This window comes from Callionymus lyra, chromosome 15, assembly GCF_982586985.1.
Source record: "Callionymus lyra chromosome 15, fCalLyr1.hap1.1, whole genome shotgun sequence".
Classification (NCBI taxonomy): Eukaryota; Metazoa; Chordata; class Actinopteri; order Syngnathiformes; family Callionymidae; genus Callionymus; species Callionymus lyra.
Window position 1 is genome coordinate 16,470,640 of NC_141832.1, and position 144,179 is coordinate 16,614,818.

Sequence of the window (144,179 nt, forward strand, 5' to 3'; positions counted from 1 at the left end):
AACTTGGTGTTTGTCCAGCGACGCTTGTTAAAACTCGCCGTTGATCACCATATTTTCAAGAAGAAGTCGCCCCCTGTCATAAAATAGTTGGAGCCCGGAGCACATTAAGAGGAGGATTTACGGGCGGCCGTATATATATATATATATATCCCGGAGAAGCGCCGCTAAAAAAACCTTAGCGAGTCCCGCTCTGTCGGTTTTCTCCGAGCGCCGCCGATTTCCCCAACTCTTTTATTTTCATTGGCGTTTAAAGACTGCGGCTTCGCTCTTGAATGTGCTTATTCAATGGCGGGGAAACACACAAAGAGAACGCCGGCGACCTTGACTCGGATGGCGTTCAATGTCGCCCGTGTTCAACTTTCCAGACCCGGGCCGGGTGTGAAAGCGCTTCTCGGCGGCGTGGAGGAGCATTAATTGATTGCCTCTGGTTTGCTCTATTTTTTCCGGCGGAGTTGAAGGTTGCTGACGGAGAGAGAGAGAGAGAGAGCAGCTGTCTCCACCTTTTTAATGGCAGCCATCGCATTTGCACATTTAAATCTCGCATCTCCTGGGGTGTCATTACACTTTATGGCTCTCTATGTCTCATCAGCTTTTATTTGCCCGGATAAGACAAGAGAAAACGCTATTTCTTCGCACTTTTGATTTGACTAGTAAAAGGCTCTTGGAGGACGTGTTTTGGGGGAAATATGGTTCCCCGGTGTGTCCGTAAACGCTCGTGTTTTTAAGGAGGACGACGACAGGAAGTGGTTACAAATGAACACGGTCTGTCGCTAACTTGACTAGCATGTTTACCTTTTAGGTTCTGTCTAAAGGTGGTTTAGTTTAGCCTCTTAAAAAATATTATTTCGTCCTCTTTTGACGAGTAAAAAAAGGTGTATCCCAGCCACAAAGTTCAGAACCGGAGATTCCTGATTGCCAAATAAGACCAGCTAACCATATTCATAGACCAGATTTACCTGCAATTTTTTTTAGAGAGATACTACCGGATTTTAAAAAAAAAGAAAAAAAAAAAAAAGATCTGTGATTGTAAAGATCTTGCTAAACATTGATGAGTTCAATGAGAGGGAGTGAGACCAAGAGAGAGTTAGAGTTGGAAAGGAAGTTTGAGTTTTAAGGTGATTTCATTTAAGGTTGAAGCATAGTTTTTCTGCGAGTCAGTCACCCTTGATACATTTGTAGCAACATTATTTTAAGTTATTATTATAAGTTTTATTTCAGCCACAAATCCATCCATACTATGGAGGTTAATGTGCTTCTTTTTCTTTTATCCAATAAAAAAATGTTTTAATCATACCAAAAGTTCCTTTAAAATTTGAAATATTCAACAAAAATCAATGAAAATATGTATATATATTAAAAATCAATAAAAGAAAATGTGCTTTGATGAAAAAAACATTTCAATAAAAATAAATGTTCCATCAAAAACAAGTTGCTTTAAAAATGTTTAAATAAAAGAAAATGTGCTAGAATAAGAAAATAAAAACGTTTTAATTAAAATAAATGTTCAATCAAAAAAGAGGAGTTCAATAAAGGAAATTATCTAATTCCAAAACAAGTTTAAAAACACTGTTTTTGGATTGAATAATAAAGAAACAAAGGAACCTCATAACACAACAGCTAAATAAATGGGAAGAAAAAGTGAACAATATAAGCCCAAGAGTTAAAATGTTCTTATTTAAAAAAGACTTAAAACAATTTAAAATTTAAATTCCATCTCCTTTTACTTATTCATGTCATTTTAGAGTTCTTACATGTTTTAAAAGTCAATTTGTTTTGCATTATTTCCCCCATTTAATCTGTTAATTACTGTCAAAACTGAATATTAAACGTGTATTTTTTAAGAACATTTTTAAAACAATTCTTAAACAATAAAATCCAAACGTATCTTGATGATTTTTTAAAGATAATAGTAGCAGTGAAATTGTTCACCAGAAGAGGCAGAAACCTTGACAAACCTGGACTAAATAATAGACAAGGGTGGTAGGGAGGAGAGAGGAAAATGAACGGAGCAGATCAATCTCCCTCTCTCTGCTCGTGCAGATGGTCCGACATCCACATCTGGCAGCAGCTGGAGTCGCGAGCACATCTGTTCCCCGACCAAACAGCGAGGGAAGCTTTAACGCTGACCTTAAATATATCTCGGTTCGGGATCGACAACACCTCGGCAGCCAAACTGCCGCATTAGCGACGCTCTCTTGTTCCCCCGAGTCAGCCGGAATGACCTATCAAGCGCGCCCGGGGGGAACAAACGTCGGCGCCAATCACATCGTTCGCGCCCTCCAACACATTGTTTTCTCCTCGTCTTCCCGCCGACCCTTTGTTCCTTCACACGTGTCTCCTCGAGATGTTTTTTTACGCTACGTTTGGATGGAGAGGCTCAGTCGAAATAACAATCTAGTGTCGTCCAATGAGAGTGCAGCATCGAGCCACATGCTTGCCTTTAGTTAAATCACTTGTTTGATCATTTACAAATAAATGTAAGTTAATCTCATGTTCAACTCAAATTTTGATAAACCTGTTAATCTCGCAGAACTCTGGTTTCCTCCCACCAACATCATATATGCAGCGATCTGTGACCGGATGCCCTTTGCTCCATCACCCTGTGACCCTGAAACACTGGGAACAAAATAAAGAGAGTGAATGAAAAAGTTGAATGATTTTTTTTGGCACATCGTGAATGAAGCCTTTTATCTGAACTCAATCTCAGAAAGGCTCAAGTTTTTTTTGATTAATAGTAAGTAAGTAAGTAATTCTATAAATTAATTTGATTCTTATTCATCAGTGCCATCCAAAAGATGTATAGAAATAAGTCACCTTTGCTTTAAAACTTATTTTGGAACCAATTTCTTTAAAAAAGAATATTAAAGAGGAACATTTAGAAGAGGTTGCCCATCAGTTTAAATCAAAAGAAAAGGAGATAGAACGCTACCCTGAGGTGCACCAGTGTCCCAATTTTTTCTTTTTTTTTGTGTGTTTTTGAAGGACTTACAGACTTTATTTTTCAATCCTGATTGAGTTGGGGTTGTAGACAAAATAGAGCCTGAGAAGTTGTCGGTCCAATCCCAGCCCCGGATGAGATAGTTGGCACGCTGCGTCCCAGCCTACTCCCGTCATCGTGTGCAACGGTACTGTAAAGTGCGATCTAATTAAGAGGCATTTACCATTTATGATACGTTACATTTGTCGATATTTTATCAAAACAAATCCATATTTTAAACCTATTAACTCGAGCTAATAATCAATAACAAGCAGCATTAAGAAAAGATCTCAGAGCCGACAAAACTGTCCAGTTCTCCTCCTCTCATTTTTCTCTTCTGGAGATCCATGAGTCCTATTTCCTCCCTCCTCCATCACCTCCTACCTTACTTTTCTGCGATCAATCCGCGGCTCACGGCATCTAATGAGCTCATTAGATTTGTCTTAAGCAATGGTGATGGATAATAATGGCGGAGGAATGTCTCATCGATCCCCTTCCAACGTCAGGCCTGGGAAGTTACGGCTCTTGTATCGTAGAAGTCAGCACAAGCTTTCCCTTTTTCTTTTTTTTCTTTGATTCGCTGTGTGGCAGGGGCTTTGTTTTCCGCCGCCCCCTTCCCCCGCTGCATCCCATAATGAGCGTCGCTTGATGATTTTCCTAAAAAGAGTAAAATTCTCCATTTTTAGTGCTAATATTTGCTCTAAGAGGCTGATCTGAGGGGAACTGTTGGAACCGCGTTGTTCCAGCCAATCAAAACACAAGAGATGTGTAGCAGATGCTGGAAGTCTTTAATTTTTACGACTGGGCTTCTCAGCAGCCGTGACTGATGGAGCCGTTTTCTCCAGATCGAAGGAGTCAAATGAGGGTTTTTTTCCTTTTTTTTCCCAGGGACTGTCGTGAGCTCGGCTTCGCTCGAACAGTTTTCGGTCGGTGAAGTTTTGATTTCAAAATCCTGTCCATAATCTCACGGCCTTTTGAACGTGTGCCGCCCTCCCCTCCCCTCGGCCTGACGGGGTCGTGCGTTCGGATCTAATTGAATCCATTTACATCCTGCAGAAATGAAAAGCACATGGAGGGCCCGGCACCTGGTTCTGATCAGCTACCGAGTTGGGAACCCGACTTTTCGCGGTGCCAACGGGGATCAGAAGACGAACGTACTTTCGTTTTTTCGAGTTCGGGGCGGTGATTTCATTACGCTGCAGTTACGGTACCGCTGTTAGACACGTGTGGAAGTTTTGCTTCACCACTAGAGGGCGTTACGGTGTCCAGGAAATGTAATCAAATTTACGAGCTCTAAAACAATTTCCTGAAACAATTTACAAATTGAAACTAAAATTAAAGCTTACTGATCACAAACATGTTTAATATAAATAGTAAATTTGCTTCTTTAGTTTGTTGTTTTATAAATGTACTGCACTCGTAAATGTTTAATTATAAAAGAAAGGCTAACAAATGCCAAAATGCTGTGTAACATTTCAATGTAAAATTGAGCATTTTAAATGTTTAATTATTAAATATATAGTATTTAATTAACTTTGACAATAGCATTTTTATTTAATTATATTTTTATTATATATTAAATTACTTGGAAGTAGAATACAAAGTTTCAGCTTCAACACAGGCGACACCGAAATAGTGTTGTTGTTTTTTTTGTTTTTATTAATTTCTGTTGCATTGGTTGTGTATTTGGTCAAGTTTAGGGAAGATAAGTCAAACACAAACTATTCAGACCCGACCAGGCTTCTGCTGATTCAGCGTTACGTTGAGATGCATTTTAATGTACAATGTTCGTTGATTTTGCCGGTCCCAGATCTTGGAGAGCGCAGACCTCCCCCAAGGAGCTCATTTTTAAACTTGTATTGTGATACTTTTATATTTAACATTTCTTTTATCAATATAATTATATGCCTTTTTAGCATTTGAAATATCTCTGATAGGAATGAATGGGTTTAATGGGGAAACAGGTGATAGTATTGTTTCAGAAATCGCTTAAACAATACACGGTATTAGAGCAAGAAAGGGAGTTTGAACTGAAACTCCTTAAGAGAGTGACGGATTTTTGGATCCAGATGGAATTTGTTCGTATAATTATTACTGTACAAACAGACTTTGGTTTCAGGTCCGCCTTGGTAATGTAAGAAGTATCTTAAGGCTTAAAAAAGGAACATTAAGATAAAGGGGCCCTCTTAGGAGAACCTTAAGATCAAGCCAAGGAAGCATCTTAAGAAGGTTTTTTTTATGTGTCGTAGAAAACCCATGTTTTATTATTTGTAAAATTGTAGGATTTCAATATCCCTCAGTTGATCACTAATAATGGTTGCTATGAAGGCTGTTAACCCTTGTGTTGTCTCTGGGTCAAAGTGACCCGAATGCACCAAAAAAGTTTTTTCGCCTCTGGGTTACCTGGACCCAGAGATAACACAAGGGATACCTCAAACAAATTTGTTTTCTGGCCTTCGGGTCAGCTTGACCCTGAGATAACACAAGGGCTAAGAGTGGGTCAGCTCCATCTTAAAATTCCTTCTTAGTTAAAAGATCTTTTTGCATTTCGTTGCCAGTTTCACTGCTGTGTTTTCTGTGCAACTGTCTTAAGCATCGCTCTTTTCAACGTCCTCAGGAGCGCTCCTAAGTAGATCGTAGCGCTTAAGAGCTTCTTAACCAATCTTGGAAACCTGGCCTATTAAGGTCGATAAAGTACTGAACGTGAAGTGAATGTTTCTTTAAAATGTTTTAATCATATTCTGAGCTCAACATTGTTGTTTCGCTACATCTTTCAACGTTTGGTTTTTCATGTAGACGGATTAAATCGATACAAAGTAATGTTGTGTATCCCAATGAACGACTTCTTTCACCGACATCTGCTGTTTGTTGATGGAGTGCTGTGAAACAGAACAGTGACGTTTGCGGCTCCACGCCTCATATAAGTGTCCCTTCACGATGTCCTGGAAAAAAAAAAGTTCTTGTTGGACGGGCGTAGAGAGGAAGACACGGTGTGTGTGTGTGTGTGTGTGTGTAGCCAACAGTCATGTTTCGTAAATGGATATTGTTAATGGGGTCAGCAGGTGACGCCGTGACCTTGACGCAAGTTCCCCCCCCTACTCTCTCTCTCGCTGTCCATCCTGGCTCCGACCCACCGCCACATCTGGTTTGATCATCTCCACCCCAAAAAAAAAAAAAACTCCCGCTAGCTCCCCCCCCCCCCCCACTGCACCTCATCAATCCTTCGTGTCATCGTCGCCACACTTCTGGCTATAGCCAAAGTAAGCCGTGACACCAAGACGTGAAAATGATGAATGGACTTTTCCGGACAGGAAGCGGGTGACGGCCGAGGAGATTCACCGCCCTCAGTCATCCGTCCTGTACGGCTTTTCACTCCCAGCCGCTCTGCCATGTCTCTCTGCGGTACATCCTTCTTAAATCAATAGTCACCAACGGCTGTTGTTCGACCAACAGGGGGGAACCAGAAAGAAATCCCCAATCAACGAGTCAATTCTTGGCTGTTTTTTTTGGCACGAATAGAGCGTGAAATCATCCGCATAGAGAATAACTTTGAGTAGCATTGTGGTTCTTTACTTTACGACTCTACGCTTTCATGAAGTACTCTCGCCACGAATGCGAAACAATAAATAATTATAATCAACTTCAAGATAGCGGTCCACTCTGTAAGTGGCGGGTTCATCCAGTTCCTTTCATTAACCACAGCAATTTCATGGTGGGATCGAGTTTCCCTTTTTTTTTTCGTGATTCAGACCAAAGAGTGACTCTAATGGATTATTTGAATGGAATTCTCAATTTCATTAATTTTCAGAAACATGAAAATATATTCCTTCAATATAATAGTTATTATAATTTTACACTTTTCAGTTCTTCATCGACATCTAAGACAGCAGATGACATAGAGTAACTTGGCCTCTATTGGAGCCAAGGTCTCAAATAGTTCCCACAATAAGATATAATTTGATTTGGTATTTTCACTAGTTCGATAGTGTCCAGTAAACTAAACCTTACCCCCCTTAACATATACTAGAAAAAGCTTTTTTTTTTAAACAAATGTAATGTAGGTTGTGCTATACTTGCTAGCATATCTAGTTGACAACAATGCTAACTGAAAATGATCTGAGGTTAAATTAACTACCCTGTAACAATATTTTGAAGATTAGAATCTAAATTCTGCAAATCTCCAACGTAATAACGATGCTAAAATCTCAACATTTAAAATATAGAACGAAGAAAAGAGTTATATTAATAAGAATCAAGCCTTAAACAAGTTGAATTCATAAAAAATATATGTATTTATTTGAATGAATAGTAGAAAAAGTGAAGAAAAAAACGAAACACCAACACATACACTTTATTAGTAAGTAATGAAGTAAGTAATTTATATAGAGCACTTTTCCAGACCAGGGTCACAAAGCACTTAAACAATCAAAACAATACTCAATAAAACCTCAGAGCCCGAGCTGGGGTGTAAGGCTGGATCAGATCAGTGATGTAAGGAGGAGCCTGACCATGAATAGATCTGAAAGTAAGAACCAGAATTTTAAAGTTGATCCTGAAAGAAACTGGAAGCCAGTGAAGAGTTATAAGGATCGGTGAAATGTGAGTTCTTCTACTAGAGCAGGTCAGAATTATCACTGCAGAGTTTTGTATCAACTGCAGGCGAGACAGATCCTTCTTGTTTAGACACGAAAACAGACTGTTGCAATAGTTACTACAAGTTATTTGTAAATGCGTATTGAAATTTTAAAGCGCAGTAATGCTAAAAGACCTCAGCTGAGCTAGTGCTACATGATTATCCATCTGCTAAAAAATTAAATTGTCTGACACTTTTGAGGTCATTATTTTCTTGAAGGTAAAGTGCGTTTAGTGTATATTGACAATCATCACTAGACTCCATCGCGCCTGAGCAACATCAAATCTTCCGCCTGCAGGAAAACACGTCTATTATCCGTCACATGAGTTTGTGTCTCGACGTGGATGGAAGTTGCTCCCGATTCTCGAGAGACGTTATCAATCTTGATCCCAGGAGCCTCTGGCTGGACTGTGAAGCCACTTCTATTCTTCGTCCTCTTTGACCTTTGTCTAATTGGCTCACGAGCAATGAATCATGATAAAAAGCTATATTAGGTTTTTGTTTTGGAGCTTTGAAATGTCGCTAGAATACTGGACTCAAACGGTTTCTTGTGACAGACGTTAACAATCAACTTTTTTTATAGCTTGATAAATACGTTAAACTAATTCAAACAACCTTTGATTTGGTTTGAAGAATGTGATGAAAGGCTCCGTCTGTTTTTGCCTTCGAGTTACAATCAGCGGATTCCAACGAATTCACCCGAAAAACACGGCAGTACCTTTTTAAGTTTAAGTCAACATCCTGGCTTTTATGTTTACATGTCTAAGACCGCACTCAGCACGAATAATGAAGTAGCACATATGTACTCAGATGTAGGTACATAACTTTTCGTGAAGGTACAAAGGGTTGTCAAAGATACACAACTGTCTTTCTTACCTCAGGTTTCCCTTAAAGCCTCACCTGTGGGATTAGCCTTGCCTGATCAATAAACGGATTAGATCAGAATTTCCCTTCCACTTTCCCTATGCAAGCAAAGCACCTCGGCTCTTTCGTTGACTGGTCTTCACCTCACCTATTCTAGCTACCATTTGTCCTTTACGGTTGATGTCCTTCAGACGCCCTTTAAATCCAATCACAATCTTCCTTTCAGTCCTTGGGATCCACACTAGTACTCTTTTTGTCCTTCAAGAGCGTCAAGCCAACAGAGTACGCTTCTCATGCGTAGCCGCTTGTGACCATCCCACTTACGGCGCTATTTAGAGGGTGCTGAATATCCTGGAAACCATTCACGGTGACCTTGACCAAATGGAGATGGCTAGTTAATTTAGGGGGTCCACAAACTGATCATCTAATTGCATCAACGTGAGCTACTATTGTTTTACTCAACGAAGAGGCCAGGAAGCTACTAATGATTAAGAATTCTTTACAGTGGCTTTGACTTGACATTGTATTAACATATAATATAATTCCTTAAATACGTCGTCATCAGTGAGGTCGCTTCTTCAAGTCCCTGGTATGATGGACGCACTATAGCTTTAGATGCCGGACGTCACTTGAAATTCAAGAGAAGTTGCCGTAAAAAAGGCTTCATATATCGGGAAAGCTGTTGTTCCCATTGGTCAGGTAGCTCCCCTGGACCAGAACTTTTAAGGTGGTACCTCAGTGCAATTGGCCAGTTTTTTGCAGTTTTGATTTCTACTGACTCCTTCCATAAACATCTGAAGAAACTTTTATTCGTGCAGGCTTTTCCTTGATTCTCCTGTGTTGGTCTTGGTGTTGTCTTGACCTTTTAAGTTTATTTTTTGGGGGTAATGTTTTGATTGTTTAAGCTCTTTGTGACCCTGGTCCAGAAAAGCGCTTTCCAAATATTACTTACTTAAGACAGACAGTTAAGATGGATTCCGGGAAAATATCCACAGGGTGGAAAGGGTAGGGAAGGAACTTGTGGGGATGGATGTATAGACTTGAATCAGTTTGCGGTTGCAGCCGGGGGATGTAAGGCTTTATTTAACGGTGGCATTTGCCCCACTAATATATCCGCCCCATGTCCTTCTGTGAGCTACTAGATAGTGCTTCGGGGGCTACTGAGTGGAGATCGCTGTCCTCGAGAACCAAGAGAAAGAAGAGATCAATACCCAGCAATTCACTGTATCTCTAAATAAGTGCCTTCGACTGCTTTTTTTGGGGGGCGAACAAATGCTGAATCCAGTTGATTGAGTTGAGTAAGACATGGAAACGATTTGGAACATCTACGGCGACAGCCATTGCAGGAACAAGCTTCAGTTCTAACAGTGTAGTCTTTGTTGGAAGAGGAGTTTTGTGTTGTGTTGACCAGGATGTCAAAGTGACTTTTCCACAGTAAACTGCTTTGTAACCTTGCCATGTAGCAAAGTTATCTATTTATTAATCTTGAATGACGATCAAACGTGTGATCATTTTTATCTTAAATCCCTCTCTGTGGAATTTTTCCACTGACATCCTTTATATCAAAGAAGACAAACTAGGCTCATTACACTCTAGACGCAGCAGGACAGATGTGAATATTCAATAAAAGGCATAAAACTGCAGGTAAAACACTCCCTGAAGTGAAGATCTTCACATTTAATTCCATTCATCAAACAAGGAAACTTTTTAAATGTGATGCGTTTTGAGAGATTTCCCTTTCGTCTAATTTGATTAGCGGAAGCCGGTCCTCGCCCGTTTTACTATCGCCAAGAAGCCGAACAATTAGGGGCGGACGTGTTAGCTAACCGCGAGACAATGCACCGGCGCGACGATACATAAAAAACACTCGCACACGTCTCACTTTATGATGCACCGGGAATTTGTAATGATTTTAATTAGGGGAGGTACCGTCTATTTCATGGCACCGCCGACGTCCCGGGGTGCCCGGAGCCAATTAAAAAATATGTGCTGATCAAACAGCCTGCCCTCGCCACGCTCCGCTATCCCCACAGCGGCGGCTGCTGCACCGGGACGACCAAGTTTAGGGCCCCCTCGCGCTCCCACCGAGCGCTCCTGCGGGGGATCTGGTGATGCCGCGCTCCGCACTCCACCATGAGTTCCAGTTCAAGGTTCAGCTGCTCCCATTAGCCGCGGCATCGCATGTGGAGACTGAAGAAATCCTCCAATCGACAGTCTGTGAGGAAATAGCATTCATCTGGTCCCTGCAGAGAGTTTTTTTTTTTGTTCTGCACGCTTTGAGTAGAACGCATATTCAAACACAACGCTTTACAACAGTTAGTGCTGCGGGGCCCGAAACTATTCTGGATTCAAGCCAAATTTTAACCTTGTCATGCAAGCTTCTTTTTATACTGCAGAACATTGTAACAAGAAGGGGATTAACGCGGCTCACTGGTGATCGGATGAATTTACGACATATGACTTTTTGGTTGGATCTTTGATGCATCAAGTCACATGGGCTCACTCTCATTGGCAATTTAGGAAATTCACTTGCATATATGCCACTGTAAGGGACTTCTAGGCACCCGCCATTGTGTTAATATTTACACCTGCTGTTTTATTGTGAAGGGGTTTAAAGGGAAGTAGATTGAGTTGGTTTTTGTGGGGGGTGTCTTCCACATGACGAAAGTAAAGAAGACGTGCGCGCTGCACAGCTACAAACTAAGTTCCAGCCTTGTTGTTTCCCAGACGAATACACTCGGTTTCACTGCTGTAACAGACTGTGTTTGTGGGGCAAATGTATGTGCAGGGCAGCGTTCTCGCTGTTGAGCGTCTACACAAGTTGGAGTGAGAAACGAAAGAAAAAAAAACGGTTGTCCACTTTATTTTCTCTAAACGAGAACGCTTGGTTACACTAACTTTCTCTTTCAGTAATTGCACTTCTTTTTTACATCTGTATCTCTAGGTAATATCAGTAAAAATGACTATTTTATAGACGTCGCTTATCACGTGTGAATGCACTTTAAATAACGCAGAGGAGTTGGGGTAACTTACAAAACACAGAGGTCCCCAGGTAATACTTATCCCGTGCGACTAAGGCTATAGTCTAGACTTTTGTCCACTGGACTTCCGAGTCAATTACAAGCTTTTTCATCACAAAAAACCCCAGAGCCAAAGGTTTACAGGCTGCAGTCTAACACCACCACTAACCTTGTCTCTGGTCCTATTATTACATACTTGGGATTGAATGCCCCCCCAAAAAACGAGTGGAAACGCTGGCGAAACTGTAATGGGCCATTTCTTCAGTTCTCACTTGATCCCAAATCCCAATTATATACGCAACAATTAACTCGTTCACCATGTCAACTGAAGTTTACCTATTGAAAATTTACAAGATATAGTTTGCGCAGGAGTGAACCACTGGTGCTCCTGATGGTCACTAAGAGTTCAGCGTCAGACATAGTTGACTGGCGTATTCCTGGCGTAGAGCCCCTCCAAAGTGGGTTCTTGTAAAAACACTTTCAGCGTTAAAGTGCAACCGTGTCGTCCTTTGCTAAAGCTACGCTACCACTTTTCAATAAAAAAAATGTTTTCGTAACATCATCATTTTTTCCCATCACCCTTCACTAGATGGTTGTCAAATACCCTATGGTACTTTAACACATTGGCAAACTGGTTACTACACTCGGTCCTGTTGCAGCCTTTGGAAATCGACAATGTTTATCTCGTACCTTCTGTCCTTCGATTCGTAATTTCTATCATGAGGACCACAGCAAGTGGACGCCCCTTATTTTAAAACTATCTTCCAAATTCTACCTAATCACAACTTTCCATAGCCTCCTTAGCCCACATCCTTGGACCCGAGTGGTCGCCTTGCTCTTCACCTCGAACATATGTCTGTTTATTTGATTTAAATGATGATTGAACTGAATGAGAACTTGACATGTTATTCCTTATAATCAAGTCTAATGGCTTGATATTGTGTAGGTTCTTTATTTCCAGGGATAAATGTGCCGGCAGGACCATAAATAGACGAGGCATAATTGAGAGTGACAATTAACCCGGATATTAATCACACCCGCTCCTTTTTTTTTTTTTGTTTCACCCCGACACCCCCGAAATAGACGTAAAATAAATCAAAAAAAGCAGCTACATACATTTTTCCGAATGGTAATATTCTTGAGAAAATCCTTAATCTCTGTCAAATTGTCTCCCCTCCTGCCTCCGTGAAGTCCCGGCTCCCTCCATCATTAGGCATCTCTGTCTCTGCTGATTAATGACGCTAATGAGCGCGAGCAGCCTTTCACTCCGCCACACATTATTCTGTCCTCTGGACCCGGTCATGTGTCACGTCCACCCGGGGCCCGGAACAAGGCTTCCCAGCGCTCGCCCTCGCAAACAATCACAGTCACCTTTGCGGTGGACGTACCTGCGGTGAACCCCCGCACGACACCGTGAGACACGAGTCGTCAACAGTGGGCGCCGTCAGTTGTTCCACTTCTCCCGGTCGACTCTTTAGCGCCCCCTTTCCTCGCCCTCTTTGTACCAAAACATCCCCCTTTTTTTCCTAAACTGTCCTAATACAACTGAGGTAATAAAAGTACAGCTAAAGGAATTTAGTTGATGTAAAAACTGCAGCGAACACTTGAGAACTTATTTAGAAACATTAATAAAATACACCCGTAAATGTTAAGTATTATAGTCAAATAGAGTTTCAACCAATAAAAAAAAAAAACTTTATAAAATTCACACAAAGAGTGTAAACAAATTGATATATACCAGGAAATCCTGGTTAAACTAGCATATTTACAAAATTAGCTTTAGAATGCTAACAGTGCAAAACTGTGTTATAACTATATAAACCATCATCTATCTAAATAAGATCTTTAAAGGTTTTCTGAAGTTTTTATTGATATTTTTTGATATTAATTAATTGAATATTTTTAATAAATGCCTCCCGTAAATTTAAAGTGTAATAAAATTCCCACAAAAAGTGTAGTAAATTATGAAAAATATAAACTAGAAAGAGTCTGGCTTAGCTAGCAAATAAGCAAAATAAGCATTAGCTTTAGAATGCTAACAGTGCAAAACTGTGTTATAACATTTATAATAACATGAATTTAATATAAACAATCCATCTATATAAATGATCCTAAAAAGTTTTTCTGAAGTCATTATTTGATCTTAATTTGAGAAATTAATAAATTCCTCCCTTAAATGTAAAGTATTGTAATAAAATTCCCACAAAAAATGTAGTAAATTATGAAAATATAAACTAGAAAGATTGTGGCATAGCTAGCAAATAAGCAAAAGTAGCATTATCTTTAGAATGCTAACAGCGCAAAACTAACAACTATAATTACATGAATTTAATATAAACTATACAGATACTTTGACGCTCTACATTAGATCTACATTTTATTTAGTGTTTTATTCTGATAAACTAAATTTGACAATAGAGTATTAGTTGCGGGATGTTTTTCGTAATTCTTTGTCATTAGTGTGAGTATTTATTTCCCGATTGTTAAAAATATATATTTATGAGATTAAAATAAAACAAAATTAAATACAATAAAATAATAATTTTAGCAGATTTAGCTTGATTTTTCTTCTGATTTTCTGTTTTCCCCAATATATTACGTTTTTTTCGCACCTTTATGTTAGCTTAAGGCCCCTTAAACGAGTACATAATGTGGCCCCTGATGAAACGTAATTGCCCACCACTGCTCTACTAAGTTGACTTACTAAGATGCATATATATTACTTATTTTTCTCGGTATAAAGAGCCATAGTTTTCTTTGCCGGTTAGATAGGAATGTAGTGATCTCAGTCATCTGGAAGAGACTCAAAGTAGAACGTCTGCTCTTCACATCAAGGAAAAGGTTTTTTTTTCCAAGTTGCCTACCTTGTGTTTTTGTCTAGTCTTCGATGTAAATGTCAATAAAAACAACCCATTCCTTTCTTCGAAAACATCATTTTATCTTGATTCGCCAGATTGTTGACGTCTAAATTTAATCCACTCCGTGTTCATGTTTTACCCTGAGAGGCGACTGACAGGCAGCCTGTCAGGTGAAAGTGAGATAACTGCATTTTTAGGATCCATTAATAAAAAGTACCCCCCCCCCTCCACGCTGGATCCGGCACTCTGGAATATGGCCCATCACTTTAATGCCAGAACTACAATCATCCATTGGGAGGTGAAATTAATATGACAGTTGGCTGCGAGGGCCACGGAGGCGGCCATGAACGCAGGTTAACGGGGACCATTTTTAATTGGACACATCGCACCAAAACCATATACACGTCATATAAACGGCGAGCGAGGTGGTGAACCAGGGCTCGCCTTTCATTACTTTGTTGAAATGACATCATGCTAGCGATATATTAGCATCGCTTCTATTATTTACAAGCTCAGGTTCTATGCAGGGGGTGGGGGGGCACTCAAAAGGTTTGTGGACACAGGAGATTATATTTAACGTATGTTTTGAATATTTGTTTGCACATTTCTTCAGGGAATTACACGGAGCTGCTCAATTGAAATGCTCGTCGTCGACCTCGGAGAGATTTTTTCTCAGATTACTTTGACACTAAGTCAGCCGTGGATCCACATTAGAACCTTAAATCCTGTATTATTATTTGTGACGCCTTGGTTTGAATTCTGATGGAAACGATCCCAAAAATATGAATATACAATATACACAATGTCACTTAAAACCACGTAGTAAGGTTAGAAATCTCCTGCTATAATCCTATATTTACAAAAATGCTACTTTTATTTTCATATTCAAGATATAAAAGAAACAAGAGTCGACTATGTAGAGCAAAGGTGAATAAACTTTTATCAAGGAGGGCCACAAAGAGAAAAACAAAGAGTTATTTCATTCAGAACTTCCAACTTAAAGAGAAGAAAAACCAATTTCCGTATTTAGAAATTAGCATCGACACATCGGATTAGCTTTGCGGTGTTTCCCTTTTTAAAAAAGCTTGTGTCACATTTAAAAAGATATATATTATTGGACAAATCTGATCTAGAGCTTCACATAATTCACTTTGTTTATATTTAAATCCTCTAATAATCATATTAATATCAAAACTTTGCACTGTTAGCATGCTAAAGCTAACGCTAGCCTATTGGGAATTAGCTAATTTCTCCGCTAGCTAATAGCGCCTCTTCTAGAATTTAATATATATTAGATATAGATATAGAATATTAATCACTTCTGCTGTATATTAGCAATAGCTTCAAATATCGCTTGATAAAAATAACAAAAAAAAAAAAATGGTTTCCCGCCTCACGTCATCCGAGGATAAAAGCTCTAAAAACGAGAGCCAAGTTGTGCGAGGGCCCTCGGTGAGATCATGTGATGCTGAAGCTGCAACCTAAGACTGCAGCTGGGGGAAGAAGATCCATCACACGACAAACCCCCTTTTCTTCTATTCAGAGGGAGCTTTCTTGGTGACATGAGCAGGGGTCGTGGGGGGGGATCATGCAAATCCCTGGCGCCGAAGGCCTCTCTTCGCCGAGGAAGACTATTGATGGCGTTTTGGATATTGTTAGCATAATACCGTGGGATCCAGTTGTTCATTTTTTAATGCAACCAACATGTTAGCATCTTAAAGAATATTTACCGATCATTTTAATTTTTGGGGGATTTGATGGATATTTTGTCGGTTTGCGCTGATAGATTTTCGAGCATTTATGAACTTAACATCTGATTGGTTTGTTGGAAAATGAGGAACAATAATGGATTAACTGTAATAACTGCTCACTTCTATTTTTTCTATTTCCATTAAAATATTCAATGAATACAACAACCGAGTTCCCTTTTAGTTTAACGACATATTTATAACGGTAGAAAATGTTCTGTGACATCTCATTTAGTCACATGACTATATTTTTAATAATAGTTTAGTTGGTTTCGCTTGTAGCGCAGATCTAGGTAAAGTGCGGCCCGGGGACCACATGTGGCCCCTCGACTGTTCTTACGCGGCCCCTGTGATGATTAAACTAATGAAGTGGAAACGAGTTTAGTTTAAGTTACTTGACATATATTTTGTGCTTGTAATCATATTTTTTGACTTAAATAGAAAAATATTTTTGATTCATTTGCTAGAATCAAGATGGCCGACGTTATTATTACGATCTAAAATTAAATTAGTAGAAAATAAAAATGTATTCCGAGTATATTTTAATGATCAAACATTTTTTTAATAATCCGTTTAAACACATTTTATCCAATATTACGCAATTAGCTAATGTTGTTACCACAACAAGTCCCGCCCTCTATGAAATTAAACTGCCAACCTCTTACATTTCAGTAAAAACATCGGGTTTAAAGGCAATTTCGTGGACTAGCGCTTTTTTAATTTTACATTTTTTATAGATTATTTTGTTCCCCTTAATATAGTTGAACTTTAAATAAACAATTATTACTATTTATTTAGTTCTATGGCACGTTTAAGACTGTAATTCTTGAAGTATTTAACCATAAATTGCATGTTAAACATCACTTGTATCTGCTGTGATGTCATTTGTTGATAAACTACTAAGACATTCGAGGCCTCTTGATGTTTTTCGACTCCCCGTCTCTGACGTGATGACAAACGTTCTGGCCTCAGCCAAGAAGTCCGCTGTCGGTCCATACGATGACAAGATCCTACACGTGTCTCTGGTCCGACGCCAACAACAACAACAGAAAAAAAAATCTCTATTTTGATATAAATATTTCAGAGTATTTTCTCATTCATCTCCGGAGCCCCGCGATGAGTTTTCTCAGCTCTTGTTCATTGTGCGCTTCAGTCGGCGCTCGTGCTTCAAATGTTCTTTTGTTTCCACGGTCGAAGCTGACGCAGGAAGTATGATGTGGATCGACAACGGCACGTCTGCCGCAGAATCTTTGACCTGCTGCTCAAAAAAAATGAGACGTGTCGGGAGGCAGAACAAAACAAAAAAAAACCCAGACGATTTCATCAACGTTGATGTGTTTTTTTTTTAGATGCCGTGCCAGTCCTGGATGGGCCTGAGGATACGTTGTTTAAATATAAAATAAATTAAATTGAAACACCCACTTATCTCCATCCTGATCCCTCGACGTCGTGAGCTTCAACATTTGTTACATGAATCAAAAAAACACTGTTTTTTTATGATCATCAAATGTTGTCGACGACACACTTGCTCTAAAAACATGAGGAGACTTGTGTTATTCATATTAGTGTACGGACCACCCCGTGTCTGCGTGTCCACTTCCTGCTTGTAGAGGTGGGTGGGAGTCGGGAGGCTGTCAATCATCAACGCTTCATTGATGGAGGACAATCGTCGTCGTAAAGCTGGTCTTATTCTTTATGGAAAAAAAAAAAACCCTCCGCTTTAATTAAATCTCTTTGTGTGTAGGTGTGTGTGTGTGTGTGTGTGTGTCTGCACTGGAGGCTTGTGTTCTATATATGCACACACTTTTAGACACACATTTAATAATTAAATGAATAGGAAATTGGTTATAACTTTATTTAAGATTCAAGATGTTTATTTTCATGTACACAGTCGGTTTAAATTATTTGTATTTGTATAAAATGCATTATAAAAAACTACAGCTAAATACAATATATAAATATAACAGAAGTAAAGGAGTAGTTATTGAATGTATATTCATTTAAATATAATTTAATTAAATAATGAGTCAGCATAGAAAATATCAACCAAAATGCTTCTTAATTTATCTTTTATTGATCCAAATATATGTCTTAAAAATAAACGTGTCGGTGAATGTGTTGCAATTAGATTTTTTATTTTATTTAAATGAGCTAGAATCAAGATGGCAGACGTTGATTTTATTGATCTTATCATTAAATGTTAACCATGTTGTTATTTTTTTTAAATATACTTAATTCAAAAGTTACATTTAAATGTTTCAAATATTACATTTTAACGTGTGTTTTTTAAGGGGGTATTAGAATGAATTTGATGAGGTAATAACGTGTGTAACACGACGTTTGTACGCTTGATAAATGGACTACAAAACAAGATGGCAGACGTTTATTCTGAAATGCGTTTTAATTGCACATTTTAACGTTGTGTACATTATCCTTCACCGTCTTCAAATACACACACAAAAAAACAATAGTTTCTACAGAGATGAACACAAAACGACGTGGCAGTAGCGAGCACTATAATAAAAAACGACGTGTATCGATCATGAACGTTCGATCACTAAGAAGAATTGAAGATCCTGGTCTGGGACAAACCTCTGAAGTGAGTCCATGATGGTTCGTCCTCGACCACCTTCTCCCTCCTCGTCAACCATTTCACAAGTTATTGTGTTTTTTTAGCAGCTTGATTCTCGTAAATATCCAACATATAATTTCGCTCCGCAGTCTTTGATTCACGCTTGACTCGAATGGCTTCAGGGGGCAATAGGGGTCCGCCTTTGGGGCGCCTGGAAACCGCCTCTTCTTATCCCCTTTCATCATCTTACTCGGGCTGCCTTGAAACCGCGGGGCCAGTTATTGCCTCTTTTTTTTTCTTTTTTTTTTACAAGGGGCTCCAATGCGGACTGGCCGACAGCCAATCAGAGTCTTGTTTACACTCTGACAATGCTTCGGCGCCGCGCCAGCCAATCAGGAGGTCGGACACTAGCGCGCGGGTTTGTAAACACTTCGCGTCGCTTTTATAAAAGCACAAGTTGGTTGTAATAACACGAGGTTTGTTTGTTCAGGGTGTCGGATGGATGGCGAATTGAACGTTTTTAGACTTTATGTGTAACAAAAATAATGTTTTGAAAACACACGTTTAAGTACAAGTATAGCTCAGGGTTGGGTCGCGGAGGCAGCAGCTGAGGTCAAAGAAGCCCAGACTTGCTTCTATAGTCTGAGAATTCTTATTTGTTCCGAGGTCTACTCTCTCTTAGGTTTGTCCTGGATGTGTCCCAGGACCTCCTCAAAGTTGTATATGTATGAAAAAAACTCACCAAACTTACTGAAGAAAAAAAACATTATTTTTTTAAATAATAATAATATATTGAGTCAACTATTACAATATTCTTATCCCCTATAAATCTTTAAGCACCACGGCTCAGTGACACATACTTGTATTTTTGTTTGGTCTTTATCATGGTATTAACCCTATGCTGTTATAACTGTATTTTATTTTTATTATTTATTTTATACCTGTTGTTTTTATTTTCTGTAAAAGCTACTGTTGAAGGGATTTCTTCATTGTCAATGAAAGAAAATTAAGAATTCGTCTTCGGGTATTTAAAACATTTAAAATAATAATCGAAAGAAAAAACATTAAAAGATCGCAACAGAATCACAGATCGATCAGCAATAGAAAGACATTAAAATGCATTTAAACATTGATCATTTAAAAAAAAAAAAAAAAAATTTAGCAAAAATATATTGTATGTTTTTGTTATTTATTGACATCACCCCTGTGACACTTCAATTGGATATTTTATTTTCTTATGTATTTTTTCCCCCAACATTTAAATATTTCTCCTTTAATTTTGCTGAAAATGTATTAATTATCCATTTCTTGATCCACCTTTTAGTGAACTTGTTTTATATATTTAAGTTTACAGATACAGTTTTTAAATTTCAATTGATTGAGTCGCTTCTCGACTCGACCCTAAAATGCTGTCAACTTCTGGACCTTTCGGATTTAATTTTGCTGCATATTTATACTAATATAACACAATAAATAAATAATTTTCAATATCAACCTGTGTTTTCTTTTTATTCCCTCACACCTGTCACATGACCAACCTCTGGGCTCTTGTGTCTCAGTGTAATAAATTCCATAATATACTTAACTGCATGTGTAGAAGTTTATTTTAAATGAATTCAGAAACATAATGTTAAATAAACTAATAATTAAATCATAGGCTGATCTGACGAAGTGAGTATATAGATGTGTATATTCCACCTTAGTTCTATTAGTGTGATGAAAATAAAAATACGAGAGGACGACAACAGTTGTGCGGACAAAAGCACCCGAGGAGACACTCGGACTACAGTTTTGAACATGAGTAAGTTACACGATTGTTTATTTTTAATGTTCGCAGCTTAATAAACGGGTTATTTGTTAATACTTTTTTTTCCTCCAACTCTCGTTACATCAGCTCATATCTGGTTCTGTCAATCACCACCAAAAGCTGCTCGGCAACAACTAAGCGTTTAAACTGATAAATAAATACAATTCATAACTATTTAAAATACTTTTTCTCATGTCATAGCATGCATGATGCAACGAGCTCCATTGTGAGTCAGGACCTTCCAGGCGCTTTAAATCTGCCGCTTTTGTCTGTGTTTAGCATTGCCAGTCCGCCCACCATTGGTCTCCGGCGCCGGCCAATCACAGAGCTGCAATCTCCTTAACGTGCGGCGCGTCGACCAATCACGGCGCGTGTTTACCCTGCTGGAGACGCGAGGTACGCAGTTGCACCAGGGGGGGAAGAAATCGCTGCTTGAAGATCCGAGCCGCGCTCCAGCCCAGGCCGGACCGCCTCAGAGCCACAGCCGCCGTACAGAGAACCAGCTCCAGCCTCGGAAAGGGAATATCGTCGCGAATCTCGCCTCATGCTGTATTTTTAATTTTTTAATTTTTATTATTTTTTAAATGGGCGTCGCACTCGATCTGGCAGCTTTTATCCCAGTGATTTGTGATTTTATTATTTATTCTTGTGCACGGATTTAACTATGCCAGTAAGTAGTTCTTTTTTATTTTATCTTTAATATATACATTTCCCTCTATTTAATTTTTTTTCATTCAATACTATGTCATATGTGGAATAATTAAATAAAGGCTGCATTCATCTTTAAAAAATGGGACGATATATTAATAGTATTTTAAAATCGACACAATTATTTTTGCACGCGATAAACATGTTTTCACGTTAATATATTGATTTAAAAAATGTATTATTTTCAGTTAACGCTGGAAATAGTTGTTATTTATGGGTGAATAGATTTAAGTAATCGACGATTCTCCTTTTTCTTTTTTTTTTTAAATAAACCTTTTTATTCAATTGCCTTAAATTAAGTCCAACATATGGCAGTGACTCGTTTTAAATTAACTAGCGATTCGAGGATTCGGTTTGGAATAAAAAAAAAGATCGAGACCCATGGCGATCGGCGGTGTCTCGCCGCTGCCCTTCCCCGGCCGAGGCGCACTCTGAGGCGGCCAGCCTCGTCACGACGAGCCGCTCGAAGCCCCGGCGACAACTTGATTTACCGCCCGGACTCTCCTGCGTTTAAAACCGCCTTTCGACGACAATCGCTCACATTTGTCCGACATTTCTGTGGATTTATTTTTTTATATTTTCGCGCAAATTTAACGAGACAATTCGCTCATTTCAGGCCAAATTGAAAACAGCGATCGCGTCGCAGTTAAAATCCAACTCAAATGTATGGATATATATTTTTTTTCCAACGGGATCCGCAGCTGCAGTTTGTTGCCAGGGCTCGTAAAAAAAACTTCAAATGGTTCTTATTGCGGGGTTGTTGCCGTACATGTCGAGGGGTTTGAATGCAACAGCATGGCGAGGTAATGGCTGCCTGCAAAGCTCCCAGTGTGGAGACAAAGACACAGGCAGTGACGGGCAGCCATTCACCTTCACAGTCCACAGAGCTCGCTGTCCCCCACACTGGACCCCTGGAAAAAACACCTTTATTTCATCTTTAAAAACACCTTTATTTAATTAAAAAAAAAAAGAAAAACAGGTGCAGCTTTTTTTTTAATAAGCTTTATTCGCTGCTGCAACATGAATATTTATTTTAATAGCAACACCAAATCGTATGGTTTGATACATGAAGCATTTATTTGCAATATTAATAAAAGAAAAACAATAATTTATCTCTTATTAATTTAACAATCATTTGCACGTTAGAATGAAACATAAATATATATTCTACAATTATTTTAACGTCTTTAAAAAAAATCAATTATCAATTAACTATCGTTCCTCTTAAGATTACTTAATTCAATTACTAATTAATTAACTACTTATCAATTTATTTTAAATTATATTTATTTTTAGATGCATTTGATTGCTTGACCTGATATAGGTCAAGGAGATGAAGGTGCATGACACACACACACACTTACACTACACACACACACACACTGCATTATTTTAAATATAAATTGGTGTGTGTGTGTGTGAGGATGTTAATTAAATGTGTAGTTGCAGGAATGTCGTGCAAGATGTCAGACAATAGCAGGAGCTGCAGGAGGCAGCTAGTGTTCACCTTGAGATACATCCTGTCACATCATCATCATCATCATCATCATCATCACCATCCCTTCATTCAAACATGGTGTGAACGATGAGCTGCCATATCCCAGCCCCTAAAATGAATGATTTCAACATTAACGTGGATGTTTTAGTGTAACCAATGTGTGTGTGTGTGTGTGTGTGTGTGTGTGTGTGAAGCAGTATGTATGATGTGTATCAGGCCCTGCTGATCAATACTGGCTCCTTGAACGCCTCACTGGACGCTGCGACGCCGTTTTTTTTCACAATAAAAAAAACAAAACTCAAGTGACACGTTGTTATTTTAAGCAGGATTCATTTTTGTTTTACGTCTTTTTATCGTCAGAGTTTAATGCTCGATTATGACACATTTTTTCTTCTCCTCCTTCTCTCTCTCTGACAGAAAAGATGATCGGGGGAAACGTCTCCGGCTGGACGAGGAGCCTGAACGCAACACACACGTCTGAAGAAACGGATTATTATCTGGACTGCATTTGATTCTTCCTGTTTTTTTGGGGATATCTTTTGGGATTAATTCCACGGTTTTTTTCCCGCTGGGATGGAAGGACGGGATTTCGCTGCTCCGGCCCACCTTCTGTCGGAGCGGGGCGCCCTGGTGCACCGGGCCGCCTCGAGGATCGCCCCCTCCGGCCACGGCTCAGTGCAGCACGCCGGTCACTTCCCACCGGGGAAATACTACCCGTCGCACATACCGATGGCTCCACACTCAGGTCAGTGTTGAATCGACACCCTTTTTCTTTTTTTTGTGTGCTTATGTGTTGATGCATCCTTTTTTTATTTTAAGAATGATGAAATGTTTTGACACAATAAAAGGTCAATACATTTTATTAATGCAATTTAAAGTCACATAATGTGACCACAATTGATTTAACATAAATTATTACAAAGAAAACAATCTTTTTCTATCCCAAATATTTGATGGAATTGTGGCTTCCTCTGCTGACTGTGGATCCGAATTGCCAATGAGGTTTTTGTGACTCCACGTCAAACCGATTTCACTCGTGTCCTCACCTCACTAACACCACCATCCACCCCCCAGAGCCGCCGTGCAGGACTTAGAAACAGGGATGAGGATGGTGTGTGTGTGTGTGTGTGTGTTACAGGCAGCTGTAGGAAAAAGAACCTGCCTTTTGATATATATTTGGCCTTAAAATTGTCCGGGTGCGAATGTGTCGAAGGCCAGGTCAATTGTAAATGACTTTTTTTCTTGTTGATATTCTATATAACATCCCTGTGTTTTTTTTGTGGGGGGGGGGGGGGGGCTATAGATTTCTCTTACTCTTCGGCGACACATGCGCACAGCGGGGTTCATCCCCACCATGTATTTGTGCCACATCAACATGGAGTCCGACCCTCCAAATGTCATCACTGTCCAATGAACGCCACACAGGTGGTTTATTGTTCTTCCCACTCCTGTCCAGGAAGCGACGTGACCGGAGAGAGAAATCTAATATCCGCAGTATTTGGGAAAAAAAGATTAAATGAAAAGCTTCTTGTTCATTAAAAAAAAAAGACAATTTCTTTTTTTTTAAATTCACTTTCAAATAAAAAACATGGGAAGACATTTTCCATAAACATTTGACTGTTTGTATAAGCATCACTTAATTATAGTAATTATTACATTTGAAATCACTTTTCCGCCAAACCCTTGACGGTGTTTAGTAACTGTCAAAGCCTCGCTAGCTTGTTTGACCAAATTGGTCGACGACTGCTGTTTTCGTCCTGGCGGGCCCCGGGGTCATTAGCGTCCCCTCCGATGTGTCTTCGTGCGCCGGAGACATTAGCGCAACCTGAAACATGTTGTTTGTCGAGTGCGTGTTCGGGTCCCTTCGGTTGGCCCCGGCACCTTCCCCCCGGGGACTAGCTTGCGCACTGGTTCACATGAATAGTTTACACAAGGGATGAATATTTCAGGGTTGATGTGAAATTGCGTTCAGAAGCAGGTTTTTCTGATGTTGCTGCTTTGACTTTTTGCCGAGGTCTTATGCCTAGGAGTGCACCTTTCAACTTTTGCTACCAAAAAAAAAAAAGAGGCCTGGGGTGTCAGAAAATATTGATACGGGAGATAAATCACATTTTTTTTCCCCGATACTGTATCGATATTCGATAATGGCACTGTATAATAAAAGATAAATAAATATATATATATGTATGCATGACCTCCGCTGCTTAAGGGGCAATGAAATCCCGCAATCCCAGCAATGACTGGGGATGAGAGGATACAGTTGACTCCAGCCGCTTTTAAAGCTGATGTTTGGACGTATTTTGGTTTCAAAACAAATGAAAGCAGTTACGATTTCGTCAAGAGTCATGTGGTCCGTAAATTCTGCGACACCAGAGTAAAGTACTCGGACAATACTACAAAATATATACGTGTTGCTACAGTATCACGAAACATATCATAACGTTGCCCCTGTATCGTGATGCGTATCACATTGCCAGATTCTTGCCACACCCCTAGTGTTGAGTGCACCCCCCTTCACCCCCCACACCCTCCAGGCATTGTTCCCTGCAACGGTTGCTTCGAACTATTTGTTTCATATAAAATTTTATTGCCGAGTTTCAGCCATTCTCTCCCAGCTGTAAACGCCGGTCGTCTATTCAGTGGCGCATTTGCCGCTGTCCATCCTCCACTCAATCCATTTGTTGTGCACGTCAGGCGGGGGGGGGGATTTATGTCACCCCCTTTTTTTTCTATGCAACAAACTTCTACACGTTTTCCACTGATGGACAAACCTGTAGACACTTTCAACGTGGTTTAATTCAGACAGTTCATTTACAAGCTCCTCTGAAATAGTAACTGTATCCAGTGTCGGCCGGGGTGCGAAGTTGGAGAGGGGTCCGCACTTGGCCGCGACACCGGGATTCACCCGATAGTGTCGAAGCGGGAGACGTCTGACCGAGAGGATCCGTCCCGACTGCTGGCATTTACGGGGCGGCTCGTCTTTCAGCCATATTGTTCTGATCACGGCCGAGGTGTGGTTGTGTGAAAGCAGCGGGGGGGGGGGTCGTCTTTTCTAAACACCCCCCATGTAATCAGAGGTCACGTTTATGTCTCGCCTGATACCACCTCCCCATCCTTCACATCTCATCTGCCTTTTCCTCTTTTTTTTTTTTTTTGTTCCTCCGAGAGCGCTGTCCTCCCTCCAGCAGGAAGACCCTCGTGTCTGGGAAGCCGGTGGTCTTCCTGCCACTTGTGCTCCAGCCACCCTCCCCTCACTCCAGGCCATTGTTGCAGACCCCCAGCTTTGTGTGTGTTTTACGGCTGCTGTTAAAGATAAAAAACAGTCCCTTCCACCCTCTTTATTGTTTTCTGGTAGGATGTCCCTGTCATTCCCTCGGTTTTTATGTCCCTCGCATAGATGTCCAGGCTGCTTCCCCCTTCAAAGGTTAGCCCGTTCTACCTCCCCTCTCCCATTTTTTTTTCCTAAAGGGGAATAAATAACTTTACAGGGACTTTTATTGAACGTCTCATTGCAGGAATATCCCATGGGTCTGCAGTTGTTAGGGCGACGCTTCAAAGACAAACACAGGTGCTCGCTGGAGTTATCGGGAGGGCTGGTTACGACCAGGTTCCTCAAAAGAATAAAAGTGTTTTGCGAGACGGGGAGGCTTCTCATTGTTGGCCTTGACTTTTTCCCACTCCATTGTCAGCCGTTGTCGGTGCTATCGGATCTTCTTATTAAATTAGACGCTTTAAAAAAAACGGCTTCTGACATGTGTTGATTCCAAACAAACGAGTAGTGACTAGAATGAAGGCTAAATTCCTTTTTTTTTTTTTTGTTCTGGCCTTCGTGTTCCTGCTTACGCCGTCTTCTCCAAACACGGCGAGAACCTTGGCGTCTTATCAGGCTTGTTGTTGGACCCGGTGTCAAAGAAACCCCCCCTTTACAAAGTGGAGGCGTCACTTGGCATTGTACACCTGGATGAATTAACATCTGGCATGGTTTTTTTTTTTTCTCCCATCTGTCACCTTCGCTGTTTGAGGCTTGTATGACCCGGACGTTGCCGTTAAAACCGCCATCTATCGAGTTTTCTGTTTTTATCATTGATAACTTCACCTTCATTTTAGCCTAAAACTTTATGACAATTGTATTTACTTTGCTTTTACTTTATCCATTTCAAGGAATCAAATTAGTGAAATAACCTTGGACAGAATACATACAAAAAAATGTGAGCGCGTACCGTCAGAAATAAGTGGTTTGTAGAATTTAGATCAATCAAAGTGGTGCAAATTCAAACTACTGTGCCTTGAATAAGCATCTACGTGAGATTACTTGTCTTTAATAGAACAATTTTTTTTTTTACTTTTTGTGGTTTTGCCTTTGGCATATTATTTGAATGAATGCATACCTTTATTCAAAAGTGAGTATTGAATTCAAGGTGACTTATGGGAAAATCAGGCATTTGAAAAACGCAAACTTACATTCGATGATAAAATGCTAACTTCTTTCTTGAGGTGTTGAATAGTCTCGCGAATCAACGTTGATGTGATCACAGTAGCGTCGCCTTAAAGGTACTTCCATTCCCCTCTAGAGACTTTGAAGACCTGGATACTTATACTGAAATATATATATATACAAAATTAAACTATAAAACGAAAAGTAGTCACCACTTATGCCATCGTGAAGTGATATCCCAACTTTTTCCAATAGCAGAAATGTCAGCAATACTTCTACAGCATCTACCAAATGCCTTTATGTAACAAGTGAAATCCTGGTTCTATATGGCCTCGGATTCTTACCGATACTTATACTTGAATATACATACAAAATGAAACTATAAAACGAAAAGTAGTCACCACCTACGCCATTGTGAAGTGATATCCCAACTTTTCCAATGGCAGAAATGTCAGCGAAAGACTTGTACAGCAGCTACCAAATGGCTTTATGTAACAAGTGAAATCCTGGTTCTATATGGCGTCGGATTCTTACCGATACTTATACTGAAATATACATACAAAATTAAACTATTAAACGAAAAGTTGTAACCAGTTACGCCATCGTGAAGTGATATCCCAACTTTTCCAATAGCAGAAATGTCAGCGAAAGACTTCTACAGCAGCTACCAAATGCCTTTATGTAACAAGTGAAATCCTGGTTCTATATGGCGTCGGATTCTTACCAATCTAAGTGAGCAGGAATTATGATAATGCAAGCATTGTTGTCGTAAAAACGACTTTAGTTGTTGTATCTTTTAGTATATTTTCATAGAAAGAAATACACACAGGTATTAATAGCATAAAAGCTCACTTGGAAGCTATAAAATATTATTGTTATTATTTCCATGCCCTGTCACTATTTTGGGTGTTCTTCTTCTCTTCCGATTGCGCCAACTTCCAATGGGGGGGGGGGGGAGTGAAGGTTTACAGTAAGTTGAGGTAGGAAAAAGAAAAGCCGAGGGAAAGGTAAGAGGATTTTGGCCCGGCGAGTGGCTTTGCCGTCTCACAGAGCCTGGGTTCTTCAAACAAACTGCCACCCACATCACACCGAGTGGCATGGTGCCACGGAGCCCTGGCCTCCAGCGTGGGGCGTGCACACAGGACACACACAAAGGAGTAGCACGGGCGAGAACGACGGGCAGCGAGGTACCTCGTTGTATCGGCTTTCCGCGGGAGTCGCGTTTCAAAAAAAACTTATTTTTTACACCCAATATAAGGGAAGGGAGTGATAAGAATCCACCCTTTTGTTCGGCCTCACACGATGAAAATATCACCCACGGTAAACCTGAGAAATCTATTCTCGTGAGTTTTCAATAGACGGATACGTTAAGTCGGAGTCAACAACTGGTGTTTAGTCTGTATCCCGATCTGCTCTATACTCTTTTTTTTTTTTTCCCCACTTCTTTTCCATCCATCACCCCCTCCACCCCCTCTCTCTCTCCCCCCCCCAGTATCGGGCTTCTTCTCATGGGGTTGGCCCACCTCGGTTGCGTGGTCGTATTGCATGCGACAGCTGTTGGACATTATTAACGGCTCAAGCAGAAAATCCAGATTACTTGTTTTTTAATTTCAGTTTTATTATTGTAATCGCTCAGGCCCCCCAGAACAAAAAAAAGAAAAAAAAGATGAGCCGTTGCCCTATTGTCGTCAGCAGATCTGTGGTCAGTGACAATGCTGCGTTGAGCCTTCGGCGTGCGAGGGTGTGTGTGGTTATGTTTGGGTGGGTGGGTTTGCGTGCGGGTCCGACCCACGTTCTCCAGACGGCCCCCCCCGTTAGAGCCAAGGGACCCCCGTTGGTTGGCTGGGGAGGATGAGACAGGTGCATTGTTAACCCTCTAACGTCTGAGTCTGTCCCTGCTGGACCGGCGTCCCCCCGGTGGTACCGTGGCATGTTTTTTCTCTCTCTCTGCCCCCCCCCACCCCCCCCGATGTGAAATATTTATCAGTTCGATTAGCATTCATTTGAATTCTCCGTGTGGATTTAGTGACTCGCGCTTTATATGCATAAAAGCATTTTTTATTTATATAATAACACTATCATGTTATCATAATAACGTACAAAAGTATTTTGGTGTAAACCAAAAATCTCTGAAAGGTAAATATTTAATATATTCCATTAATATTATATAATACACTGAGCCAGAAACTTAACTGAAGGTGCTTTTTAACAAAAAGGAGAATTAAATAGAATCCAAATATTTTGTCTTGGAATCATTACTATTGACTATTGTCTTAGGGTTGGTTTCCCAGTGTACTACATTACGCTAGCTAGAATACCTTAGCTTGGGATGATGTGTTGAGTGTGTAATCATGTTTTTAAGGAGATAGAATTGTGGAAAGTTGAAATAAATCCCCAAAATCAACGACACATTTTGGTACTTTTTTTAGGGTGTGAGTATCGGCAAGACCATCATCGGTACTATGACGATACTTACGGATATGCATATTATCGGTCACGATACTTTAGTGTCACGATATCATTAAATCATAATATATTTTGAAGTTGTACCGTATCTTTGTTGTATACATCCAAGTAGTGTCTACCAAAAAGTTTTTCGGGTTCCTCCAATGGCTCTTATGACAGGGCTTGGAAAGACCTATTTGTTTTCTCGCTGTCAAACTTCCTGTTGTAACTTGGAAGGCGAAATGTTTCCAGTCTGCTATAAGTTATACGGGGGTATCTATGTTTATATAATATCGATATTAAAGGAATAAATCTTGGTATGTATCGTGATATATTTCCTTATTAATATGGTAAAGCACCACTAGTTCTCAGACCGATTACATTGTAGGTATTGAACTTAATCTTAGGTTCAGTTATGTAGTCACGGATCGGCTTAGCAAAGTAGCATGTATTAGCACTTAAACTTAGCACCCAAAGAAGATGCTTACCAAGGACGAGGAGGGGGAGATCGTGGGGTTGGTTTTTTAATTGTTTTAAAATGTAAAAGAATAGTTAATTAACGTCTTAAACTCAAGGCCAGGGAGAAAATCAGGTTTGCCAAGTCATTTTTGCGCTTGAGAAAATCGAAACAAAATCGAAACAAAATCGAAACAAAATCGAAACAACAAACAACAAATGAAATGGTGAACTAAAAAAAAGGATTTCTTCCAAAAAATAAAACCCACCAGTCCAAAGGGAATTTGAAGAAAGATGAGAAAGTGAAAGATTTTCAGTAAATCGTATAGGGTTGCTATATGAAGAAGCAACATTATCTTCAATCCCACAAGAATATCTTAAGAAAAAAAAGATTTTAAAAATTCATTGGCGTCACCAAACTGCAGCTAACAAGGTCCTTCTTTGTCTTCCATTTTCCATTTTGTCTCTTCCGTCCCTTCCTGATCATCATGTTCTTTCACTCATTATGATTTTGAAAAATCAAAACGTGGCAAATTCTCAAAACGTAAGTTCCAATTTTGGACATTTTAATAAAGGCTTAACAATGAAACGCTTTCCCTGCCTGTTTACTAATGGTTAATGCATAAAGGGGGGAGGGGGGGTCTCCAATTTTTACCTTATCCATAAACGTTGAATCTGATGGTATGTGGAATAAGCACCGGGGCCCTAAAAAAGCAGATAAACTCGAATAATGGGCGAAGATTCAGCGACTGTCAGTGGGAAAACAGCGGGCGGCGGTGACACTCGGTACCAAACAATGAGGTGCGCCGCCTAATATATGCGGAGATTTGCCATTAAATATACATGCGGTACGCCTCTCGACAATGTGTCAGCCCTCTTTTCGTGAGAAAACAAAGATTAGCATCAAAAAAAAATCCATTTTAATAAGCCTCCCGGGACCAGCCCCCCCAAAAAAAACAAAACAGCTGTCGACTCCTCAATCCAAACGGGACTTGTTGCTCGTCGTTCTTCGCTTGTCCTGGTATCGATCAGAACGGGAATCGCACCGTCATCTTTTTTTTTTGGCTAAATCTCTGTAATTGGGATATTTAAAAAAAAAGTCTGCATCATATGCTGCAATGCAGCAGCAACTCCCCCACCTTGATGACATGTTTGGACATTGTACAGATTCTTTCATGAGGCCATTTTTTTTTTGCCAGTTGTGACCACTAGGCTACACTGCCTCCTCTCTGTATAGCAGAGCCACTGTATGTCCTCAGGATGTGGGGCAAATGACTGGCTCCTCGGTAACAGATGTGTGTTTGTCTGACGGAGCTTGCATGCATTAGCTCTCTCTCGCCGTGGGTCGCCCGACTGACCTTCCCTCCGGTGGAACAGAAGCGAGCGAACGAGCGCCGCCGCCGTACTTGGTTGTCGAGAACACACACAAACTTGCTTCGTTTCCCCCCCCCAAAGGGGTAAGGCTTTTTTAGGGGTCAGTGGGACGGCGACGACCGAATCAAACGTCTAATTATAGAATCGTCGTGAGTAGTTCTTCACGAGATAAATGGTTGTGTGTACACGTTTGTGTTCGAGCTAAAGAGGGCGACAGGAAGGTGGTGGTGGTGGTGGTGGTGGTGGGCTATGACTTGACAAGCATTTTTTCTTTACAATGGCGAGCGGTTATCTCATACCCACGCAGTCTGTACGCTTTCCATACAGTACAAGAGAGAGGGAGGCGTTTATGTGTGTGTGTTGTGTGTGTGTAACCTACATAAGCCTTGTCATCAGCCCTGGAACATGAAAGTGCAAAAAAAAAATCACAAGTAGTAGCTCGACAGAGAAGGGCGACTCATTGTTGCCAAGTGATGTCTTCTCCTTTACTGTCACATCAATAACAAGAAAAACTTCCTTGATTCTTTCCCTTCACTCCGCTGTCTGGGCGTCGCTCCACGTGACCCGTCGCGTCTGTCGGAACAAAGAGATTTGACGAGTTCAGAGTATATATCGCGCGTATTTAGAACACATTCTTTAGACTGATTTGGCAGGTTATTGTGCTACGAGTGTGTATGCTTCCTTCATGTCCAATCCTTTGGGCAGAGGGGAGTCTACCTGTGAGTGGGCTCGGATAGGTTGACTTTTTAGGATGTCCAAAAAAGTCATTTGTAATCTCAAACGGCAAGAATGAGTCAAGCCGGCAAGTTGACATCGGACTTGCATCTGGATTTAATGGATTTGCCGAGGTACCTAGGTACCACGGTCTTATAGGAATGCCAAATACCATCCTAAGATACTAGGCTCAAGATACAGGAAAAAGTGTAACCATTGAAACAAAAACAAAAAAGCTGAAACTAAAACGGTCAGTAATCGATATTTGGAAATAGAAAATAATGATGGTTGGTTTCTTTTGTTTTGGAAATCGTGGCCCTCATACAACACTATGTATTACGCCTCCAGCTGGCCCTTGTGAAAACTGAAGAATCCGATACCCCCCTAAAATGGGTTTAACATTTTTTCTTGCTTGGTCTCCATAGTGTGAAAGTGTTAAAGACCCCTCTTGCTTGGAAGATGCTGCACCAAATCACTTGGTTAACGAACTTATCATGAAACCTTGTGGTCTCTGGAATTAGTCTTTGCAAGATAAACAACTCAAGGACTACAATGTAGCAACGCTGTCCAAAAGCTACACTTTAGCGATAGTTTTCTCTGCACACATGGGTAGTTTCCCGACTAGCTTGACTCACTCGTCACGGGGCAAAATTTGCCCTTAAGGTGACTGGATCCTTTCCTGTTGCTGTTTTTCTCAAATATATTTGTTTAACTTTCTGCTTCTTTGGTACTTAATCTTCCTCTTTGGTGGCTGATTTGGTTCATTTCCAGTCAGGCGGTGGGTCGATGGTAGGTAGGAGATGGTCACTCGGCACACGCCTGGGGAGGCGTGGGGGTTTTTGGCGAGACGGGGTTATAGCCAGGTGTTTTCACAAAGAGCCCCCTCAGGCAAAAAATGCTAAGCCTACAAGACACAACCTGAGCCAGGTGCTCCCCACCCTATATCCAAATACATGAACCACTAGCATAATGGAAACGTGCACAAACTCCCACTCCTTCTTTCCTCCCGAGCGTGGCAGGTGGATTAATAATTGGCCGTGAGTATGAAAGGTATATGCGGAGATAAAGGTGCGCTGTCTGGCTGAGGCGTAGCGTAACGGCCATAATGATGGCTCCATTGTGTTGATGTTGAGGGGGGGTAGTTAGCGACGAAGCCGGTGGGGGGGCCCTCGCTGGAAAAGGGCTGGATGTTGCTCTGATTAATGGCCGGGAATGCTTTGAAGTGGCACCTAAGTACGGCGGCTCAGAGGCTAATCATGCTAGCTTCGGCGGCGTCCCCTGTTGCTTAGCGGTCGTTAGCTAGCGGTGACATCACCGGCGTAGACTCGCTCACCTGTCCCGGGACGCTTGTTTGTGGGATCGCCTTGTCGTTGGTGTGGATTTACAGCCTACTTTTGAACAACAAATACCATTTTTTTTTTTAATTATATTAAACTGTAGACTGGGTGAGTGGTTGATTTCCTGTAACATTCTTTACTGGAAATGTTACAGGGGTGTCGAGTCACAAAAGAGGAAATATAGGAATAGAAGATAAAAAAAATAGTCCAATAAAAAGACCAATTGGAAAAATATAAATATTTTAAGTTTGACTAGGATTTACCATTTAACCTTTTTAAATTATATTGTATATCATTTTATATTTATTTTATATTCCCATGAATAAAAAAAGATTAAAAAACTTTATTGTATTGTTTTTTTATTTTTTATAAATTATTAAAGTTGACGGACAAAAATATTAAAATTAAACTTAAAGTGAACAATAGAAAGGCAAAAAAAATAGTTAGTTTAAAAATAATAGCTTCAGTTTTTTATAACTAATATGAAACTTAAAATACCAGCAACAAATGTTTTCTGATAACATATTATTTTTTAATTTAAAAAAAGAAGAAGAAATGATCTTGAAAATACATCATATGAAAGTAAAAAGTTATTTTTTAACATTTTATTTAGATAGACAAAAATTAAGAAAAATGATTCAAGAGTAAAAAACACGTCTTGGAATTTTCTTTGTTTTAATATTTATTTTGAAATATTCATTTTGTTTTCAGATTATCATTGTAAATGTTAAGATTTAAGTATGACACAAAGTACTTAATTCCTTAAAAGAATACATTTGGAGGCTCAATAAATTAGAAAAAAATATTCATATGTAAAAAAAATAATATATATATATATATATATATTTAAAGGAATAATTTCATCATCACTATGATTGTGCTTAGAATATTCAGACACACACAATAGTAAATAAAACATAATTCAATAAAATGATAAAAGGTATAAATGTCTTTATTTAAAGTCCGCCATTTATAATTTCCCACATCATCTGTTTACAGTCGGGCCACACAAACACAGTCTAAGGGCCATACATGGCCCCCGGACCGATCTCGTTTGATTTGTGTAAAAAATTGAATAAAGTTAAAAATGATACAAAAGACCTAAAAAACTCGAGGCCCGCGTGGGCCGACCCTTAGTCCGCAACGTCCCACAATGCACCGCGCTAAAGCTCCGAAGATTAATGCAAAAGTTTTTTGAATTCCTGCTGTACAAGTGGGACATGTCCCGGGGTCTACCCTCGCGATCCAACTTGATCCCCATCCTTGACGGACAAGCTACAGCTGAGGGCGTCATTATGTGTGTGTGTGTGTAAGTGTGTGTGTGTGTGTGTGTAGTGGGGGTGTGTGTTTGTGCGGCAGCAGGGTTGGGTCTGTCAGCTGTTGGAGCAAAGTAAACTATTAGTGGTGGGAGAATGTTTCCAGAGAAGAACGGCTCCTAATTGCGCTGCTATGATTACATGCTGACTAATGCACTGACAGACCTCTCACTCGCTGCTGAAATGGCTGGATGCCTTTTGGTTACGGCGTAATCGTGTGTGTGTGTGTGCAGACATGTGTGTTTTTGTAGTGTGGGTGGCTGCTTTTGTCCCTGATTAAACCCAGCTTTAAGATTTTTTTTTTTTTAAACCATGTTTTCTCAACGGCGACTGGCATGTTTTTTTTGTGTTGCTGCGATAACTTGTTTCTTGAGTGGCTGTCATGATTTGTAGTGGAGGCAACTTTTCTCTCCTAATGAAAACTCAGCTGTCTGTGAACAGTACGAGGCGTGTGTGTGTGAGTGTGTGTGTGTGCATCTGTTGTGTTTGCGTGCCCACAGGAAAGAGCAATCAAAGACGCTGTGTGGTGAAGTGAGGGAGCGAGGGGTGGCAGGCGGCCGCGAGGGCAGCGTGCGGGGGTGGACAGGGGGGGCTGATGCAGGTGCCGAGTTCTGCCGCCCGCCCTCGGCGACTCGCATTCTTCTCTCCCAAATGAACACGCGTGTTAGAAGACGATGCGCGTCCATCTGCTTCAATTACAGCAGTCGTGATGCCGACTGACGTCTGGAGAAAATGTAGCTTTTCCTGCGATTTTTCATGGTTTTGGTTCCTGCTTTTTAATTCCACGTCGGCTCTTTTTCAGTCGTTCATCATCGTGGATTTGAAAAGTCAATCTTATGTCGTGATTCTTTCGTCTCGGCTTGTCCTTTACATCTGTTTTGAGTATATTAATTACATTTAAAATACATTTGACACATACAATCGTAGAATGTTACACTGTAATAAACCATTTCTAACTGTAATCAAACAATTTTCCACTAAATTTAAACAATTTTAAACTAAAACCAAACCATTTTTAACTATAATCAAACAATTTGAACTAAAATCAAACAATTTTCAACTGTAATTAAACATTTTTCAACTAAATTTAAACCATTTTTAACTGTAATCAAATAATTTTCAACTGTAATCAAACAATTTTCAACTAAATTTAAACAATTTTCAACTAAAACCAAACCATTTTTAACTATAATCAAACAATTTGAACTAAAATCAAACAATTTTCAATTGTAATTGAACAATTTTCAACTACATTTAAACAATTTTCAAATAAAACCAAACCATTTTTAACTGTAATCAAACAATTTTGAATTAAAACCAAACAATTTTCAACTAAAACCAAACCATTTTTAACTATAATCAAACAATTTGAACTAAAATCAAACAATTTTCAACTGTAATTGAACAATTTTCAACTACATTTAAACAATTTTCAAATAAAACCAAACCATTTTTAACTGTAATCAAACAATTTTGAATTAAGACCAAACAATTTCCAACTTAAACCAAACCATTTTTAACTATAATCAAACAATTTTCAACTGTAATCAAACAATTTCAAACTTAAACCAAACCATTTTTTAACTGTAATTAAACAATTTTCAGCTAAAACCAAATAACTTTTTACTGTAATCAAATAATTTACAGCTAAAATTAAACGATTTTCAACTATTATCAAACCATTTTAAAAGTATAACAAGTATTTTAAAACATAATCAAACAATTTTCAACTGAAATCAAACAATTTGAACTGTAATGAACCCATTTTAAAGTTTAACAAATATTTTAAAACGCATTCCAACAATTTACAGCTGTTATCAAAACATTTTTTAACTACTATTACTTATTTTTAGAGATGGCTAAGGTGTAGAAAAGAGTAGAGTGAGGAAATAATTATTTTATTACATTATTAACAACTGTAAAAGGATCATGTTTGATGTAGGAGCACAAAAACATTATAAAATCATGATAATATTAAGGTAAAAACTATATTTTAGATGTTTAATAGAGCATATCTTTTATATCAGTTTTGTTTTACCAAGTATTCTTCAGACTTCTGTATTGATGCAAAACAAAAAATGTCATTCCATTAGCATTGTCTGTCTTTGGCATCACAACCACTCCAGTCCCTTTTATTACACGGAAATAAAAAGACAAACCAGAACCAAATGGCCCGAATGCAAAGCAGGTTAAAGAAATGTTCGAAATTCCGCTTCACCTTTCAAATGTCTTTTGCATATTTTGAAACTTTTCGTGGGCTTCATTTGCATGACGGGTCTGGTTTACCGGTTTCGCTTGTTTCCCAATAAATGACTCTTTTGTGAGTCTGTCTGTCGTCTTCATCAGCCCCTGAGGCTCATGGGTGTTTTTTTTTTCTTCTTCTTTTTTGTCTTTACGAGACGGAAAGAATTCAGATATTATTGCAGATTCTCCAGGAGTCCAGAGGTCAGCGAGAACTTTCAAAGGGTCTATGAAATACATTCTCCGACCGGTATTTATTTTCTTTCTTTCAGGCAGTCGAGGGCGACTGTGAGCCGACAGAAACGGGCCAGATGTTGCTTTTATGTTCTTTGACTTGAACGACGATTTCTGAATTCTTTTTCTTTCGTTTATGCTTCTGTGTCGCAGATGATGTCGAACGACAAGTTTGCACTATTTATTTTTTTTAATTCAGATAATTTTTACCTGATTTATTTACATTTATGATCAAATTTGTTGCTAGTAAACTCGGAAAAATAGCCATCTTGCGTACTTCTTACACACTAAAATGATTTACTCTTAACCAAAAATCTTAATTTGAATTTAACATTTTTCCTTCAACATAATAGCTTATTGTACGTTATAAAAATCACATAGTGGACCGCAAACATTTTGCCTTCATAATTGAGGTCACAAAATTTATTTTTTTAGCCACTAGCATGTGCCAATAGAAGTGTGATAAATTTTAAATAGTTTAGTTTGGTTTTCATTTGAATCTATAAAAGTCTTAGCAGTAAAAACATTGACAGATAATATATTCATAAACATGCAGGTGTTGGCTGTTAGCATTAAGGCTAGCATAGCTTCATAGTAGCGTAGTAGCGGTCCGGTTTGCTAGCTTTAGCTAGTCAACAGTCATAAACGATTAATTACTGAAAAAAGAAATACACTTACAAGCAAACTTTTAAATACATATTATGACTTTAAAGACCAAATATTACTGTCATACTTTCGTTTTATCAATTGTTATTAATCTTTTTTTTAGCAATTGAAATATTGTTGATAGCGTTGAGCATGATGGGACAGCAGGTGGCAGTAGTTTTCTGGAACTTGCTTGCACAGCACACAGGGTAGCAGGGGTTTAAGAAAATATTGATGTACTTCAGGATCGCAATATTATTATTTTCACGCATTCGGAAGGATGTCTCGAAGTATTCAAAAAAACTAACTAAAACTACTGATTTTATATTGGCTTTTAAATCAGATTTATCTGTGTCATAGTTTTATATTTTTTTGGTTTTTATATCAATAAAGTTTGTATAATTTAAAATAATTTGATTAGATTATTTACAATTAACATTTAAATATTCACAGCGTTTGTCCATTTTTGTGTTGCAATTGAACTTCTGCAACTTAATAACAAGGTAATCTGGTGAGATCCCGGCGTTGACTGAGGACGAGAGGATACAGTGGACTCCAGCAGTTTTTCAAGCTGATGTTTGGACCTATTTCGGTTTCAAAACAGATGAAAGTAGTCATGTGGTCTGTAAATTCTGCAACACCAGAGTCAAGTACTCGACAATACCACAAATATATACTTGTTACTACAGTATCACTATATATATTGTATCGTTGACCCTGTATCGTGATACGTATCGTATAACCAGATCCTCGACAATAAACTCCGCTACAGAGTAGGCAGAGCATGAACAAGGGGCTCACGCTGCATCTTGAAACTTCAAAAGATCCGCGGATCCAGATGGTAATCCAGAGAAGCTCCACATTTTAACCGTCTCCTATTTGTTTCTTTAAATCCCAAATTTTTTTTAAATTGAAATCTGATAAACCGTTTTTGAGTTATTTAGCTAAAAGATCAAGTAAAAAAATCACAACTTCTGATACTTCGAAACCATCACGTCTCATTTTAGCCTTTCCTGTTGGTCACGGGTCATGAGGAACATGTGAAGCACAGATACTCTTGAGCAGATCTTCAGCTCAGGATCCGACTCGCGCTTCACATGTGGACGACATGTGGATCTTAACGTGACACGTAATGATCATTTCATCGAAACGACAGACGTTGGCTTCTGCATTTTGTCCGTCACACGTGGACGTCTGGGTTTGGAGCTCAAGCCAAGATTTGAAAAATCAAATCAAGATTTCAATCGAAGGACAAGACGCATTCCTGTTTAGTGTGTCGGCCATTTTTACCAGATCTCTCTAGAAAATATTGATACTCTTACACATAGCGATGTTTTTTCACGATACTGTATTGATTTTTATTTGATTTTTATGAATAAATAATTCGTTGATTTAAGTTTTTTGGCTTACAAATCATATTTTATTTTTATTATAGTAAATAGTTTAATTTTAATTTTTAATTCTTACAGTTAATCATGTTTAACTTTTTCTTTTTTTTGTTTTTTTGTTTTTTACAATTCACATCCAAATAACTTTGTTTGTTCATTTTTATGTTGCAATTAAACTTCCGGCCGCTTAATGGCAGCAGTAGTATTTAGGGAACAATAAAATCTTGCGAGATCCTATCAGTGACTGAGGACAGGAGGATACATTCCACCGGAGCAGCTTTTAAAGCTAATGTTTGGACATGTTTTGGTTTCGAAACAAATGAAAGCAGTTTCGACTTCGTCAAGAGTTGTGTGGTCTGTAAATTCGGCAACCCCAGAGTCAAGTACTCAACAATACTACTAGTATATATCGTTGTCCTACAGTACTATACTGTATTATAGTGTATCATTTCCCCTGTATCGTGGTACGTATCTTATCGCCAGATTCTTGCTGCAACACCATCCTATTTTTTTTAATACAGCTTTACTTTTCAATCCTCATGTTTATAAAGCGACAAACTCACGACTGAGTCTCCATATTCAGATGACTGAGGACAAGAGGATACAGTCTACTCCAATACTTTTGAAAGCTGATGTTTGGACATATTTTGGTTTCATAACAAATAAAGGAATTACGACTTCGTCAAGAGTCGTGTGGTCTGTAAATTCTGCAACACCAGAGTCAAGTACTCGACAATACTACAAGTATATATCGTTGTCCTACAGTACTACACTGTATTATAGTGTATCGTTGCCCCTGTATCGTGGTACATATCGTATCGCCAGATTCTTGTGGCTACACCATCCTATGTTTTTAATACAGTTTTACTTTTCAATCCTCATATTTATAAAGCTACAAACTCACTACTGAATCTCCATATTCAGATGACTGAGGACGAGAGGATACAGTCGACTCCACTACTTTTTAAAGTTGATGTTTGGATATATTTTGGTTTCGAAACAAATGAAAGCAGTGACGACTTCGTCAAGAGTCAAGAGTGGTCTGTAAATTCTGCAACACAAGTACAGTCAAGTACTCGACAATACTACAAATACATCCTTGTTACTACAGTATCACGATACATCACAATAGATAGTATCGTTTTCCCCTGGATCGCCGGATTCTTTCCACTTCCTGTCTGTTGTCGTCGGTAACGCTCATGTTAGCAGATGTGTGTTGAACATAAAGTAAATGTAGGTACCAAATCAATCTGGGACAGGATGGAGTGACCATGTGATGCCTTTTTTTTTTTTTTTTTTTGTTTGAGCACCGAAATAACATGTGTGTGTGTGTGTGTGTAAATGTGTGTATCCCCGTTTGGCAGATCATCTTTCAGAAAGTAGAGCAGCTTTGAGGATCAATACCGACACACACACTCGCGTCAAGCATGCGCACAAACCCTCGCACACTGACGGTCTCATCTGTCAGTCGACAGTCGCCGGGTTTTTTCTTTCCCCGCCGAGCAGATGGCGAATATTCAGAATGAAAGCAGATCCTTAAGTCCTTCTTGGACCTCCATCAATCCAAGTCCACTCCACGAGACCCGGATCCTGTACGGAGGGGCTCACGTTTCGCCGTCCGTTGTCAGCGCGCCAACCGCACGACGGACGCCGCCGTCCCGCCACAGCACTGTACGTGTGCTCTCAAGTGGCACTTTTGAATCTGGCTATCGCCTCCATTCATGCGGACACTTGAGCGTAAAGTGGTGCTGACAGTTGCTCATTACCGCTGTTGTGGGCGCCGCCGATCCAGTCCACCACTTTTTCTTTTCCCTCCCTCAAGGTAGACGGACAGAAAGCTGTGGCTGTAAAAAAGGGTAAAAACTGTCGACTGAAGAGTTGTGAATGATTTAAAGCTTCTTTATATGTCATTTTAAACGAATAAAATGCCCATTTTTACCAAACCGTAGTCGGTTTTCCCCTAAAGATTTCACATTTTTTGCAAATCTTAATTAAAGTTTTTGTTCTGGTACTTTCCTTTGGTTACAATAAAATAATGATTATTTTCTAACAACAACATTTTGGCCTCGTCACACTTATATTGTCCAAGCTATTTCAAAGTCACTGTTTCTTTTAGTGACGGCAAACCATGTTGGGAGCCAGGGTCTGATTTATTGGTAACAATAGGTCCATTAAGCTTAACAATATCACCCCGTGACAGATGTTTTATAGTAAAATTGTTTCATTTGTTTTAAGTTTTATTAAGTCGTGACTTAAACTGAATACTTGCTAGCTTAGCTTGTTGCTAACAGTGCAGTGTAACTAAGTAAGTAATATTTGTATAGCGCTTTTCTAGACCAGGGTCTCAAACCGCTTCCAACCCCGCATCACTCAAATCCGTGTGGTAGTCAATGTCCCAAACAAGATCCCAAACAATTTGATCCATCGCCATTTGCGGTCGTAACATAATGTACATTCAGTTTAACCATGCCACCCCGTAACACATGTAGGATATAACATTTTGTGTACAGCGAAAAAACTAAGTGTTGACAACAGTTTTATGTTTTCCAACCCGTAAGACTTTGTATCTTTATATGTTACAAAGATAGGAGTAATACCACCCCGTAACACGTATGATATTGCAAAAACTGTTCAGTTTATTGGTATTTTAAAGTAGAAATGTAAACTTGACTAGCTTAGCTAGTTGCTAACAGTGCAGTCATTCAAGGTGAAGTTTTCCACCCCGTAACGACTTTGTTTATTTTGAATATTATCATCACACCACCCTGTAACTCATATGATATTGCAAAAACTGTTTAGATTGTTTGTATTTTAAAGTAAAAATGTAAACTTGACTAGCTTTGCTAGTTGCTAACAGTGCAGTCATTTAAGGTGAAGTTTTCCACCCCGTAACGACTTTATTTTTTTAAGATTATAATCATACCGCCCCATAACACATATGATATTGCAAAAACTGTTTCGTTTGTTGTTGTTTTTTTTTAAAGTGTACATTTAAACTTAATACTCACTAGCTTTGCTAGTTTCCAACCATGTAACACTTTGTTTCTATTTATGTTTTGAATATTGAATCTGTAATTCTACAATTAAATAACAAACATTTAAGGCCTTATTATGATTTTAACAATACTTTCGTTAAGATTAAAATAAAGGAGTGCATCTTCTTGTCTGTTCCGGGGTGGTAGCAGTGAATGAATCGCCTCTATTGAATGGGAAATCTGTCATTTATAAAGTATAAATAGAGATATTTTTGATGATGGTGTTGATGGGTTTTTACGGTATCTTCCTCATCATGTTTCATGAAATGTAGCTAAAACCTTTTAAAGATTATTCTTCAAAATCCAATAAAAAAAATAAAAAAAGTGTTGGACATATTGTGGTGAATATTCATACGTTCACACCCACCGCGGTTCATCTAAGATGCTCCCGCCTGGTTAGGAGACGATTGTCGGAGCGAACGTTTTCTCTCAGCGTTTCATTTTCGTACCTGCTTTCCCACGCTGAGGTCACCGTCGGGTCATCTGCAGCCGAGCGCCTCCGTGTGTGTGTGTGTGTATGTGAGTGTGTGTGTGAGAGAGCGCTTACATGCACATGTGAACCTCGCTCGGTCAGGTGTTGACTATAAATCTGCCCCGAGCTTTTCCGGTCATGCTGGGGGCTCGGCGGGGGCAGCTGAGGTTTCATCCTTTGTTCATTAAGGTGAAGGGAGAGGTAGCGGGGAGGTAAGTGGTGGCGACGAATCAATCTGCGTCGGTGTGTAATAGATGCGAGCGCTCGCGTTATTATAGCTGATGGAGATGCAGATCTTTCTTTAGGTCGATTAACCTTCACGTCCAAACCCTCCTCCTCCTCCTGTGAACGTCGACGCAGTACCCGCCGCCACCAGCAGGGGCGCGAGGCTGCAGCTTCATTAGCTGACTCCTAAACTCTGTGGTCAGAGTAAATAAGCAGAGTTGTAGAAAGTCAACACGACCAGACGGCTCTTTCGCCAAATGTTGACATAACTGCTCCCTTATCTGAGAAGTGTGAAGCCCAACCCGACAATGGAAAACTGTGCCAGAACAAATACAGTGAAGTGATGGATACCACACTTCCGACACACACTCGCTCACTCAAAACACACACGGAAATCCTGCCCGGCTATCAGGGGCCGGCGTTCTGGAGTCAGAATGTTGAGCGTCCGCCAGGTGCGGGAGACGTTTATCATCGGTAACATGTGGATGAGATTTGAAGTCGTCACTCGTGGTAATAAATCAATCAGTAATTCAATCAAAAACTTTTTTTATTTCAAATGTATTCAATCAATTAATTATTTTAGATTTTTTGTTGTTCTGCAGACTTGTTCAGTAATTGAGAAGTGTGTCAAGGAAACTGGAAAATTGTAACTTATTTCTGATGAGATTGGGTTTATAATCTAAAAAAGCTAAAAAATACAATCTGGATCTATTAACAATTTCAAGAATGTTCCATTAAAGCGGTACAAGGTAACATTTTGATTATTGTGATTTTTCTTTTTTAACATATAATACGTGTCTCACACACCGTTTGAATTGAAGTGCAAAAATTCCAACTTGTTTCTGATGAGATTCAGTTAATGCTTATAATTATTATCGACTCGCTACTTTTATATATATATGTCTGTCAGCAAATGGCTAAAAAACAGAGGATAACATTTCTGGAAATGCTAAAAAACGAGTGACAAGGAATCCTTGATTACGTTTTAGTGGTCCTATAAAATACAATCAGGATCCATTAACCTTTTGAAGAATCGTCTGTTAATTATTAAAATTGTAAGTGTTTCTACTTGTTTCTGATGTGATTCTATTGATGCTTATTAAGATTTTGTATTAGCTTATTTTATATACTATGGTGTCCCCCCCTGCACCTCGCCCTAAGCAGCTGGGATGAGGTCCTTGAGCGGTACAAAATAAATTCATAAAAAATATCTACAAATGTAGCTGCGCGGGCTGGAGACACTTCGGTTTTCACGACTGTCAAATGCGTTCATATTCAATTCAATTTCAATTTCCAAATGAAATGCCATGGAGTGATAGAATTTAAAATACGGGCGTCGATAAGAAACTTGGGGGAGGCCTAACGTTTGCCTACCAGTTGCCGAAATAACGCCCCAATACATCAACCCGGTCTCCGCTAGACTCGTGCAGTACTCGGCTCGTGTTGCATTCGTAGTAATAACGCGCTGAAAGCTGTTGCTTCTCCGCCGAAAACTAGTACCCCCCCCCCCCCCGTTACTCTGCGCTACCGCCCGGCTCGCAGGCCGTGAATTATGGTTTTCCATCGCAGCAATTCCAGCAGCAACTTTTGTTCCGATCCAGAGGTGCTGACATGTTTTATTGCGAGCAGACCTCAGAATATATCATTGTAAAAACGAGGGAAGCCAACACTGGAAGTCATTGGCACCGGGTTCAAAGTCAGCGATGGCTATTCTGGGATGTTTTTTTTTTATTTCTTCTCTCACAATTGAGAGCCGAGCCTGCCGGTCCCTCTGAACTCCATCTCTTATATGTCTTTAAAGAGCGCTTAGAAGCAGAAGGGATGTGGGCCCCCGGAATAAAAGGAGGAAGTGGCCAAACCGAACAGATGATCAAGATGATATCCTCGTGATGTCTGACCTTGGGTTGTTTTTTTTTTCTCCCAACATCCAATAAAAACGCTTCTTATTTTGCTCCATATCTTCCGTATGGGCGTCTGAAGTGGCATTCCATGGATCACCCTCGAAACATCCTTCATATTTAGACCCTCTTTGTCAGGTGCGTTTCATGACGACCTTGTTTGAGCGCTGGAAACGGTAATACTTGTGTCTGTGGACAGGATTGATGAGTTCAGGCTCAGGGATTGAAAAAAAAGGGACCTGAGCTGGAACATTTAGCTGTTCAACATGTTTTCCCGTTTGACCCACTCAGTATTGACTATAAAAAATACAAATTTCTAAGATAATGAAATAAGATTTATAATTGTTCTACCCAGTTGCCATTTTTTAAATGTTTTTTACCACAAAAGTGTCACGGAATTTGACACAAAATGCATGTCTTGTATTAGAAATTCAAACTTATATGTGAATTTATGAGTTACAGTAGAAGATTCTAAAACTATGAAGACGTCCATTTTTTCTGTGTTGAACTGGATGAACAAACTTTTGTTTTTAACTTATTTTAAATGTCACTTTTCACATGTTGCCCCTGCTCGTTTTCACTCAAATGTGGCCCTCCTTGAAGTGGTAAAATTCACTTTAGCTAGCACTTTTATCCACAAGATAAGCTAGCATGGGTACCACTCATTTGTCATATGCTGTCCAAACTTTTTTTTGGATGATGAGGGCCACATTTAATGAAACGAGTAGGGGCCAAACGGGAACCAACTTTTTTTAAAGTTACTAAAAAGAAAATAAACTCAAACATACTTTGGAGCATTCAAGTAAAGAGGGTCCTTGGCCATAGGATTATGGTATTTGGAGGTCCCTGACTTGGCCGAAACAATGGTGAAACATGGTTCTCAAAAACATTCTGGTGAAAGTAAAAAAAATGTACCACAGGCATCTATGTCCAAAAGCTTTATTAAATTTGCAAGACTAAGCTAACAATGATGGACGAAAAAGGACCTGGAATTTCCCAAGTTGTTCGGTTCGTAAGTAAAGTTTTTGAACTTTTGTTCTTCCTTGGAACAGGAAGTCAACCCCTGCGGACTCTATGAGGATTCTAACATCTGTTTGGTTTCTCGTTCAGGGGTTGACTAATGGGACAGAGACTATTTCTGCATCACGCACAAACATATCCACCTTCCCATCTTTCATATGAATTTAATTTTGAGCTGCTCGGATTCAGAACTCACCCGGGTCACTTAAATAACTGGGCCGGCCTTTAGTTTAGTCATAGTCCCTGGAAATATTTTCATGATTTATTCTTCAATAAATTCAATAAAAAGCTGTTTTTTTATTTTACTGGGGAACTGGGTTTGGGTTTGACTTGCGAAAGTTTATTTAAAGTTCAACCAAGATGGGTTTTTGAAAAGGAACGAATGCAAAGAGGCTGAAATTCAAAGCTTGTTCGCTGATCGGATGAGTCCATGTGTCGCTGTTGAACAAACGTCTCTAGGTTCTATGACCTCGGCGACGCAGGTGCCTTCCCTTCCTTCCGTCTGTAGGTTATCAGGACAAAGAAACACTCTCTCTTCGCCGCCACTCCGAGGAATCCAGCGTCTCTTCTCCTGCCCTGTGTGAACCAAAAAGGCAAATTACGCTCAGGGTTGTGGAAAGACCTTGGGCCGGCTGCCTCGGCGGCGGCGGCTCTGTTATCTGCACTGTTCTGTCTCTGCGTCTCTGGGCCTCTGACATGGTAGATCAGACGGAGAGAATCCAGAGACAACCGAGCTGCCTTCTGTTTCTCTTACACACATCACTCCAGGACTTTATCATATTACAAGAGAATCCAGAGGACCGTGTATTCCAAACAAAACCCAGAACTGTCCCAGATCTGCTCTTCATGACCCGAAGGCCAGGGTTTGACAGAGAGAAGGAGTGGGAGGACAAGATCACGCTGGATGGAAAAGTTCTGATTAATTGGTGGGACTCGCCGTGAAGCTTTAATGACACTTCGAGCCTGGTCTTGGTTTCTCTGACTAAACGCATGTGTGACGCCACCCTGTGGCGGAATAAATAAAACATCCAACTCCTCGAATGTGGTGAGGAACATCTCAGTCCTTTTCTCAAACCCCCCTCGACAATAGGTGGAACTTGGGGTTCTCACTGCATAGGGTGGACGGGGGTAGGAATACAAACATAGACATTATTGCGGTACTGAATTCATCCCACTTACTGTTGATTCGATGCAGTGAAAGTCCCGTCTAAGTAAGTAAGTAATTTATATTTATACAGTGCTTTTCCAGACCAGGGTCACAAAGCGCTTAAACAATCAAAATAATACTCAATAAAATATATACTTAAAAGATCAAGATAACACTGAGAACAACACAGGAGTTCCAGAAAATCAAGGAAAAGCCTGAACAAATAAAAACGTCTTGTAGAAATGTGAGTTCTTCTACTTCAGCGAAATTGTCATTGTCTTGTTAAGATTGATTTGAAATGGCTACAGCTGCAGTTCATCAAGTGTCCACTTGAGGCTGGCTATGGAAAGACTGGAAGTCACATACTCGCCCAGTCAAAAATATTTGGAAGGCATTAAAACATAGTAACAACCAGGTTCAAAAAGAGGCTTGGTTCTTAAACTCTTAATGTCACTATCAGAATCCAACTTTTCCCTTTTCATTCTAATACCATTAATCCGTTTAAGTAAATCTGTCCGTGAAGGTTCTTGTTCATCCAGGTCATGGTTATCCAAAAGCGAGTCAACTGGACTATGTTGAGTTCTAGGAAGACTTTTCGCTACCTCATCCGAGGAGCTTCTTCTGTTCCAAAATGTTTTAGTAAATTGGCGCAATATGGGCCATAGTTGATCCAACCCAAACTAAAACGGTGCCGTTTCATCAACCAATCATAATCGGGAACACAACTTCGCCTCTTAATCCTAGCATGGCTAATCCAATAGAATGCATTTCCAAGATTGCCAGGACTGCAGATTAGCTTAAAAAATCCTGGTTCGTTGACGGTCGTTGGTCATGGATAGCATGTCATTATTTTATACAAACACAAGTATGGATGGGACGAGGAAGTTCAGATGTTATGGACGAGTCAGACTTAACCACTAATCGTCCAAACAAGAGATGACCCTCTGGGTTGAAACACAGCGTAGGGGCCCCCTACGCTCAACTGCACCCTAGAAGAAACAGGAGTCAGTCTTTATTTTTTATTACTTAGTGTTAAGCTTCTCTGTGGTTAATAATACCAGAAATGTACTCTCTGTGAACGCCCAAACATATGTCCACTTACAACCAGAAATTCCCCCGGAATTTTGAATCTGATTTAAGCCGACTATAGGTATTTAAAGCTACTGCGGGTCACCGTAAATTTTGACGGGTCATTCCCGCCACTTCCTACCGTCCCACAGATTGGATTGGAACAATTGGATGTTTTGCAGTGTTGACGCATGATTATAGACCGACCTGGTATGGCGGGAATATGTTCTTTTCACATTTGTTCTCGCAAGTTCCTACAAATAACTCTCCCGACAGCAGTACAACATCCACCCACGTCCACCCGCCGCTTTCGCAAAAAAAAGCTTATCTAGGCAGAACTGCTGGTGGAGCGAGAGAAGGAAGCGAAGACCACCCAAGGACCGCAGTAGTCGAACCAAAAAAAAAAAACAGGCTTTGATGTGGCGAGTCCAACAGGCAGAATCTCAAACATTTACAGCCTCCCGCGCAGCATCGCCACTCTCCGTTGGAATGCGTGTGGAGTGAAAGCAGCCTGTGAGTGGCAGTGCCAGGGCTGGAAAACACTGGAGCTACACGGTCACCCAGGGGGAAAAGGGGGGACGCCTGCCCAGTCCGGCTACATCTCCATTAACCAATTAGGTACAAAAGTTAGCAGGGTGCTAATTACAGAGAATAATGCCGAGGCCTTAATCTCCCTCTTTCCCCGTCATCAAGCATGTCTGGAACCCGGTGGAGTATCGTCGCCAAAAATGAGTCCTGGGCACCCATTACCCCCGTCCCGTCCCCCCTGGTGCCGCAACATAAACTCAATTGATTCAGACAGATCAGCCATTAGCCATAAAACAAAAACCAGATCCAACAACAACATTCCTCGCGAAAGTCTGCAGTGAAAAAAAACCCATGAAAATCCCATTTTCGATCCGGAGATTCCGAGCTTTATTGGAGGAACGTTGGAGAGGGGTTCTGGTCGTCTCCGATGTGGCGATTTCCTGTTGGAGTCTTTAAAATCGGGTCCTGCAGATGGGTTTAATGGATGCCAAATGGGGGGTTTAGTGCCTCGTTATTGGCCTGCTGGAGTCTCCTTTTTTACCACCAGCGCATTAAAGTAACTCTTTTGGACTTCAGGCTTGAGCGCTCCACTCGTGTCGACAATTTGCCGCAGGAGGGAAATGTTGGTAACTTACTATTAAGTACAAATTTTATCTCCTTTTTTTTCTTTTCGGCACATAAATGATACGCTGCGTGATAGATTCTAAGCTAGGGCTGACGTTGCCCCAAAGCCAAATTCAGTGACGGCGCTGAAATCCCTGCTATACTTCTTGGAGAAGACACTTTTTTTAGATCCTGTACTCTAGATTAACCGCGTGAGTGCGTTTTCTGTATATATTTGAGAAAAGTCCTCAGAATTAAGGGGGTGACGGACTTCCCCGTACGTTAGACCCCCCCCTTGAGGATTCCTCCCCTCATCCTGTGTTTCACTTCCTCCTCCCCGACACTTATCTCCTCCACAAACGCTGGGAAAAGACATGTGTCATTAGCAAAAGGGAGACCAAAAATAATGTTTTAAGGCTTAAGCTGAAACTGAAATCATTTTCCATATCAGCGCAACTTCACAGGGCCCTGAGGGGGAGTAAATGTGATTTTTCTATTCCCCGTGCCAATGGGAAACATCATGGGAAAGAAAACAGATTGAATTGTTAGAACGATGGCCTGACACAGCTGTGGGCGGCTCTGGGTGTGTTTTTCTAGCAGTGTGTGCGTCGAGGATCGTGCAGATGTTGCGTTCGTGTGAAGTTGGGAAACTCGACTGCATCGGTTGTTCTTCTTCTTAGTCATTCTTCTAAGTCATTTTAGAAAGTAATCCGTTGTTGTCAGTTGTCTTAGAGCGCAGCATTGCCAGGACTAGGGAAATACCGTCGCTCATGGCTACAGTTTAAATAAAGCATTATTTTATTTACAAACTGCAGCACAAACAAAAACTATTAGAGGAAAATGGTTCGCTAGCATAAAGCTAAACACATTTTCTTAATTCTTTATAACTGGAAAAATAGGCAAGTTTTCCCACCAAATGTGCCCCAAGTAAAGCAAATAAATTTACTTTGTAGATGACAAACATAAAAATGGGTTAAGAAGAGTTAATTCAATAGCTAATGGCTACAGTATAAACGGAGCATTGTTGCCATTTACTTTTAGTTTTAAATAAACGGCAACAATTGGTTCTGAATAAGTGATTCTCTACATTACAATTAGCATAAGGAACAACATTTTTTTTATTAAAAATATATTTTTCTAATTAGTTCTTTGAAAGAAAGTCTTAGTAACTAAAAAGTCTGTTTTTTCCACTGCTACACAATTGATTTATTTCCAAGGACAATTGGTCTGATTTCTTTGCAAAATAACGTCAAAAGGATAAAGAGATTTTTTAGGTTTTAGACAAAGCAATGAGGAACAAATAATTCAATTATTTCTCTCTAATTACCATCTGGATCCACGGGTGTCTTGAAGATACATAACCCTACAGAAACTAGAACACAAAATAAATAAATTGTTTTTCTTCATTTCCTGATTAAAGCTTAAAATCCTTTAAAAAAAAGTATTTCCGGTATTTATTGTCAGTTGCCTTCAATGCAATATTAGAGCCTTGTGAGGAGACGGGCAACACTACAGCTTATGGCTACGGTTTAAATGTGAATACCGAAACAGTACTTGCTGTCCCGTATAGCAAATTTTTCTACCGATTTTGATATTTCAAATGCCAAAAAGGGCATTTTAAGTTCAACTAGTTCTTTCAGAGAAACTTATTTTAGGCAGAAACCTAGCGATAACCAGCCTCAAGCCAATGTTGTGATTTGACCATTCCATAACACCAGCTTGACTTCTGTCAATCTCCTATTCTTGTTTGTACCGTTCAACCCTTCCGTCGTGTATATTTGCATTTTAACTGCGCAGTCCTGTACCATTTTTTTTTTACGCGGGTAATAAAAGCGCAGTATGGCACTGAGCCTCTCTCGAGCAGCGCCGGGTCAGTTTTACGAGTGCACTCAACAAAGTTTAGACAGATGAGAAATCATGTGTCCTTGAAAGTGGAACTGCCCCGTATGCAACTCTCAAAGTGCTGCCGGGCCCTCAATCATTCAGAGAACGCGTCAAACGTTAACTTTCGCCGTTTCTCCGCTTTGCACCCGGAGACAAAAAAAAAGAAAAAAAAAAGTTGACGGTGGAGGAGAGTTTAATAAGATTAAGAGCTCGTGGAAATAACAAGGTGCTGCTATGAGAGTAAACGGAGAGTAATGAGACGCCCGTCCAAGAAAAACTCCTTTCGGTTCTGGCGTAAGATGCACTTCCTGTTACATCACAAACATTGACTCTGGAGGGAGCGCAGGGGATGGAAAACAGGGTTAAGCAATTTGGTAATGAGACATTGCTTTTCTTGTGTGAGCTATTAAAGCTGTGTTGTGGGAGTGGGGGAATGTGAGCGAGCGTGTGTGTGGGCGGGTGAGACGAGGAAGGTAAAAAAAAAAAAAAAAGCTTGTGTTGTCCCGGGCCCCGGCTCCCGCCGCTGTTTCGAATCTTTCTCCTCCCACCTTCCCCGCTGGCCACGGACTGGAATGTCTGCCTCTCAGCAGAGCTCAGGTCTGTGACTCAACACACACCGTCGCCCTTTTTTTTTCTCATGGATCCAGAAATGGGTGTGTGTTGTGCCTGGATATCCGTTTTAACCATAAATAGAACAGATGTGTCACAGAAATACCCTGGATTATTTGTTAAGAAAAACAAAAAACATATCTCTTTTCACGTTTATTTTCTTCTTTTTCCGGTGTAAAAAAGATACATTCGTTGGTCTTTTTTCTAGAATTGTATTTTCTTAGAGCATTAATTTTTGCTAACAATTAAAATAAACGTACTCAAACAGGAAGTTTGAAAAGAGTTTAGTTCTACTCTGAGGTGATAAAAGTTTGTTTTTTTAAGTGGGGTTAAAAGAAATGCTTCTGGAAACTGCCAAAAAGTTAACGACAAAATTGGTACTATCATGTTTGTTCATAATTATCTATATTTATAAATGTTTGTACCTTAAACCTCTCAAGATCACAACTTTTGGCATCTTTTTTCTCTTTGATTTTTTGGCATAATAAGGATATTTAAAGGTTAAAAACTATACTTTGGACAACAGGAAGTTGTGTCCTTGTGGTTTTTATCTGAAATCTTAGATCAGCATTACTTATCTTTGTACTTTAAGGAGCAGCTGTTTAATATTTTGTTTTTTTGCTATATTTTGGATCTCAATTTGATATGGGCAGGCTAAAAGGTTATGCTGGTATTAAAAAACTAAAAATGATTACGTCGATAAATGTTGACTCCACGTCCTAAAAGGTTAAACCTTTGTGTGTTTATTGTTAAACTTTAAGTCACAGTTAAGCAAATTTACTTTTTATTTTCATCTGTATCAGTTTTTTTTTTTACTGGGGCAGATAAATATGTTTTATAATATAGTTTTTCATTTCTCATTCATATAATGGTTTTGTCTTCTGGACTAGACAGTTATTTTTAGTTGTGGTTAACCATCTTAAAAGACGCCAAAAAACCACATAAATACATTTATACATTTTCTAAAATACCACTTTATTCAACTTGTCATGAAGAGCTACCCCTTTTTATGTCGACCACCATTTTTTTTCCCTTCCAAAAATGTCGAACCATCAGCTGTTCCTCTTTCTTATTGTTTGTTTAACGACACCTCCTGAACGTGCCCATGGGCAAACTCCCGCACCTCTTCTTTTGTGACCAACTCTTTCTTTATCGTGCTCATAAAAACGCCACTTCAGCAGAAAGCGCTCAAACGCTATCGTCTGATTTCTCCCTGCCACCCACACAACCGCCATCGCTATGGCGATTATGTCGGAAGCGAAGCCCATTTTTGACGGGAACCCTCTCTCTCGGCTGCGGTGGTTTTTATGAATGACTGAAATGTGGTACAATTGAGGTGTAATAGCCGCCGGGGGAATCAGATTAGGGCGAGCGGCGCCTTGTGTAACCCCCGTCGGCAGTCAGGGAAAAAAAAGAAACATGGTATTATTGGAGATTTATGCACAATGAAAACCGGAGAATGATAAACAAGGATGATTTTTTAACCTTGCTCGCTCTTTATTGGGACAACGTCGTCCCCCCTGAGACGTCTCCCGCTATCTATTCGTGCTGATGCTGTTATTTTTATTCCCCGGCTTCCTGCCAAGCGGCGACAATTTTTTAGACAAATATGTTTGGGAATATTATCAATCTTATTTAACATTCTGCAGGCGGTGACGGAGGGAAGGAGGGGGGGGTTTAGACTGACCTCTCCTCGCCAACTTAGTTTGGATATCATTCCTGCGACAAATAATTACCCTGCCATCAATCACCAGCAAGTGCCTGAACCAAGAAGCCACTCGGCAAACATGGGCTGTCAACTTCAGCGAGACATCCACATATGCTCCGCCACACACACTCCCACACACACACTCCCACCCCTCTCTTTAAGTATCACCCCTCACCCCTCACCCCCCACCCCGATCTCGATTCGCAAACCCTCTCGCTACGTATTCTCGGCCGCGTCCGGTTCTTTCGCTATCGGCTGCACCCTCTTCACTGCAACCACCCCCGCAGTGACCACATCCACTAAAGTCAGTCCACAGGAACGCGGCGCTGGAGAGTGTCGGAGGCGTGTGCTGCCGGCACTTTCCCCCTCCCCTGCACTGGGCTCGTCTCCAGAACCGGACCGCCTGCTCGCTCACTCTCTCTCTCACTTGTTTCCGAAGAACAGACCAGCCTCCTACTGAAATCGCAGACGAGCCCCCTTTTGCCTCCGCCACCCACCCAAAGAAAAGTCAAAAGCGAAGGGGGGGCTTCGTTGGAGGGTGTGTGAGCTGTGAAAAAAACCAAACAAAACAATAACTTCTGGTAGAGTTGTTTCTGAAGTGAGAAAAGAATTTGGCTACCAGTTGAGTTAATGTTTTCAAGATGAGCCCTGACTCTTTGAAGGAAATCCCCCCTCTTTAGTTGCCGTCTGTGTTTTATTGCGAGGAAGTCGACGCTGGGTTAGTCAGCGGCCCTCCCGGGTAGCGTGTTCAGTCTGACCACGGCCACAGCTGCCCGGTTCAATCCAGTCATCCTGAACTTACCGGAGGAGACTTCGAGACTTTAGTTTAGAAGCAAACATGGAAAGTCGAAGATGGTTTTCTTCTTAGCTGCCTAAACTTCTGGACAACATGTGGGACTATATTGGACTGAGAAATAAAAGTTAGTTCTTCAAAACCTTAAATATGTTTTTGCTCGGTAAGTAAAGCTTTAAATACAATTTAATGTTTTTCTTGTTGTATTAATATCTAAAAGTATATTGAGGTTTATTCGAAAAACATCCAGTGAGATTGATAACCCGAGATTATCTTTGATGATACAATCTTTGTTTTTGCATGAAAAAAGAAATAGTGGTTCCCAATCCAATTTCTTTTAAGCATGAATGGGTAGAAAACGTATGTTCAGACTTGTTGGATCTCCGCCTCTGATCTCGGAAGGTACATAATTATCTGATGTTACTATACATAGGTAAAAAATTGTCTTCAAAGACTTTCGAGACACGCCTGGTAGCGCTTGTCGAGAGATGACAAACATCCAAGAAAAGGTTCCGGGCAAGCTTACTAAGAGAAGTATTATGGGAACCCATGAGTCACAAATGAAAACCTAGCTAATTCCTCACCCACGTTACCATTTTTTGAAGAGGACAGAAACCAGAATGTGGCTTTTTTCATAATGGCTTACCATCTGGGAGGAAATTCTAAGCCTCTTTCAGCTTAGGGGGTACCTCTGTTCCACGAAAGCGCTACAAAGGCAACTTGTTCATTCTTGAAAACCCCTGAATCTGAAGGCTTTTTCTACCAAAAATCGATTTTGTTCTCTCAATCTCTTCCGGACAAAAGGTGGAGTGGAAGTTTTTTGGTCTAATGAAATGGCAAAAGGTGTCGGAGCTGCTGTTGGTGTTTATAAACCAATGAAATGTATCTTCTGCGAGTCTCTTCGCAGATGACTGACCTGCACTAGCAATTTTCTCTCGTCTTTGCTTGTCACCCGGCGGTCTATCCGGGGTCCTTGTCTAGATAACGAATCCATCCAACCAAGCATGTAGTAAGACGGAAGGGATACAGTTTTGTTTGTGTATATAACGGTACAATACGACTCACAGGAATAATTGTACCATACAAGTGAGCGCATGCTTTGGGATGGATTTTTTTTTGTGTCTTCTTGCAGAACGTGTTTCTCCAGGAGGATTTTTTAGATGCGAGTTCCATTGAGTGGGTGGATTTGTCTTTTCTGCCTTTTTTTTTTGTTACATCCTGCTTTCTCCCTTTCGAATAGAAAGTGTGAGCATCATGTCATACAAATATATAAAGAGCGACAAGCTGTTTTCATACCTGCTTCTGTGTCGGCGTAGTAGACGAAGCTCCGGTGTCTTCCTGAAGGGTTGAAACACGGCGATGGTCAGTGTGGCCGTTTTCAATAAATCCTCCTTTTTTTTGTTGTTGCTTATCTTCTGATGTGTCGGCCGTCCCGAAATAGTCGCATTATAAATAGGTGGCCTGAATCATCGATCAAACACAAGTTGCTTTTTTAAACTGGAAGGCTTAAAGATGAATGATTCATTTCTGTTTTACTTGGCGTATTCATTTCACAACTTCAATCAAAGCTAAGCCTTCAGCTGAACCCCCGTCCCCAGAAGCTTTTCTTCCGGACAAATGATCTCCAGGTCTGGCTTGGGGACAGTTTAAAAGGGGGCTCGAAATGAGTAAAGTTTTAAAAAACCTGGACACATACTGTGTGTAACTTATCATTGATCAAGTTAGCAACCTCAGCCTTCTGGCTTGTTTAGATTGATACCAAAAGTTCTTGGTATTTTGTCTAGTGTCGTCCTTTGTTCCAGTGGAATCTCCCTTAAGCCGGAGACACGTCCAGTCAACCTCCGGATGAGTTTACACTTCAGATACTGCACACAGAAATGTTGCCACTCTTGTTTTCTTTGAGGCCCTATCTAAGGCGTGTTGTTTTTATACCTTTGAAGAAATGACCTTAGGCATCAGTGGCTTCCAGCAAACTGTCATTGGTCACAAGAATGTTGATTTATTGATTCAATTAATTTAATTTAAGTGTATAGTCGTCTCAATATTCTCTAACTAGACCATAATCCAAACGTAAATAAGATCATTTAAAGCGTACCGATTCTGTAACACATTCTTTTGTTATTTTGTGTGGGGGCGAGTTTTAATGACTTGAAAAAAGCTATTTTCCGCTAACTTTCATCGAGTTAAGCAGATATCCAATAAAACGGTCTCTGTGAAGTTTAAAAAAGAAAGCGTGTGCATTAAATTGAGTAGAATAATCAATGTTATGAGCAGCAAAACTGCATCTGCCCACTGCTGTTGTATTAGCTTGCTTTTCAGTCTCCTTTTCAGCCAGGAGCGAAGCCCCGGTTCCCATGGCAACTACACCTTCCTTCTCCTCCTCCCTGCCGTGTATTGCAGCCTGTTTTTTTTTGGTCCATATCAACCTTCACCTTAAGTTACGTCTGTTTATTTATCAAATTTAGGTTGGCAATCGTAGCATTTAATGCACAGGAGGGGCAGGAGTACTTGCAGAAAGGAGGGTTAATCGAGGGGATCTCGGAGGCCTGGCCCCGGTGCAGGTGCTAGTCCTGCAGAGAGTAAACAAACGGCTTTAAAACAAATGCAGAAGAAAAAAAAACTGAGTTTTACAAGGAGCTGGTTGCGCTGGATCCGGTATCCTTTAATAAGCTGCTATATAAACAGTCGAGCACTGATGCCCTCATGTCTTATACATTCACTCCACTTGTTCGGCTCTGCTTTAGTTGGCTCCCGGATTTCCAACTGCCCTCGACAGCCCGACCCACTTTTATAACGTGTGCCTTTTCACCGACACCTCAGATTCATTAAAGCTTGGGTTCAGTGAGGGCAGCCCAACAAAATGTTAGGACTTTTAAAATGCGTGTATATTTTTGATCATTTTAGCTAAAAAAAAACTCTTTGGTTGAATTGGAATACACAGTTTATTTGTTATGCAAAGATGACACAAGATTTAGCAGGAGCTCAAAACCAGAGCTGACGTAAGGGATGAATAAAAAAAAAATGTATTCCTAAAATGTTCCACAGTTAGTGGTATTTTTCTCAGTGGTTTGTACAACCTACGCCAGCAACTATGTTCTTTAGTGTCAAAAGTCTCATTGCCTGACATCCAGACTTCCCCCCTTTTTCAAGTGCTTCACCTTCTCCTTGTCACGGTGGCAGACGCTCCCTCCTCTCTTCCTCTTGTGAAGAAGAGCTTCTCGGCTTCTGCCGTCACTCCAGACGTCTCTCTCGTACTTTGACTCTCTCTCTCTCTCTCTCTTTTTTCTCTCTGGGGTAAATCTGTTAATAATGCAGGAGGATTAGCTGATTTATATGAGCCGGAGGCACTAAAGGAAAGCTGGGGGTTCCTGGGGGGCGTTGGGCAGAATAAGGGGCACTAGACTGTTATGGCAATGCCATACACGAGTAGGGGGCGAGGAGACCTTGCGGAAGATAATCCGTCCCCCCCCCCATCTGCCCCTCAGCTCCCCCCGGTGTATGGGACAAAAAGTGCGCTGTAGGAAATTGGGCAATAGGTGGCACCAGAGATGGAAAGCATTAAGGGAAACTGAAACCATGGAATTTCCCCCAAAAAACCTTGGGTTTCATTTTTACAAAGCAAACTGCTAATCCAGCAAGGTTATTAGGCTCAGAAGATCTAGTTTGTTTGTCGGGAAACCCCCCCACCCCCCCAATAGACCATAGAGACGCACAAATAGTCCTATATTATCATGGGCTGACATATCCAACAATATCCAGGACCACATTGAGAGGCAAAGCACGGTCAGGAATCGGATCGTGAATGGAAAGACATAACTCTACCATCGCACCAGAGCACTTCCTTTTAAAGTTTGCTTTCGATTCACAGGCCCAACTGACCTTGCAGGTTTGCCTTAAAGACTACTAACCAAGTAGCTAGTCAGCTGTACTTTTGTTCTGTTCAGATCTTTCTATCCAACCGTAAAATTTGTCACCATATTCAGAAGAAAATCATATAAAAAGTATAGATGGAACAACAGAAGACCACCACAATTAAAAAAAAACCACTCGTGGTCAATTCTTGAATGGTCTAGTCACTTTTTGGGTGACACTGTTTAGAACTAACCAAACCAACACTGGTTAAAACATCAACTCCACCAAGCAGTGACAGTTGTAATGATTAGTAGACTCATTCATTCATTCATTCATTTTCTACCGCTTTACCCCTTACCGGGGGTGCCGGGAGACTATCCCAGTTTCATTGGGGAGGCAGGGGACACCCTGGACAGGACGCCAGTCTGTTGCAGGACACACAAAGACAGACAACCATTCACGCACACAGTCATACCAAATGGAAAATTTCCCCAATTTCTCAATTAACCTCTGTATGTTTTTTGGACTGTGGGAGGAAACCGGAGTGCCCGGAGTAAACACACGCAACATGTAAAACAAATATCAACTATAAACTATCAAAATATCTCAAGTTTACCGTTACAACCCCTTGCTTTGAGTCAGTTTACCAGGATTTGGCCACGATGGCTAAAAGGTGTGTCCGAGTTCTGTTGAATTTCCTGAGGAAAGTCGCTAACTCACCGCGTGACTAGGTTAAGACTCCCAATGAATCATTCTTCCACAGAACCAGAGGATCCTATAAAGACACTTTTATGGAGCCTCAGAACCGAATAAAAAAATCTTCTCAGATGACTCGCTCTGTCTCTAGTTTTTTTAGTGAGCGTATGCACGAGAGTCCTCGTCCGGGAAACTTCACCCATATGAATGAGAGACTTTTTAGCGGCAGCATGACTCACGTCAGGTCGGACACCCTGCCAACTCGCCCAAGTGCACTGGCACCGGAATAATGAGGGTATGATTGAAGAAGAAGAAGTAGTAAATCAGGACGTCAGGACGTAAATCAGGACGCTTTGCAACGAATAATACGGAATACGCCAGCGACCAACGGTCGTCAAAGTCTCTCGGACAGATTTGCTGTTCTTCTGATTACGCTGAAGAACACAATAAACAGAAAAAATAGGCCTGGAAGAAAAAAGTGTAAAATTCCCTTAAATCGCCTTGTGTCAAGCGTCGTGATATCTGAGAAACAGAAGGTTTTCGGAAGTGAGAGATGGATGCGAAGAAGAGGAGAGGGGGAGGGAAATTGAGAAAGGGACACTTGGGATCAGAAGGGGGAAAAAAAAGTGTGTGAGAGTGAGAGCCTGAGAAAGTGTGTACTCAGCTGTGAGATGAGACTTCGCTTCGCCCCTGGGAGGCGAGGAGAGGCTTCCGTCAGCGAATGAGGGGAATCTGAGGCTTTAGTCCCCACGGGTTTAATTTTTCACATCATTTTTTATGTCCTCTCTTTACATTTATCTCGGGACTAAACGGACATGATGTCAAAAGTGGGCGACTTTATTGTCATTTGTCTTGGAGGGGGGGGACTATATTTTATTTATTTAAATGTGGAAGGAAACAACTGTTATTGTTGGGGAGGGAGGCATGGTTGATACTCATCTTCATACTAATGTGCTGATTTAAGTGTATCTTAAATTGTTCTAGGACCTCTAGAGTACTCATCAGTATGTTTCTTTTTGCACAAAACTCTCATTTAATAAAGATATCTACATTAGAAAATATGCTTAAGCCCCTCCCACTTACAATGCGCTGTTTTGGCTGAGCCAACCACGCACACTCTGCTCTGATTGGTCACAAAAACACGAGTTGCATTCAATGACTCACGTAAATATCAAAGTCACCTCTAAAAATTCCCGTTTTGTACATTAAAAAATAAGGTTTGCTGCTTTATGAACACATTACAAAAACACCTAAAGGGGGACACCTCCACCAGAGTGACGTCAGAATGTTTAATTTAAACCTTAAAACCCCTTTAAACCAACAACTAACGAAAGAAGTAAACCAAACCACCAAACCAGGATCAGCAAGACCAAAAATTAAATAAGAGGTCAAGAAGGTTTTTTTTTTATTTTTTAATCCCTAAGAAGGTTTTCATGATGATGATCGACAAACTACTGTCCATCATGGATAATGACTGTGTCCTTGGTCAAAGTGCTCAAAATTATGCAAATGTTAACCCAAACGGACGAGTCCTTGACCCCGAAAGTCTGCGGGGGGTTCTTGTCCAAGTACACTCAAAACAGTGTTTGTGATATTTTGACCTAAACTGTCGGCTGGGGGTAAATAAGTTGTTGTCTCCGGTGACGGCCCAAATAAGTTAGTAAGTAAGTCATTTATATTTATAGAGTGCTTTTCTAGACCAGGGTCACAAAGTGCTTAAATAATCCCCCAAAAACAGTCAAAACGATTTACTAAAAAGATCAAGATAACACCGAGAAAAACACAGGAGTCCCAGGAAATCAGGAAAAAACCCTGTGTTGTAATAGTATCAATAAAAAAATAAATGAGGGATCAATAAAGTTCTACCTAACCTAGTAGTCGATCTCAAACTACCGCCCCCCAGTTCTCCAGAGTAAGTGCTGAAAAAGTGTGTTCCGGCAGATATATACTGTATGTTGTTGCTCATGGACTTGGGAAGATGTTTGGTCCCGTCCAAGTCTGGCGACGGAAGCACCGAAGGAGGAAGATCAGGATTTCGGGAATTGGGCGTAAGGTGGATAGATCGATTGCACTTGACGTTGTGGGGCCTTTGGACGACTGTAATAGGCTTGTGATCTAGTCTCTCAAAGTAATCCGGTTTACACAAGTGCAGGGTTTAAGTCATTATGTAGAATCAGTGTGTGTTGAAAGACACGTTTCTCAAATGAACTCCTGTCCCATACCCTGTACTCGCCGTGACCTTATCGAAGACCATCGTATTCAAAATCCTGATTTTGATTGTTATGTATGTGTTGTTTGAGACTCTTTCCTGATTCTAACCTTATTTTCTCTCCTCCTACTCCCTCCCTGTGGGAACTACAGGCAGTGGACTGATGGGCAATTCCTCCGCTTCCTTCATGGGGACCTTCCTGGCCAGTAGTCTTGGTTCCCCCCCTTCCCACCCGTCTCACCCTTCCCGGCCGCCCTCCTCGCCCTCCTCGCCCTCCTTCCGGGGCGGACCCCATTCCAGCGCCTCCCAAATCTGGTTCCCCCATTCGCATGAAGGTATAACAAAACCACACATGTACATAAACACATACCCCTGCGGTGACTCCTGAAATGCATCATGGGACGTTTTGAGAACGGGAGTTTTTCACGGTGTATTGTTACTCGGGACGTGGTTTTATTTTTGGAGTATTTGTCAAGCGCAGCTTGTAATCATCGAGCAGGAGGCGCCCATTTTATTCTGGGTTCAGTCCGGGCCTTATTCGGGACGGAGCGGCGTTTCCGCTGATCCTGGCTCTGGACGCACGAGTCAAAAGTTCAGCCAAGGAAATCTTTTGCGGTATTGGAATGTCTGTAGAAGCTTCCTACACCGATTCTATCTGGAAGCTTTCGCGCCGCCATCGCCACACATCTGCTCTCGCATTTACATAATCACATATAAGAAGCGGCTCACGGAAGCTTTTGAAGTCGGAATAATGTCGTCGGCTCGAGTGGCTCGCCGAAAATCGGGGCGATCCCATTGGTCCGACTCCAGGGTGTAAACGCCACAGGTTTGGATCTGCGATCGCCTTCTCTTGCGGCGTTGTATAAATCTTTACAGAAGAAAGAGCTTGAACATTACAAGCAATAAATTCCAGCAGGCTTTTTTTTTTTTTTATATAAAAAAAATATATATTTCTTCCACCATGTGGTTTGTAGGTGTTGTAAAACTGAGAGCGCTTCTGAACAAAATGTCACGCTCGGGTCAGCTGGTAACATCTGGCGGAGTCTGTCAACATTTAAATTAGCTAGCTTCACACGGCGGGAGGACGGTTTTTCGTATCTAATTTATGACGGAAGAATTCCACTAGTTTGCGCCGCTAATCGGTCATTGTTAGCCGCTACATGTATGTTATGCCTAAATAAAATGCATCCAACAAGTGTGTAGAAAGTATTATATTAAATTGATTATCTGTATTTAAAGTTTCCAATTGAGTTACTTAATTAAAAAGAAGAAAGGCTAGCATCTGAATGTAGCTAGCTGGATAGCATTCAGTTAAGCTAGGTGAATTCAGTAATGTTGTCATGGAAAACTGAAGTTTTATTTTAAATGCTCTAAATCATATCAGCTTTTAGGTTTGAAATTTATGTCAACTTACCTCATTTAATTACAATTTTAAAATAAAACTAGCATTAAATTAGCCTTGCTAACGCTAAAAGTGCAACGTCACAGCTTATTATAGTCACTGGCTGATTTGGTAAGCGCAACGTTTTCTAGGAAGTACCTAAATACAAATTTATATCTCGTATAATTAAACTTTGAGTTTAAAAAAAATCCCTAAAAATTGATCTATCTAAACCACTAAATTAATTCTCAGGGTAACTTAGGTTGAAACACCGATAAGCTAGCATGACGGTAAAAGCGCTAGCTAATCTAAGTGAAGCAAACTTGAGCCAACTTGAGACCTTTCTGTGAGGAGATGGCATGAAGAACATTGATCGATATTTCTTGTTATAACTTGTGCTAAATACTGTTGGCCATTGAATAGAATCTATTATCCCACTGATCTAGTGGCTTTATTTGGAAAATATCAATGATATTCCAAGAGTCCAACTGGTTAAAAAACATTTAAAATAAAAACGTATGTTAAGTGCATGAAAATTATATCTTAATATAACGCTGACTCAGCAGGAGCTTTAGGCTCATATTGAGTATTTTATTACTTATACTTATTATACATATTAGCTTGTTTACATGGTTATTTTTGGAATAAAGGTGACTGAAACGTTGCGTATCAAGAGTTAACTTTGAAATAATACTGTTTTTAAAAATATTTATTTTTACAGCTTTTATACGGGGGTTGGACTTTTAAATTTCCTCAGGGGCCACATTATACACGGGCTGACAATGAAAATATGCCATGACATTTTGAAATGAAGCTAAAAGCTCAATACGCTACTTTTGAAAATATATAAAATAAAAAGGGTAATTAATATATGAATCTTCAACCAAAAAAGAAAAAAGCAAAAATCTTTTTACAAATAATAAAAAAAGGTACCATGACACTTAAACAAAGCTTAAACCAAAATATGATAAAAGGGCATTGGTTCAGTTTACTTTAAAATTGTTTTGGGGGGAAAAATAAATAATTAAAAAAAGGCAAATATAAATAGGAAAAAAGCAAAAAACTGTTTTGGGGTGTTGTACGTTGAAATGATTAATACAATTTAATACAAAACATAATTGTACGTTAGCTATCAGGTGCTTAACATACTGACCTCACACGGGCCACATGCTGCCCTTTGACTGTGTTCATGTGGCCCCCGGGCCACACTTTGCCCACTTCTGTTCTATACAGTAGGTGGAATTTTAAATTTCCTTAGGGGCCACATTTCATATTGTCACTGTTGTAAGGGGCCGTCGAGCCCCCCAAAAATGAGCTAAGGGTCAAAACATGATGAATTAAGTAGCAACGATTAAAAAAGATACAAAAAAGTATAATTTAAAAAACATACAATAAAACTAAATATACTAATAAATTATTTATAAACCTTTCATAAAGATACAAAAACGAAAACCTCTTTTTTTTTATAAATATGATCAATATTCTCTCCACTTTATCCATGTAATATTCACCAAAAAGCCAAAAAAAAAGTAATAATCAAGGTACTTTTGCAAGATTTCTTACAGTAAATAAAGAACTAAATACAAAATAAATTGACAGCTGTCACTGTCCTCATGTTCTATGCGGATCAGTTCTACTCTGACATCACAAGGGCCACATAAATGCAGTCAAAAGACCGCAAGTGGCCCCCAGGCTGTACTTTGCCAGTGTCTTTTTCAGGCATCAATAATCAATACAGAAATATTGATTTCTTTTGCACATTTGTACATTTTGTAAACCCTTTATTTCACTTCAAATCCAAGCTTCTATAACCGACTTCAGAGCACTTTAACGCCATCTATAGGCGGGAGAACTAAGCTCTAGTTCCAGGCCAGCTGTCAGTCCACGCGGGGAAACGCCAGCGGCGAGTATTTTTCGTGGTCACTGATCAGCAGCAGTTGCGTGACATGTGTGTCTCCAACTGTGTGTAGCTGCAGCGTTGCCCTTTGTGTCTATTGGACCTTTGGATGCTTTCCAGACCCTCCCCATCCCCCCCCCTTCAACTCACCGTCTTGCCCACCAGGGCTTGACTCATCCGCTGCACCACTGCAAAGTCTCTAATACATAAAACTGCTCTTTTTAACGACTCCCGAAAAAAAAGCTCCAAGAATCACAATCGAATCAAGATTCCCGCGCCTCACTCCGAGGTATTTTCTCGGTGCAGGGAAGTGGAATAATATTAATATGAGTGATGATAATAATGCCGGGCCTAATAAAAGTAATAGAGGTGATTATGACGGGGATTATTACTCAGTCGGCAATGGAGGCCATTATCTCTATTGCAGTTTAATTGCATATAACGCACTAAGAGCATGATTGAATCCAGACTGTTCATCAACCACATTCAGCTGTTCCCTCCTCCCGATAATTGCATATTGTATTTTCTTCTTTTTTTCCCCCCTGTTTTGCATAAAAAGCAAGTCATCAAAAAGAGCGGCACAATTACCCAGACTCCCCTCTCCGTGTGTCAGCAAAGAACCCCCCCGTCATCGGCCCCGGCGAGGGGCCCTCGTGCACGTGTGCATCAACATTTATGATTATTTTCCTTTTAAATGCCCGAGTACTGAGCGCGTTTTTAAAACTTTTGTTTTAATCTGAAGCAATCAAAGAGGAACAATTATCCCTTCAACTTCAAAATAAGTTTTTTTTTAAACCTTAAATGATGTTGCATGATAAAGATTCAAGAGCATTTTATGTGACGTGAGGAGGAAAAAACAACATCTGGAGTGTGAACGAGTGAATGGTTCTGGCAACGTGACGACGCTTGACTTGTTATCACAATTCCACTGATTGATTGACAGACGCCGGCGCCCCCGCACTCATTAGTCATTACTAGCTAATTATTTGTCCTACATTTCGCAGACGATATTCCCCAGAAATATGAAGTTAATTAGGAAAGTAAGCAACATCTATAGATTTGTTTATTTATTTTAGATAAAGAGAATTACATTTTTGGCATATCTACATAATTCTTGTTAGAAGAAAATTAATGAAGTTATAATGAAGTAATAAAGTTTGTTGGAATTTAACAATCTTTTCATATAAACGTTTTTTATTTTCAAGTGGTCATTATTAGTACTGTTTTTGACAATCTTATTTACATTTTATTCAATTTAATCAATAGATATATTGTTTTAAAACATTGTTTTGACACCCTCATTGACATCTTTTTATATTTTAATACTATATACATATGTTGCCTCAGCATGTGTAGCTAAAATAACCAACTCGTAAAATTGACAGAATTTAACACGTCTTTACGTATAATTACGTTTTTTTTTTTTAAGTTGTGTAAATGATCACTACAGTTTTTGACACTCTTATTGACATCTTGTTATGTTTAATGTATGCAAATAATGACAATAACAACAGTGAACACTGGAGTAGCTTTTTTTTCTTTTTACATTTAATTACTAGATTTGTTTAAATGTGTAACGGTGTCAATTATTTAATTCATATTTTTAATAAAAATGCAATTTTTTTCCAAATTTAGTATCAGTTAGCTTAGCTTAGCTAGCATGCCCCTAGCCTAGCACTAGAACTGGTTCTTGACTTTCGACACGGCTTTTCTTGTATTCAAATGTCTCGTAAACAAAAGCACATTAACGTAATAGATTGAGATATAAACCATATGAAAATCAGTGTCAGTATTAATAAAAGAATAAACACGGAGAGTTTTAAAATATTGTAGCAAGCACAGTAGGGCTAACTTACTCCTCTGCTGACTTCACAGACTATTTTAGAGTCAAATTCTTGTGAAGCTTCATGAAGCAGTGTCACTATTTTCAGAGTCCACTAGATGGCGGTCTCTGGACTACTTTCCTTTGTTTTGAACAACTGTTCTAATCAAACATCACATCATTTTTAAACTGATGGCGCCACCTACTGACCTCTAAACAACATGACACTGTTTTATGAAGCTTCAACACTACCATCGTTTGTGCTTTCAGCAAAATTGGTTGTAAATGTGAGCGCCAATTGTTTTTTTTATATTAGTGTAAAATTTTTGACAGAGTGTCGTGTAATAACACTTAACAATAACCGTCTTCAGATGTCATCAGTAACATGTACAGTAGGATTTCCACATAAGACACTGACTCTGAGTGAATCAAAGATGCCAAAAGACAAAGATGAAAGTCCTCCTAGTGTGTCTTTACGCACACACACACACACACACACACACACACACACACACACACACACACACACACACACACACACACCTGTCTAATCCACTTGTGTTTGATACGCCTCTCCGAGCCTATCTTCTCTTGTCCATCTTTCCGTCTGTAAGCACTTGCGAGCTTTTCCTTTTGTAGGATTTAAGCTGCATGCCACCCCCCTCTTCTCTCCCTCGCTCACAAACGTTCCCTCCCTTCCTCTTCTCTCTCTCTCTCTCTCTCTCTCTCTCTCTCTCTCTCTCTCTCTCTCCAGCTTGCCTCCCTTCCTTTCAATTAGTCAAACCTGAAGAGATCCACCACTCCTGCCCCTCCTCCGCCAAGCATTTTTTCCATCTCTGCTCCTCCTCTCCTCCCTCTCTGTGTCTTGATGCTTCTTTCACTTTTTCTCAATTAGCTTAACTTGACAGAGCATCTCTGCGCCGACTCTTCCTGTTCTCGGGGTCTCGCTCGCTCCAGAGATCCCTCCATATATGTCGGCGAAGATTCGAAACGGTGTCAGATGAAGATGATTGATTTGAATTTTTGACTTTTATTTTTTATCTTCAGTTCTTTTCAGAAATGCAAAAAATAATCCTTTTTTTCATCCCACATTGTTTTGTTTTTTTTGTTTTTTTTTTATACATAAATAAATATACGATTAAACGAACAATGCAAAAAAAACCTCAACAATAATATCATAATAATAATAATAATAATATCATTATTTTATTCTGTACTGACACCACAAACAAGTCCTATGTTGTGTTTGCAACACTGGCAATAAATGGTTCTGATTCTTGTAATAACATAATAATGTTAAACTATAACAATATAGCAAGATATGGTACTAGTGCAAAAAACACAACGTTACAAGACAACAATAAATATGTGCAACACAGTATAGAAGTACATAATAATAATCCCCAATTAAGATGTTTATGTATCGATGTGCATTATATATTATATAGATGCGTTTTAAACCCAAGGCCTGCGGATGGCATTTGGCCTGTGATATCATTTCTGATGGCCCTCTTCTAGAAATAAACACTCACCATCAAAATTAAAGACATAATAACACAAATTGAAAATGTAATTTCTTTTCTTGTGGAACTATTTTTACACATTTTTTGTAGAAATCTGTTTTTATCTGTTGGATTGTTGAGGTTTTTGTGGTATTCCGGATTACCATCTGGATCCATGAACCTTTGGAAATATTTCTCACTCCAACAATGCGCACTACACAAAAATTGTTCGTGAATGCTACTAGTTAGTAAAATATAAATATATTTCAACAAAATGTTCTTGTTCCCATAGGGGGAAGTGACCGACAATTTTTTTTTTTGTGGTGTTATGGACGACCATCTGGATCCATAACTCTTTTGAAAGATACTTCAATACTACTATAATAGTTAAGTAGTGAGTTCCTGAATGCTACCAATGTTACAAAACCTAATAAAGGTGTCGGTTAACAAAGATCAAATACATTTGGGTAACAGCGAGGTCATTCCAAAGGTACAGGGTAGTAGCTCAAGTATCTAAGGCTCTTGTTCTCAAGTGAGGGGAAGATTGAGAATGAGATCGACCGATGTAACTTCTTGTGTCATGCAACCTACTCCCTACTCTCTTTTGAGTAATGCATGCCATCTTATTCTTTACTCTCTTGCATACGTCACTGGACGACGTCCTGATGTCCCAGCTTGGTTTTTATCTTCATGAAACCCGAAAAGTAGGATTGAATTTCACTCTTCGAGAGACAAAGATCGTTCCAGAGACCGTCTTCGGGTGCACCCCTGATGCCCCTAATCTGTCTGAGGAAAAACTCCTTGATGCTGACTTGGTGTGTGTCTGCGCATGTGTGTGTGTGTGTGTGAGAAAAAGAGAGCAGTGCTGGTGAGCAGTCAGCAGACTTCACTAACACCCTGCTTGCGTCGCCTGCAGCAGGTTTTTCGGCAGCGAAAGCAGCAGCAGCAGCTTCAGTTGTCCGCGGCAGATTATTGGCTGAATGGGCTCCGTCGTGCCCAGCAGTCCCCCTCTTACTACCCCGGTGGAGGACATGCTGAAACTGAGCAGGCTGGCATTATCGGGCACAGCCAGACCCAGCTGTGAAAAGGGATTACGCCGCCAATCGTCACGCCTGCAAACAACATGCTGCAGAAAAAAAAAAAAGCCCCAAACTTGGTTAAGAATGCCAAAAGGCTTTGCCTCCCAAATATCAGAGTCTTAGACAAAGAAGACCCCCTCCTCTGGAGATGAATTGGCATAAACGCCCATTAACCGGGACAGCATGTACGGAGATAGGGAGGCTTGTGAATGTGGGAAGAAATGGTGAAAAAAGCAGAAGGGTTTGAGGTGTAATTATCACCCCTTGGCCTCCTTGGATATCGGCACCTTCTATGTAACCGGCGGTCTGTTTCCCCCTCTGTGTGCGTCCCATTAATTAAAAACGGGAGGAGATCAAGCCCCGCTCCGAGACGAGGGTCATTAAACCCACCACAACACACCTCCGTCCCTACGGAGTCGACTCACGGCACCAAAACCCCATTGTTCTTCCAACCGAAGTGAGACATTCAACACTTGCTACGAAAGCCAAGGTGTGCTACACACTTTCTCTCCTTCACTCAGGATTTCCAGGATCAGGTCTCACTTTAACCGGCACAAATACCCACCTCGCCCGCTTGGCTTTCACAGCCATGTTTTTCCCATCTCTCCCTCCTCCCGCCGCCTTGTTTGTCAGTGAGGGTCAGACAGGTGCCCAGACAGGAAAAAGGCGTCTCAGGTCTCGCTGTCTTGATCTTTTCACATTGATGGACGGATAAGAAAACAAGTTAGCATTTCTCCTTCTTGGTTTTCCCACCACCTGAGATGCATAGTTTTGTTTTTTTTGTTCAACTTCGTGGACGTACATGCCTTGAAACAGTGACGGTGACGTTCAGAAACTTTGTTGTTACATTTCTTAACGGCGACTTGGAGCATTTGTTGAGCTACTATCACCGAAACCTGATTTTACACATGATTTACGACCTCAATTTTAGTTGGACAGTTCCAATTAGATTTAAATGTCAACGTATACGCATTAATGGCTGTTTTTATAAGCTATCCGGTTCATATCCAGACAATGTTTTGACAGTTTAACCCATTAAATCACATGATAAAACTAGACGTTTAAGTTATGCTTCGTAAATTCAGAATCGGTTTAAGCCCAAATCTTTTAACAGGAAATTCTTGACGAGGAATTACAAGCTAGTGTCTTTTTTTCAAATTTTAATTCTCTTGATATTCCAACAACTATTTAATTGTGACAGGTGCATCATGGGAGATCTCTCTTTTGTTAGCAAAGAGCGCCTTTCAACCCTACCATATCCTTTGGCCACCTAAATAACTTGACCGGCCAGATTTGGCCCTCTGACCTACAGTTTCATTTAAATATTTGGGGAAATTTCAGATTCCGATTTCTGTTCAGCTCCTTTTTGTTTTGATGAGCTCTAATTTTCTGTTTTTCTTCTGTCTCAATCATTTCCACAGCTGGTTGTTCTTTGGTCGCCACATCTTAAAATCAGACTCTTCCGGACCGTATGATTAGGTTGCCACGATAAATGGGCTCATCATAACAATCCAACGACCACAACATTTTCATTGTTTCCCCAAAAGAATCATGACAACGTCGAAGTCTCTCTGTGTATTTTCACTGTAAAATAATGATGCATCTACCGTTCCTCTCTTTTGCCAGCTGCTGCGGGGTATCCTCGATTCTCAGGGAGTCTGGCGCACACTTTCCTTCCAATGGGTCACCTGGATCACCATGCCAACAGTGGAGTTCTCTACGGGCAACATCGTTTCTACGACACTCAAAAAGGCAAGTCAAAATTGAATTGTGTGCACCACACCAAGCAGACGGCGCTAAAAGACTTGTTTTAACTTATTCTGTGTTCCTTTATAGAAAACTTCTATATCCGAAGTCTCCCGTCCCAGCCTCTCATTCCAGCCAATCACAGTCTGCCTTCAATGCCCCGGGCAGGCTCTGGTCTCTCCCAGGGGTCGTGCAGCAGAGACAGAGACCCAGCGGCAGGGACGGTTCTACACAAGAGTCTTAAAGAGGCAGCGGTGGAGAGGGGAGGGGTACCCGTCAAAGACAAAGAGAGGACGACGAGCAAGCAGGAGGCGAAAGAGAGGCAGCACCAACATCACCATGGCCACCAGCCTCCTCAGCCCACACATCATCACCATCATTCCCATCCTCATCAGCAGCACCCACACTATCAACCGCATCCACTGCCCCTGGAGGAGGTCAACAGTCAGACCCTGGAGAGGCACAAAGCTGCGCTGGCGATGGAGTACAGTAAAGAACACTCTCAGAGTATGGGGAAGCCCCTCAGTGCCTGCTTACACAACGGCAAGATGCAAAACGGTGACACAGGAGCTACGTCAGGAGCTAAACCATCAATGTCTAGTTGTGGAAGAGATGGAACACCCCTAGGACCAATGGGTGGTGTGGTAAGCGGTCAAGGGAGACATATGGGGTCCAATGGTAATAATCGTTGCACCAAAGAGGGAGTCAGTGGAGAGATGAGAATCAGTGAGCAAAATTCAGATTGTCTCGAAAGGAACCAGGCTTCCGTTCACCACTCCCTGCCCTACTCCGTGCCCCCACCTTTACAGATGGGGTCCGCAGCTGGAGGAGCACACCCCCATCCACATTCTCACGCACACCCCCATGCACATCCTCACCCAGGGGGCTTCCACTGCCTCCAACTACACCCTAGACATCCACACCACCCACATCATTCCCACCATACACACCATCACCCGGACTTCTTCTGTGCGCCCCCCTCGGCCCCACTCGCTGAACCAGTGTCGCATGACAGAGGGCCAAATAATGTTGGTCGAGATCCAAAAGTCACAGGGCCTACATTTGTACCGTTGGTAACAGACCTGGGGGAAAAATCAAGTGGGACATTCCAGCTTGGGAACCCTGACTGCCAGGGGGTAAACGGCGGAGGTGGTGGTAACGTCAAAGATAAAGTGTTGGAAAAAACTGGAGGTGGTGGGCACCACAGCAACTGGCAGAGGAAGCAACAACAACAACAGCAGCAACAGCAACATGCATATAGAAAGGCTGAGAAGACCGCGGAGTGGATGCAAGCCCACCAGCATCACCTTCAGGCCTCGCACCTCCCTCCAAATCCACAGCAGCAGGCGCCACCACACCAGCAGCATCACGTCGTCCGATCTCGAAGCGCTGAGTGTGTGAACAACGTTGTGGACATGGACATTTTCAGATCCACGATGACCCAAGGGCCAAAGACCGGACACTCTGTCCCACATTCAGTTAACACTTCTCCTTACAAAGACTGCTCCCACCAAGCACAAGCTCCCAACTCCTCTCCGCATGGAAACAAAAACATGGGGCAACATAATGGAACCGGCTCCACAATTGGTCCCGGAGGTAGCTGCTTACAGAGAGATGGCCAAAAGGTAGCAAGAATAAGGCACCAGCAGCACGGACGAACTGGACCCGAAACTCCTTCTCCAGTTGAGCTGAACCAAGGGGAGATGAAACGAAAGATGGACATGTCTACATATTATTTAAACAACAGCGGGCAGCACCACCAACAGCCCCCTGTGCCTCCCTGGACCATGAGGCCTCATCATCATATAACCCATGTAGAGGAAGACCAGAGGAAGTCGTACATGGAGCTAGGAGTAACCACTGGACAGCAGCCCCAGCAGCAACAACAGGGAATGAATCTTCCTCCCCCCCAGTCCACGCCGTCGCACCCCCACAATCAACAGCAACAACCAGAGACGCAGACGCCAATTCAGGGGGACGGCAGCGCAATGAAAAGTTTACTCAAGTACAGCAACCAGCAGCAGCCTCTGCTGCTTTCCCAGAAAACCCCATTTGGGGGATTAGGAAACCTAAAGTCAGGTGCTGCCGGGGGGAGCTGTGCACTGCAGAGCAACAAGCAGCCTCTCCCTTCTAGGAAGGGACAACCCATTGACAGTGAGCGCCCCGATTATGGCGGTCGAAGCCGGGATATCGGAGAAGCGGGTCACGGGGAGAGCGAGGTGCGGCAGCCACCGGTGGGAATCGCCGTAGCTGTTGCAAGACAAAGGGAACCTTCCTGCCGTTCGTCGGAAAGTCATCCAACAAGCCGGCACGGCAGAGTGCACCCCTCTGTCAAGGGTAACTGCAGTTCATCATTATTCAGGCACTGTACTCGAACCTTGTTCAGTTTAGTATACTATTTGGGATCACACCGCCTGAGTGGCCTTTTTAGCACTTAACTATTGAGTGGGAGGGGGGAGGCCATTAAATAGACAAGTGCAGGTCCTGGGATTAAGTCCTCGTGAAGAATGTATTCCGGTGTCGATTACATCACCAGAAGAGAAAAAAAGTATGTGGGCGTTTTTTGAAAAAAAAACAACCTTCCTTTCTCATCGCAGATAACCCCATAGGCCTAAGAATACACTTCTTGTTTATCAGTCTTTAACAGAAAACTTTACTGTGGCAGGAAACACTTAATAATATGTGATTCAATTATACGTCTTAACAGTTGGCTAACGTTTGTCTCGCAGGACAACAGCACACCATGTATCCATCGGATCCTGTCATGGAGGAAGAGAGGAAGATGATGAGCGGAGAACAGATGGGACTCACTTGTTTAGACAGAGAGCGAGACGCATACATCAGGTATAAAAAAAAACCTGCTGATTCGGTTAAAGTATAGAATTCAATTCTTCGCCCCTGAGTACTCCTTCTAATTGAAAGCCTCGTCTGTCGCAGGGATAACAAAGAAAGAGTGGAATTCGCCCGGATCCATCCGTCTAACAGTTGTCACGGAGACCTCACTTCTCACCTCATGGTCCCGGGAGGGACGTCGCTCCAGTCTGGCCAATTAGGAGATCCCGCCGCACATTCCGCTCATCACCATTGGATGCCTCGCAACGGAAGCCCGTCGCTCTGGATGGCGGGACATTCATACGGTGAGAGATGAACGATTTTTTTTGGATTCCATGGACGTATTCCTGATGTTTGTTTCCGGGGTTAGGGATCGGCCACACAGCTCTTCACCAGAACCTCCCCCCTGGGTTTTCGGCGGGCATGCCGGGCTCGCTACAGCCGGTCCTCCCTCTGCCTCAGGATCCGTCTGGACAGTTGGTGGTCCTTCCCAGCGAGCCCTCCACGCACCCTGCCAGCCACCACTTAGGTACCCCTGATTTTAAGAAAAAAATATATTTTTTTTAGGGCACATGTGTAAAACTAAAGACTTGAGGGCCACAGCCACCTTTCTTTGCCACTTTAAGGGGCCTATGAAATTATTTTATACCTATTGTGTTGGGAGGGTTTATTGGCAAGAATTTGGCGACACGTATCTCGATTCAGGTACACTAATGCAATCTATTGCGATAGTGTAGTAAAAATTATATATTTGTAGTATTGTCGAGTACTTCACTCTGGTGTTGAAGAATTTACGGACATCTTGACGAAGTCGTAACTGCTTTGTTTTGAAACCAAAATATGTCCAAACATTAGCTTTAAAAGCTGCTAATGTAGACTGTATCCTCTCGTCCTTAGTCACGCCATTCTTATCTTATTTTACACACACCTTTTTTTAAATATAAACCATAAAATAACTAAAATAAAAATGTATAGAATTGTATACAGTGCTGTTGAATATCGTTACGGTATTGTGTGCGATGTTTTAGTGAATCAAGATTTTCTTACACTTTCTTCTTGTAAATGTTTTTTATTGTGTATAAACTTTAACAATGCCTTTTAATTATCAACAGAATAATCAATAAAATACTCACGTTGTTATGTTAAAGATAAGTTACTTTTTCTTGAGCTTCCAGGACCAGCATTCAATGCAATAAGCATCAGAAAAATAAAACTCAATGTCCATAAATATCACATTATTGTGCTGCAGCTGTGACCCCTGGAGCAAATGAAATGACCTCATCCCTGCTGTGCAGAGGACCCAAAAGGAAGAGATTTACTTTATGATGTCCACCCACTGTCCAAAATATATCTCTTTTTTTTATGAATACTTAACAAATAAGATCATTATTCCAGAAGAGTTTTATATTCAAGGGTGTTTTTCTTGTGGTGTCTCGCATGATTCCCAAGTGTTTGTTTTTTGTTTGGACGGAGCCTCGTTCATCACCCTCTTCCTCCTTCACCTTCATTAGATGTGATGGAGCAGCAGGGGCTGTGGCCCCCTGTGTACGGCGCCCGAGGCCCACCTTCTCACATGCAGCATCCCGCTGTTTACTCGCGGTCGCAGTTTCTACGGCAACAGGAGCTGTACGCTCTCCAGCAGCACCAGCAGCTGCAGCATCAGCACCAGACGCACCAGACGCAACAACCGTCTCAAGCCCAACATCATCAGCAGCAGCAGCAGCAGCAGCAGCAGCAACAGCAGCAACAACAGCAGCAGCAACACAGAGAAATGCAGCATCAGGCTGCTCACAACACACAGGTCAACATCTCAGCAGCTAAACATATATTTATTTTATTTTTTTTAAATATGTGGTTGAATTTAACATTTGAAATTTTGAATTTCTATTTTTATTTAATTAAATTATTATTTTTATAAAATTTAAAAAAAAAATGCATTCATTAGTTATTTAATTTATTTAAGGGTTGAATTTGTTTTTTTAATTGAATCAAAAATCTAATATTAAAACATTTATAATTTTTACACGTAATAATATTCAAATTCCAATGATTAAAAATACATTTTCTTATCTCTTTTTTTATTTTTTATTTTGTGGCCTTTTATATTCACTATAGCCATATTTGCGCAGCAGAGAAACAATAGATTACAATAATTCCATATTATTTTCATTTGTAGCCTTTTAGTACTACTATTTTTTTTATAATATTTTTTAAAAAAGAAGACATTTTATACACATAGAGTTTGATATTCTTATTCCAATTATTCAAAAATACAATTTCTAAATATTTTTTAATGTGTAGCCTTTTAAATTCAATTACATTTAAATTCAATTATTAAAAACATTTTAAATAATGGTGTAAAAGTGCAAACATTTGAATATCTTCAAAATGAATTAACCTTATTTTGGACACAGAGTTTGATATTCTTACTGCAATGACTCAAAAATAATGTCCTAAATTCAATATTTTTTCAATTCGTTGCCTCTTAAATTCAATATAAAAATATTGTGTAATAGTGCTACACATTTTTATATCTAATATTAAACTTTTTGATTCAATTATAGTTAAAAAAAATAATCGACCTCTCGATATACAAGTTATTTAATTAAATAGTTAAAAATTAGTTTTTTTAAAAGTAGTTTGAACATTTGAAATTCAACCATTCAATATTTTGACTGATATACTTGTATAAAGATCCATCTGGTTTCATCGACTAATTCTTCCCACTGACTCGTCACAGATGCAGAAGAGGTCGACTGGGTCCTCCGTGGATCTTCAGGAACTCGTCCCGGAACCCAGGACGTCCAAACCAGCCAAGCCCTTCTCTTACAACCAGACTCAGAGGAACTCCTCCCCATCTGCGGCCTGTCCCCCGCACCTCTCCCCCTGCTGCCAGTCCCCCTCCATGCGACCCCTGCCCAAAAGTACCCCCTCGACGCCGTGTCCCGTTCCCAGCCCCGCGGTCACCGCTCCCCACTCCCCCGCCATGAGTCCTGCAACCTCTCAGATACCTAAAGTGGTCGAGTCCCAGGACAAGAGAGGGGAGGGTCAGCCCCCGCAGGATTACCCAGAATCCCTAGAGCCTGGTAAGCGGAACACGATTTAGAAGTACTTCTCTTGCACAAGTTCTCAAGTCTTTCAACATTCCTTCACGGGAATTGCGCTCGAGGGACTTGACGTTATCCTTTAATTTATTGCTAATATGTTTTTTACAGTTCCTGTTTATTAATAAATTGATCAGGGAGTTTGAGATATTAGAGCAGGGATGAGCAATTACATATTCTCAGGGGCAACATAAAATACTTTTAAAGGGGCCGTCAAGCCCAAGAAAAAGAAGGGATAAAATCTTTAATAAAATAATGAAAGGACTTTCTTTAAACTCTTTATTCTTAAATGGATGTTTATTTTATTTGATATTATAAGTGTATTTAAAATAAAAGCAAAATATTTATATATTTTTTAAAGCATTTATTGGCCAATACGTATCACGATACTGGGACATTGATACGATATTTTGTGATACTGTAGTAACAAGGACATATGTGTAGTATTGTCGAGTACTTGACCCTGGTGTTGAAAATTTACAGACCACATGACTCTTGACAAATTCGTTACTGCTTTCATTTGTTTTGAAACCAAAATATGTCCAAACATCAGCTTAAAAAGCCGCTGGAGTCGACTGTATCCTCTCATCCTCAGTCCTTCTCGAAAGATTCCATCGCTCCTTTTGCTGGGGTGGATGTAATGACTGCTGCCATCTAGTGGTCAGAAGTTTAATTGCAACACTTAAATGAACAAATGCTGTTAAATTTGCACGTGAATTTTAAATCAATAAATCGAATTACTTCACTTTAATAATTTAAGTATAAACCATTAAAGTACTATGGTTTAAAATATATATATTTAATTATATATTTGGAACAGAAAAAAAGGGGGGGTGGGAGTTAAATGTATTTTATTTTTTTTATCAACACCGGTTTGCGAAAAAAAAAATGTTGCGAAATATCACTGTATCGATATTATCTAACACCCCTTCTACATGCTAGCCTAAGAAGGGGGGACACAGGGGACCCCCGGGCTGAGCTTTGCCCAGGTCTGTATTAGGGGGCAAGACATTTCCAGACGCTATCAAGAGAAAAATGTAATTCTCGAGTCTGGATTTTTTTTATTTTTTTACGTCGGATAGAAATCTCACTGACTGTCAATAAGCGGCCTGCTGGTGGGCTGCTAATTCGGGTGGGTGGCTCTGTTGGCTGAAGCCCCCCTGATTAACTGAGCAGATCAAAGCTGGCTGCTGGCTGAGCGGGGGCTTTCCACAACTGTTACCTCGGTAATCACAGAGAGACACCTCAATTCAACCTCCTCCCCCCGTCCTCCCCCATCTGCCCACCGACCCCGCAGTCTCTTCATCATCATTACCGACGCGCTAACGGTCGCTCCCGGAGTAGAGTCAACTATTTTCATAAAAATGAAGGAGCACTTCAAGCCCACATTTCACCGCCTCAGAAGTGTCTGCGCCTGCTTCCCTTTCCTGTTTTTTAAGCCCTTATGAACTTCAAGGTAACGAGGGAGTGACTCTCGGAACGACCCGGAGCGTTCAGCCGTATTCCCGGCAGACACTTTCAAGTTTATTTCCTGAAGATAAATGTAGATTTTTAACCTTAAAATGTAAATGTACAAACGAGTTATCGTGTGTAAATAAGTCAATTAAACACGTAGTCATTGATCATGACTTATAGTGTCGATCGAAAAATCTTTTAAAGCGTTGTTTACGATCTGTTTCCTACTTCCTGTTTGGATGAACGCTTTATCTCGTAACACACAGGAAGTAGCTTGAAGCGATCGTGCTCTCTTGAAAAACATTAATTCATGTTTCAAAAGAAAAGAGAGAAACTATTCAGCATAACGCACAATATACAATGCAACCTTAAATTGCTTCAATTTTCAAGTGTCGGTTACATTTTGTAACCTACTTCCGTTTTCATTGATTGAAGGAACAAGAATCAGCGCTTTTCCAGACGAGGGTCACAATCGCTTAAACAATCAAAACAATACTCAATAAAATATATACTTTTAAGTAGTAATCATCTGTAGTTATCGATAAAAATAAATAAGGAAAAACATTTTTATTGAACATTTACTTTCGCACATTGCGCAATGTCGACTTAAATTGCTATATGTTTACGCTGTATGTAACACTACTTCCTGTTCCAAACTTTCTGTTTGGGAACTGCTTGATTTGTCAACTCGCCTAAACACAAAGTAACACGAAAATAAACATATATCCAAAAAGAGTTTATTCATTTAATTGAATCAAAATGATCTCCACTGATAAAAAACAATATATATATTTAAAAATAAACAATATGCTTTAGCCAATCACGTTGTGTTCCTCCTGTGTTTGTCTTATGTGTCTTGACCTTTTAAGTATATATTTTATTGGGTATTGTTTTGATTGTTTAAGCGGCTTGTGACCCTGGTCTAGAAAAGCGCTATACAAATATTACTTACTTACTTACTATATAGTTATAAATGTGTTACATTCATTAAGCTTTCAAAATAAATGATACATTTTGTTGATGGCAATGTTTCGTGTATAGTAAAAAATGAATTAATGTTTAATTTAAACAATTAATAACAAATAAAAAAATTAAAAAAAAATTGGTAAATGCACTTAAAATCGTCTCCCCCTGCTGTTGGTTTAAGGTATAGTCCATAATAAACATGGTCATAAAAGCGTGTTTGTTTTTTCAGAATGCCAGGAGATCAAAATGCAACAGATTTGCTTCAACACCTTTTCTTTTCCCTCCTTCTCTCCAGACCTGCCCCCGGAATACACCTATCCCACGATTCCAATTGGCTACAGGAGTGGAACCACCTCACAGGATGTTCAGTTGGCAGAGCCGGCCGCTCTGGAAGCGGTCCAGGTGGAACCAGCCGAGCGTGCTCCCCAGACCGTCCCGGGCCTACAGGAGGAGCTGGACTGCCAGGCCGTGGTCAGGCCCCTCCAGGAGACCCTTTCACCCCAGGATGCGGAGCAGAGAGCGGAGAAGAGCGTGGACGACGTCGTCCTGGAGCAGCAGAAGGAGGAAGTGAGCGGCTATGGGCCGGTACAGAACCAGGGGGCCGCCGAAGAGGAGGTGCTGGTCTGCCCCCCTGCCGACAGCCCCGTGTGCGAGGCCGCTTCCTGCCCGGTGTCCCTTTCAACACCTCAAAGGCCAGAGTCTGTCATCACCCTGGAGGAGGAGGAGGATGAGGCGGCGGGTGAGAAGAGCCAGGTGGAGCTCGCCCAAAAGGTCGAGCAGGAACCGGCGTTGGCCGCCGTCGTCATCCCGCTTGACCCCGCGCCCCCGGAGACACGACCCTCGTCGCCACGGGAGGAACCGACCGGCGCAGAGCCTCACGGAAACAAGATGACCCCCGACGACGCCCCGGTGGAGTCGCCGCACCTCCCCCCCTCGTCCGGCCTGAGCCAGGCCGGCGTGCCCGAGAGAAAACCTCTGGTGCCGTGCTACTGGAGCCTGGAGCTGCTGATCGCGGCGGCCTTCTGCACAGATGTTCCCCCGTTCCCCCTGTACCCCCACAGCGCGCCGTCAGTGACGCCCTCCCCGCCCAACCCCCACCAGGGCATGGAGCTCCTGAGCGAGCTGGCGGATTTGGAGATACAGCAGCTGAGGCACGATGTCGGGGAGACGAAAGGTGAGATGTCATGAAGCATTGAGACGTAACCACGGCGACGCATATTAAAGCTGTACGAGGGCAGGATTCTGACAGAGAACTCTGGGCCTCTGAAGTCAAGCTGCTGCCCTGCGACCAAAAACTTTTAGACCAGGGTTGGGAAATGTAATTTCCTCTGGGGTCACCGGGCCAAAACATGAGGCAAATTAAGAATTTAATATAAAATAAATTATATAAAGGACGTTCTAAAACAAGATTTAGTCTTAATATGATTGTATATTGTTTCATTTTTTTTATAAAATATTCTAAATGTGAAACATATATAATAAAAGATTCTAAAGATAAAAAACATGCATTTAAAATAAAATAAAATAAACATGTTAATATACCATAAAATAAAATAGTGTGATATTCCATTTCATATAAAAAGAATTTCATGTCAAAACACTCAAATAAGGATAAATAAAAGACAGATGAGTAAAAAAGCAAAGATCTTTAACAGGTTATATGACAAGTTGAACTAGTTAGAAAATTGTTAGATCACCATCAGAAACATGCCTAACTAGTACTTTGCCAGGGTCATGGACATTGTTGTTTGGTTAAGAAGCTCTAAGATGCGTTAGCAATTGTTTTCTAAGTAAAAATGACGCATAATGGTAAAGAAATTTAGTTAAAGAAAAACACATTATTAGAAAACCTTTAAAAATAAGATCTAAATTCACAGAGCTGCTATATGCTAACGTTAGCATTTTGGATATAAACAGAACAATATCACACTTCCTGTTTGAGTAGGGCCCGTTCAGTAGGGTTGTGTATTGGCAAGAATCATATCACGATACAGGGGCAACGATACGATATATCATGATACTCTAGTAACAAGGATATATTTGTAGTATTGTCGAGTACTTGACTCTGGTGTTGCAGAATTTACAGACCACAGGACTCTTGACGAAGTCGTAACTGTGTTCATTTGTTTTCAAACCATAATATGTCCAAAAATCAGCTCTCAAAGCTGCTGGAGTCGACTGTATCCTCTCGTCCTTAGTCTTTGCCAGGATCTTACAGGATTTCATTGTTCCTTAAGCTGCGCCGGACATAACAACTGTGGTAGCAGCCGGAAGTGTAATTGCAACACCAAAATGAACAAACCCTGTGAATATTTGCACTTTGATTGCAAATTTAAAAACAGAATTATTTTATGTTAAACACTTTATTGAAATACAAACCATAATAACTACAAATATATACATAGTTTGAAATTTAAAAATATATAAACCTTATTTATAAAGTTCTATTTAATATCGATATGGTATCGTGGCGAAATTATGGCGACATTTAAGAGGATTTATTGTTTGAATTTGAGTCACTCAGTTGTAAGTAAAAAGGAATTTAAAGTAACAGAGTTCCTGTTTGCATTATTTAAAATGCTTTGAATGAAGGAAACTCTGCACTGAAACAATAACTCCAGATGTTCGCCCAGTGTTAGCATTCATCTCTCAAACCGCGGTGTAAAATCCACATAAAACGGACTCGTCCACCTTTTATCTCTCCGTCCACCGAGACCCCGGCCCCGGCCTCCCTCCAGGGCCCTCGGCTGCTCCTCGCTTCCTCCTCGAGGAAACTTCCCCGCCTCAGGTGGATTCTAACATCTCCCTGGAGAAGCCTCCGACTCTGTGCGGCGCTAAACACGCTTTTGTTTCCTAAATGGCTCGTGATACAAAGACCTCTGGAGGGATGAGGAGGAGGAGGAGGAGGAGGAGCCTTCTCTCTTTCGCTCATCCATCCTTCTTGTTCAACGCAAACATGTTAAAAAACACACCAGTAAACAAAGTTAGTGTGTGATCAACAATGTTGTGAAGCTAATTAGAGCCCATTGTTATAAAGTGCCTTTAAATGCACGTGCGGCTTTATTTCATGTTTTTGGCGTTCACCGCCAAAATCTCCCAGAAGAGGCGTCTGATACAAAAAAAAAGAAAAGAAGATGAATTACTGATTCAGTGATGTTTGTTGCCGGGATGCAAAATAGTTGACAGCTCCAGGAAGCGACACAATCGCGGGAAACAAAACAAGAGCGATGATTATTATTTATGAACGCATGTAAGGATGTGACACTTTGTCGCTCTTCTGTCTGCGAGCTCCGCTTTCTTAGCAGTATCTCGCGGTTGCTTTAGGACTTGTTGAGTTCCTCGTTTGTACCTTAAGTTGTTTTTTTTTAAGATAAACCACACAAGGGTCCAAAAGTCCGTTGACGAAGAAAAACATGTAAATCTATCGCTAACAGGATGCCATTCAACACATTGAGAGTTACTTTAAAATGATTTGAGCCAGAAGAACATTTCTACTCGCTTAACTGCAGGGTTCTTAAAAAAAAAATCCTGGTGATGACTGAGGACGAGAGGATACAGTGGACTCCAGCAGCTTTTAAAGCTGATGTTTGGACATATTTTGGTTTCGAAACAAGTGAAAGCAGTTACGACTTCGTCAAGAGTCATGTGGTCTGTAAATTCTGCAACACGTCAAGTACTCGACAATACTACAAATATATCCTACAGTATCGCAATATATCGTATAGTTGCTCCTGTGTCGTGATACGTATCGTATCGCCAGATTATTTCCGAAACACAACCCTACTCAAAACAGGAAGTAGGATATTGTTCTGTTTATATCCAAAATGCTAACGTTAGCATACTGTATAGCACTCCTCCTCTTATTTTTAACTTTTTTTGCTAATACTGTGTTTTTATTTAACTAAATGTATTTCAATTATGTGGTGCACGTATGAATACATTTGCAGACTGCAATTGGCCCCCGAACCTCGATTTATCACTTAATGCAAACTAGTATGTATGAGAATGTATGGCCCGAGGGCCACATGCAGCCCTCAAACTGTATTCATTTGGTTAAAGATCAAGTATTAAATGTTTCCGATGTTTTTTTGTTTTTTTTAACTTTTCTTGTCTTTCTTTCATTTGTTTTTTTTGGGGGATTGTTTTTGGAAAATATAGTATCTTTATATCATATCTGTAAGTGAAATATTACACAATAACTTTTATTTTTTAGCTTTATTTATTATTATTTATTTTATTTTATTTACACTTCATCATTTGTGTTCGATTTTTTTGTATATATGCAACAAAATAACATATTATTTTATGTACATATTATTTTTAATGTTGAGTTTTCCCATCATATTCTATATCATTCTATTCTTCCCTTCTTTCTTTTGCCTTGATGGCCCCTATAATGTGACCCCAATAGAAATCTAACTGCCAACCCCTGCCATAATAAATCATAATATTATATAATAATACTTTTTAAAAGAGTTTATTCAATCAGTTTATGCTTAAGACGTTTTTATTTTTTCAGGCTTTTCCTTGATTTTCTGGAACTCCTGTTGTGTTCTCAGTTTTATCTTGACCTTTAAAGTATATATTTTATTGAATATTGTTTTGATTGTTTAAGCGCTTTGTGACCCTGGTCTGGAAAAGCACTATACAAATAAAAATTACTTACTTACTTACTTAAGGTCCCACATTTTTTACGCCACTATGTTTTCATTTTGAATCTTCTCTCACAGAGGAGGACAAGCTGATGTTCGGCCTCCAGAGTCTGGCGACCCTGGCGACGGCGCGGGCGCTGGAGTCCGGGTCGCTGGACGACACCGGGTCAGGTCTGGGTCATCGGAACCCGCCTCGCAAAACCCTGAATCTACGCCGGAAATGCAGCTGGACCCCTCGCAACGAACCGGTGAGACGCCAACCTGATGCTAGGTGGTAAGATTTGACGTCTGCTGACGCGTGATGGTGCTTCAGGTGTGTCCCGCCAAAGGAGGCATGGAAACTATGGAGGGTCCGGAGCTGGCCATGAGGGTGAAGCTGGCCGACATACAGCGCCGCTACAAAGAGAAGCAGAGGGAGTTGGCCAAGCTGCAGAGGAAACACGATCATCAGTGAGTGCTTTTTTTTTTTTTTTTTCAAAGCATCCTGGCCACGGATGAAACCTGGTGATGAGCGTCCCAGTGTTGATCTGTTTTTTTTTTTAATGTCCACGCAGAAAAGAGGAAACGCCTCGAAGCCCGGCTAGACGGGGGCCCGGGCGGCCGAGGAAGAGGAAGCCCACCCTGAGTACTCCGGTGTCGTCGTCGGAGGGCCAGAGGAAAGTCAAGTAAGAGTCCGAACTCCAGTGGACGAGATGCAGATGCATTTATCGATCACCGGGAAAAGCACTGGGACAGCACATACCTCCCCCGAGGATCTCATTAAACATGAGTGTAGGAAAAACACAACATAAATCAATAGTACTACTTCAATGATTCAATATCTTTTTTGTTTCACTGTTACTCAAAACTACTTTCTTGATCAGGAATTGTGCCTCGAAACTGTCAGATCTTAACCCGGACACAAGCTGGCATTTTTTTGATAGTTCGTAGTTGGGTGTACCACACGTTTTGTCACAAAAATTACATAAAAAGTTTCCTTTTTTCTGTAGCTCATAAAATGTCCAGACCCGCGTCAGTAACCAACCCTAAAACTTTGATTAAAACAGTATTTTGACTTATGCCGCAGCAAAAAACCTCCTTGGCAGAGGTATTAAAACAAAAACAGCATTAAATATAAAAGTATTTGTGCCAAACGATTTAAGATATCTACCTTTTGTTAATCTTTATTTGTTTATTAATTTCCTGCTACTGATAGGAAATGGTATTGTAGCATAACCCAGCTACCTAGGGCAGGAGGCACCCTGACACACAACCATTGATGCAGCCACATACACCTTAGAAATTTTCTAATAACCTCAGTATGTTTTTGCTAGTGATGTTCTGATGAAGCTTCATGAAGCAGTGTCATGTGGTTAAGAGGTCAGTAGGTGGCGACATCAGTTTAAAAAACGATGTGATGTTTCATTAGAAAAGTTGTTCAAAACAAAGGAAAATAGTGGAGAGACCGCCATCTAGTGGACTCTGAAGATAATGACACTGCTTCATGAAGCTTTACTAGAACATCACTAGTCTTGGGACTGTGTGAGGAGTACCCGGAGTAAACCCACGCAGGTGAAGAAAAACCGTAAAAAAGAATTGAATTTTAATTACTTTTTATTTAAAGAACTACTTTAATTTGTTAAAGTTATATAAAGACGCTTTGTTGTTTAAGTAACACTATATCAGAGAAGAGAACTCAGAAGATCCCTTTTTTATAAGGCAGAAACCTCGAGCAGAACCAGACTCAACAAAAGCAACAGAGGACTGTTTTCATTATCTTAAGTAAAAAACATGATTTTTGTTACATGAGGTTAGCTTGTAAACTTTTACTCTTATTCTTATCAATCCATGTATTTAATCTGGAAGATATGCTAGTGGGCGATTAGCTTGTTAGCTTAAGGTAAAAAAAATAAGAAAATTTTGTCGCTTTAATTCATTTATTTGTTTTTTAAACCTGCTTTTATCTTCCGCCTACGGACGGACAAATGTGTCCAACATAAAAATAGAAGGAAAAAAAAGTTCCGTAGACGCTCAGGACGTCTGTGTTTACTCGACACACGCCGACACCAAAGAAGCCCTCGGAGGTGTCAACTCATCTAGTTGTAAAACCTCAGTGGCATGACTGTCGTGCTCCCGCGGCTTAGTTGGACTATGTGTGGCGGGGGAGGGAAGGGGGTGCGGAGTAAGGGGGTGTAGCGGGGTTGGGGAGGGGGGGTGGTCACTGAATAGGGGATGACAAGCGAAGGATGTAATTAGAGGACTGTGAATTCTCCCGTAATCTGTCCCAGCAGCAGGAATGTGACACTCGGCTGCCACCACGGGCCGCAGAGGTCGGCGGGGGTCGGCGTGACGGAGCGATGGCCGCCGCCGCCCTCGCCGGGAACGTGAACGCGCTCGATATTCTTTTCACCAGTTCGTCGCGCCGTGACCCCAGCTGTCATTTTAGGAAGAGTGGAGTGAAGTGTCACCTACACTTAAATTTCAAGATGGTGGATTTACTTTTTATACATATATTTCACATGACCTTTGATCTTTTTTTTCTGCTGCCTCAGCAAAAATTATGTTAGCATTCACTAAAATAAGGTAAGGTAAGGTAAAACTTTATTGATTGAAAAATTGTTTTTTTCCAATAGCCACAGCAAATACAGCATTTTTTCATAAAAAATAAAGAACAAAGAGAAATAAAGAGAAATAACAAGATGATACAATCTAAGTCTAAAGATAAAGATAAAGAACATGGATCAAAATATCAATAATAATAATAATCAAATAAGTTTTATCTTGCAGCCCCTTAATATGTTCTTATTCATATATGACCATCAAAAGTAGTCTTGATTTTTAAAAACAAAAAGGATTAACACATATATATTTTAAATAATTTTAGTCATTCTACTGTGTACTTAATAATAATAATTGCTATTACTATTATTAATGCTTTAGAATCTACATTTTTTTCCTTTTTTTAAAATAAATTATGGGATCAAAATCAGATTTATTATTAACAAAACAGGAATACCTTTAACTTGAATGTCCCTTATTTCATGTTATTATATTTGATTTCACTCTATTGTATAACGTATACACAGCAAAAAAAATCTGAAAATGTATTTAAAAAAAAATCATATATTTAACTTTTTTTTTTTTTTTTAATATTATAATGAAACTTAAAACATAAAATAGTAATAATTTAAATTAATTTCCTGTCCTTAAAAAAAAAAAAAAAGCCGGCCAGATAAACAAAGTATATCTCAGCGCTAGCTTGGTTGGCTAAGCTAGCATTAGCTTACGATACATGTTAGCTCAACACTAGATTAACAATTAAAATAAGATAATTCAATTTAAAGCGTCTTTGTTCACATGGTGCGTTCAGAGCTATTCATGGTCAGGCTCCTCCTTACATCACTGATCTGATCCAGCCTTACACCCCAGCTCGGTCTCTGAGGTCTGTGGATCAGAATCTACTTATGGTTCCACTCACACGGTTCAGGACCAGAGGAGAGAAATCTTTTCAGGCTGTTGCTCCTAAGCTTTGGAACAATCTTCCTCTCTCTTTGCGCTTGATGGAGTCTACTGACTCCTTTAAGAAACATCTTAAGACGTTTCTATTTGTTCAGGCTTTTCCTTGAATTTCTCGAACTCCTGTGTTGTTCTCGGTATTATCTTGATCTTTAAAGTATGTACTGTTTTGAGTATTGTTTTGATTGTTAAAGCGCTTTGTGACCCTGGTCTCGAAAAGCGCTATATAAATAAATATTACTTACTTACTTACTTATGTTAGCTCAACACTAGATTAACAATTAAAATAAGATAATTCAATTTAAAGCGTCTTTGTTCACATGGTGCGTTCACGACCAGCCGATGCGAGTATTGTTCAACAATCCTCAGCTCTGCACTCGAGTCTTACTTGTTCTTTTTATGTTGTTTTCGAGGGGGCTAGCGGAGACTAAACAAGGGGGGAGGTTCAGAGCCCCAGTGCCTGCTGGGAAGTAAACAATGGAGTCTGAGCAGGCCCTACTGGACAAACCATGTGATGACACATGCGTTCGTTTCCTGTTTGGGGGTTTGGATTTGGAGGTCCGGCTCGGGTTTAGCCTCCAGTACTGAATCCCCATACCCCCCCCCCCCCCCCGACCCCTCACGACCTCCCCCCAGTGATTCGGGCAACGTGCCACAGAACCCACTGCCATCTGTCCCTCTTCCATGTCACCTCCGCTCTTCGTCCCCTTCCTCCACTTCCTCCTCTTCCTCCTCTTCCTCCTCTTCCTCCTCTTCCTCCTCCTCCTCTTCCTCCTCTCGCCATGCCAGTGTGGATCATAGCGCCGCAGCTGATTCTTGGTGACAATGACATTCCATATCTGAGGGTCACGGGGCCCCGACCCCTGCAGGGCTTGTTCGTGTGAATTAGGATTTATTTTTTTTAGGTGTTAAAATTTGACCTTCTTGAGTCCAGATGTTTTGCCAGGATTCTTCATCATTGTTGCCGGAAGATTGGAAGTCATTTTAAGCAAAGCTAGCATTATAGCCCTCGATTCATATTAGCTCAACAAAATCTAGAGTGAAATTAAAAAAGATAGTTTAATTTCATTATTTCTATATGCAAGCCAGAAAAAAAGAAGTATAGTTCTGTCTGTTCGCTAACTATTTTAGCTAGGTCTGCTAAGCTAGCATTAGCCCGTGATTTGTATTAGCTTAACAAAATGTAGAAGTAAAATTCAAAAAGATGTCAATTGATTTTGTACTTCATTCCGGTTTTCTAGACATAGGCCAACAAAAACAAAGTATACTTATGTGCTAATGCGCTAACTTTCATAGCTATGTAAGTTACACTAGCATTATCCAACGATTCATATTAGCTCAACAAAATCTACAGTAAAGTTCAAAAAGACAATTTAATTTTGTCTTATGGAAAACAAGTAAAATTCTATCAGTTTGCTAACTATTTTAGCTAGGTTAGCTAAGCTAGCATTAGCCCATGATTCTTATTAGCTTAACAAAATCTAGAGTACAATTCAAAAGGACGATTTAATTTTGTCTCATGGAAAAGAAGTATGATTCTGTCTGTTAGCTAACTGTTTTAGCTAGGTTTGCTAAGCTAGCATTAGCCCATGATTTGTATTAGCTTAACAAAATGAAGAGTAAAATTCAAATGGACAATTTTAATTTCTTATGTAAAAGAAGTATCATTTTGTCTGTTCGCTAACTATTTTAGCTGGGTTTGCTAAGCTAGATTCTATTAGCTTCTATTCTATTCTAAGCATGATTCGTATTAGCTTAATAAAATGTAGAGTAAAATTCAAAATGATGAATTGATAGCATCATGTCGTGTTTGTTATCGTAATGCCTTCACGACCAGCTGATGTGTTCAGTGTGCAACAATCCTCTGCGCTCGTAATTAGTTTTTTTTCGTGTTGTTTTCCGGGAGCTAGCGCCCGCGGTCTTTTGTGGCTTCGCGCTGTGGCTTTGATTTCCGGGGCAAAGGCAGCGTTGGGAACCAAAGACAAGGATCTGCGATCTACGCTAATCGATTCTGTTTAATTAGTCCTGAACACACAAGCATCGCGTTGGAATGTTTGTCATTTTGCGAGACGCCACGGTTTTCAATATCTTGTTAAATAAACGACAAAATGCAGCGGATTATGAAAGTGTTCTTCATGCACTTCACCCAAGAAGTTAATCTTTCGTTTGGGAACGCTGTTTTGGATTCCGGGCAGACGTCCAGAGGGAAATTTCGAAGGGAATCGTGCAGGATGGCGTAGACGGTGTGAACTGGAGAGCAGTGATATTTACTGAAAACAAAGGCGAACATCTGAATACCAGCGCTTTCATGTGTTTCTGCTTTTTTTTTTTCCTGGCGGCTGCACACATCAGATAAAACGCTGTCAACATGCGCTCGGCGCCTGTTTTTGATCGACCATCAAAGCACTTCGTCAGGTGCGCGACTGACCGGACGACCTCTTGTGCGTCCACAGGTCGCTGGTGACCTCGGATGAACTCGGAGACAACCAGAGGCGGAAGAAGAAGCTGTCCAGTCGAGGTCTGGAGCGGCTCAGCAGCTCACAGGTCAGAGGCAAACCAGCAGGTTTAGCTACAGGCTAGTTAGCATTGAAGTTGCTAACGACTTTATTATTATTGTTAGTGTGTTTTACAAAAGTTTAGTTTGTGTTTGTGAATTTAAACTTTCTCTGTTTTATAGTCTGTACGTGAAAGTTATGAAATTATTCTAAATTGAGGTTGATAATATTGGATAAAAATATTAGATATAATAATAAAATGTAAAAATGTTAACATTGTTGTCCTTTATCTCAGGATTTTCATGATCTTGTTGAAAATCATTATCAGAGTTATTTCGATTTATATTCAAATCTAAGTCTATTTAAAACCATTCTTTCATTTTACAAGTTTGACTTTTTAACTTAATAGAACACTAATCTTTAAAAAAAAAAAAAAGTAAACTAGTTCTAATATTATAGTATTTTTATTATAGTTTTTGTGTTGTCATGTTATGAGATTTTAATAACTTTTATTCATAAAAATATTATTCTAGTCCAAACATGAATATTAACATGTTTATTCAGTATTTTAGTCGCATTGGAGCCTGTTTTAGGCTGTAGGAAAATATTGTTTAGTCAAAATTTAGTTAGTTCAGTTACATAATACTGAACTAACAAATGTGGACAAAAATGGTCTGATACCTTTAAATTGTTTTGTTTATTCTCACATTGTATGTGAAATTTAAAGTGTGTTTTAATGGTTTTGCTCATCTTTATGATAATTTTAATTGAACCAAAAATAATTTAAAGCATTCTGTGTGAAATTTACATCAAAAGCAGTTTTCCCCCCAAATAAGTGTGTTTTCTTTTCATTTACCCTTGTGTTAACTCAGGGTCAAGGTGCCCCGAAATCCCGGGCTTCCATAAATACATATGTAGTGGTGAAGGTCATTCATCTTGACCCAGAGACAACACAAGGGATACCACAAAAACATTTGTTTTCAGGCCTCTGGGTCAACTTGACCCCAAGATAACACAAGGTTTAAGAAGAGCTGTAAAGCTTAGGGACTAAAAATACATTCTTTAAAAAAAAAAAAATCATGTTGCAGATCAAGAGCTGCAGGAAAAGTGGTCTTCACGGCGACCTCGGCTCCAAACTGAGCAGCGACGTGCAGCTGAAGCAGAAGAACCAGAGCAAGAAGGGTCTGGACTGCAGGGAGAAGGAGGCTTCACCCCCAAACCCCAAGAATGGACACAAAGCTCAGCGATCGGCCAAAGTGGAGAGCAGACGAGAGTCCAGTGGACAGAGCGACACAGGTAGAGAAGCAAACACTCCGGGCCGAGGAGATGGTTCCGGGGTTGACGCCAGTGAACTCTTCTCAGCAGCCAGCGTGGACAGTGGTCCTCAGGAGAGCTGGACGGGACAGATGCACGACGGGCGTAAGAAGGAAGGCGTCGCCCCCTCGAGAGATTCTTCTGGTGCCAGCAAGCCGAGAGCAAAGGTCATGCGGGGTCAGAGGCAGAGGGGAGACACTGACACCGACTCCTCGGATCAGGGTGAGAATCACATAAAGATTTATTTTAATGAGACACAAACTATTGGCCTTTAAACTCCTTTTCACGAAAAAAAACAACTCTTTCTTTTCTTTTGGACTGAAACTAACATATGGGTCAAGAAGAAATAGAAAATATATCTTTAACCAAATATTCGATTGAGCTTTTCCTTCAAATGAACATAAAATAAATAAATAAATATACATAAAAATAGATCAATAAAATAGTATTATGCAGGTATCTGTGTAGAATATCGAAAACGTATCACAATGTTGTGATATCGTGATAGTATCGGCAAGAAACATGATATGTATCACGATACAGGGGCATCAATACGATAAATTGCGATACTGTAGGAACAAGGATATATTTGTAGTATTGTCGAGTACTTGACTCTGGTGTTGCAGAATTTACAGACCACATGACTCTTGACAAAGTCGTAACTAATTTAATTTATTTTTAAACCAACATGTGTCCAAACATCAGCTTCAAAAACTGCTTGAGTCCACTGTATCCTCCCGTCCTCAGTCATCACCAGAATATTGCAGTATTTCGTTGTTCCTTTAGCTGCGGAGGACGTAATGACTGCGGCCAGAAGTTTAATTCTAACACAAAACAATGACCAAACGTTGTGAATATTTGCAGGTTATTTTTAAATTAAAAAAAACATTTTTATTTTATACACAGTTTATTCAAATATAAATCATAAAAGTACTATGATAAAACAATATGTGAGTGTTTTTTTCTCAACCAAATATTTTCTTTTAATTATGATGCCAAACTGGTAGGTAAAACAACAAAAAAGTAAATTGTCTTCTTTTAATTTAAGATAATTGTAACTTGTATCTATGGTAGTTTAAAAATACGGGTCGGTAACATTCCTGCTTTGGTGGAAAAATCTGGCAACACTTTACCATTGTCATTTAAATTCAGTGACAGACTTAGTGTTTGGTTTGGGGGAAAAAAAGTCCATAACGGCCAATTATGAAGGTGTGTGTGGACACTTGGCAAGTCAGAGCTCCACTTTTAAAACCCATATCCATGTGTGGACACTTGGCTCTGAAGGGGGCTGACAGCCCCGGGGACCGCCGGACCGGGTCAAAGAGCCAAGTGACAAACACGGGGTCGCCCCTGCACGCGGGTTCACAACCAGGAAATACCATCAAGGCGAAGCACCCAATTCATCACGGGAAACGAACAGTTGAACTATTTACTGGCCGGACTAATGAAGTGTCTATGAGATGATGGAGAGGAGTGAAGGGGCTTCATGGGCTGCTAATGACTTCCAAAGATGGATTTGCTGCAGAAGTTCACCAAACTTTTTTTTTTTTTCTCCTCCCCCTTCAAAGAAGACGACAGCTACGATACGGACGAAGGTCACGAGTTTCGAACCCAGGCCCCCAGAGACGTACCTTCCAGCTCCTCGCTGACCCAGGGCCCGAGTCCGTCTTTCATCGTGAAGCTGGAGGCCAACCAGAAAGCCAGGAACAAGAAGCAGAGGCAGGAACTCTACGGTAAGATGGCGGATCACTCGACGGGATCTGGTTTTTGGGTTCAATCGCCTTTAAACTCTAATTCCTACACAGGCTCCCACAGTCTGTCTGGGGCGGAGGGCGACGTCAAGGTGAGGAAGAAGACCCCGTCCAGGCCGGGAATGTCCGCCGTCAAGCGCGACCACACGCAGGACGGGGTCGGCAGGTCGGGGGCGCAGAGGCCCAAGGAGCCTCGCTGGGGGAGCTTCGGCAGCCGAGGCAACAGGTTCAGGAGGAACACGGGACTGGCTACGTTTCCAACCACCAGCGAGAGGCTGAAGAGGGCGACGCGCAAGAGCACCATGTTGAGGGGTGCGATTAACAAGGTCAGTGGAAAATATAAAAGTCAAACATTCCAAACTACTGTTGTCCCTGTGGTTCCTTTTATTAGCATGCTAGCTTTAGCGCAAGGTCTTTTTAGCGCAATTATTCAAAAATTTAGAAAGGAATTTCTATGACGTTTTTAGGAAATGTTGTTATATGGATAAAGAACATATGATTCAATTCTGGCCGTTTTCCAAACTATCATTTGGATCCACGATTAAGATGTGTCACTCTCCGTGGTGCAGAAGAGCTGTTCTAGCTACAGTTAACAGCAGCACCATCGAGCTCACAGCCATGAACGACATTTCAAATTCTAAATCCTTGTGTTTTCTCTGGGTCAAGGTGACCCGAAGGTCTGAAAACAAATGGGTTTGTGGTATCGCTTGTGTTTTCCTCTGGGTCAAGTTGACCCTGAAGGTCTGAAAACAAATGGGTTTGTGGTATCGCTTGTGTTGTCTCTGGGTCAAGGTGAACAACCTCCACCACTGCATATGTATTCATGGAAACCAGGGAGGTTGTTCACCTTGACCCAGAGACAACACAAGGGATACCACAAACCCATTTGTTTTCAGACCTTCAGGGTCAACTTGACCCAGAGGAAAACACAAGCGATACCACAAACCCATTTGTTTTCAGACCTTCGGGTCACCTTGACCCAGAGGAAAACACAAGTGATACCACAAACCCATATGTTTTCACAAATACATTTTTTTGGGGGTTAAAAATGTATGAAATTATATTCATTATTAAATCAAAAGCAAAAATATTTGATGAAATTTATCGGAATAATATTTGGATAAGTTAATTAACTTAATCGCGTAATTAATCGATTTGTTTGGGATGCTGTGTCCTTGTGTAAGAAACCCTGATAAAAATGTATCGTGGTACAAATGAAAATTTGGATAATAAAAAAACATTGGTTGATTCGAGATTTTGTACAATATTATTAAATATTAAACTTGGTTAAAGTATAAAAAATATTTTAAAGCCAAAAAATTATCTTCACTATTGTTGTTTTTTGCATCATATTGTAACATTATAATTTTGTTTATTTGATTAGTTTTAAAATGTTTTATTCTAATTAAGTTTCCATTGACTAAGAGTTAGAACTATTTACTGAAGTATATTTTGAATATTCTGTCCAGTTCGAGTTGATTTTAAGTGATGTTATCCTGTCTTTACTTGTGTGTCGGTGAAGAAGGAGAAGATAAATATATAATAATCAATTGTCAATCTTCTTTAAACTCCTGCAGCCAAAGGGACGAGCGGTGAGTCGTCTTCTCGAGAGCTTCGCCGCCGACGAGGGGTTTCGTATGGACGGCAGCAGCTTCTCCGATGAAGAGGAGGACAACACTCGTTTGTGCAATAAAGGACAAGAGGGTCAGTCGTGATGTTCAAAACCTTAGAAAACGTCAAAACAAGAGGCTGGATGTGGATGTTTAATTTTTTTTCGCAGTTCCTAATTGTGTCCTGACCAAAGAGCTCGTAACGGACGGACTGAAGGTTCTGATCTCGAAGGATGACGAGCTGATGTACGCGGCGAGGGTCCACACTCTGGAGGTCCCCGACATGTAAGCGACAACGAAAATGTTTCTCTTGCTTAAAAAGCTCCACGGTTTTTGTTCTCTGATCTGAAAAATCTTTTTTTTCTTTCCTCCCTCCTTGTTTTCTCTGTAGCTTCAGCCTCAGTATTGATGGAGAACGAGGAAACCGCCCAAAAATCTATTCACTGGAGCAACTGCTGCAGGAAGCTGTGAGTTCACTTCACTGCACTTAAACAATGTCTGTTCGAAAATCTTTCACTGTGTCTCTGGAGGCAAACACTTGGTTTGTTTCCCATTGGATGAGTTTTAACACTGAAGGTACATTTATTGCGACAAGGAAGGTCTGGGGGCCGTTTGTGGCCCTCGATTTATTGGGTACCATCGATATTTAATACTCACTATTTTAGTCTTATCCTCACATTCAGTCTGAATAGAATTTCGACAAAGTAAACAAACTATAAGTTTAATCTTATCCTATTTTCAAAGATGAATTTATGCAATTCAACTCAAGTACTGTGGGTTTTTTTAGTGTCTTCATAGTGTCTGTTTAAGACATAAGGGAGCTTGATTTCTCCACCACAGCAGCAGATATAATCTCAAGCAAAATCTCTAGAGTCCAATTTTTTATATATATATTTTTCCTTTGTTTTAAACAACTGTTCTAATGAAACATCATACATCATTTTTTTAAACTGATGGTGCCACCTACTGACCTCTAAACAACATGACACTGTTTCATGAAGCTTCATCGTCACTACTTCTGACCAAGTTGATGTGAGATGATAGGTGCTAGAGCTATTTCACATCTGCAGTTTTAACGGAGACCCCACAAAAATGTTCTCTGAACAAAGAGCTTTTCTTCAGGTGTTAAAGAAGAGCGTGAATTTCCCCCTTTCTCAAACCACACTTGCCATTTCTACCCTTTATTGAGCTAATTATGGTTTATATTCATAGTTATTATGATAATAAACTTTGGTCCTTTGTGCTAAAAACCAGCCAACACACAATAAAAAACAATCAGAAGATACATTTCCGGGTTTCAACCTTGTCATCTTTTACTATCATACTCTTTACTGTTTATTATTTTGCCTATGCCTTTGATCTATTGATCGTATATTAATTATTAAATTACAGATCATTTAAGATGTCAAGTTTAAGATGCGATAAGTCAACTCTCTCCCTGAGTAACGATCAATGACCTCCATTGATCTTTTCTAGAGGATGTAGACTATTAATTTACACAATATGTTAACAATAGAATCATGACTTCTGAAGAAATTGATAATTAAAAGCTAATTTAGCAACGTCGCGTTCTTGACAAATCGACAATTATCCCAAGTTACCGATCAATGACCGCCTCGGATCTCTAGAAGATATCGTCTACTATCCCACAAAATATCATCGTGACATTTCAATGTAGTATCTTCGTGCAATGAATAATGAAATAATCAGATTTTAATCATATGGTATCGTGAGAGATGACATGTTTATGATCATATAACTGATGTGGAGGTGAAGTCAACAGTATAAGGTATCAATCAACATTTAAAAAAAAGTCCTATTTTTAGCATAAAGTCAAGTAAAATATCCATCTTATGAAGCAAAAAATTGTGCCTCGAGTATGAGACTTGCTCACATTTAGTTTCCGCTTTCAAAAACAACACCCTTTCTTAGGAGATGATCCCTTTAGGACAAATAATCTTTGCCACCCACTGATCTGGGTTCTGAACAAAAAATGGGATTTCATTGGTGACTCCTGAAGAAAGTCTGGCATCTCATTTGGTTAGAGGACGTCAATCCAACCAGATAACTGGGTCACCAAAAACTCCCGCTGAGAGGAGCGTCGTGGCAGCTGCCAAAGAACGTGTCACAACAAAGCAGTTCATCTCCCGTCATATTTTTAAAAGATGAATTATCGTTTTACAATTTGTTTCCTGGTTCTCCGTCCGACCGCACCCTTGGCTTGGAAACGTCTCTGATATTGACGCGCATTTGGATGAAACCGGTGAAATGTTTGCAGGGTAAACAAAATCTAGATGAAGGATGAAGGATTTCAAAAGCCAAGTTGGTTACATCAGTCACATGAGGGTCCGTAAACCCACACCAGGGCTTCTCGATCATCCACGCTCACAATCGCATCCACACCTCAATCAAAAGGGACCCTCGCCATGGCAACAGTGAATTAAAGCGCTTGAAAGAGCCCCCAGTGAGCGGCGGATGCTAGGTCTGCCGGCATTGTTGAGGGGGGAGGATCTGGCAACCTGCAATCACAGACTGGCTATTCAGTCCATCCTTAGTATTAGTCAGCAAGTCAGGATTTACTGCATCATGGCTTCCGCTCCTTTCAGCCCTGACTGGCACGTTGGCATGAGATAAGTGCCGCTTGGAAACGTGGCACCGTGGCTGCCTGTGTAGAATTACTCTCACAATACGTGTGTGTGTGTTGGCTTTGTGCGTCCGGTAATGAATCTTAATTACGTTTTTGGTGTGACTTTCAGGTCTTGGATGTTCGTCCAGATTCCGAGGCTTTGCTTCATGAGGGTACCAGGGTGTGCGCCTACTGGAGCGAGCGCTCACGCTGCTTGTACCCGGGCAACGTCCGAAGAGGTGAGACGACGCCTGAGGCGGCTTTAGGTCAAACATTTGGCCATAACTTGGAGTGTATTTCTTCTTAAAGGTGGCACAACTGATGAAAGCAAACAAACCGGAGTAATGGTGGAGTTCGACGACGGAGACAGGGGGAAGATTTCGCTTCCAAATATCCGCCTCTTACCTCCCGGATACCAGGTTCAATGTAGGTGTCCTCGTCATCGTCAGTTGGGTAAAGAAAGGCTTCTAACCTTCTACTCTTTAGGTTGCTTCCCATCGCCGACTCCGACGACGCCGACACAGAAAGGCTCCAATCAGGAACGCAGTCCTGTCGGCGACAGAATTAAGTCTTCGAGTACGAAAACCAACCAACAAGTGCTACACAAAAGAAGACCAGGTATGCCTCAAATAGACGTCCTTTTTTTGCATTTGATCTTTGCTAAGATGTTTGTATCTCAACCACAGGTCGACCAAAAGGCTCTGGGAAAAAACAGAATCAGAAGAATGCAACGAATAATAGTAAAAATTCATCACTTTTCACCAATTGGCCTCTGATGATGAGCAGCAGGAAGAGAACATCCCATAATCTCTTCCAACTCAACGGCGCGACCAAGAAGTCTGTGAGACCGAAACAGAGTGACCTTTTCTCCCTGCCTCAGACCCAAACATCCGCCTCGACCCCGGCGAAGGGTCTCTTCAGCAGCAGTTCCTTTGAAGTCGACTCCTTTAGCAGCATCGCGAACGGCTACTCCTCCTTCTGCTCCCAGTCCACTGGGTCGGGTCTGGGTGCTCGAGGTGGAATCTACGGGCAGAGGACCCGACAAGAGGAGGCGCCAACGTCAAAGGGGAGGAAGTCCGGGCACGAATTCATGGTGAAGCTAGACCACGAAGGAGTCATGTCGCCGAAAACGAAGAACAGCAAAGCGCTTCTATTGCGAGGGGCGACGACAAGTCTGTGTGGGATACCCAGGACCCAGTCATACTCGCACCCAGTCCTGCTTGTCAAGGACAACAAGAAAGGCGGCGCCTCCAAGGTGGAACTTCTCATGAAGGGAAATGTCGTACCCAAAAAGCCATCTATGAATACCGGGAAATATGGAGACATGGGCTTCAGTGCTCGCCGAGAATGTCACAGCTCCTACTCCGACCTGGATGATGAGGAGGAAGAGGAGGAGGAGCGGCGTAAGGCGATGGCTGTAGCTTCAGGAGGGTTAAGGACTGCTGGTCATTTTCTCTCTCGTCTTTCTGTTTCCTCCTCTTCTTCCGGGTCCTCCAGTTCCTCGTCGTCAGGGTCTCTCTCCAGCTCCAGCGTCTGTTCTTCTGACAACGACTCGTCCTACAGCTCCGAGGACGAGGAAGGTTCCAGAGTGATGATGCAGAGTTGCTTGTCCTCTCATCGGGGGCTCATACAGACGACTCAGGGCTCCTCAAGGCCAAACCAGCATCCCTTCGCATCTAACGTGGCATCTCCTAAAGGAGCCGAGGACGTCTCCCATAGCAAGTCCCTGAAACGAAAAGAATGCAGCGTTTCCTCTTCCAAACCATCCAAAGACATTGTCAAGAAACCGAGGTTGCACCCTGACGAGCATTCAGTCATTCCAAGGCCCAAGATGTCCGCGTTCCTTTCAGGGAGGCAGACGTGGAGGTGGCTTGGTGACCCGACACAGGTAGGAGTCTTAAGCCATTTTCAAGCAAGACACGTTGTATCATTGTAATAACCTCAATTCTCTCAGCAGAGGCGTGGCCTAAAGGGTAAAGCCAGGAAGCTCTTCTACAAGGCGATAGTCCGAGGTCGTGACATGGTCAAGGTCGGGGACTGCGCCGTGTTCCTGTCGGCCGGGCGACCCAACTTGCCGTACGTCGGTCGGATCGAGAACTTCTGGGAGTCGTGGACGTCCAGCATGGTGGTCAAAGTAAAGTGGTTCTACCACCCTGAGGAGACCAAGCTTGGCAAAAGACATCGAGATGGAAAGGTAATCCACGATAGAGATGCTAGTGCTACAGAACAACTGCCAAGTGTTAAAGAATAAGGGGTTTATTCCTAATGGAAAGAAAACACTGAACACTTTCATCAGTGAGCAGAGAAGCAGATGCTCCTTCCCAGATGCAACACTAATAGACTCAGGGACTCCGCGTGATATTAGACTGTATAATTCTGAATTTGGAGGCAGGAGTGGAATGAAAGATGATGTAATATATTCAATTTTAATCTTTGTATCCTTATTCTTAATACTTCACTTTGTCTTCCCTTGAACTTTGTTCTTTAGTTTGCTCTTTGTTCTTGTTCTCGTTATTATGAAACTTTCTGTATGGAACTGGAATTTCCCGAAGGAGATCTCCAGAGGGACTGATAAAGTCAATATCTCTATCTAACATAAGGTATTTGAAGCTAATGTTTAAGGTGTTAACCAGTCCTGTCTGTCCCTCTTCCAGTACGCCCTGTACCAGTCGTCTCACGAGGACGAGAACGACGTCCAGACAATCTCCCACAAGTGCCGGGTGGTGAGCAGGGAGGAGTACGAACGTCTTACACACAACCAAAAGCCGAACAGTACGAACCCTGACCTCTATTACCTGGCCGGGACGTACGACCCCACCTCGGGTCAGCTGGTCACCACCGACGGGGTTTCCATCATGTGCTGAAACCGAGCACACTACTGAGGGTTTCCACTGGAGGGCACTGTAGGGGGGTAACCTCGAGACGCCAAGCACCAATCTGAGGTTGGACACTGTCGCGATCTTGAGGAAGGGGTCGGTCAGAGAAAGGAAAAAATGCTAGAGGTCCAGACCTTTCAGACAAAACTAATCGATTCAAGACTTTTCTTTGCGTAAAACATTTTTACTGAGCTAATCTGACTGAAATTCCACAGACAACATCTTAAATGTTACGTAGTATTCGACAGCGAGACCTGGATCCCTGCCTAAACCTCATCATTCCAGGGAAGTTGATAAAGATGTAAAATATGTAAAGTTGTGTTGTAAATATTTTGGATTTACCCAAACCAAGCCATACACTTCAGTACCTCTCACCTGTCAGGTGTATAATTGTACAGTCGTTTTCCTGTTGTCAATATGTACATAAAAGCTATTTTATATAGAAGTTTATTGTAAATATAAGATGTATCTTTCCATGTTTGCGATTGATTTATTTTTATATGGGTAAAGAGTATGTTGTTTGTGTTTTCTGATTTCTTTTGAAGTCATTTTCTTTGGGAAGTCGAGATTGAGGAGTGTTGCACTGCGTATAACCTGCTGAGACAAAAAACTGAAGGATTTAGTCAAACGCTATGTTCACATTACAGCTTCCTGCTTCGACTCAATCAGAAATATTCACAGCTCGCTGGGACAGTAGGTGGCAGTAGTGGCAGCAACAAACACAGTAGGGGCGAAGAAGAAGGCGCTACAGCTAACGGACAGCGATGCTTCCTTCAAAAGATTCATAAATCCAGATGGTAATCTAGAATTTTTCTGTGCCTCTTAGATAGATTATCCCATCACTTCCTTTGAGGTATGAATATTTATCGTGATGCTAGCGCTTTAAAACAAAAACAAAAAATCGATGTTAGCATCAGTAGTTAGCGCCTCAGCCTTAGCGTCAAATAGTTCGCTGGTTTGCCGTTAATTCCGGTTTCCTCCCGTAGTCCAAAAATATACAAAGGTTTATGGAGAACTCAAAAAAGTTTTCTAGAGTGTTCCCCGCCTCTCGCCCTAAGTAGCTGGGATAGGCTCATCATTTGGTTCTTAGTTCAAAGTGTCAAATCATAGCGAAGTTATCTGAAGAGACTTAAGATATAATAAAATGCAAGGGTAAATAAAAACGGGTCCAAACGAATCACAATAAGCGACAAAGGGTCCTTTGAAAAAGCAGAAACCTCATCAGAGCCAGACCCAGTTCATATAAAACAGGAATCGGGGGACGTGAGATACTCAGAGTAGCAATGCTGTAACTCGGCCCGATAGAAAAGTTTAAAATTGAGTTGAGTCGAAGGAAGAAGCGGTTTTGTGAACGTAGCCATTAACAGGACGGAGCCTCAGCCTGAAAGACCGGAGGGTCATCCTGTTCTAAAATAGGTCAAGTTACTTTTTAACTTCTGTCATCGATGGGCAGATCCAAGTCGACTGCGATCACGGGTGATTATAAAAACAGTCTGACGAAAAAAAAAAAAAGAGTAACAAACGACCTACAAAAATACCAAAGTGTCTTTTGTGTAAATCTATTTCAAGCACCTGTTATTTAACTTAAAGCAGAGATCACTGGTAACTTAGAGAAGACATATTGGCTTTGCGTCGTGACGATACTGTCTCTGCAGTCTCCTGGGATTTGAAAAATGTCAAGGTACCGCCAAAATAAGAGCGAGAAATGTTCCGTTTGAGTTTCATCCATTGGTCTTATTTTGTAGCGTACACGCACACACCTGACGCTAACTGTGAAGGACAATCAGATTCACAAAGAAAATGAGTGAGGTCAGTCTTTCAGAAGATCTATTGAGGTTTATTTAATTTGTGCCAAGTGTTTTCGTTTCATATGCAATCCTGAGTATTCTGTGTTTTTTTTCAAAAGGTATATTTTGTTGGCCAACTGATTATTTATTGTCATTGTTGCTGTTTGTTCATGCCAAGAGCGCTTTATTAGAATGTGACATTTGTTTTTTTTTTGTTGTTTTTTTTTCTTCTTGGTGTGATGTCGCATTTGCATTTCTTAAATAAAGACGGTCTTGTAGAGGGGCCAGGAAAAAATAGTGAAAAATAAATAAAGCAACACTGGATTCTTCTCAGAAATGTCTGTGAGTCATTTTAGTTTCGCATTTATGTTCACAGTTTGAGGGAAATTATCAATAGAAATTAAGATTCTTAAGCAATTTGACATATAAAAATATAAAACTCAATGACAACATTTTTTTTAAATGAGTTTTCTCACTTATTATTATGAATATAATTGTGACACAAGCCAGTGGGTCACTTCACATATTGATTTATTTACAACAATAAATGAAGACGGCGACAAAATGATTACAAACATTCTCGTTAGCTCGGCCAGAAACTGATCGCTCTGATCTGAGGCAGCTCTGGAAGACACATGATGTGGGTCAGCGACCTTCCCGGTCAAGCCCAAGGCTTATCAGCCTCACCCTCTCCCCTCACCTCACTCAACCACCCACCGACCCACCCGGATGCCCTAATGAGTGCATCAGTCAGTGAACACAAACACACTGATGTTTGACACCACAAACATTTGTGTTGACTGTCGCACGTCCCAGTCTCTGCTTGAGGCGAGTGAAAAATGTCTGGTTCAAGTTTCAGTTAAAATGATGAATACATCTTTATTAATTGTGGTTTCATTTCTACTACTTTAAATATACATATTGTTCACAATAAAACTATTAAAGATTTCTTAAACATGTTTAAACAGTTTTGGCTGCTCATTAAATATATCTTGGTTGTTTATTTATTAATTCTAACAATATATATCAACAATACTTTTTGTCAACCAAAAATGTCACTTAAATATGTCTTTCAAATACAGAAGTAGGCAAATGTTTTTTTTAAATGGGTCAGAAGTTCAATTCTTAATGCTTAAACGTTTTACCTCAGTACGTGGTACTGGACTTACGTGCAAGTCAGTTGAAAAAAATTAGAATGAACTTAAATGAACTGCATGACATAAGATATCATGCTATACTATGACATAAAATACCTTGTTATAGCATCATATTTGAGGTCATGTTATGACAAGGTATTTTATGTCATACTATAGAATTATATTTATGTCATACTATAGCATGATATTTTATGTCATACTATAGCATGATAGTTATGTCATGCGATAGCATGATATTTATGTCATACTATAGCATGATATTTACGTCATACTATAACAAGGTATTTTATGTCATACTATAGCATGATATTTTATGGCATACTTTAGCATGATATTTTATGTCATACTATAGCATGATATTTATGTTATACTATAGGATGATATTTTATGGCATACTTTAGCATGATATTTTATGTCATACTAAAGCATGATATTTTATCTCATGCTATAACAAGGCATTTTATGTCATGCTATAACAAGGTATTTTATATCATGCTATAGCATGATATTTACGTCATACTATAGCATGATATTTTATGTCATGCTATAACAAGGTATTTGATGTCATGCTATAGCATGATATTTATGTCATGCTATAACAAGGTATTTTACATCATACTATAGCATGATATTTTATGTCATACTATAGCATGATAGTTATGTCATGCGATAGCATGATATTTATGTCATACTATAGCATGATATTTACGTCATACTATAACAAGGTATTTTATGTCATACTATAGCATGATATTTTATGGCATACTTTAGCATGATATTTTATGTCATACTAAAGCATGATATTTTATCTCATGCTATAACAAGGCATTTTATGTCATGCTATAACAAGGTATTTTATATCATGCTATAGCATGATATTTACGTCATACTATAGCATGATATTTTATGTCATGCTATAACAAGGTATTTGATGTCATGCTATAGCATGATATTTATGTCATGCTATAACAAGGTATTTTACATCATACTATAGCATGATATTTTATGTCATATTATAGCATAATATTTTATGTCATGCTATAACAAGGTATTTTATGTCATGCGATAACAAGGCATTTTATGTCATGCTAAAGCATGATATTTTATGTCATATTATAGCATAATATTTTATGTCATGCTACAACAAGGTATTTTATGTCATGCGATAACAAGGCATTTTATGTCATGCTAAAGCATGATATTTTATGTCATGCTATAACAAGGTATTTTATGTCATGCTATAGCATGATATTTACATCATACTATAGCATGATATTTTATCTCATGCTATAACAAGGTATTTTATGTCATGCTATAGCATGATATTTATGTCATGCTATAGCATGATATTTTATGTCATGCTATAACAAGGCATTTTATGTCATACTAAAGCATGATATTTTATGGCATACTTTAGCATGATATTTTATGTCATGCGATAACAAGGTATTTAATGTCATGCTATAGCATGCTATTTATGTCATGCTATAACAAGGTATTTTATGTCATACTATAGCATGATATTTTATGTCATGCGATAACAAGGTATTTTATGTCATGCTATAGCATGCTATTTATGTCATGCTATAACAAGGTATTTTATGTCACACTTTAGCATGATATTTTATGTCATACTAAAGCATGATATTTTATCTCATGCTATAACAAGGCATTTTATGTCATGCTATAACAAGGCATTTTATGTCATGCTATAACAAGGCATTTTATGTCATACTATAGCATGATATTTTATGGCATACTTTAGCATGATATTTTATGTCATACTATAGCATGATCTTTTATCTCATGCTATAACAAGGCATTTTATGTCATGCTATAACAAGGTATTTTATGTCATACTATATTATGATATTTTATGTCATGCTATAACAAGGCATTTTATGTCATGCTATAACAAGGTATTTTATGTCATGCTATAGCATGATATTTACATCATACTATAGCATGATATTTATGTCATGCTATAACAAGGTATTTTACGTCATGCTAAAGAATGATATTTTATGTCATGCTATAACAAGGTATTTTATGTAATGCTATAGCATGATATTTACGTCATACTATAGCATGATATTTTATGTCATGCTATAACAAGGTATTTTATGTCATGCTATAACAAGGCATTTTATGTCATACTATAGCATGATATTTTATGGCATACTTTAGCATGATATTTTATGTCATACTATAGCATGATCTTTTATCTCATGCTATAACAAGGCATTTTATGTCATGCTATAACAAGGTATTTTATGTCATACTATATTATGATATTTTATGTCATGCTATAACAAGGCATTTTATGTCATGCTATAACAAGGTATTTTATGTCATGCTATAGCATGATATTTACATCATACTATAGCATGATATTTATGTCATGCTATAACAAGGTATTTTACGTCATGCTAAAGAATGATATTTTATGTCATGCTATAACAAGGTATTTTATGTAATGCTATAGCATGATATTTACGTCATACTATAGCATGATATTTTATGTCATGCTATAACAAGGTATTTTATGTCATGCTATAACAAGGCATTTTATGTCATACTATAGCATGGAATTTTATGGCATACTTTAGCATGATATTTTATGTCATATTATAGCATGATATTTACGTCATACTATAGCATGATATTTTATGTCATGCTATAACAAGGTATTTTATGTCATGCTATAGCATGCTATTTATGTCATGCTATAACAAGGTATTTTACATCATACTATAGCATGATATTTTATGGCATACTTTAGCATGATATTTTATGTCATGCGATAAGGTATTTTATGTCATGCTATAGCATGCTATTTATGTCATGCTATAACAAGGTATTTTATGTCATACTATAGCATGGAATTTTATGGCATACTTTAGCATGATATTTTATGTCATATTATAGCATGATATTTACGTCATACTATAACATGATATTTTATGTCATGCTATAACAAGGTATTTTATGTCATGCTATAGCATGCTATTTATGTCATGCTATAACAAGGTATTTTACATCATACTATAGCATGATATTTTATGTCATGCTATAACAAGGTATTTAATGTCATGCTATAACAAGGCATTTTATGTCATGCTAAAGCATGATATTTTATGTCATGCTATAACAAGGTATTTTATGTCATGCTATAACAAGGCATTTTATGTCATGCTAAAGCATGATATTTTATGTCATGCTATAACAAGGTATTTTATGTCATGCTATAACAAGGTATTTTATGTCATGCTATAACAAGGCATTTTATGTCATACTATAGCATGATATTTTATGGCATACTTTAGCATGATATTTTATGTCATGCGATAACAAGGTATTTTATGTCATGCTATAGCATGCTATTTATGTCATGCTATAACAAGGTATTTTATGTCATACTATAGCATGATATTTTATGGCATACTTTAGGATCATATTTTATGTCATGCTATAACAAGGTATTTTATGTCATGCTATAGCATGCTATTTATGTCATGCTATAACAAGGTATTTTATGTCATACTATAGCATGATATTTTATGGCATACTTTAGCATGATATTTTATGTCATACTATAGCATGATATTTTATCTCATGCTACAACAAGGCATTTTATGTCATGCTATAACAAGGTATTTTATGTCATGCTATAACAAGGCATTTTATGTCATGCTAAAGCATGATATTTTATGTCATGCTATAACATGATATTTTATGTCATGCTATAGCATGATATTTATGTCATGCTATAGCATGATATTTTATGTCATGCTAAAGCATGATATTTTATGTCATGCTATAACAAGGCATTTTATGTCATACTATAGCATGATATTTTATGGCATACTTTAGCATGTTATTTTATGTCATACTATAGCATGATATTTATGTCATGCTATTAAAGGTATTTTACGTCATACTATATTATGATATTTATGTCATGCTATAACAAGGCATTTTATGTCATGCTATAGCATGATATTTACGTCATACTATAGCATGATATTTTATGTCATGCTATAACAAGGTATTTTATGTCATGCTATAGCATGCTATTTATGTCATGCTATAACAAGGTATTTTACATCATACTATAGCATGGTATTTTATGTCTTGCTATAACAAGGTATTTAATGTCATGCTATAACAAGGCATTTTATGTCATGCTAAAGCATGATATTTTATGTCATGCTATAACAAGGTATTTTATGTCATGCTATAACAAGGCATTTTATGTCATGCTAAAGCATGATATTTTATGTCATGCTATAACAAGGTATTTTATGTCATACTATAACAAGGTATTTTATGTCATGCTATAACAAGGCATTTTATGTCATACTATAGCATGATATTTTATGGCATACTTTAGCATGATATTTTATGTCATGCGATAACAAGGTATTTTATGTCATGCTATAGCATGCTATTTATGTCATGCTATAACAAGGTATTTTATGTCATACTATAGCATGATATTTTATGGCATACTTTAGGATCATATTTTATGTCATGCTATAACAAGGTATTTTATTTCATGCTATAGCATGCTATTTATGTCATACTATAGCATGATATTTTATGGCATACTTTAGCATGATATTTTATGTCATACTATAGCATGATATTTTATCTCATGCTACAACAAGGCATTTTATGTCATGCTATAACAAGGTATTTTATGTCATGCTATAACAAGGCATTTTATGTCATGCTAAAGCATGATATTTTATGTCATGCTATAACAAGGTATTTTATGTCATGCTATAGCATGATATTTATGTCATGCTATAGCATGATATTTTATGTCATGCTAAAGCATGATATTTTATGTCATGCTATAACAATGCATTGTATGTCATACTATAGCATGATATTTTATGGCATACTTTAGCATGATATTTTATGTCATACTATAGCATGATATTTATGTCATGCTATAACAAGGTATTTTACGTCATACTATATTATGATATTTATGTCATGCTATAACAAGGCATTTTATGTCATGCTATAACAAGGTATTTTATGTCATGCTATAGCATGATATTTACATCATACTATAGCATGATATTTATGTCATGCTATAACAAGGTATTTTACGTCATGCTAAAGAATGATATTTTATGTCATGCTATAACAAGGTATTTTATGTAATGCTATAGCATGATATTTACGTCATACTATAGCATGATATTTTATGTCATGCTATAACAAGGTATTTTATGTCATGCTATAACAAGGCATTTTAGAATAGAATAGAATAGAATAGAATAGAAAAGCTTTATTCATCCCCAGAGGGGAAACACACTTTCACAACAGCGCAGTTTAAAAAAATAAAGTGCAAGGAAAAAGAAATAATAAAAGAGATAATACAAAATAAAATAAAAACGATCTTAAGAATATACAATTATTTACAAAAATTAGAAATGTAACACTATTAACAAAATAAAATAGAATAAAATAAAATAAAATAGAAATAAAAACGGGAAAAAAATAAAAAATAAAAAACACACGAGAAGAAAAACACACTACGGATTAGCATCAGGATATTTAAAGTAGAGAGTTAAATATCCTGACACCAGTTGGGATGAAGGACCTTCTATAACGCTCCGTCCTACACTGGGGGTGCCTGAGCCTGCCACTGAAGGAGCTGGCCAGCTCCTCCACGGTCAGGTGCAGTGGGTGAAGAGCGTTGTCCCTGATGGAGGAGAGTCTGGAGAGTGTCCTCCTCTCTCCCACCTCCTCCACCGAGTCCAGCGAGCGGCCCAGGACAGAGCCGGCCCTCGTGACCAGCCTGTTCAGTCTCTTCCTGTCCCGGTCCGTGCTGCCTGCTCCCCAGCAGACCACAGCGTAGCGGATAGCAGAGGCTACCACGGAGTCATAAAAGGTCATATGTCAGGTTTTATGTCATGCTAAAGCATGATATTTTATGTCATGCTATAACAAGGTATTTTATGTCATGCTATAGCATGATATTTATGTCATGCTATAGCATGATATTTTATGTCATGCTATAACAAGGTATTTTATGTCATGCTATAACAAGGCATTTTATGTCATACTATAGCATGATATTTTATGTCATGCGATAACGAGGTATTTTATGTCATGCTATAGCATGCTATTTATGTCATGCTATAACAAGGTATTTTATGTCATACTATAGCATGATATTTAATGGCATACTTTAGCATGATATTTTATGTCATACTATAGCATGATATTTTATCTCATGCTATAACAAGGCATTTTATGTCATGCTATAACAAGGTATTTTATGTCATGCTATAACAAGGTATTTTATGTCATGCTATAACAAGGCATTTTATGTCATACTATAGCATGATATTTTATGGCATACTTTAGCATGATATTTTATGTCATACTATAGCATGATATTTTATCTCATGCTATAACAAGGCATTTTATGTCATGCTATAACAAGGTATTTTATGTCATGCTATAACAAGGCATTTTATGTCATGCTAAAGCATGATATTTTATGTCATGCTATATCAAGGTATTTTATGTCATGCTATAGCATGATATTTATGTCATGCTATTGCATGATATGTTATGTCATGCTATAACAAGGTATTTTATGTCATGCTATAGCATGATATTTTATGTCATGCTATAACAAGGTATTTTATGTCATGCTATAACAAGGTATTTTATGTCATGCTATAGCATGATATTTATGTCATGCTATAGCATGATATTTTATGTCATGCTATAGCATGATATTTATGTCATGCTATTGCATGATATGTTATGTCATGCTATAACAAGGTATTTTATGTCATGCTATAGCATGATATTTTATGTCATGCTATAACAAGGTATTTTATGTCATGCTATAACAAGGTATTTTATGTCATGCTATAACAAGGCATTTTATGTCATGCTAAAGCATGATATTTTATGTCATGCTATAACAAGGCATTTTATGTCATACTATAGCATGATATTTTATGGCATACTTTAGCATGATATTTTGTGTCATACTATAGCATGATATTTTATCTCATGCTATAACAAGGCATTTTATGTCATGCTATAACAAGGTATTTTATGTCATACTATATTATGATATTTTATGTCATGCTATAACAAGGCATTTTATGTCATGCTATAGCATGATATTTACGTCATACTATAGCATGATATTTATGTCATGCTATAACAAGGTATTTTACGTCATGCTAAAGAATGATATTTTATGTCATGCTATAACAAGGTATTTTATGTAATGCTATAGCATGATATTTACATCATACTATAGCATGATATTGTATGTCATGCTATAACAAGGTATTTTATGTCATGCTATAACAAGGCATTTTATGTCATACTAAAGCATGATATTTTATGTCATGCTATAACAAGGCATTTTATGTCATACTATAGCATGATATTTTATGGCATACTTTAGCATGATATTTTATGTCATACTATAGTATGATATTTTATCTCATGCTATAACAAGGCATTTTATGTCATGCTAAAACAAGGTATTTTATTTCATACTATATTATGATATTTTATGTCATGCAATAACAAGGCATTTTATGTCATGCTATAACAAGGTATTTTATGTCATGCTATAGCATGATATTTACGTCATACTATAGCATGATATTTATGTCATGCTATAACAAGGTATTTTACGTCATGCTAAAAAATGATATTTTATGTCATGCTATAACAAGGTATTTTATGTCATACTATATTATGATATTTTATGTCATGCTATAACAAGGCATTTTATGTCATGCTATAACAAGGTATTTTATGTCATGCTATAGCATGATATTTACGTCATACTAAAGCATGATATTTTATCTCATGCTATAACAAGGTATTTTATGTAATGCTATAGCATGATATTTACGTCATACTATAGCATGATGTTTTATGTCGTGCTATAACAAGGTATTTTATGTCATGCTATAACAAGGTATTTTATGTCATACTATATTATGATATTTTATGTCATGCTATAACAAGGCATTTTATGTCATGCTATAACAAGGTATTTTATGTCATGCTATAGCATGATATTTACGTCATACTAAAGCATGATATTTTATCTCATGCTATAACAAGGTATTTTATGTAATGCTATAGCATGATATTTACGTCATACTATAGCATGATGTTTTATGTCGTGCTATAACAAGGTATTTTATGTCATGCTATAACAAGGCATTTTATGTCATACTAAAGGATGATATTTTATGTCATGCTATAACAAGGTATTTTATGTCATGCTATAGCATGATATTTATGTCATACTATAGCATGATATTTTATGTCATGCTATAGCATGATATTTATGTCATGCTATAGCATGATATTTTATGTCATGCTATAACAAGGTATTTTATGTCATGCTAAAGCATGATATTTTATGTCATGCTATAACAAGGCATTTTATGTCATACTATAGCATGATATTTTATGGCATACTTTAGCATGATATTTTATGTCATACTAAAGCATGATATTTTATGTCATGCTATAACAAGGCATTTTACGTCATGCTATAGCATGATATTTACGTCATACTATAGCATGATATTTTATGTCATGCTATAACAAGGCATTTTATGTCATGCTATAACAAGGTATTTTATGTCATGCTAAAGCATGATATTTTATGTCATGCTATAACAAGGCATTTTATGTCATACTATATAGCATGATATTTTATGGCATACTTTAGCATGATATTTTATGTCATACTAAAGCATGATATTTTATGTCATGCTATAACAAGGCATTTTATGTCATACTATATAGCATGATATTTTATGGCATACTTTAGCATGATATTTTATGTCATACTAAAGCATGATATTTTATCTCATGCTATAACAAGGCATTTTACGTCATGCTAAAGCATGATATTTTATGTCATGCTATAACAAGGTATTTTATGCAATGCAATGGCATGATATTTACGTCATACTATAGCATGATGTTTTATGTCATGCTATAACAAGGTATTTTACGTCATGCTAAAGCATGATATTTTATGGCATACTTTAGCATGATATTTTATGTCATACTATAGCATGATATTTTATCTCATGCTATAACAAGGCATTTTATGTCATGCTATAACAAGGTATTTTATGTCATACTATATTATGATATTTTATGTCATGCTATAACAAGGCATTTTATGTCATGCTATAACAAGGTATTTTATGTCATGCTATAGCATGATATTTACGTCATACTATAGCATGATATTTATGTCATGCTATAACAAGGTATTTTACGTCATGCTAAAGCATGATATTTTATGTCATGCTATAACAAGGTATTTTATGCAATGCTATGGCATGATATTTACATCATACTATAGCATGATGTTTTATGTCATGCTATAACAAGGTATTTTACGTCATGCTAAAGCATTATATTTTATGGCATACTTTAGCATGATATTTTATGTCATACTATAGCATGATATTTTATCTCATGCTATAACAAGGCATTTTATGTCATGCTATAACAAGGTATTTTATGTAATACTATATTATGATATTTTATGTCATGCTATAACAAGGCATTTTATGTCATGCTATAACAAGGTATTTTATGTCATGCTATAACAAGGTATTTTATGTCATGCTATAACAAGGTATTTTATGTCATGCTATAACAAGGTATTTTATGTCATGCTAAAGCATGATATTTTATGTCATGCTATAACAAGGCATTTTATGTCATACTATATAGCATGATATTTTATGGCATACTTTAGCATGATATTTTATGTCATACTAAAGCATGATATTTTATCTCATGCTATAACAAGGCATTTTACGTCATGCTAAAGCATGATATTTTATGTCATGCTATAACAAGGTATTTTATGCAATGCTATGGCATGATATTTACGTCATACTATAGCATGATGTTTTATGTCATGCTATAACAAGGTATTTTACGTCATGCTAAAGCATGATATTTTATGGCATACTTTAGCATGATATTTTATGTCATACTATAGCATAATATTTTATCTCATGCTATAACAAGGCATTTTATGTCATGCTATAACAAGGTATTTTATGTCATACTATAGCATGATGTTTTATGTCATGCTATAACAAGGCATTTTATGTCATGCTATAACAAGGTATTTTATGTCATGCTATAGCATGATATTTACGTCATACTATAGCATGATATTTATGTCATGCTATAACAAGGTATTTTACGTCATGCTAAAGCATGATATTTTATGTCATGCTATAACAAGGTATTTTATGCAATGCTATGGCATGATATTTACGTCATACTATAGCATGATGTTTTATGTCATGCTATAACAAGGTATTTTACGTCATGCTAAAGCATGATATTTTATGGCATACTTTAGCATGATATTTTATGTCATACTATAGCATGATATTTTATCTCATGCTATAACAAGGCATTTTATGTCATGCTATAACAAGGTATTTTATGTCATACTATATTATGATATTTTATGTCATGCTATAACAAGGCATTTTATGTCATGCTATAACAAGGTATTTTATGTCATGCTATAGCATGATATTTACGTCATACTATAGCATGATATTTATGTCATGCTATAACAAGGTATTTTACGTCATGCTAAAGAATGATATTTTATGTCATGCTATAACAAGGTATTTTATGTAATGCTATAGCATGATATTTACATCATACTATAGCATGATATTTTATGTCATGCTATAACAAGGTATTTTATGTCATGCTATAACAAGGCATTTTATGTCATACTAAAGAATGATATTTTATGTCATGCTATAACAAGGCATTTTATGTCATACTATAGCATGATATTTTATGGCATACTTTAGCATGATATTTTATGTCATACTATAGTATGATATTTTATCTCATGCTACAACAAGGCATTTTATGTCATGCTATAACAAGGTATTTTATGTCATACTATATTATGATATTTTATGTCATGCTATAACAAGGCATTTTATGTCATGCTATAACAAGGTATTTTATGTCATGCTATAGCATGATATTTACGTCATACTATAGCATGATATTTATGTCATGCTATAACAAGGTATTTTACGTCATGCTAAAGAATGATATTTTATGTCATGCTATAACAAGGTATTTTATGTCATACTATATTATGGTATTTTATGTCATGCTATAACAAGGCATTTTATGTCATGCTATAACAAGGTATTTTATGTCATGCTATAGCATGATATTTACGTCATACTAAAGCATGATATTTTATCTCATGCTAGAACAAGGTATTTTATGTAATGCTATAGCATGATATTTACGTCATACTATAGCATAATGTTTTATGTCATGCTATAACAAGGTATTTTATGTCATGCTATAACAAGGCATTTTATGTCATACTAAAGCATGATATTTTATGTCATGCTATAACAAGGCATTTTATGTCATACTATAGCATGATATTTTATGTCATACTATAGTATGATATTTTATCTCATGCTATAACAAGGCATTTTATGTCATGCTATAACAAGGTATTTTATGTCATACTATATTATGATATTTTATGTCATGCTATAACAAGGCATTTTATGTCATGCTATAACAAGGTATTTTATGTCATGCTATAGCATGATATTTACGTCATACTATAGCATGATATTTATGTCATGCTATAACAAGGTATTTTACGTCATGCTAAAGAATGATATTTTATGTCATGCTATAACAAGGTATTTTATGTCATACTATATTATGGTATTTTATGTCATGCTATAACAAGGCATTTTATGTCATGCTATAACAAGGTATTTTATGTCATGCTATAGCATGATATTTACGTCATACTAAAGCATGATATTTTATCTCATGCTATAACAAGGTATTTTATGTAATGCTATAGCATGATATTTACGTCATACTATAGCATGATGTTTTATGTCATGCTATAACAAGGTATTTTATGTAATGCTATAGCATGATATTTACGTCATACTATAGCATGATGTTTTATGTCATGCTATAACAAGGCATTTTATGTCATACTAAAGAATGATATTTTATGTCATGCTATAACAAGGCATTTTATGTCATACTATAGCATGATATTTTATGGCATACTTTAGCATGATATTTTATGTCATACTATAGTATGATATTTTATCTCATGCTACAACAAGGCATTTTATGTCATGCTATAACAAGGTATTTTATGTCATACTATATTATGATATTTTATGTCATGCTATAACAAGGCATTTTATGTCATGCTATAACAAGGTATTTTATGTCATGCTATAGCATGATATTTACGTCATACTATAGCATGATATTTATGTCATGCTATAACAAGGTATTTTACGTCATGCTAAAGAATGATATTTTATGTCATGCTATAACAAGGTATTTTATGTCATACTATATTATGGTATTTTATGTCATGCTATAACAAGGCATTTTATGTCATGCTATAACAAGGTATTTTATGTCATGCTATAGCATGATATTTACGTCATACTAAAGCATGATATTTTATCTCATGCTAGAACAAGGTATTTTATGTAATGCTATAGCATGATATTTACGTCATACTATAGCATAATGTTTTATGTCATGCTATAACAAGGTATTTTATGTCATGCTATAACAAGGCATTTTATGTCATACTAAAGCATGATATTTTATGTCATGCTATAACAAGGCATTTTATGTCATACTATAGCATGATATTTTATGTCATACTATAGTATGATATTTTATCTCATGCTATAACAAGGCATTTTATGTCATGCTATAACAAGGTATTTTATGTCATACTATATTATGATATTTTATGTCATGCTATAACAAGGCATTTTATGTCATGCTATAACAAGGTATTTTATGTCATGCTATAGCATGATATTTACGTCATACTATAGCATGATATTTATGTCATGCTATAACAAGGTATTTTACGTCATGCTAAAGAATGATATTTTATGTCATGCTATAACAAGGTATTTTATGTCATACTATATTATGGTATTTTATGTCATGCTATAACAAGGCATTTTATGTCATGCTATAACAAGGTATTTTATGTCATGCTATAGCATGATATTTACGTCATACTAAAGCATGATATTTTATCTCATGCTATAACAAGGTATTTTATGTAATGCTATAGCATGATATTTACGTCATACTATAGCATGATGTTTTATGTCATGCTATAACAAGGTATTTTATGTCATGCTATAACAAGGCATTTTATGTCATACTAAAGCATGATATTTTATGTCATGCTATAACAAGGTTTTTTATGTCATGCTATAGCATGATATTTATGTCATACTATAGCATGATATTTTATGTCATGCTATAACAAGGTATTTTATGTCATGCTATAGCATGATATTTATGTCATGCTATAGCATGATATTTTATGTCATGCTATAACAAGGCATTTTATGTCATGCTATAACAAGGTATTTTATGTCATGCTAAAGCATGATATTTTATGTCATGCTATAACAAGGCATTTTATGTCATACTATATAGCATGATATTGTATGGCATACTTTAGCATGATATTTTATGCCATACTAAAGCATGATATTTTATCTCATGCTATAACAAGGCATTTTACGTCATGCTAAAGCATGATATTGTATGTCATGCTATAACAAGGTATTTTATGCAATGCTATGGCATGATATTTACGTCATACTATAGCATGATGTTTTATGTCATGCTATAACAAGGTATTTTACGTCATGCTAAAGCATGATATTTTATGTCATGCTATTACAAGGTATTTTATGTCATGCTATAACAAGGCATTTTATGTCATACTATAGCATGATATTTTATGTCATGCGATAACGAGGCATTTTATGTCATGCTATAACAAGGTATTTTATGTCATGCTATAGCATGATATTTACGTCATACTATAGCATGATATTTATGTCATGCTATAACAAGGTATTTTACGTCATGCTAAAGAATGATATTTTATGTCATGCTATAACAAGGTTTTTTATGTCATACTATAGCATGATATTTTATGGCATACTTTAGCATGATATTTTATGTCATACTATAGTATGATATTTTATCTCATGCTATAACAAGGCATTTTATGTCATGCTATAACAAGGTATTTTATGTCATACTATATTATGATATTTTATGTCATGCTATAACAAGGCATTTTATGTCATGCTATAACAAGGTATTTTATGTCATGCTATAGCATGATATTTACGTCATACTATAGCATGATATTTATGTCATGCTATAACAAGGTATTTTACGTCATGCTAAAGAATGATATTTTATGTCATGCTATAACAAGGTATTTTATGTCATACTATATTATGGTATTTTATGTCATGCTATAACAAGGCATTTTATGTCATGCTATAACAAGGTATTTTATGTCATGCTATAGCATGATATTTACGTCATACTAAAGCATGATATTTTATCTCATGCTATAACAAGGTATTTTATGTAATGCTATAGCATGATATTTACGTCATACTATAGCATGATGTTTTATGTCATGCTATAACAAGGTATTTTATGTCATGCTATAACAAGGCATTTTATGTCATACTATAGCATGATATTTATGTCATGCTATAACAAGGTATTTTACGTCATGCTAAAGAATGATATTTTATGTCATGCTATATTATGGTATTTTATGTCATGCTATAACAAGGCATTTTATGTCATGCTATAACAAGGTATTTTATGTCATGCTATAGCATGATATTTACGTCATACTAAAGCATGATCTTTTATCTCATGCTATAACAAGGTATTTTATGTAATGCTATAGCATGATATTTACGTCATACTATAGCATGATGTTTTATGTCATGCTATAACAAGGTATTTTATGTCATGCTATAACAAGGCATTTTATGTCATACTAAAGCATGATATTTTATGTCATGCTATAACAAGGTTTTTTATGTCATGCTATAGCATGATATTTATGTCATACTATAGCATGATATTTTATGTCATGCTATAACAAGGTATTTTATGTCATGCTATAGCATGATATTTACGTCATACTATAGCATGATGTTTTATGTCATGCTATAACAAGGTATTTTACGTCATGCTAAAGCATGATATTTTATGTCATGCTATTACAAGGTATTTTATGTCATGCTATAGCATGATATTTATGTCATGCTATAGCATGATATTTTATGTCATGCTATAACAAGGTATTTGATGTCATGCTAAAGCATGATATTTTATGTCATGCTATAACAAGGCATTTTATGTCATGCTATAACAAGGTATTTTATGTCATGCTATAGCATGATATTTACGTCATACTATAGCATGATATTTATGTCATGCTATAACAAGGTATTTTACGTCATGCTAAAGAATGATATTTTATGTCATGCTGTAACAAGGTATTTTATGTCATACTATATTATGGTATTTTATGTCATGCTATAACAAGGCATTTTATGTCATGCTATAACAAGGTATTTTATGTCATGCTATAGCATGATATTTACGTCATACTAAAGCATGATATTTTATCTCATGCTATAACAAGGTATTTTATGTAATGCTATAGCATGATATTTACGTCATACTATAGCATGATGTTTTATGTCATGCTATAACAAGGTATTTTATGTCATGCTATAACAAGGCATTTTATGTCATACTAAAGCATGATATTTTATGTCATGCTATAACAAGGTTTTTTATGTCATGCTATAGCATGATATTTATGTCATACTATAGCATGATATTTTATGTCATGCTATAACAAGGTATTTTATGTCATGCTATAGCATGATATTTATGTCATGCTATAGCATGATATTTTATGTCATGCTATAACAAGGCATTTTATGTCATGCTATAACAAGGCATTTTATGTCATACTATATAGCATGATATTGTATGGCATACTTTAGCATGATATTTTATGTCATACTAAAGCATGATATTTTATCTCATGCTATAACAAGGCATTTTACGTCATGCTAAAGCATGATATTGTATGTCATGCTATAACAAGGTATTTTATGCAATGCTATGGCATGATATTTACGTCATACTATAGCATGATGTTTTATGTCATGCTATAACAAGGTATTTTACGTCATGCTAAAGCATGATATTTTATGTCATGCTATTACAAGGTATTTTATGTCATGCTATAGCATGATATTTATGTCATGCTATAGCATGATATTTTATGTCATGCTATAACAAGGTATTTGATGTCATGCTAAAGCATGATATTTTATGTCTTACTATAACAAGGCATTTTATGTCATACTATAGCATGATATTTTATGGCAAACTTTAGCATGATATTTTATGTCATACTAAAGCATGATATTTTATTTCATGCTATAACAAGGCATTTTATGTCATGCTATAGCATGATATTTACGTCATACTATAGCATGATATTTTATGTCATGCTATAACAAGGCATTTTATGTCATGCTATAACAAGGTATGTTATGTCATGCTAAAGCATGATATTTTATGTCATGCTATAACAAGGCATTTTATGTCATACTATATAGCATGATATTGTATGGCATACTTTAGCATGATATTTTATGTCATACTAAAGCATGATATTTTATCTCATGCTATAACAAGGTATTTTATGTAATGCTATAGCATGATATTTACGTCATACTATAGCATGATGTTTTATGTCATGCTATAACAAGGTATTTTATGTCATGCTATAACAAGGCATTTTATGTCATGCTAAAGCATGATATTTTATGTCATGCTATAACAAGGTTTTTTACGTCATGCAATAGCATGATATTTACGTCATACTATAGCATGATATTTTATGTCATGCTATAACAAGGCATTTTATGTCATACTATAGCATGATATTTTATGTCATACTAAAGCATGATATTTTATCTCATGCTATAACAAAGAATTTTATGTCATGCTAAAGCATGATATTTTATGTCATGCTATAACAAGGCATTTTATGTCATACTATAGCATGATATTGTATGTCATACTAAAGCATGATATTTTATCTCATGCTATAACAAGGCATTTTATGTCATGCTATAACAAGGTATTTTATGTCATGCTATAGCATGATATTTTATGTCATGCTATAACAAGGTATTTTATGTAATGTTATAGCATGATATTTACATCATACTATAGCATGATATTTTATGTCATGCTATAACAAGGCATTTTATGTCATGCTAAAGCATGATATTTTATGTCATGCTATAACAAGGTATTTTATGTCATGCTAAAGCATGATATTTTATGTCATGCTATAGCACGATATTTCATGTCATACTTTAGCATGATATTTTATGTCATACTAAAGCATGATATTTACGTCAGACTATAGCATGATATTATATGTCATGCTATAACAAGGTATTTTATGTCATGCTATAGCATGATATTTACGTCATACTATAGCATGATATTTTATGTCATGCTATAACATGGTATTTTATGTCATGCTATAGCATGATATTTAGGTCATGCTATAGCATGATATTTTATGTCATGCTATAACAAAGTATTTTATGTCATGCTATAACATGGTATTTTATGTCATGCTATAGCAGGATATTTACGTCATAATATAGCATGATATTTTATGTCATGCTATAACAAGGCATTTTATGTAATACTATAGCATGATATTTTATGTCATACTAAAGCATGATATTTTATCTCATGCTATAACAAGGAATTTTACGTCATGCTAAAGCATGATATTTTATGTCATGCTATAACAAGGCATTTTATGTCATACTATAGCATGATATGTTATGTCATACAATAGCATGATATTTTATCTCATGCTATAACAAGGCATTTTATGTCATGCTAGAACAAGGTATTGTATGTCATGCTATAGCATGATATTTTATGTCATGCTATAACAAGGTATTTTATGTAATGCTATAGCATGATATTTACGTCATACTATAGCATGATGTTTTATGTCATGCTATAACAAGGTATTTTATGTCATGCTATAACAAGGCATTTTATGTCATGCTAAAGCATGATATTTTATGTCATGCTATAACAAGGTTTTTTATGTCATGCTATAGCATGATATTTACGTCATACTATAGCATGATATTTTATGTCATGCTATAACAAGGCATTTTATGTCATACTATAGCATGATATTTTATGTCATACTAAAGCATGATATTTTATCTCATGCTATAACAAGGAATTTTATGTCATGCTAAAGCATGATATTTTATGTCATGCTAAAGCATGATATTTTATGTCATGCTATAACAAGGCATTTTATGTCATACTATAACAAGGTATTTTATGTCATGCTATAGCATGATATTTTATGTCATGCTATAACAAGGTATTTTATGTAATGTTATAGCATGATATTTACATCATACTATAGCATGATATTTTATGTCATGCTATAACAAGGTATTTTATGTCATACTATAGCATGATATTTTATGTCATGCTATAACGAGGCATTTTATTTCATGCTATAGCATGATATTTTATGTCATGCTATAACAAGGTATTTTATGTCATGCTATAACAAGGCATTTTATGTCATGCTAAAGCATGATATTTTATGTCATGCTATAACAAGGTATTTTATGTCATGCTATAGCATGATATTTACGTCATACTATAGCAAGATATTATATGTGATGCTATAACAAGGTATTTTAAGTCATGCTATAGCATGATATTTATGTCATGCTATAACAAGGTATTTTATGTCATGCTAAAGCATGATCTTTTATGTCATACTAAAGCATGATATTTTATCTCATGCTATAACAAGGAATTTTATGTCATGCTAAAGCATGATATTTTATGTCATGCTAAAGCATGATATTTTATGTCATGCTATAACAAGGCATTTTATGTCATACTATAACAAGGTATTTTATGTCATGCTATAGCATGATATTTTATGTCATGCTATAACAAGGTATTTTATGTAATGTTATAGCATGATATTTACATCATACTATAGCATGATATTTTATGTCATGCTATAACAAGGTATTTTATGTCATGCTATAACAACGCATTTTATGTCATGCTAAAGCATGATATTTTATGTCATGCTATAACAAGGTTTTTTATGTCATGCTATAGCATGATATTTACATCATACTATAGCATGATATTTTATGTCATGCTATAACAAGGCATTTTATGTCATACTATAGCATGATATTTTATGTCATACTAAAGCATGATATTTTATCTCATGCTATAACAAGGATTTTTATGTCATGCTAAAGCATGATATTTTATGTCATGCTATAACAAGGCATTTTATGTCATACTATAACAAGGTATTTTATGTCATGCTATAGCATGATATTTTATGTCATGCTATAACAAGGTATTTTATGTAATGTTATAGCATGATATTTTATGTCATGCTATAACAAGGTATTTTAAATAATTTGTATATTCTTAAGATTGTTTTATTTTGTATTATCTCTTTTATTTTTTATTTTTTCCTTGCACTTTATTTTTCTCAACTGCGCTGTTGTGAAAGTGTGTTTACCCTCTGGGGATGAATAAAGCTTTTCTATTCTATTCTATTCTATTTATGTCATACTATAGCATGATATTTTATGTCATGCTATAACGAGGCATTTTATTTCATGCTATAGCATGATATTTTATGTCATGCTATAACAAGGTATTTTATGTCATGCTATAACAAGGCATTTTATGTCATGCTAAAGCATGATATTTTATGTCATGCTATAACAAGGTATTTTATGTCATGCTATAGCATGATATTTACGTCATACTATAGCAAGATATTATATGTGATGCTGTAACAAGGTATTTTAAGTCATGCTATAGCATGATATTTATGTCATGCTATAACAAGGTATTTTATGTCATGCTAAAGCATGATCTTTTATGTCATACTAAAGCATGATATTTTATCTCATGCTATAACAAGGAATTTTATGTCATGCTAAAGCATGATATTTTATGTCATGCTAAAGCATGATATTTTATGTCATGCTAAAGCATGATATTTTATGTCATGCTATAACAAGGCATTTTATGTCATACTATAACAAGGTATTTTATGTCATGCTATAGCATGATATTTTATGTCATGCTATAACAAGGTATTTTATGTAATGTTATAGCATGATATTTACATCATACTATAGCATGATATTTTATGTCATGCTATAACAAGGTATTTTATGTCATGCTATAACAAGGCATTTTATGTCATACTATAACAAGGTATTTTATGTCATGCTATAGCATGATATTTTATGTCATGCTATAACAAGGTATTTTATGTAATGTTATAGCATGATATTTTATGTCATGCTATAACAAGGTATTTTAAATAATTTGTATATTCTTAAGATTGTTTTATTTTGTATTATCTCTTTTATTTTTTATTTTTTCCTTGCACTTTATTTTTCTCAACTGCGCTGTTGTGAAAGTGTGTTTACCCTCTGGGGATGAATAAAGCTTTTCTATTCTATTCTATTCTATTTATGTCATACTATAGCATGATATTTTATGTCATGCTATAACGAGGCATTTTATTTCATGCTATAGCATGATATTTTATGTCATGCTATAACAAGGTATTTTATGTCATGCTATAACAAGGCATTTTATGTCATGCTAAAGCATGATATTTTATGTCATGCTATAACAAGGTATTTTATGTCATGGTATAGCATGATATTTACGTCATACTATAGCAAGAAATTATATGTGATGCTATAACAAGGTATTTTAAGTCATGCTATAGCATGATATTTATGTCATGCTATAACAAGGTATTTTATGTCATGCTAAAGCATGATCTTTTATGTCATACTAAAGCATGATATTTTATCTCATGCTATAACAAGGAATTTTATGTCATGCTAAAGCATGATATTTTATGTCATGCTAAAGCATGATATTTTATGTCATGCTATAACAAGGCATTTTATGTCATACTATAACAAGGTATTTTATGTCATGCTATAGCATGATATTTTATGTCATGCTATAACAAGGTATTTTATGTAATGTTATAGCATGATATTTACATCATACTATAGCATGATATTTTATGTCATGCTATAACAAGGTATTTTATGTCATACTATAGCATGATATTTTATGTCATGCTATAACGAGGCATTTTATTTCATGCTATAGCATGATATTTTATGTCATGCTATAACAAGGTATTTTATGTCATGCTATAACAAGGCATTTCATGTCATGCTAAAGCATGATATTTTATGTCATGCTATAACAAGGTATTTTATGTCATGCTATAGCATGATATTTACGTCATACTATAGCAAGATATTATATGTGATGCTATAACAAGGTATTTTAAGTCATGCTATAGCATGATATTTATGTCATGCTATAACAAGGTATTTTATGTCATGCTAAAGCATGATCTTTTATGTCATGCTATAACAAGGCATTTTATGTCATACTATAGCATGATATTTTATGTCATACTTTAGCATGATATTTTATTTCATACTAAAGCATGATATTTTATCTCATGCTATAACAAGGCATTTAGTGTCATGCTATAACAAGGTATTTTATGTCATGCTATAGCATGATATTTTATGTCATGCTATAACAAGGTATTTTATGTCATGCTATAACAAGGCATTTTATGTCATACTAAAGCATGATATTTTATGTCATGCTGTAACAAGGTATTTAATGTCATGCTATAGCATGATATTTACGTCATACTATAGCATGATATTATATGTCATGCTATAACAAGGTATTTTATGTCATGCTATAACAAGGTATTTTATGTCATGCTAAAGCATGATATTTTATGTCATGCTATAACAAGGCATTTTATGTCATACTATAGCATGATATTTTATGGCATACTTTAGCATGATATTTTATGTCATATTAAAGCATGATATTTTATCTCATGCTATAACAAGGTATTTTATGTCATGCTATAACAAGGTATTTTATGTCATGCTATACCATGATATTTACGTCATGCTATAGCATGATATTTTATGTCATGCTATAACAAGGTATTTTATGTCATGCTAAAGCATGATATTTTATGTCATGCTATAACAAGGCATTTAGTGTCATGCTATAACAAGGTATTTTATGTCATGCTATAGCATGATATTTTATGTCATGCTATAACAAGGTATTTTATGTCATGCTATAACAAGGCATTTTATGTCATGCTAAAGCATGATATTTTATGTCATGCTGTAACAAGGTATTTAATGTCATGCTATAGCATGATATTTACGTCATACTATAGCATGATATTATATGTCATGCTATAACAAGGTATTTTATGTCATGCTATAACAAGGTATTTTATGTCATGCTAAAGCATGATATTTTATGTCATGCTATAACAAGGCATTTTATGTCATACTATAGCATGATATTTTATGGCATACTTTAGCATGATATTTTATGTCATATTAAAGCATGATATTTTATCTCATGCTATAACAAGGTATTTTATGTAATGCTATAACAAGGTATTTTATGTCATGCTATAGCATGATATTTACGTCATGCTATAGCATGATATTTTATGTCATGCTATAACAAGGTATTTTATGTCATGCTAAAGCATGATATTTTATGTCATGCTATAACAAGGCATTTTATGTCATACTATAGCATGATATGTTATGGCATACTTTAGTATGATATTTTATGTCATACTATAGCATGATATTTTATTTCATGCTTTAACAAGGCATTTTATGTCATGCTATAACATGGTATTTTATGTCATGCTATAGCATGATATTTACATCATACTATAGCATGATATTTTATGTCATGCTATAACAAGGTATTTTATTTGATGTTATAGCATGATATTTTATGTCATGCTATAACAAGGTATTTTATGTCATGCTATAGCATGCTATTTATGTCATGCTATAGCATGCTATTTATGTCATGCTATAGCATGCTATTTATGTCATGCTATAACAAGGTATTTTATGTCATACTATAGCATGTTATTTTATGTCATGCTATAACGAGGCATTTTATGTCATCCTATAGCATGATATTTTCTCTCATGCTATAACGAGGCATTTTATGTCATGCTATAACAAGGTATTTTATGTCATACTATAGCATGATATTTTATCTCATGCTATAACAAGGCATTTTATTTCATGCTATAACAAGGTATTTTATGTCTTCTTATAGCGTGATATTAACATCACACTAAATATAGCATGATATTTTATGTCATGCTATAACAAGGTATTTTATCTCATGCTATAGCATGATATTTATCTCCTACTATAGCATGATATTTATGTCATATTATACTATAATATTTTATGTCATGCTATAACAAGGCATTTTATGTCATGCTATAGCATGATATTTACGTTATACTATAGCATGATATTTATGTCATACTATTGCATGCTATTTTATGTCATACTTTAGCATGATATTTTATGTCATACTATAGCATGATATTTTATCTCATGCTATAATGAGGCATTTTATGTCATGCTATAACAAGGTATTTTATGTCATACTATATTATGATATTTTATGTCATGCTATAAAAAGGCATTTTATGTCATGCTATAACAAGGTATTTTATGTCATGCTATAGCATGATATTTACCTCATACTATAGCATGATATTTTATGTCATGCTATAACAAGGCATTTTATGTCATACTATAGCATGATATTTTATGGCATACTTTAGCATGATATTTTATGTCATATTAAAGCATGATATTTTATCTCATGCTATAACAAGGTATTTTATGTCATGCTATAACAAGGTATTTTATGTCATGCTATAGCATGATATTTACGTCATGCTATAGCATGATATTTTATGTCATACTATAACAAGGTATTTTATGTCATGCTAAAGCATGATATTTTATGTCATGCTATAACAAGGCATTTTATGTCATACTATAGCATGATATGTTATGGCATACTTTAGTATGATATTTTATGTCATACTATAGCATGATATTTTATTTCATGCTTTAACAAGGCATTTTATGTCATGCTATAACATGGTATTTTATGTCATGCTATAGCATGATATTTACATCATACTATAGCATGATATTTTATGTCATGCTATAACAAGGTATTTTATTTGATGTTATAGCATGATATTTTATGTCATGCTATAACAAGGTATTTTATGTCATGCTATAGCATGCTATTTATGTCATGCTATAGCATGCTATTTATGTCATGCTATAGCATGCTATTTATGTCATGCTATAACAAGGTATTTTATGTCATACTATAGCATGATATTTTATGTCATGCTATAACGAGGCATTTTATGTCATGCAATAGCATGATATTTTATGTCATGCTATAACACGGTATTTTATGTCATGCTATAACAAGGCATTTTATGTCATGCAATAGCATGATATTGTATGTCATGCTATAACAAGGTATTTTATGTCATGCTATAGCATGATATTTTATCTCATGCTAAAACGAGGCATTTTATGTCATGCTATAACAAGGTATTTTATGTCATACTATAGCATGATATTTTATCTCATGCTATAACAAGGCATTTTATGTCATGCTATAACAAGGTATTTTATGTCTTCTTATAGCATGATATTAACATCATACTAAATATAGCATGATATTTTATGTCATGCTATAGCATGATATTTATCTCCTACTATAGCATGATATTTATGTCATACTATAGCATGATATTTTATCTCATGCTATAACGAGGCATTTAATGTCATGCTATAACAAGGTATTTTATGTCATACTATATTATCATATTTTATGTCATGCTATAAAAGGCATTTTATGTCATGCTATAACAAGGTATTTTATGTCATGCTATAGCATGATATTTACCTCATACTATAGCATGATATTTTATGTCATGCTATAACAAGGTATTTTATGTCATGCTATAGCATGATATTTACCTCATACTATACTATGATATTTTATGTCATGCTATAACAAGGTATTTTATGTCATACTATAGCATGATATTTTATGGCATACTTTAGCATGATATTTTATGTCATGCTATAACAAGGTATTTTATGTCATGCTATAGCATGATATTTTATGTCATGCTATAATAAGGTATTTTATGTCATGCTATAACAAGGTATTTTATGTCATACTATAGCATGATCTTTTATGTCATGCTATAACGAGGCATTTTATGTCATGCTATAATAAGGTATTTTATGTCATGCTATAACATGGTATTTTATGTCATGCTATAGCATGATATTTACATCATACTATAGCATGATTTTTTATGTCATGCTATAACAAGGTATTTTATTTGATGTTATAGCATGATATTTTATGTCATGCTATAACAAGGTATTTTATGTCATGCTATAGCATGCTATTTATGTCATGCTATAACAAGGTATTTTATGTCATACTATAGCATGATATTTTATGTCATGCTATAACGAGGCATTTTATGTCATGCAATAGTATGATATTTTATGTCATGCTATAACACGGTATTTTATGTCATGCAAGGCATTTTATGTCATGCAATAGCATGATATTTTATGTCATGCTATAACAAGGTATTTTATGTCATGCTATAGCATGATATTTACCTCATACTATAGCATGATATTTTATGTCATGCTATAACAAGGTATTTTATGTCATACTATAGCATGATATTTTATGGCATACTTTAGCATGATATTTTATGTCATGCTATAACAAGGTATTTTATGTCATGCTATAGCATGATATTTTATGTCATGCTATAATAAGGTATTTTATGTCATGCGATAGCGTGATATTTCATGTCATGCTATAAAAAGGCATTTTATGTCATGCTATAGCATGATATTTTATGTCATGCTATAACATGGTATTTTATGTCATGCTATAGCATGATATTTACATCATACTATAGCATGATATTTTATGTCATGCTATAACAAGGTATTTTATTTGATGTTATAGCATGATATTTTATGTCATGCTATAACAAGGTATTTTATGTCATGCTATAGCATGCTATTTATGTCATGCTATAGCATGCTATTTATGTCATGCTATAACAAGGTATTTTATGTCATACTATAGCATGATATTTTATGTCATGCTATAACGAGGCATTTTATGTCATGCAATAGCATGATATTTTATGTCATGCTATAACACGGTATTTTATGTCATGCTATAACAAGGCATTTTATGTCATGCAATAGCATGATATTTTATGTCATGCTATAACACGGTATTTTATGTCATGCTATAACAAGGTATTTTATGTCATGCTATAGCATGATATTTTATCTCATGCTATAACGAGGCATTTTATGTCATGCTATAACAAGGTATTTTATGTCATACTATTGCATGATATTTTATCTCATGCTATAACAAGGTATTTTATGTCATGCTATAACAAGGCATTTTATGTCATGCTATAACAAGGTATTTTACGTCTTCTTATAGCATGATATTAACATCATACTAAATATAGCATGATATTTTATGTCATGCTATAACAAGGTATTTTATGTCATGCTATAGCATGATATTTATCTCCTACTATAGCATGATATTTATGTCATATTATACTATAATATTTTATGTCATGCTATAACAAGGCATTTTATGTCATACTATAGCATGATATTTACGTGATACTATAGCATGATATTTATGTCATACTATAGCATGATATTTTATGTCATGCTATAACGAGGCATTTTATGTCATACTATAGCATGCTATTTTATGTCATACTATAGCATGATATTTTATGTCATGCTATAACAAGGTATTTTATGTCATACTATATTATGATATTTTATGTCATGCTATAAAAAGGCATTTTATGTCATGCTATAACAAGGTATTTTATGTCATGCTATAGCATGATATTTACCTCATACTATAGCATGATATTTTATGTCATGCTATAACAAGGTATTTTATGTCATGCTATAGCATGATATTTACCTCATACTATAGCATGATATTTTATGTCATGCTATAACAAGGTATTTTATGTCATGCTATAGCATGATATTTATCTCATACTATAGCATGACATTTATGTCATATTATACAATAATATTTTATGTCATGCTATAACAAGGCATTTTATGTCATGCTATAGCATGATATTTACGTGATACTATAGCATGATATTTATGTCATACTATAGCATGATATTTTATGTCATGCTATAACGAGGCATTTTATGTCATGCTATAGCATGATATTTACGTCATACTATAGCATGATATTTTATGTCATGCTATAACAAGGTATTTTATGTCATGCTATAGCATGATATTTACGTCATACTATAGCATGATATTTGTGTCATGCTATAGCATGATATTTTATGTCATGCTATAACAAGGTATTTTATGTCATGCTAAAGCATGATATTTTATGTCATGCTATAACAAGGCATTTTATATCATACTATAGCATGATATTTTATGTCATACTAAAGCATGATATTTTATCTCATGCTATAACAAGGCATTTTATGTCATTCTATAACAAGGTATTTCATGTCATGCTATAGCATGATATTTACGTCATACTATAGCATGATATTTTATGTCATGCTATAACAAGGTATTTTATGTCATGCTATAACAAGGCATTTTATGTCATGCTAAAGCATGATATTTTATGTCATGCTATAACAAGGTATTTTATGTCATGCTATAGCATGATATTTATGTCATGCTATAGCATGATATTTATGTCATGCTATAGCATGATATTTTATGTCATGCTAAAGCATGATATTTTATGTCATGCTATAACAAGGCATTTTATGTCATACTATAGCATGATATTTTATGGCATACTTTAGCATGATATTTTATGTCATACTATAGCATGATATTTATGTCATGCTATAACAAGGTATTTTACGTCATACTATATTATGATATTTATGTCATGCTATAACAAGGCATTTTATGTCATGCTATAACAAGGTATTTTATGTCATGCTATAGCATGATATTTACGTCATACTATCGCATGATATTTATGTCATGCTATAACAAGGTATTTTACGTCATGCTAAAGAATGATATTTTATGTCATGCTATAACAAGGTATTTTATGTAATGCTATAGCGTGATATTTACGTCATACTATAGCATGATATTTTATGTCATGCTATAACAAGGCATTTTATGTCATGCTAAAGCATGATATTTTATGTCATGCTATAACAAGGTATTTTATGTCATGCTATAGCATGATATTTATGTCATGCTATAGCATGATATTTATGTCATGCTATAGCATGATATTTTATGTCATGCTAAAGCATGATATTTTATGTCATGCTATAACAAGGCATTTTATGTCATACTATAGCATGATATTTTATGGCATACTTTAGCATGATATTTTATGTCATACTATAGCATGATATTTATGTCATGCTATAACAAGGTATTTTACGTCATACTATATTATGATATTTATGTCATGCTATAACAAGGCATTTTATGTCATGCTATAACAAGGTATTTTATGTCATGCTATAGCATGATATTTACGTCATACTATCGCATGATATTTATGTCATGCTATAACAAGGTATTTTACGTCATGCTAAAGAATGATATTTTATGTCATGCTATAACAAGGTATTTTATGTAATGCTATAGCGTGATATTTACGTCATACTATAGCATGATATTTTATGTCATGCTATAACAAGGTATTTTATGTCATGCTATAACAAGGCATTTTAGAATAGAATAGAATAGAAAAGCTTTATTCATCCCCAGAGGGGAAACACACTTTCACAACAGCGCAGTTTAAAAAAATAAGCATGATAGCATGATATTTATGTCATGCTATAACAAGATATTTTATGTCATGCTATAGCATGATGTTTACGTCATACTATAGCATGATATTTTATGTCATGCTATAACAAGGTATTTTATGTCATGCTATAGCATGCTATTTATGTCATGCTATAACAAGGTATTTTATGTCATTCTATAACAAGGTATTTTATGTCATGCTATAACAAGGTATTTTATGTCATGCTAAAGCATGATATTTTATGTCATGCTATAACAAGGTATTTTATGTCATGCTATAGCATGATATTTACGTCATACTATAACAAGGCATTTTATGTCATACTATAGCATATTTTATGGCATACTTTAGCATGATATTTTATGTCTTACTATAGCATGATATTTATGTCATGCTATAACAAGGTATTTTATGTCATTCTATAACAAGGTATTTTATGTCATGCTATAACAAGGTATTTTACGTCATGCTAAAGCATGATATTTTATGTCATGCTATAACAAGGTATTGTATGTAATGCTATAGCATGATATTTACGTCATACTATAGCATGATATTTTATGTCATGCTATAACAAGGTATTTTATGTCATGCTATAACAAGGTATTTTATGTCAGACTATATTATGATATTTTATGTCATGCTATAACAAGGCATTTTATGTCATGCTATAACAAGGTATTTTATGTCATGCTATAGCATGATATTTACGTCATACTATAGCATGATATTTTATGTCATGCTATAACAGGGTATTTTATGTCATGCTATAGCATGATATTCATGTCATGTTATAACAAGGTATTTTACGTCATGCTAAAGCATGATATTTTATGTTATGCTATAACAAGGTATTTTATCTATTGCTATAGCATGATATTTACGTCATACTATAGCATGATATTTTATGTCATGCTATAACAAGGTATTTTATGTCATGCTATAACAAGGCATTTTATGTCATGCTAAAGCATGATATTTTATGTCATGCTATAACAAGGTATTTTATGTCATGCTATAGCATGATATTTATGTCATGCTATAGCATGATATTTTATGTCATGCTATAACAAGGTATTTTATGTCACGCTATAACAAGGCATTTTATGTCATACTATAGCATGCTATAGCATGATATTTTATGTCATGCTATAACAAGGTATTTTATGTCACGCTATAACAAGGCATTTTATGTCATACTATAGCATGATATTTTATGGCATACTTTAGCATGATATTTTATGTCATACTATAGCATGATATTTTATCTCATGCTATAACAAGGCATTTTATGTCATGCTATAACAAGGTATTTTATGTCATGCTATAGCATGATATTTACGTCATACTATAGCATGATATTTTATGTCATGCTATAACAAGGTATTTCATGTCATACTATAGCATGATATGTTATCTCATGCTATAACAAGGTATTTTATGTCATGCTATAGCATGATATTTACGTCATACTATAGCATGATATTTTATGTCATGCTATAACAAGGTATTTTATGTCATGCTATAGCATGATATTTACGTCATACTATAGCATGATATTTTATGTCATGCTATAACAAGGTATTTCATGTCATACTATAGCATGATATGTTATCTCATGCTATAACAAGGTATTTTATGTCATGCTATAGCATGATATTTACGTCATACTATAGCATGATATTTTATGTCATGCTATAACAAGGCATTTTATGTCATGCTATAGCATGATATTTACGTCATACTATAGCATGATATTTTATGTCATGCTATAACAAGGTATTTTATGTCATGCTATAACAAGGTATTTTATGTCATGCTTTAACAAGGTATTTTATGTCATGCTATAACAAGGTATTTTATGTCATGCTATAGCATGATATTTACGTCATACTATAGCATGATATTTACGTCATACTATAGCATGATATTTTATGTCATGCTATAACAAGGTATTGTATGTAATGCTATAGCATGATATTTACGTCATACTATAGCATGATATTTTATGTCATGCTATAACAAGGTATTTTATGTCATGCTATAGCATGATATTTACGTCATACTATAGCATGATATTTTATGTCATGCTATAACAAGGTATTTTATGTCATGCTATAGCATGATATTTACGTCATACTATAGCATGAAATTTTATGTCATGCTATAACAAGGTATTTTATGTCATGCTAAAGCATGATATTTTATGTCATACTATAGCATGATATTAATCTCATACTATAGCATGATATTTTATGTCACGCTATAACAAGGCATTTTATGTCATGCTACAACAAGGTATCGTATGTGATGCCATAGCATGATATTTATGTCATACTATAGCATGATATTTTATGTCATGCTATAACAAGGCATTTTATGTCATGTTACAACAAGGTATCGTATGTGATGCCATAGCATGATATTAATGTCATACTATAGCATGATATTTCATGTCATACTGATGCAATAGCATAAATTTTAATTACATTTCTTTTTTAGGAAAAAAGAAAAAGAAAGAAAAGACATTAAAAAGTGCTTAAATGTGATGTATTTACAGAAATAGTATAATTTCATTAAAGACAGTAGGTGTTAAAGGTCGTCATGTCGCCCACACCTGAAGACCCAAGAATATATTAACAAACAACAGCAACGCCTGAAAATTTTAAATCACCAATCAATCAATCAATCATCAATCAATCAATCAATCAACCTCCCGTCCATCTGTTTCACCTCACACGGACTGTGTCGCCCAACAGGCCCATTAATATTTCCCAGGACAAATTTCTGCACCTCATAAACGTCTCGCCCTCTCCTCGACCCCGTCTGGCCTTTCAGGGCGTGAGGCGGGTCGAGCCGAGGCCGGACAGACGGGTTGTGTGTCTGTTGTTCGAGCCTCGGGGTCTGAAGGAAGGTGACGGCGCTCCCAGCAGGACAAACATATCAATCAGACGCTGACTGGCCTTTTCTTAAAGGGCAGCGCCACCCCGGGTCCTTCATTTGCAGCATATCAATTACACATGAGCAGTTGCTCCAAGAAAATCTTGTGAACTTCGGAATATTTGATTCCATTTTATTTCCTGTTTTACACAAACAAGACTTTAAGGACAATTACAGGATGAGTCGCACACTTTCTTCTCTACTGGTAGTTCAGAATCAAAGCTAAAAAAGATTAACGTGGTTTTTAATTCTGTAAAAACAGAGCCTGAGACGATAAAAACACCAATTACTTCCGACATCACAGTCAAACGAGACTGAAAACAGACCCAGATTTCTGTTGTTTTGGTAATATTGCTTGATCATGTTTTTTCTCACTGAAATACACACATCATTTTGCCCTCGACAAAAAAAAGCTTAAGTGTATTACCGCAGAATTTTTTATTTATTCTTTGAGCACCTTTTCAAGCAACGTTTTAGCTCCGGCGCCGACTCCGGTCTCGGACTTATCCAAAAAGCAGCATCTCTACTCCACGTCTGAGCTGGATGACAAAACATAAACATAATCTTTCTGGCAAAAAAAAAGCAACTTCAAGGTTTCAGCTTTGGCAACGACAACTCTGGTTTTAGGCCCTATATAAAATTAGTTGTAAGTCAGAGACGGAAGTTGCATTCATTGCACGGCTGGAGCCTTTCCTTTTTTTTTGTAAATGAATGGTGTGGCTTGTTTTTACAGTACTGCAATTACACTGTGCTTACAGTGGAGGGAGCCATAAACAAAATGTGGTCGATCCATGTGCATGCCCCGGGGAGCATGTGGTGGTTTTGGCATTGGCATGAGTGGTCAATCTTGCCAGGATTGCCCGTTAAAATCGGAGCTGAATTGTGGTTGGCCCCCAATGGGTTCTGGCGTGATGTTGCAAAGTGATGGTAATGTGCTGACCTGCAGTAGCGCAGGGGCGGTTAGCCTCAGAAAGGGGCGGCAGTCCCCCAACACCCCCTGTTAGGAGGAGTCCTGGCAATAATGTGCAGCAAATAGATCGTGGGTTTCCCAGAAAAGTCCGGTCCACCGCCTTGTTCCCCAGGATGGGCAAAGAAGGCAATCATTCAACAACCACTGCTGGTGACCCTTCTTTCTGTGGTCCTCTGGAGGTTGGGTGTCTGGAGGGCCGTGGGGTTTTCCCAGGTTGTGGATTTTCGGGGTGACCACAAGCCACCCCGTCGTGGGGCTCATCTCACAGCTTCACCCATGTTCTTGCTACGCCTTGCTTGTGTGGGGCCGCCTTTGTGGGGGATGGTTGGCTTATGTTTTAACTGCCGACTCTGAACGCTGGTAGGGTCTGCGACCCGTGGTGTAGTTGGGAAGGGTTTAGCGTATCGTCCCTATTGAAGGTTCCCCTTTTTTGTCGCTTTTGAAAGTGTCTTTACAGTAGAATAGCGAACTACGTGTAGCAGAACCTGCAGGCCAGCATGTGAACTGCTCTCCTAGGACGATACGTAGAGATATCGAGACCCAACGATGACCCTTGACGGTGAAAAGTTCCTCACAAAAGCATCGTTTTTTTTCCCTGCCTTTTCCCAACAACACCTTCCCACGTCGCCGTGTTTGCACATTCCTGTGTCGACAAACCCCCTCGTCCCCCTCCCTGTGGTGTTTACCCCCTTTTCACAGTAGCAGCAAAGCTGCTCCCGCCATCCCATCTCTGTTTACACTGCTCTTCTCCTCTATTTACTCTGCGCTCCAGCGCTCTGCTGCACTGTGCTCCGAACAGCTGTTCCATTATGAGAGAGCAGGAGCCGCACGACGCCCAGTGACGGCCCACCGTCGTCGCTGTCAACGCCGCCCGCCGCCACCGCCGCCGCCGCCGGGCACGACCGCCATTGTTGCCGCGGAGCTTATATTCGCACACAATGGGCTGAGCGGGTTCTGGCCAAAGAGTCAACAAGGAAAGATGTCAAAGATTGTCATCAAACTTGGAGACTAGTTTGCAGAGTCTGACAGTTGGTGTTTGACATGAAGGTTCGCTCCAGAATCCAGACTGAGGAACGTTTGTTTCACGAAATGAATCGTTAAAAAAATAATAAAATAAAGGGGAAAAGGGCCAACAAATAAATTTTGATAAAAGGACTAAAAAATAAAGATTAAAACAATACAGTTTATATATATATACTGTCAATATTTTATTTATTAAACCAGAATTGTGTTAGTTAATAATGAGCGTTATCTCTAGGTGACAAGAACGACCTGCCTTGTTTTGTGGCCTGTGGGTCAATTTGACCCTGAGGTAACACAATACTCCCATAATGTTATTTACATGTGAATTCCATTTATGTTTTTATACCAGTAAATAAATAATTGAAACAAAATCAGTTATGAAATAAAACACATTTTAAAATACATAAAGGTGTAAGTTTTAGTAGTATTTTCTATTAAAGAAAAATAATAATCAAATTAATATTTGAAAATCAAATACATTTTGGATATAATTGTAAACTTTTATGCTGAAAAATAAAAGCATTTGAAGTGTAAACCAGGAAACAACACCCATAGATTAAATAAAGTTAAATATAAATTAAGACATTACAGTATGAAATATTATTTTATATGTTTTTAAAATATAACCAGGATTTAATCATAATAATAATAACAACTCAATTTGACAAAAGCCCTTCAGCATTTCTTTTTTTCTAATAAGCCTAAATTATAACATCAAATACAGTCATTTTTATACCAGTAAAAAAAATTAAAATTATAAATAACTTTAGTTATAAGATTAAAAAAAAATCATAAACAAATGAAGATGGACTTATGGATTTATTACAGTAAAGACTCAACTTAAGATAGAATAAATGACTACATTTCTGATGTTTAATTAATTTAAACTTATATTTTATTTTATTTGTATTATATTCTTTAAGAACAAAGGCATTTTAAGGGGAAACAAGGCATTAATGATCATTGAATGCTAAATTAAATAACAAGTATGACAATCAAATTTCATAATGAACAATATTAAGAGCTTTAGGGAAAATAGTGAAAACATGAGAGAAAATAATGAAAAGAATGTCAACTGTTATTGAAAAGAGGTTGTTGATTATTCTGTAAATATATTATATATATAATATATTATACTGTAGTTGTGCTGTTAATGAAAAAAAATGTGATGTGTTTCTGCACAAAATAAGGAATTTGTCCTTCAGCGAAACACACAACACACACCTGCGAACATTTCACACAGTTGTGTCTGTATTTGGACTGTGGGAGGAAACTGGAGTTCGCGGAGTAAACCCACTTAAACACGGATTTTAGAAATATAAAAATAAACTATACATATTGAGTTAAAAAATACAAAATGACTTAAAATAAAGCAAGAACATGCAGATTACAAAAAGGAGTCAGGAAGAAGTTTTGACAAAAGAAAGTAAAATCACGTTTGTTTTTTTGGCAAAAAAAACCCCAATATATATTAATATATTCATAGTTTGGCGTCAATGATCAAAGATTTGTAGCAGAACTGTAAACGTCACATCTGCAGAGAAGGAAGACAGAAAAACAGCAACAAGCGACCCCTAGTGGCCTTTTCTTAGAGATGTTGATGTGAACTATATTTCAAAAAAATTAGGCTCTAACCTTTACTTAGTATATTAAATTATTCATCCCTAGAAGATCTGAGGAGTTTTAACTGACATATGAGTGGTGAGCTACTGCGTATTAATACACTTGTTAATACACAAGTATGTATAACTAAATACTACATTAATTACATTTACCTGAAACTTTACACTCTAGTCTCTCATAGCTCATCTGTGACTCCCGTTATTCCCACTTAAATGTTCCCACGAAATCCCAACGACCTTTCCCGACGTATGTTTTCTGTCAGACGACATAAACAATGAAGAGTCCCGTGACACCATGAATCTCCTGCGGATTATTTTTAGCATTTGCATGTTCTTTTTCCTGCTGGTGAGCGCAGCTGGTGCTGAGTCAGCGGACAGGAAACTTGGGAGTGAGGCCGCCGAACCTCCCCCGGGCTCCTGGTGGACCAATGGAGGCCCCTCTGGCTCCAAGGACAGGAGACACTCCATTCATCACAATACAATAGTCAGGAATATGCGCCAGAAAAAGGTTTTCATGGATGTTTATGCGACAGTTTTGCTCGACATGTTTTGTCAGGAAACTACATTTGAACTTTCTATTATGAAAAAATATTTGTTGGTGTCATCTGATGCAGTGCATTATGGGACTAGGGACAAAGTCTATTGGAGAGATCATGGACATAATTAAATTATTTTATAGAGCTAGATACAGTAGTTCAAATAATGTTTTATATTCATCTGAATATAATTGTAAATATATTTTATTTAATTATAATATTGAAATAAAATCAAAATCAAGTATGACTCAAAAACATTCCACAAATGTCTGTTTTATATTCTGCATAAATAACGAAATATTTCCATACTATGTGGATTTTATATTATAATTTATAGTATTGTCGTCAGGTAAAGTCATACACAAATAAAAGAATAGATTTTTAATATAATATTAAAGTCATTAAAGAAATAAATCTGAATCATATTGAACATGTAAAATAAAAAGAAATTCGTAGAATTTACTAGAAGGAAATACTCACCTTCTAGGAGGATTTTTAGAAGTACATTTAGGCACTAAATACACTAATAAAGCTATAATTTTCCATGTACTTTTAATATTATATTGTTATTTACAATATATCTTTGTAAATGATCTTCAAATACCGTACTGGAGGGAAAAACAAAATATCTTTGTGTCTTTTCATGCAAACCATCACCAAGAACCGGTACAAAGAGGAAACAGCAAGAGAATTGATGAAAATTATTTCTGGAATTTACTAAATGGAATTGTTCAGTGACAAAAAAATGAGGAAGAAAAATGGGATAAAATGGACAAAAGAAATACATTTTTACCACAAAAGAGACTAAATGGTTTTTTAAGTTTTGAATTGTGTCATGTCTGACTGTTATAAGTAACATTTTTAAACATGTAAAAAATCCATTCTATGATTGTATTTGTGTATTTACTGTTTTTTGGTGTTTGCTTATGTTAAAAATAACAAGTTCAAATTTTAAAGGAAAAATGGGGTCAGGAAGTTTTACAAGACGCAAAGAATATGTTATTTGTGACGTATTTACATTATGAATAAATTAAAAATATATTTCAACATTAATAACTACGGATACATTTGAGGAAAGACCATCAAAAATTATATTTTCGTTGCTTAAAGTAGCGAAATTAAAGTATAATTGTTGTTTATATAAGCAATATAAAGTCCAAAGAATGAGATATATTAAAAAACAAATCAAACAAAACTGAGAAGTGATGAGTTGATGAGTCTTAATGAAACGGCTGTTTAGTGAAGACACTGTATCGTGACACACTTGATTTTGAAAGGCCACTAGATGGCACTCAAAATTGAAACAGGTTGTTTCAGGATACAGTGTCTACAATAAGAAGCTGTATCATGATGCCTCATCAACCCATCACTACCAGTTATTACATATGATCGAAGGAACCATCAAAAACACAAAACCGTTTTTTATAGTTCATACTGAACCAGAAAAAGACAACATGATTTTAGCATCTAAATATGCTCCTCAACACGCGCTGATTCAGAACGTTGCGTGAATACAAGGTAATCTTAAGCTCCGTGACCAGCGTTTTGGACATTCGTCAACGCGACTGAAAGCCCTCGGGCGGCCGTAGAGAGGCTTTGATCAAACATTTTTGGAGACATGGTTCGTTTTCTTCAAACAAATCCACCGGGGCCGCTGTGCTAAATACGACTCAAAGACAGAGAGTCGGAGCTACACGGTTCCCTTCAGGGAGGTGAGACGAGGAGAAGCCGGAGCTGGAGAGCATCTCTTACCACCTTCGGCGTCAGCTCCTCCGAGGTGACGCTCGTTGTATAGAGACCCAATTCCAGCTTCTATCTACTCAGGAAATTTCAGGCCTGCGATCTGTCAGCGGGCGAGAAACCGAGCGCCTGCGAGTGAAAGACGGAGTCGGAGGGATCGGAGCTGGACGCCCGCTGCTGAACAGTGGGGGAAGAAAGTGAAAAGAAAAGGATAAATATGTCGGAGGAGAGAGATATTGAACCGTAAATGGAGCGATTGAGGTGGTGGAGACACAAAGAGAATTCACCTGAGGGGCAGTCTGGCAACCCGCGGGCGTCACCATGGAGACAGACTGCCCCCAGATGAGTGGTCCAGTTCGCTGGACCACTCATCCTCAACCGACGTCAACTACAGACAAACTTTTTTTATGCACAGAAATTGATGGTAATTGTATTTGAAAGTGCTCAAATATTTCGATCATGGTCATGTGCATTGGAATCCCGCCTCCTGATTGGTGCAGGCATAACCAAATGCTCAATGGACATGTCTTTTCAAGGTGGTACTAAAACTTTTTTGTTGGTCACAGACTAAGAAAGTACTGTCCTTCGAAGCCTTAATATCCTGCTTCCTGATTGGTCCAGTTAGTTCAAGGCATAAAGGTTAAGGTCACTTTAATTTACCCCATGAAGGGCCAGATTGGACGAGGTACTAAATGAGGACTAGCAGCACGACCTGTCATTTTGTTTACCATCAAAAAACACAACGGTAAATAACAAACTATTGGCCAATACAGAATTGACCAACTACTATAGGTATGTCTTAGGAATGACCAAAAATTAAAGTCGCAATTTGAGTTATACTTTGTAGTTGATAGTAAGTAAGTAACTAAGTAAGTAATTTTTATTTGTATAGCGCTTTTCCAGACCAGGGTCACAAAGCGCTTAAACAATCAAAACAATATTCAATAAAGTATATACTTTAAAGGTCAAGATAAAACTGATAACACAACTGGAGTTCCAGAAAATCAAGGAAAAGCCTGAACAAATAAAAACGTCTTAAGTTTCTTAAAGGAGTCAGTAGACTCCATCAAGCGAAAAGAGAGAGGAAGATCGTTCCAAAGCTTAGGAGCAACAGCCTGAAAAGATTTCTCTCCTCTGGTCCTGAAGCGTCTGATCCACAGACCTCAGAGCCCGAGCTGGGGTGTAAGGCTGGATCAGATCAGTAATGTAAGGAGGAGCCTGACCATGAATAGATCTGAAAGTAAGAACCAGAATTTTAAAGTTGATCCTGAAAGAAACTGGAAGCCAGTGAAGTAGTTACAAGTATAGCAGATAATCAGGGGGTCACGAATACTTCCCCAAGCCGGACTTACCTGGGCTTACCAGTTCCAGCAATACCTTATATGTCACACCTGTTTAATCTTCAAGTAGAGGACTTAAGTAAGTAATTTGGGGGCTTTGTTTATAAGTGACAAAAGGATCTAACCTAGAAGGCAAAAAGATCCGGATTGTTTCGGTTGTTTTGGGTAGTGCCTGGAAGACCAAGATTCAAGAATCCAAAGTCCTTTTCCAGGTGTCTGAGTACTTCTTTAGATAGGGTTAATCGTTTGGTCAACAGGAAGAGGCTCAGTATACCGGCAGAAGGACGCTACAGATCCGAAAGTCCAGGCCTCCTCACATAGACTGCTAACCAGAAAAAAATGGATGAATGGGTGAAAGGACTACCCTCTGACAAGAAACCGTGACCACCATCACTGTGGATCAATTCTGGAACTCACTGTCCAGAGCCGGGTGGGCATGAGGCGGGGCGGCCATTTTCTGGTGTCCTCTTACAGCACTCTCAGAACATTATGGAGGTTTTAATAGAGGATCTGAGCAGCTGTTGCCAGCAGACCGCTCATACACGGTTGCCCCGAAGGACCTTAATGACTCCGCGGACAGACATCTTTTAACTCCTTCATGTGCCTGGTGATGTCGACGTCTCAGAGTGGCCTGACTGTTGTACGGCGGATTTAAAACTACACGTTTTCCAAAGTGTACAGCTTGTCACGGCCTTTCGACACACTCGTGACGAACACACTGACACATGGAGACCCCAGCTGTGGTCCTCGCTAACAGGTGGTACATACTTGGAGGAGCTTAGGACGCACAAGCAGATCCCAGCGGGATCGGGCGAGCCGGAGCGTTGAGGCCGGAGCTATTCAAACCCCGCGGAGAGTCAAAGGGCAAAACTTTTATTTTACACCTTGTAGACCATAAAGTCGGCTCTTTCGCAAGTGTGCGTGGCATCACAAGTGGGCTAACACAAGCTGTCGGTTTAACAACTGGAAAGGCAGAGGCGGCTGTTGAAGAGACAATCTAGAGGTATTTTGAAAGATATTTAGTCCAACAAACACAATAAATAGACAGTTCACTTGTCTGCGATATGATGTTTTTACTACGATAAACTATATCTTGATGGAATGGAGCATTATTTTGCAGTACAGATGTAAGTACTTTGAAGCTAAGGAATTTGTGAGCGATATTTCTAAATATTTTTTGGGGAAGGAGCAAATTCAAGTAAAGTAGCATCACACTGCCGACTTGCTACACAAACAACTTGGCAATTTCCGGGCTTAGGATTGCATGCATGTTTGTTTTCCAAACAGCGTAAACACACACAAACGAGGCAGTGCACACTAAGATGTTCAAATACTCGGTTTTCCGTCACCGTTGACGACAATATGTTCTCCCTACTCCATATCCACACGCCGCTACCGTTGACAGGTGTAGGCGTTCAATCACTTGACAATCACTCAGGGTTTGAAAAGCATAAGTATGGCCGTCAGTTTCAGAGTCCAAATCTATGGAACGCACAAGAGGAAAGATTCCTGAATACCTCGCAACTCCTTTATAACCAAGACTCAAATTTGAAATGTTTTTTGTGGGGAATAAGAACAGGGTTGATCATCCACAACCAGTAGTGTTCTACTAGCATTTCGTAGAAAATATGGAAGCTAAATTGCTTAAAATTAACCTGAAACCTTAAGTTTATCTTTAACCCTTGTGTTATCTCAGGGTCAAGGATATTTACATAGGAACTCCATTAATATTTATACCAGTAAATAAAAGATAAAAAACAGTTATGAAATAAAATACATTTCAGAATACATACATTTAGACGGACGTTTTAGTAGTATGTTTTTATTAGGATAAAAAAACGAACTAATAAATGAAAATCATATACATTTTGGATGTTTGATATAATTTTAAACTTGTATTTTGAAAGATGAAGGCATTTGACCTAGACACAACACAAGGGATACCACAAACCCATTTGTTTTCGGGGCCTCCGGGTCACCTTGACCCAGAGATGACACAAGTGTTGAGCGCTCATCTTATCTTTAGAAAATGGAATCTTAAGCGTCTTGAATTATTCCCTCAAAACCCTAAAGAATGTAAAATAAATGTACCATATTTTGATGGTAAACAGCTCGCCCTATTAGCCACACATTTTGAATGGCGATAAGATTGAGGTTATAATCGGAATAGCCCAGGAATGGGGCCTATGTTTTGACGCTCTCGATAAAAAAGTTGTCACCGGAATTCTAGAAAGCAGAAGCACAAGCCAATTCTGGAGCAAGTGCCAACCTTCACCGACCCAACTTCCAGCCCGGGTCCCATTAGCTCATCTCCGAATAATGGCTAAATCGTCTGATAGCCCTCGGAGGCCAGATAGGGTGTAATTAGAAACAGATGAGGTTATCAACTAAAACGTTTCGGTAAAAGGCCCTCCCAAAGGCTGGCGTATTAAGCAGTCGCTGGAGTTGCGATTAATGTCGGCCCCGCCGGCACCAGCCAAGTGGCCCCGGTGCCAAGCTAGCGAGA

At 37.9% G+C, this 144,179-nt stretch overlaps 1 protein-coding gene across 4 annotated transcripts; it reads left to right on the top strand.

Moving 5' to 3' along the window:
* The first annotated feature begins 20,753 nt into the window (after positions 1-20,753).
* bahcc1a (BAH domain and coiled-coil containing 1a) lies at positions 20,754-101,736 on the top strand. 4 transcript variants are annotated; one of them, XM_087810183.1, is made up of 28 exons: positions 20,754-21,153; positions 23,108-23,430; positions 61,170-61,352; positions 70,325-70,450; positions 70,535-72,781; positions 73,174-73,288; positions 73,382-73,581; positions 73,647-73,805; positions 74,788-75,077; positions 76,017-76,362; positions 79,097-79,975; positions 83,532-83,701; positions 83,767-83,903; positions 84,008-84,118; positions 89,402-89,492; positions 90,532-90,739; positions 90,806-90,979; positions 92,326-92,490; positions 92,563-92,834; positions 94,086-94,212; positions 94,289-94,403; positions 94,510-94,585; positions 96,875-96,983; positions 97,054-97,170; positions 97,231-97,362; positions 97,431-98,632; positions 98,702-98,938; positions 99,399-101,736. In XM_087810183.1, exons 2-28 carry the CDS (start codon positions 23,259-23,261, stop codon positions 99,606-99,608), a joined length of 8,370 nt encoding a protein of 2,789 aa, XP_087666309.1. In that variant the 5' UTR covers positions 20,754-21,153; positions 23,108-23,258; the 3' UTR covers positions 99,609-101,736. The 4 variants fall into 4 exon arrangements, with proteins under 4 accessions (XP_087666309.1, XP_087666311.1, XP_087666312.1 ...); XM_087810185.1 differs by having other exon boundaries at positions 92,329-92,490; XM_087810186.1 differs by having other exon boundaries at positions 90,809-90,979.
* Positions 101,737-144,179: the final 42,443 nt, after the last annotated feature.

Excerpts from the sequence above, each read along its gene's own strand:
- bahcc1a (XM_087810183.1), top strand. The coding sequence starts at position 23,259 with ATGGAAGGACGGGATTTCGCTGCTCCGGCCCACCTTCTGTCGGAGCGG. Across the intron at positions 92,491-92,562 it reads GCAGAGGCAGGAACTCTACG|GCTCCCACAGTCTGTCTGGG; the intron begins GTAAGATGGCGG and ends ATTCCTACACAG. Across the intron at positions 94,213-94,288 it reads GTGCAATAAAGGACAAGAGG|TTCCTAATTGTGTCCTGACC; the intron begins GTCAGTCGTGAT and ends TTTTTTTCGCAG.